Genomic DNA, 144,179 nt, shown 5'->3' with positions numbered 1-144,179 from the left:
TCGTTTATGGAGGTGACGAAGAGCTCGTCGTAAAGGGTTACGTCGACGCTAGCTTCGACACAGATCTGGATGACTCGAAGTCACAAACCGGATACGTGTATATTTTGAATGGAGGAGCAGTAAGCTGGTGCAGTTGCAAGCAAAGCGTCGTGGCGGTATCTACATGTGAAGCGGAGTACATGGCAGCCTCGGAGGCAGCACAGGAAGCAGTCTGGATGAAGGAGTTCATTACCGACCTAGGGGTGATTCCCAATGCGTCGGGCCCGATGACTCTCTTCTGTGACAACGCTGGAGCTATTGCCCTTGCGAAGGAGCCCAGGTTTCACAGGAAGACCAGGCATATCAAGCGTCGCTTCAACTCCATTCGTGAAAGTGTTCAAAATGGAGACATAGATATTTGTAAAGTACATACGGACCTGAATGTAGCAGATCCGTTGACTAAACCTCTCCCTAGGGCAAAACATGATCAACACCAGGACGCAATGGGTGTTCGATTCATCACAATGTAACTAGATTATTGACTCTAGTGCAAGTGGGAGACTGTTGGAAATATGCCCTAGAGGCAATAATAAATGGTTATTATTATATTTCTTTGTTCATGGTAATTGTCTATTATTCATGCTATAATTGTATTGTCCGGAAATCGTAATACATGTGTGAATACATAGACCACAACGTGTCCCTAGTAAGCCTCTAGTTGACTAGCTCGTTGATCAACAGATAGTCATGGTTTCCTAACTATGGACATTGGATGTCATTGATAACGGGATCACATCATTAGGAGAATGATGTGATGGACAAGACCCAATCCTAAGCATAGCATAAAAGATTGTGTAGTTTCGTTTGCTAGAGCTTTTCCAATGTCAAGTATCTTTTCCTTAGACCATGAGATCGTGCAACTCCCGGATACCATAGGAGTGCTTTGGGTGTGCCAAACGTCACAACGTAACTGGGTGACTATAAAGGTGCACTACGGGTATCTCCGAAAGTGTCTGTTGGGTTGGCACGGATCGAGACTGAGATTTGTCACTCCGTGTGACGGAGAGGTATCTCTGGGCCCACTCGGTAATGCATCATCATAATGAGCTCAATGTGACTAAGGCGTTAGTCATGGGATCATGCATTGCGGTACGAGTAAAGAGACTTGCCGGTAACGAGATTGAACAAGGTATTGGGATACCGACGATCGAATCTCGGGCAAGTAACATACCGATTGACAAAGGGAATTGTATACGGGACTGATTGAATCCTCGACACCGTGGTTCATCCGATGAGATCATCGTGGAACATGTGGGAGCCAACATGGGTATCCAGATCCCGCTGTTGGTTATTGACCGGAGAGGCGTCTCGGTCATGTCTGCATGTCTCCCGAACCCGTAGGGTCTACACACTTAAGGTCCGGTGACGCTAGGGTTGTAGAGATATATGTATGCGGAAACCCAAAAGTTGTTCGGAGTCCCCGATGAGATCCCGGACGTCACGAGAGGTTCCGGAATGGTCCAGAGGTGAAGAATTATATATAGGAAGTCCAGTTTCGGCCACCGGGAAAGTTTCGGGGGTTACCGGTATTGTACCGGGACCACCGGAAGGGTCCCAGGGGTCCACCGGGTGGGGCCACCTATCCCGGAGGGCCCCGTGGGCTGAAAGTGGAAGGGAACCAGCCCATAGTGGGCTGGGGCGCCCCCTTGGGCCTCCCCCCATGCGCCTAGGGTTGGGAACCCTAGGGGGGAGTTCCCCCTTGCCTTGGGGGGCAAGGCCACCCCTTCCCCCCTTGTGGCCGCCCCCCCCTCCCCTTGAGATCTCATCTCTTGGGGCCGGCGCCCCCCCAGGGGGCCTATATAAAGGGGGGGAGGGAGGGCAGCAAACAACAGCCTTGGGCGCCTCCCTCCTCCCCTGCAACACCTCTCTCTCTCTCGCAGAAGCTCAGCGTAGCCCTGCGGAGACCCGCTACATCCACCACCACGCCGTCGTGCTGCTGGATCTCCATCAACCTCTCCTTCCCCCTTGCTGGATCAAGAAGGAGGAGACGTCGCTGCACCGTACGTGTGTTGAACGCGGAGGTGCCGTCCGTTCGGCACTCGGTCATCGGTGATTTGGATCACGGCGAGTACGACTCCGTCATCCACATTCATTGGAACGCTTCCGCTCGCGATCTACAAGGGTATGTAGATGCACTCCCTTCCCCTCGTTGCTAGTATACTCCATAGATGCATCTTGGTGAACGTAGGAAAATTTTAAAATTATGCTACGATTCCCAACAAGAACGTGCATCATCCCCTATGCATAGATTACCCCAATGTCACCTCGGGAATCCCCGAGTTGAGTGCCAAAACATATATCAAGTGAATCAATATGATACCCCATTTTCACCACGAGTATTCAATTGCAAGACATATATCAAGTGTTCTCAAATCCATCAAAGTATCCAATCCGATAACAACGATATGTCAAAGGGAAAACTCAATTCATCACAACAAGATAGAGAGAGGAAAACACCATATGATCTGACTATATTAATAAATCCCGCGATACATCAAGATCATGACATCTGAAGAACACGAGAGAGAGGGAGAGAGAGATAGAGAGAGAGAGATTAAACACATAGCTACTGGTACAAACCCTCAGCCCTGAGGGTGGACTACTCCCTCCTCATCATGGTGGCCGCCGGGATGATGAAGATGGCCACCGGAGATGATTCCCCCCTCCAGCAGGGTGCCGGAACGGGGTCTAGATTGGTTTTCGATGGCTATAGAGGCCTACGGCGGTGAAACTTCTGATCTAGGTTCACCCCGAGGGTTTTTGGAATTTTTGGGAATTTATAGGATAAAGAGGGGGTGCGGGAGGCCACCGAGGTGGGCACAACCCACCTGGGCGCGCCCTAGGCACACCTGGTGGGTTGTGCCCCCCTCGGGGTACCCCCCAGGTGCTGCTCTGGACCATCCTAGGTGTTCTGGTTCATAAAAAATCTCCAAAAAGTTTCACAGTGTTTGGACTCCGTTTGATATTGATTTCCTGCGATGTAAAAAACAAGCAAAAAACAGCAACTGGCACTGGGCACTGGGTCAATAGGTTAGTCCCAAAAAATGATATAAAGTTGCTATAAAATGGTTGTAAAACATGCAAGAATGATAATATAACAGCATGAATACTTCATAAATTATAGATACGTTGGAGATGTATCAGCGAGCTGTTCCTCCGGGTCGAAGCGTGGATCAGTGCCACTGACATGTGTACCTACAGGCAACCAGTAAATGGTAAAAGTTAAACTGCAATTGCACAAATGATGTGAAATAATGTAAGACATGAGCTGCAGCTAACCTCGATGGCAAACAACAGCATCGGCCATTATGACCCTGCGTAAGTACATGGACAGGCATGTTAAGTACAACAGGGTTATCATCCACTAAAAATAGCAAATGGGCAGCATCTCTAGTGATATCCTGAGTCATGTATTGTATGTTTGTTGCTGTTATTGGTGAAATTGAGTTGGACACGGTAATATTTGAACATCACACAGTGTGCAATACTGAAATAAACAAGGCACGAACATGCTTAATACATCAACCATACAAATCATAGCCGTTGCAAGTGGTATTGGTAAGATTTAGCTGGTCAGATCTTACCTATTAAGTCCTGGGGGTAGTCGATGGGGCAATTCATCTGGGCCAGAGCCTGCACCATGTTGGCGGCGGCGGAGGCGAGGTGTTCCTCTGGGTCAACACGGACAGCGGTCATCGCGCCATGGACTGCCATCAGCTCCTGGCGGTGGGGATTTGGAGGCATGAGGATGTTTCGCAGGCGCCATTTAAGAAATTAGGCCGGGGCCATGATAGAGATCAGTGGGTTACCTGACTGGATCCGAGCAGAACGTAGATGTGGTTGAAGTTGTGGTTGCGGCGGCGGCGGTTTGAGATGCCGGTAGGGGGAGGCGTGGGGGGAGATATTGAGGAAATTTGATGGGTGGGGATGTTGTTGGAGGAATAAATTCTGAAATCACGCGCCTAATGAAAATTTCGCTGCGAAACTTCATACTTGGGCGGGGGAAACACACAATGCAGACGAAGCGCGTAAAATACTCGTGTGTGAGAAAACAGAAAATTGGCAGATCCCGTCTCCAAAAAAACGTACACGTGTAGTTGATTTTTTCGGTCAATGGTACGCATGGTTTATTTGGAAACATTGCACAGGTAACTGACTTATGCATCATTAACGCAAAAAAGGCAGACGGGTACGGCATAGAAACCGTGTGTTTTGTGATCTTCTAATGACTAATGCAAAAGATGCACACGGGCACACATGCTAATCAATGCTCAAAGCCCTCAAAGGATGCTCTTACCGACATTGTACGTTAATACTACAAACTTAAAGTACTACTGGTAATATGCTCTAATACTACAAACTTAAACTATTTCTCACATGCTGCCATCGGGACATGCTGGCCAGATGCCGGCATTCTCCTTCCCGGCCTTGTAGGCGGCAGCCCACCGTGCTTCGATCTCCCCCAAGCTCTCCTCACCATGGAGTGCGGCCTCTTATTTCTTGTGGCGGCGGGACTCTCTTTTCTTGACTGCTTCCTACCTTTTCTGCTCCTTCTGTGTGGCTTTGGCCGCCTCTAGATCCACCACCCATTCAGCCATGTCAGCCTCAAAGTCCGCCCATGTAACTGTGTGGCCGCCGCCGGTGATGAACTCGGCGCGGCGAGATGCCATCGCTTATTTACCATGTGTGTGGTCGCGGGCGGCGAGGAACGCGGCGCGGCAGGATGCCATCGCTTTATTACCAGTTACTGTGCACCGCGGTGCCATGGACGATGCCTGGAGAGAGCTCTAGGACGGAGGGGCCGGGCAGCCATACAGTGCAGTGGTATTCAAGAGCTCAACGACAAACGACAACAGAAATTTGGCTTCCCTTACAATTTTCCTCGTTCATTATCGCACACGGTTCATCTCCGTCGCTTCCGGAAACAGTGTGCGCTGAGCCTATTGTGTGTTGTGTTATGATTGGTCGGAACCCCAGCCACGCGGATCGCGTGTGCACCATAGGAAGCACCGCGATCAAACGGCAATCCACGTCACTAACATCACACCCGTGCAGCTGTAGCTGGATTGGGTTTATATGCGCTAAATGCCTAGAAAATGCACATAATCCCCTAAATATGGTAAATGAGCCCAGAAAAATGCCAAATTTGAACACGGTTAATACGTCTCCAACGTATCTATAATTTTTTATTGTTCCATGCTATATTATATTCTGTTTTGGACATTTAATGGGCTTTATTATACACTTTTAAATTATTTTTGCGACTAACCTATTAACCGGAGGCCCAACCCGAATTGCTATTTTTTTGCCTATTTAAGTGTTTCGAAAGAAAGGAATATCAAACGGAGTCCAAACGGAATGAAACCTTTGGGAACGTGATTTTCGGAACAAATGTGATCCAGAGGACTTGGAGTGGACGTCAAGCAACCAACGAGGAAGCCACGAGGCAGGGGGCGCGCCTACCCCCCTGGGCGTGCCCTCCACCCTCGTGGGCCCCTTGTAGCTCTCCTGACCGACCTCCTTCGCCTATATATACCCCTATACCTGGAAACATCAGATACGGAGCCAAAACCCTATTTCCACCGCCGCAACCTTCTGTACCCGTGAGATCCCATCTTGGGGCCTTTTTCGGCGCTCCGCCGGAGGGGCAGTGATCACGAAGGGCTTCTACATCAACACCATAGCCTCTCCGATGATGTGTGAGTAGTTTACTTCAGACCTTCGGGCCCATAGTTATTAGCTAGATGGCTTCTTCTCTCTCTTTGGATCTCAATACAAAGTTCTCCTCGATTCTCTTGGAGATCTATTTGATGTAACTCTTCTTTTTGCGGTGTGTTTGTCGAGATCCGATGAATTGTGGGTTTATGATCAAGATTATCTATGAACAATATTTGAATCTCCTCTGAATTCTTTTATGTATGATTGGTTATCTTTGCAAGTCTCTTCGAATTATCTGTTTGGTTTGGCCTACTAGATTGATATTTCTTGCAATGGGAGAAGTGCTTAGCTTTGGGTTCAATCTTATGGTGCTCGATCCCAGTGACAGTAGGGGAAACGACACGTATTGTATTGTTGCCATCGAGGATAAAAAGATGGGGTTTATATCATATTGCATGAGTTTATCCCTCTACATCATGTCATCTTGCTTAAAGTGTTACTCTGTTCTTATGAACTTAATACTCTAGATGCATGCTGGATAGCGGTCGATGTGTGGAGTAATAGTAGTAGATGCAGGCAGGAGTCGGTCTACTTGTCACGGACGTGATGCCTATATACATGATCATACCTACATATTCTCATAACTGTGCTCAATTCTATCAATTGCTCGGCAGTAATTCGTTTACCCACCGTAATACTTATGCTATCTTGAGAGAAGCCACTAGTGAAACCTATGGCCCCCGGGTCTATTTTCCATTATATTAATACCCCGTCAACAAGCTATTTCTTTTGCCGTTTATTTTGCTTTCTTTACTTTTACTCTTTATCATAAAAATACCAAAAATATTATCTTATTATCTTTATCAGATCTCACTCTCGTAAGTGACCGTGAAGGGATTGACAACCCCTTTATGGCGTTGGTTGTGAGGTTCTTATTTGTTTGTGTAGGTGCGTGGGACTCGAGCGTGGTCTCCTACTGGATTGATACCTTGGTTCTCAAAAACTAAGGGAAATACTTACGCTACTTTACTGCATCACCCTTTCCTCTTCAAGGGAAAACCAACGCAGTGCTCAAGAGGTAGCAACGGTGATTTGCAGGGTGTATGTTCGTCGTAGAAAAAACTCAAGGGCAAAGAACGAAAAAAATTTGGATTCCCCTTCAATCTTGGTGATTTCCCTCTCGAAAGCATGGAACTTCTTTGGTGATGGTTCGATTTATGAAGGGCGTGCATGACGACATAAGCCAAACCTTCTCAATTTTTTTACCAAGGCATGGTGAGGTCATACCATGGCACACCATGCAAGGCGTCATGTTTTTCAAGCATTTATTTCATTTTTTCTATAGTTGAAAACCCAATAAACAAACGTTTGTGGTTGACTATGACCACACATTTCATCGAAATATCTGTCCATTCCTTGTAAAAGGCATGAGAATTTACTAAATGGCACGAGCATGGTTTTCCAGGCCGTTCTTGTGCACCATTTCATGCACCGATTGTTTGAACTTGAATTATGTGCATTAATGCCTAGGAAATGCACATAATCCCCTAAATATGGTAAATGAACCCGGAAAAGTGCCAAATTTGAACACGGCGATTTGCAGGGTGTATGTTCATCGTAGAAAAAAACTCATGGACAAAGGACAAAGGAAATTTGGATCCCCCTTCAATCTTGGTGATTTGCCCTTCGAAACCATGAAACTTCCTTGGTGATGATTCGATTTATGAAAGGCGTGCATCACGACATAAGGAAAACATTCTCCAATTTTTACCAGGGCACGCTGAGGCCATACCATGGCACCACACCAGGCGTCATGTTTTCCAACCATGTATTTCATTTTTTGTATAGTTGGTAACCCAGTAAATGACGCGTTTATGGTTGACTATTGCCACACATTTCCTTGAAATATCTGTCAATTCCTTGTAAAAGGCATGAGAATGTACTAAATAACACAAGCATGGTTTTCCAGACCGTTCTTGTGCACCTTTTCATGCACCGATTGTTCAAATTTGAATTATGTGCATTAACGCCTAGAAATGCACATAATCCCATAAATATGGTAAATGAACCCGGAAAAATGTCAAATTTGAACACGTTGCATTTGAGGCGGTATGTTGATCGTTGGAAAAAAACTGAATGACAAACTAGGATGGAAATTTGGATTCCCCTTCAATATTGGTGATTTCCCTCTCGAAAGCATGGAACTTCCTTGTTGATGGTTCGATTTATGAAGTGTGTGCATGACGACATAAGCCAAACCTTCTCAAATTTTTACCAGGGCATGGTGAGGTCATATCATGGCACCTTGCCAAGCGTCATGCTTTTCAAACATTTATTTCATTTTTTCTATAGTTGAAAACCCAACAAACAAACATTTGTGGTTGACTATTGCCACCATCGAAATATCTGTCCATTCCTTGTAAAAGGCACGAGAATTTACTAAATGGCACGAGCATGGTTTTCCAGGCCGTTCTTGTGCACCCTTTCATGCACTGATTGTTTGAACTTGAATTATGTGCATTAATGCCTAGGAAATGCACATAATCCCCTAAATATGGCAAACGAACCCAGAAAAGTGCCAAATTTGAACACGGTGATTTGCAGGGTGTATGTTCATCGTAGAAAAAAACTCATGGACAAAGGACAAAGGAAATTTGGATCCCCCTTCAATCTTGGTGATTTCCTGTGATGCCCCCGATTCAATCGTACACTAACCATGCATGCAAACGTGTACGATCAAGATATCATAACACAACTCTAAAAACATAAATGAGCCATACAAGCATCATAATACAAGCCAGGGGCCTCGAGGGCTCGAATACAAGTGCTCGATCATAGATGAGTCAGCAGAAGCAACAATATCTGAGTACATACATAAGTTAAACAAGTTGCCATAAGATGGCTAGCACAAACTAAGATACAGATCGAAAGAGGCATAGGCCTCGTGCATGGGATCCTCCTAAACTACTCCTAGTCGTCGTCAGCGGCCTGCACGTAGTAGTAGGCACCTCCGGTGTAGTATGAGTCATCGTCGACGGTGGCGTCTGGCTCCTGGGCTCCAGCATCTGCTTGCGACAACCGAGAGGAAAGGAAAGGGGGGAAAGAGGGAGAAAAGCAACCATGAGTACTCATCCAAAGTACTCGCAAGCAAGGATCTACACTACATATGCATCGGTATCTGTGTAAAGGGGCAATATCAGTGGACTGAACTGCAGAATGCCAGAATAAGAGGGGGATAGCTAGTCATGTCGAAGACTACACTTCTGGCAGCCTCCATCTTGCAGCATGTAGAAGAGAGTACATGGTAAGTTCACCAAGTAGCATCGCATAGCATAATCCTACCCGACGATCCTCTCCTCGTCGCACTGTGTGAGAGCGATCACCGGGTTATATCTGGCACATGGAAGAGTGTGTTTTATTAAGTATCCGGTTCTAGTTGTCATAAGGTCAAGGTACAACTCCGGGTTGTCCTGTTACCGAGGATCACGGCTATTAGAATAGATAAACTTCCCTGCAGGGGTGCACCACATTACCCAACACCCTCGATCCCCTTTGGCCAGACACACTTTCCTGGGTCATGGCCGGCCTCGGAAGATCAACATGTCGCAGCCCTACCTAGGCACAACAGAGAGGTCAGCACGCCGGTCTAAATCCTATGGCGCAGGGGTCTGGGCCCATCGCCCGTTGCACACCTGCACGTTGCGAGGACGGCCGATGAGCAGACCTAGCAACCTCCATTACAAAGGAAGTTGCGTTACGTGGTCCAACCCGGCGCGCGCCGCTCAGTCGGTGACGTCAAGAAGGCTTCGACTGATACCACGACGTCGAGTGCCCATAACTGTTCCCGCGTAGTTGGTTAGTGTGTATAGGCCACTGGCCAGACTCAGATCAAATACCAAGATCTCGTTAAGCGTGTTATTTTGAAGTAACCACGGACGCCGACCAGGGCCAGGCCCACCTCTCACCTAGGTAGTCTCAACCTACCCTGTCGCTCCACCACAAAGATCCACCCAAAGGGCCGTCGGGACAAAGGTCCTTTCAGCCCCCAATCCGTGAATCACTCGCGGGTACTCTACGAGCCGACCCGACTTTAGTCACCACATGTATCATGTATAAAGTATATAGTATATACCCGTGATCACCTCTCGAGTGATCACGGCCCGACAGTATAGCATAGTAGACGGACAAGAATGTAGGCCCACTGATGGAGAACTAGCATCCTATACTAAGGCTTTAGGATTGCAGGTAAGGGTAACAATAGTAGTAGCAAAGACAGGCTATGCATCAGAATGGGATTAAAGCAGTAGAGATAAGAATAGGTGATATCTGGTGGTCAAGGGGGGCTTGCCTGGTTGCTCTGGCAAGGAGGGGTTGTCAAAAACGTAGTCGACCGGGGCACGAGCAGCGGTGTCAGTCTCGTAGTCTACCGGAGAGAAGAGGGGGAAGAAACAATGAATACAATGCAAACAGATGCATATTAACGGTGCCAGGTGTGCCCTAACGCAGTAGGAGGTGATACCGGCGAAGGGGGGAAACATCCGGGAAAGTATCCCTAGAGTTTTGTGTTTTTGGACAGACGGGCCGGAGGGGGAAAGTTACATGTTCGCTATGCTAGAACATGTGGCTGCCAAACAGACTGCATATTCGGATTCGTCTCGTCAATCTGAGCAAGTTTCATGTACAAAGTATTTTCATCTGAGTTACGGTTTGTTTTATATGATTTTCTAAAGTTCTAATTATTTTTAGAATGTATTTAATTATTTTAAATCAACATTATCCAGAATAGTGTATGCTGATGTCAGGACCCCGATTCCAAGTCACATCGATCTAGCTGGTAACACCTCATATCACTTTGCGGCCTCACGCACGGTATTCCCACGGGTGTCGCCTTACCATGGCCCGGGACCGTTTGCGTCTTTTGGCTCACGTATATGATAGTGTCGCTAGCATCCATATGACAGAGAACCCGGGCCAACATGACTAGTCATGAACCCAAAGTGGCACTAACTTATGGGGACAGGCATACATGAATCAACATCGAGCATGTCGGTCCACAGCGTGCGAATCCGGGCTGTAGCACTGGGCTAACAGGACTCCGGTGAATCGGGCTGTAGCAGGCTAGGCAGGACTCCGGATGTCACCGCGTGACATTTCCCCGAAGGGACAGACACAAAAACGAAGTGAATCACATGCCAGCCAGTCAGTGTCCGGAGCAGTAGTGCTGGGCTAGCAGGACTCCGGTGAACCGGGCTGTAGCGGACTACTATGGCTCATGGAAGCACAAGACTACATTTCCCCATAAGAGAGGCTACCAAGGATAAACAACTAGGTTGTCGGATCCCACACATACCAAGCATTTCAATCACACACACAATATGCTCGATATGTGCAAATACAACATGGCATCACAACAAGACTCTACGACTCAGAGTATTTATTCATTAGGCTCCGAAGAGCGAGATATTACAAACATGGGTCTCATGACCCAACATTCAGAGCATACAAGTCAAAGCACATGCGGAAGCTTAACATGTTTGAGTACAGACATCTACAAATGAAAAAGGCTGAGAAGCCTGACTATTTACTAGATCCTGCCAAGGGCACAAGATCGTAGCTGAGGTATCAAGCTAAACGTCGAAGTCCACACGGAACTACTAGCAAGACTGATGTCTCTCTGCAAAACATAAAATAGGCAAACGTGAGTACAAATGTACCCAGCAAGACTTACATCAGAACTAACTACATATGCATCGGTATCAACAAAGGGGGTAGTGGAGTTTAACTGCAGGAAGCCAGCTTTGACTCAGTGGCTAACCTGAACTACGACTGCAAGCAACTCTTTTGAGGTGGCGCACACAAGTCCACATATTCACCATATCAATACACCACTATGGATCCGCTCCCGTCTCCCTACGTGAACGCCATCCATAGCACTCACGCTTATCTTGCGCATTTTAGAGTATCCACTTTCACTTGTCTATGAACTGTTATAGGCAACCCAGAAGTCCTTTACCGCGGACACAGCTATTCGAATAGATCATGTTAACCCCACAGGGGTGTACTTCGTCACACACGCTCTCGCCACTTACCACCATGTACACGTCGTGTACCTCGGCAACCCTCAAGCGGAAGCCTGGCGAGGGAGTCGGCCACGGCCTAACTAACCACAGAAGTCTCTAGTCCAGGTTTATCGCCTATTCGGGTTCCATCCACAAGGAGATCCGGCCAGGGTGTCGCTCACGGCCCCAAACGATGTGTGCAGGGTTCCCGAGCCCACCATCCGGGTGCCACTCGGTACACCAGGCCACGTGTGCCTAGTCTGTCCCAAGCCCACCTGTACCGGGTGCCACTTGGTAGACTACTAACACTACCTACAAACACCAGAAACTAGTTGCAACGCCTGGACAGAGATCAGCTTGATTAATAAGTCGAGAGTGCTTGGAGCGCCCGGAGCCCAATGTGTGGTAGTAACTGTTCATGGATCACAAACACAGAACTCAGTTCCTAAGGACGGCTGCAATGAGACAACCCACCATGTACTCCTACATGGCCTCTCACCGCTACCTTTACCAAATCGTGTTCACACACTTAGCTCTCACACAGTAGGACATGTTCACAACTTTCCAATTCATTCCCGATGAATCAGACCTGACACAACTCTAAGCAATAGCAGGCATGACAAACAAGCATGAATGAGTAGGCACATCAGGGCTCAAACAACTCCTACTCATGCTAGTGGGTTTCATCTATTTACTGTGGCAATGACAGGTCATGCAGAGGATAAAGGGGTTCAGCTACCGCAGCAAGTAACAGATGAATCGTTGTTGTCCTAATGCAGTAAAAGAGAGCAGGAGCGAGAGAGTGGGATTGTATCGGAATGAACAAGGGGGTTTTGCTTGCCTGGCACTTCTGAAGATATTATAGTTCTTCATCGGTGTCATCGAACTCATCGTCGGAACCACGTCTATCGAGAGGGGACAACCACCGGCAAACAAGGAAGAACACAATCAATGCAATGTAACAATTATGATGCATGCTAAGGCATGGCAATATGAATGTGTTTTGGCTAATGCAACTACAAACAGATGGGTTTGGGTCATTTTGAACCAAGGTTCAATCCCAAACTCAAATTATGAATTTAAATAGTGCCTTATCATGTTTTGAACTAAACAGCAAGGTTAAGTTGCTTAGACATGCATGAAACCAGTACAGATGGATAGATTGGATTTTTCTGATCATTTTTCATATATAAATCTTTTCATTCTGAGCTATAGATAATTTTCTATGAATTTTAGAAGTTAGCACTATTTTCTAGAATTTCCTGTATAAGAATAATTCCAGTAATTAAATTACTGCGTCAGCACTACGTCAGGATGACGTCAGCAAGTCAACAGCGGCTGGTCCAGGTCAAACCTGACCAGTGGGTCCCACTGGTCAGTGTCACGGTGCTAGTTAGGGTCACTGACATGTGGACCCAGTCAATGGCCACGTCAGCATGGTTAACGCTGACGCGTGGGGCCACTGTGATTAGTTAAAACTAAATAGAAACTAATCTAAGTTTAATTAGTCAGTGGGGCCCTGCTGTCAGTGTCACTAGGTGTTGACTAAGTGCGTCATTAGCCCTAACTAATCTGCCACGTCACCCTCGCCGGAGTTACGCCGGCGGCGACCAAAACGCGGCGGAGGCGCACAGGAGTGACTCGGGTTTCGCCTACAGGCCACCGTTTGACGCGCGGAAGGGCGCGTTTGAAAGAGGGAAGCGAGGCGCATCTGTGGGTGGCCGTGGTTCGAGTGGGGGTGGACGGAGTCGACGGCGGCGAGCTCTTTTGCGGCCGCCGGAGTTCGGGCGTGCACCGAACCGGGGCTACGGAGCACGGCGTGAAGATCTGGTGGGTGTGCTCGGACCCTGGGAGTGCTCTGAGTGCAGCGGTGGGCTCGGACGCGTGCTTGCACGGCAGTAGTCGCGGTGGCGACATGACCGGCGGCGAGGAGCTGTCGGCTCCGATGGCCACGGTGGCTAGAAGGCGCGGACGAGCACGGGGAGAGAGGGGAAAGAGGCAGGGGCTCACGGCGAATCCAGTAGAGGCAACGGCGAGGCCGGGGAGGGACTGGAGCTCGCGAATCCCCGAAGAGTTCGCCGGCGGCCAGAGGTTGAAGACGATGTCGGGGACGACGCTGCAGGCTTCCGGCGGGGCGCGGCTCGGTGGAGATGAAGAGGGGGTCGAGGCGGAGCCTCTGGGCCGGTCAGAGGAGCGAGGGGGAGGCGATGGCTTCAGCTACGGCGAACGGCAGCGTCGGCTGCGCTCGGTGAGGTGGGGATCAACGAGGGAGAGAGCAGGGGGAGAGTGAAAGGGTTCGAGCGGTTCGGGACAACGCTGGGGCGTTCACCCACGCGTCCAGAGGCTCGGCGGCAAGCAGGAGGAGGCGTGGCGCCTCGCGCGCGCGTGCGCTGTCCCGCCTCTGCCTACTGGCAGAGGTTAGGGATGACTGGCACCAGGCCAGTGGGCTGGGCTGTCCACTGGGCCGGCCAGGTCAGTTCTCTCTCTCTAACAATAATTTGTTCTGCTTTTCTATTTTTGTTATTTTGTTTTGATTTAGTTTATAGCCCAAATCATTTTAATAAATCCTGAAAGTAATTGTGGGCATTAAATGAATTATTACAGAGGCCCTTAACTATTTTCAGAATTGTTGGAGCATTAGAAAATATTAATAGTATTTAAATGCCCCAATTCAAATACAATATGGATTAATTCAAAGACCATAAATGGCTTGGAAAAATGTGCATGACCTCTGGTAAAGGTTTTAACCTTTCTCCATAAATAATGAACATTTTTGAAGGGCATTTTGGGTTCATTGAAAATATTTTTATTTTGAACCTAGTAGAATTCATTTGGTGCTAGGGTTTAACAATCCCCAATTCAATTTTAAATGAAATTTAGACATGATGCAGCAACCAAGCTAGTCCAGGTGCATACCAGACTAGGGATGTGACAACTCACCCCCACTAAACAAGAATCTCGTCCCGAGATTCAAGCGTAGGGTAAGAGGAAGAGGGGACACAAGCTAACACGATCTTCATGATCCAACTGTTCTTCTCGAAGATGTTGGTTCATTGCATCATCTTGATCTTGACATCTTTTCTTTCGAGAGCTTCATCCAACTATGATGACGGAAGAGAGGGAAACTCTACAGGATTGATCTTCTCGAAGATCGAGCTATACAAGATCAACTCACGGAATAAGATGTTGAAACATCTCGAGAGGAATGGAAGAACAAACGATGAGATTTGATTTGGTGGGCAACAATCCCACGCTTAGGTAGGATGGTGCATGGTTTCAAAGTAGCGAGGAGATAGTTGCCACGATTCCATAACGGGGCACCTTAGGGAAGGTGGCTCACAGAAATATCCCTTAAGTGGCAAAAAGAATTACTTTTGATTCAGAGATCATTGAAACTCTTTATACCAGCCTAAGGCAATCACAAACGATCGTGTGAACGAATTCGAAAGAATGGCATACTCATACTAGAAGGAATGATGTGGCCTACCTTGTTGAAGACAACACCATGCATGATTTTGCTTATCATCGGGGATGGATGGGACCCATAGTAGGACCACTTTTGAAGATGATCCTAAACAGTAATTACTGGGGTGCAAGCTGGGAACAAAATGCAAATGCTGGGTATGATTCTGGTAACTGGGGATAACTCAACGAGTGATTCCACCGTTGAATGGTTCTAGCATAATCGAGGAAACCGAGAGCACAAGGACCCCTGAGGATCAACTTCTAGAATAAGTTGCACTAAATCCTCATGGAGAAGATGGTTAAATAGCTCAATCAAGATACTACAATGATAGATCTTCCGGCTAGGTGTGTCGGCCACGACATCCACTTACCGTGTTACGAAGACCAATATTATAGCTATTGGGAGATGTTCCAACCATCATATCTGCCTGAGATTCAGATCTGGTTGGTGTTGGGATATTCCAGACTCATCAAGTCTAGAAAGAAAAATGAAAGTTTGCAACGCAATTCGATGAGATGACGTTGCGAGATTCTCGGGGAATGAGCTACGATAGCAAGCTCCAAAACATGAGTTGGTTCTGCTACAAACATGTGAACACGCTGTCCCAGACAAGCATGGCCACAGAGTAGTCTTGCAATAAAACACTACCGAGTTCTGGTTAGGAACCATCAATAAGGATGTCGAAGTCCTTACATAAGTCCGGATCCTAAGAAGGAACTTCTTCTCCTTGAACAAATCAATCAGTGGCTTGGTGTGCTAGGAAACACATACGGAATGGAGGCGGCCAACTTATCAAACCATAGAGTACTTTGCACATATGCGTGATTAACTTGGGATGATTCCAGAGGAAGCAAAAACAAACTTTCTCAAATTCACGGCGGCAACTTACATCAAATGCATGTGAATTAAAGAAAGTCACTTCTTCCATCCAAACATATCCTTCATGAGATAGCACGAAGAAAATGCTAGCACAAGTTTCCAACACTAACTTAATGTTCAACACGAGTCATGGAGAAGATAAGAATGTTGCCGATGGGCTCAACAACAATCGATCCAAGCTTCCATATAGATGAAATTCCACAATTAAGTGAACATGGTGATAGCATTGGTCAGACCAAAGGATGTAAAGGTGTATGCTCGAGGAATCAACCATGAGTAAGACAACATTACGAATATCATTGGTTCTGACTTGATTTGATGATAGCCCATACGCAAATCAAAGATTTGGGTAAGACAATAGATCCAACAATTGATCACGAGGATCAATCAATGAAGATATCATCTTTCTTTAACACATACACAGACACAAGATATCCCTTTGGAAATGAACTAAGTTAGACAAGCTTTTATCTTCCAACTCTCCAAGTTGTTGTTTAGCTTGAGCAACTAGCTCAGGGGTATCCAACACAGATTCTTGGAGAAGGGGTGGTTTATTGGAAAACCAACTTGTTCACAAACTCAACATATCGGTCAGGGACAACCTGGTGGTACTTCCAAGAAGATATTTGGAAGATCACGATCCACCGACATGTTATTAAGCTCGAGAACAATCTTGCTTTTCAGGGCAAGACGATATGATCAACTGAGCCAGGGTTTGACAAAATCCTAACTCATTGATTGAAGAATGCACCAAAAATAAGGACTAGGTAGCACGATCAATCTTAGGATGATGATTCAATAACCAGCACGCTAAGAATGAGAGTATTGCCATTAACTACCAAGCAACGTGTTGCTCAGAGTATTGATTTCACACATCACGGTTCACTTGTCGGTATTCCGGTTGTGACAGCACGGGACCGAGGAATGAATAATGATGGCGAGAAGTATCACTGCGTCAAGAATTCATAAGAGGTCGTGCAATTCTCATTACACTCTTGACATAAAGATGGTAACGCTCCAAGGTAGAGCAGAGCAAAAGCTGGATTGGCATTTTGGTCTGCGGAATACACTTGCTTTGACCCAATCCTAGATATGGACGAGGTTCTAGAGTTTGTTTCTCCTAGTCATTCTGAAATAGAACGGCTTGACGGACCACAAGGATAGTACACATCGATAACACGGATGTACAACTAGTCCTGACTATCAATTGATAGACAGAGGTCAGAATACAACTAAAGAGAGACAACTCAAAGGGACATATGGTTTTCTGAGTTGCGGATGCATAGATTTAGTATGTCAACAAGTTCCACATATTTCTTCTAGATAATCCATGCAGAGGAGGAAGGACTGGCAGAGTCACAATATGAATGGAGTACTCCTCAAGAGCGCCCTCGTTGTGATCTCTTGATTAAAAGAACTTCTGCCATAATGGTTCATGGTATTTGGAAGAAGGAAATACCACGGACCTCGAGGACTATCGCAAAGGTTACTAATATCTTAAGGGAACTAGCAAATACTAACAACATGAGGTAGGGTGAATCTTGGGTTCAAGAATCCAAAAATAGAATGCCTACTAACTAAGTGGCATCACGGGATGCTTTCGGGAATGATGGCTAGAATCATCACACTGGGAACACAAAACATGGCTAGATTACTAGGTGATCCTCTAAGACACCTAGGGTCATAATAATAACTCCAACATATACGACGAGGTAACGGAGTACCTCAACTCGATGGTTAGTGTGGTTAATCTGGCCCAAAGGAACATCGAGAACGGACGGAAAGGATTTGCAAATTCATCAGACTATTTAGAAACCTGGGATGACTCGGACAGCATAACGGCTGTAAATGCTCAAAAATATTTGAGACATCATGTAAAATGGTGGCATAACCGCTCAACATCACAATAACAAGGTTCCGAGACCAACTATGAACATACGGAAGTAGTAGGAACTGAACTGAGGCTTAAATCGGTCAATCCTATAAGTCTACAGAGTAGTAACACGTGATCCTGACAGAAAGATGAGAAGCCTAGTTCTTAATCCCCGTAGAATGAGAAGAGAATGACTCAGATTAGAGGGCATAAGGTAAAGGAGTAAAAGAGCCTTACGTTCCCTTCCACAATCAATTCCCTTACATAACTAAAGCATTTCTAGACTCAACTTCGACCAGTTTGGCTTCGTAAACCTACAGGCAGTCAGGCTCTGATACCAAAGCCGTCAGGACCCCAATTCCAAGTCACATCGATCTAGCCGGTAACACCTCATATCACTTTGCGGCCTCACGCACGGTATTCCCACGGGTGTCGCCTTACCATGGCCCGGGACCGTTTGCGCCTTTTGGCTCACGTATATGATAGTGTCGCTAGCATCCATATGACAGAGAACCCGGGCCGACATGACTAGTCGTGAACCCAAAGTGGCACTAACTTACGGGGACAGGCATACATGAATCAACATCGAGCATGTCGGTCAGCAGCGTGCGAATCCGGGTTGTAGCACTGGGCTAACAGGACTCCGGTGAACCGGGCTGTAGCAGGCTAGGCAGGACTCCGGATGTCACCGCGTGACATTTCCCCGAAGGGACAGACACAGGAACGAAGTGAATCACATGCCGGCCAGTCAAGTGTTCCGGAGCAGTAGTGCTGGGCTAGCAGGACTCCGGTGAACCGGGCTGTAGCGGACTACTATGGCTCATGGAAGCACAAGACTACATTTCCCCATAAGAGAGGCTACCAAGGATAAACAATTAGGTTGTCGGATCCCACACATACCAAGCATTTCAATCACACACACAATATGCTCGATATGTGCAAATACAACATGGCATCACAACAAGACTCTACGACTCAGAGTATTTATTCATTAGGCTCCGAAGAGCCAGATATTACAAACATGGGTCTCATGACCCAACATTCAGAGCATACAAGTCAAAGCACATGCGGAAGCTTAACATGTCTGAGTACAGACATCTACAAATGAAAAAGGCTGAGAAGCCTGACTATCTACTAGATCCTGCCGAGGGCACAAGATCGTAGCTGAGGTATCAAGCTAAACGTCGAAGTCCACACGGAACTACTAGCGAGACTGACGTCTCTCTGCAAAACATAAAATAGGCAAACGTGAGTACAAATGTACCCAGCAAGACTTACATCAGAACTATCTACATATGCATCGGTATCAACAAAGGGGGTGGTGGAGTTTAACTGCAGCAAGCCAGCTTTGACTCGGTGGCTATCCTGAACTACGACTGCAAGTAACTCTTTTGAGGTGGCGCACACGAGTCCACATATTCACCATATCAATACACCACTATGGATCCGCTCCCGTCTCCCTACGAGAACGCCATCCATAGCACTCACGCTTATCTTGCGCATTTTAGAGTATCCACTTTCACTTGTCTATGAACTGTTATAGGCAACCCAGAAGTCCTTTACCGCGGACACGGCTATTCGAATAGATCATGTTAACCCTGCAGGGGTGTACTTCGTCACACACGCTCTCGCCACTTACCACCATGTACACGTCGTGTACCTCGGCAACCTTCAAGCGGAAGCCTGGCGAGGGAGTCGGCCACGACCTGACTAACCACACAAGTCTCTAGTCCAGGTTTATCGCCTATTCGGGTTCCATCCGCAAGGAGATCCGGCCGGGGTGTCGCTCACGGCCCCAAACGATGTGTGCAGGGTTTCCGAGCCCACCATCCGGGTGCCACTCGGTACACCAGGCCACGTGTGCCTAGTCTGTCCCAAGCCCACCTGTACCGGGTGCCACTTGGTAGACTACTAACACTACCTACAAACACCAGAAACTAGTTGCAACTCCTGGACAGAGATCAGTTGATTAATAAGTCGAGAGGGCTTGGAGTGCCCGGAGCCCAATGTGTGGTAGTAACTGTTCATGGATCACAAACACAGAACTCAGTTCCTGAGGACGGCTGCAATGAGACAACCCACCATGTACTCCTACATGGCCTCTCACCGCTACCTTTACCAAATCGTGTTCACACACTTAGCTCTCACACAGTAGGACATGTTCACAACTTTCCAATTCATTCCCGATGAATCAGACCTGACACAACTCTAAGCAATAGCAGGCATGACAAACAAGCATGAATGAGTAGGCACATCAGGGCTCAAACAACTCCTACTCATGCTAGTGGGTTTCATCTATTTACTGTGGCAATGACAGGTCATGCAGAGGATAAGGGGTTCAGCTACCGCAGCAAGTAACAGATGAATCGTTGTTGTCCTAATGCAGTAAAAGAGAGCAGGAGCGAGAGAGTGGGATTGTATCGGAATGAACAAGGGGGTTTTGCTTGCCTGGCACTTCTGAAGATAGTATAGTTCTTCATCGGTGTCATCGATCACATCGTCGGAACCACGTCTACCGAGAGGGGACAACCACCGGCAAACAAGGAAGAACACAATCAATGCAATGTAACAATTATGATGCATGCTAAGGCATGGCAATATGAATGTGTTTTGGGCTAATGCAACTACAAACAGATGGGTTTGGGTCATTTTGAACCAAGGTTCAATCCCAAACTCAAATTATGAATTTAAATAGTGCCTTATCATGTTTTGAACTAAACAGCAAGGTTAAGTTGCTTAGACATGCATGAAACCAGTACAGATGGATAGATTGGATTTTTCTGATCATTTTTCATATATAAATCTTTTCATTCTGAGCTATAGATAATTTTCTATGAATTTTAGAAGTTAGCACTATTTTCTAGAATTTCCTGTATAAGAATAATTCCAGTAATTAAATTACTGCGTCAGCACTACGTCAGGATGACGTCAGCAAGTCAACAGCGGCTGGTCCAGGTCAAACCTGACCAGTGGGTCCCACTGGTCAGTGTCACGGTGCTAGTTAGATTCACTTACATGTGGACCCAGTCAATGGCCACGTCAGCATGGTCAACGCTGACGCGTGGGGCCACTGTGATTACTTAAAACTAAATAGAAACTAATCTAAGTTTAATTAGTCAGTGGGGCCCTACTGTCAGTGTCACTAGGTGTTGACTAAGTGCGTCATTAGCCCTAACTAATCTGCCACGTCACCATCGCCGGAGTTACGCCGGCGGCGACCAAAACGCGGCGGAGGCGCACAGGAGTGACTCGGGTTTCGCCTACAGGCCACCGTTTGACGCGCGGAAGGGCGCATTTGAAAGAGGGAAGCGAGGCGCATCTGTGGGTGGCCGTGGTTCGAGTGGGGGTGGACGGAGTCAACGGCGGCGAGCTCTTTTGCGGCCGCCGGAGTTTGGGCGTGCACCGAACCGGGGCTACGGAGCACGGCGTGAAGATCTGGTGGGTGTGCTCGGACCCTGGGAGTGCTCTGAGTGCAGCGGTGGGCTCGGACGCGTGCTTGCACGGCAGTAGTCGCGGTGGCGACATGACCGGCGGCGAGGAGCTGTCGGCTCCGATGGCCACGGTGGCTAGAAGGCGCGGACGAGCACGGGGAGAGAAGGGAAAGCGGCAGGGGCTCACGGCGAATCCAGTAGAGGCAATGGCGAGGCCAGGGAGGGACTGGAGCTCGCGAATCCCCGAAGAGTTTGTCGGCGGCCAGAGGTTGAAGACGATGTCGGGGACGACGCTGCAGGCTTCCGGCGGGGCGCGGCTCGATGGAGATGAAGAGGGGGTCGAGGCGGAGCCTCTGGTCCGGTTAGAGGAGCGAGGGGGAGGCGATGGCTTCAGCTACGGCGAACGGCAGCGTCGGCTGCGCTCGGTGAGGTGGGGATCAACGAGGGAGAGAGCAGGGGGAGAGTGAAAGGGTTCGAGCGGTTCAGGACAACGCTGGGGCGTTCACCCACGCGTCCAGAGGCTCGGCGGCAAGGAGGAGGAGGCATGGCGCCTCGCGCGCGCGTGCGCTGTCCCCCCTCTGCCTACTGGCAGAGGTTAGGGATGACTGGCACCAGGCCAGTGGGCTGGGCTGTCCACTGGGCCGGCCAGGTCAGTTCTCTCTCTCTCTAACAATAATTTGTTCTGCTTTTCTATTTTTGTTATTTTGTTTTGATTTAGTTTATAGCCCAAATCATTTTAATAAATCCTGAAAGTAATTGTGGGCATTAAATGAATTATTACAGAGGCCCTTAACTATTTCCAGAATTGTTGGAGCATTAGAAAATATTAATAGTATTTAAATGCCCCAATTCAAATACAATATGGATTAATTCAAAGACCATAAATGGCTTGGAAAAATGTGCATGACCTCTGGTAAAGGTTTTAACCTTTTTCCATAAATAATGAACATTTTTGAAGGGCATTTTGGGTTCACTAAAAATATTTTTATTTTGAACCGAGTAGAATTCATTTGGTGCTAGGGTTTAACAATCCCCAATTCAATTTTAAATGAAATTTAGACATGATGCAGCAACCAAGCTAGTCCAAGTGCATACCAGACTAGGGATGTGACAGCTGATGTCATCATGATGCCAGCATGACGTCAGCAGTCAACAAGGCGTTGACTGGGTCAAACTGACGTGTGGGTCCCAGCTGTCATTGACTGTTAACTAACCTAACAGATTAATTAACAAAACTATGATTAGGTTAATCTAATCAGGATTAATTAAGTTAATTAATTAATTAATATTTTAATTATTTTTAATTATTTATTTATCTATTTTTTTAATTAATTCTTTTTTTAATTTTCGTTCTGGGCGTGGACCCCGTTTGTCATTGAGCCAAAGGCCTTAATGGGGCGGGCGGTTAACGGGCGCCTTGACGCAGCCCGAACGGGTGATGCGGGCGGAGCCGCCGCCCGCCCGGCAGCGAGGCGAGGCCAGAGCTGGGGGGCGAGCAGGCGCGGCCGACGCAGCCGGCCGGCGCAGGCACGGCCGGGGCCGTGGTCCAGGCAGAGCGAAGGCGAGGCGCGCGGTGGCAGCAGAGGAGGCGGGGCGACGAGAACCAGGGCAGCCACGTGCGCGAGCGAGGCGGCACCGGAGTGGGGCCACGCGGATGGGCGTAGGCCACGTCGGTAGCGGAGCGCGGTTGGCGGGTCGGTGAGGGCGTGCGTGCAGGCGCGGGGCGAGGCGTGGCCCATGCGAGGCCGTGGTGGGGTGCCATCGGCGTGGCTGCGGGCGCACCCATGCGGGGGCCAAGCCCGTGCGCGTGCGGCGGCAGCAGCAAGCGGCAGGCGGGACGAACGCAGGCAGTGGCGAGCTGCATTAGCGGGGCGTGCGAGAGGGGCGCCAGTCCAGGCGCGGCGCGGGGAGGAGGCCGCGGTGGAGCGCGTGCAGTGGCGGGGGTTTACGAGCTCAGCGAGCTCGGGTGACAGCGAGGAGAGAGGGGCACGGCGCTGTGGTGAGCGCGAGGGACGGCGGACGCAGCGGGAGGAGAAGGTCGGGCGCATCCTATGCGGCGGTGTGCGCGCATCGGGCGCGGTCAGGGCGTGGCGACAGCGGGACGGGCGCAGGGAGCACGACGTCGGGTAGTGGCCGCGGTGACCGAACGGGGAAGGGAAGGAAAGAGGAAGCGAGGCCGGGGGCCTCACCGCGGGTCCGTAGGGAAAATGGTAGCGGGGTTCGAGGTGGGGGACGGGGACGACGCTGACGTAGGGGAGGCAGTCCGGCGGGGACGACCAGCGAACGGCGGGGCTTCGGTGGCGGCGACGTAGACGTCCAGGGGCGGCGGAGTCATGGTTCGTTCCCCGATCCAGATCTGGATCGGGGAGGGAGAGAGAGCGACGTGGGAGTGAGTGGGGCGGCTGGGTTAGGGTTTCGGGTGGAGTGGGGGGTTATGGTGAGTGGGGGTGGCCGGTTGGGCCGGCCTGGTGGGCCGAAGCCTAGTGGGGGTTCTCTTTTTTTGTATTTGTTTTGTTTCCTGTTTTTATTCTTTTTCTTTTATTTATTTTCCCTTTCCGTTTTAATTCACTTTAAAATATTTAGGCATTTTCTAAAAAAAAGTGTTTTCTTCACAATAGTTACCTATGTAATATTTGGCACTAACTGAACATTTTTGTTTTAATGTTTGAAAACTTTTGTTGTTTGCTTGATTTTGAATTTGAATTTCAAATCGGTTTTGAACTAACGCGAGATTAACAACAGTAACCACGGTGACGTGGCATCATTAGTAGAGGGTTGTTATAGCTTAATTACCTGGGCGTCACAATTCTCCTCCACTACAAGAAATCTCGTCCCGAGATTTAAGAGGTAGAGTAAGGGGAAAGTCTGGTTACGAAATTCTAACGGATCTTCTCGGACTTGGCTGCTCTTCTCGAAGAAGTTAATCCCGTTCGTTGATGTCTTCAATTCTCTGCTTCAGGTCATCATGATGAAGTCATCAGGCTTTCTTCATGAACTCCATCGTAATTACGAATAGGTAAGGGGCAACTGGACAATGATAGAATGCTATAAAGGAAAATCATATGGGAGCTATCTCATAAACGAGCGCATGAGTAACTCTTTAGTTGAGCAAATGAAGCAAGCAAAGTAATAAGATACAATAGGAAGTTTCAAGCAGACAGACAATCGTTTGATGTCTAATCGGAAGGTGAAAGGGATTCAGGGCAACGAAAATAAGTGATGCGTTTGATACAAGAGTAGATCATCTCTAGGAAGGTGGCTCATGAATTACACACGAAGCCAAGCATGGGTATTGACTTTGGGGACGGGGGTGTACAGGAGAGTCAGGTTTCGATCCTGTGGAACTGTGGGTTATGGGCCCACCATGTGGGTTGAAAGTAGAAAGGCATTGACAGCTTGCATGGTCAAGATAGTAAGGCACATCAGAGAAGAGGCTGTTAGTTATGTCGGCAACAACTTCGATACCAAGGGCGAGGGACGAAGAGAACCATTTTCCTGCTCGTTGAAAGAGGCGGACCAATAAGCAAAGTTGTTGTCCATCGGTGGTTACCGAAATGTCATCAACATTAGTAACAGGGTCTTACTGACAGAGTGGTAAAACTAGGTGCTTACCTAAGCAGGGAATTATCACTGCTCAGTTAAGTCGGATTACAAGAAAGGTTAGACAAAACAATGGAAAGGAAAATGCGATTATCGGATTAAACAGTAGAGCGAGGCGTTTCCTATGCGAGGCCATGGTGGGGTGCCATCGGCGTGGTTGCGGGCGCACCCATGCGGGGCCAAGCCCGTGCTCGTGCGGCGGCAGCGATAGCAGCAAGCGGCTGGCGGGATGAACGCAGGCAGTGGCGAGCTGCATTAGCGGGGCGTGCGAGAGGGGCGCCGGTCTAGGTGCGGCGCGGGGAAGAGGCCGCGGTGGAGCGCGTGCAGTGGCGGGGAGCAAGCTCGGGCAATAGCGAGGAGAGAGGGGCATGGCGCTGTGGTGAGCGCGAGGGACGGCGGACGCAGCGGGAGGAGAAGGTCGGGCGCGTCCTATGTGGCGGTGTGCGCGCATCGGGCGCGGTCGGGGCGTGGCGACCGCGAGACGGGCGGGGGGAGTAATTCCTGCTCGTCCTCGAGTAGGTAAATGACAAAAATGATAATTTTTGATGTGGAATGCTACCTAGCTTAATCTTGATCATGTATCTAATCATGGCATGAATATTAAGACACGAGTGATTCAAAGCAATAGTCTATCATTTGACATAAAAACAATAATATTTCAAGCCTACTAATAAAGCGATCATGTCTCTTCAAAATAACAAGGCCAAAGAAAGTTATCCCTACAAAATCATATAGTCTGGCTATGCTCCATCTTCACCACACAAAATATTCACATCATGCACAACCCCGATGACAAGCCGAGCAATTGGTTCATACTTTTTAACGCGCTTCAGCATTTTCAACCCTCACGCAATACATGAGCGCAAGCCATGGATATAGCACTATGGGTGGAATAGAATACGATGATGGGGGTTATGTGGAGAAGACAAAAAGGGAGAAAGTCTCACATCGACGCGGCTAATCAATGGGCTATGGAGATGCCCATCAATTGATGTCAATGTGAGGAGTAGGGATTGCCATGCAACGGATGCACTAGAGCTATAAGTATATGAAAGCTCAAACTGAAACTAAGTGGGTGTGCATCCAACTTGCTTGCTCATGAAGACCTAGGGCATTTAAGGAAGCCCATCGTTGGAATATACAAGCCAAGTTCTATAATGAAAATTCCCACAAGTATATGAAAGTGATAACTCAAGAGACTCTCTATATGAAGAACATGGTGCTACTTTGAAGCACAAGTGTGGTAAAAGGATAGTAACATTGCCCCTTTTTCTCTTTTTTTGCGGGCTTCTTTGACCCCCTTTTTTTATTTAGGCTTCTTTGGCCTCTCTCTTTTGGGGGGGGCAATGCTCTAATAATGATGATCATCACACTTTTATTTACATACAACTCAATATTACAACTCGATACTAGAACAAAGATATGACTCTATATGAATGCCTCCGGCAGTGTACCGGGATGTGCAATGACCTAGCGTAGCAATGACATCAAAAAACGGACAAGCCACGAAAACATCATGCTAGCTATCTTACGATCATGCAAAGCAATATGACAATAAATGATCAAGTCATGTATATGATGATGATGGAAGTTGGATGGCCATATATCTCGGAATGGCTATGGAAATGCCATGATAGGTAGGTATGGTGGTTGTTTTGAGGAAGATATAAGGAGGCTTATGTGTGATAGAGTGTATTATATCACAGGGTTTGGATGCACCGGTGAAGTTTGCACCAAATCTCGAGGTGAGAAAGGGCAATGCACGGTACCGAAGAGGCTAGCAATAATGGAAGGATGAGATTGCATATAATCCATGGACTCAACATTAGTCATAAAGAACTCATATACTTATTGCAAAAATTTATTAGCCCTCGAAGCAAAGTACTACTACGCATGCCCCTAAGGGGATAGATTGTTAGGAAAAGACCATCGCTCGTCCCCGACCGCCACTCATAAGGAAGACAATCAATAAATAAATCATGCTCCGACTTCGTTACATAACGGTTCACCATACGTGCATGCTACGGGAATCACAAACTTCAACACAAGTATTTCTACAATCCACAACTACCCACTAGCATGACTCTAATATCACCATCTTTATATCGCAAAACTATTGCAAGGAATCAAACATATCATATTCAGTGGTCTACAAGTTTTATGTAGGATTTTATGACTAACCATGTGAATGACCATTTCATGTCATCTCTCTAAATAGATATAAGTGAAGCAAGAGAGTTTAATTCTTTCTAGAAAAGATATGCCCACGCTCTAACAGATATAAGTGAAGCAAAAGAGCATTCTACAAATGGCGGTTTTCTATGTGAAGAGAAACAGGCAATCCAAACTTCAAATGATATAAGTGAAGCACATGAAGCATTCTATAAAGCCATACTCAAAGAATATAAGTGAAGTGCAATGAGCATTCTATAAATCAACCAAGCACTATCTCATACCAGCATGGTGCATAAAATAAAAAGTGAAAACTAAATGCAAAAGACGCTCCAAGATTTGCACATATCGCATGAACGAAACGAATCTGAAAACATACCGATACTTGTTGAAGAAAGAGGGTATGCCTTCCGGGGCATCCTCAAGCTTAGACGCTTGAGTCTCTTTGAATATTTACTTGGGGTGCCTCGGGCATCCCCAAGCTTGAGCTCTTGCCTCTCTTCCTTCTTCTCACATCGAGACATCCTCGATCTTCGAACACTTCATCCACACAAAACTTCAATAGAAAACTCGGTAAGATCCGTTAGTATAATAAAGCAAATCACTACTCTAAGTACCGTTGCAAACCAATTCATATTTTTTTTGCATTGTGTCTACTGTAATATAACTTTTTCATGGCTTAATCCACTGATATAAATCGATAGTTTCATCAAAACAAGCAAACTATGCATCAAAAAGCAGAATCTGTGTAAAACAGAACAGTCTGTAATAATATGAACATTCACCATACTTCTGATACTTGAAAACTTCTGCCACAATTATGAAAAATAAAAAAAAATTATAGAAAGACAGTGCAAAAAGAATCAGAACCATTCGACGTTCCAGTAAAAAATGAAAAATCGCGCACGACAGCCAAGGTTTCTGTCCTGCACCGTACAAACCAACAAGCATTGCAAACATCCTAAAGGCAAACCTTAGCACATTATTTTTATAATAAAATGGAATTGTACAAGGGGATAAATATTTTTGTTGAAAATTTTCTGTAATCAAGATTCACAAAGTTTCCGTGAGCATGAACAAAGTTCAAGGCTAGCTCCCACTTCAACAATGCTCCTCTTTCTCACTTTCGATTTTCTTTTTGAAAAAGTTTTTAGGTTCCCCTCTTTATTTTTTTTGTTTTAAAACTATATAAAAGCACTCACCAGAAATAAATGACTCTCTAAAACTTCCGGGTTGTCTCCCTGGCAGCGCTTTCTTTAAAGCCATTAAGCTAGGCATATAGTGCTCAAGTAATGGATCCACCCGGATCCCAAGGTATATCAAAGCAAATTTTAATTAACAATGATTTGTGATTTAGTAGTGAGCACAAAGTAACATATATCAGGCAAAGACGAAGCCTAACTCTCTTCCTATGCATCGGCATGTCATAAAAGAACAATTCATGCACACATAGTAAAGGCCAATGCATAGTATAAACAGTTTCTTGCAATTTTATCGTATTGGAAACATAGAGAGGTGGAGATGTAGTTCCTCTCTCATAATAATTGCAAGTAGGAGCAGCAAGCACATGCATATTATATCTATCAAAATCATCATGTAATAGTAAAAGGCAACCCATCGATATAATCCTTAATAAGCACAAACTTCTCCGATATAGTGTAGTCGGGAGAATTCAAAAAGATAATAGGACTATCATGTGTGGGTGCAATAGCAACAATTTCATTTTTAACATAAGGAACTATAGCAAAGTTCGTCTCCATAAGCATAATTCATATTGGCATCTTGGCCACAAGCATAGCAAGCATCATCAAAAAGGGATATTTCAAGAGAATCAACGGTCTCATAATAGTCATCATAGCAATCATCCTTCGGTAAGCACGAAGGGAAATTAAACAATGTATGATTTGAAGAGTTATTCTCATTAGAAGGTGGGCACGGGTAGCTAATCCGCTCTTCCTCCTTTCGTTCTTCACTCTCCTCATCATCTTTTTCATCCAATGAGCTCACAGTTTCATCAATTTCTTCTTCCATAGACTCCTGCAAAATATTAGTCTCTTCTTGGACAAGGGAGACTTTCTCAATAAATGCATCAATATCAGAATTGAATTCATAATTGGCATAGCAATATTTAAGGATAGCTAAATTTCAGGTCTATAAACAGCATCATAAAGATTTTCACACTCTCTGAACAAAGATTCAATTTCGTCAGCACCCATAAAAGCAACGAATTCTTCTATTTGTTCCACATCATAGTAATCATATATACCATTAGCATAAGAAGCCATGGTTTTATCATCATTGCATGAAAAGGGAAGGTGTGGAGCCTTCATCCTAGAGCAACAAGTATAATCATATCTCAAGCATAGTTGCCTAGCATACCACTTGAACATATGAATTTGATCCCATAATAGCTTCCCTTTTTGAGTCAAGCGATAATCCCTAAAGTATTCACGTTGGTCCAATGTGTCTCCCATTACATAATTAAATGGGGTTTTCTCAGGATTATCAAAGTAGTACATAATATCTTTCACATAATGATCATCGAGGGTTTTAGGAGGTTCCCCATCTCCATGAGTAGCAAGTACACCTAATTTTTTTTGGTATTTCTTGTTCCATATCCATAACTAAAGATAAAGAACAACTAAGAACAGCAAATAAAAATTACTTAGTGATAAAGCAAACAAGCACACACGAGAATATTCACCCCACGCTATTGCTCCCCAGCAACGGTGCCAGAAAAAGGTCTTGATAACCCACAAATATAGGGGATCAATTGTAGCCTCTTTTGATAAGTAAGAGTGTCGAACCAAACGAGGAGCTAAAGGTAGAACAAATATTCCCTCAAGTTCTATCGACCACTGATACAACTCTTCGCACGCTTAACGTTCGCTTTACCTAGAACAAGTATGAAACTTGAAGTACTTTTTAGATGTTTTTGGATAGGTTTGCAAGAATATAAAGAGCGCATAAATAAAAAGTAGGGGTTGTTTAGATAAAGACACAACTAAATTAGTTTTAGTAGGGAGCTTTTTGTTACGAGAAAGTTATTTGTCCCTAGGCAATCGATAACTAGACCGGTAATCATTATTGTAATTTTATTTGAGGGAGAGGCATAAGCTAACATACTTTCTCTACTTGGATCATATGCACTTATGATTGGAACTCTAGAAAGCATCCACAACTACTAAAGATCATTAAGGTATAACCCAACCATAGCATTAAAGTATCAAGTCCTCTTTATCCCATACGCAAACAACCTACTTACTCGGGTCTGTGCTTCTGTCACTCACGCCACCCACCATAAGCAAATCATGAACATATTGCAAACCCTACAGCGGGAACCCCTCACGCTTGCGCGACACGGAGAGCACCATAGGACAGCACCAATAATAAAACATGCATCTCAAACCAATCTTGATCATCAAATAACCCATAGGACAAAACGGATCTACTCAAACATCATAGGATAGCCATACATCATTGGGAATTAATATATAGCGTTGAGCACCATGTTTAAGTAGAGATTACAACGGGTAAGAGAGAGGTTACACCGCTGCATAGAGGGGGGAAGTGAAGGAAATATGCCCTAAAGGCAATAATAAAGTTATTATTTATTTCCTTATATCATGATAAATGTTTATTTTTCATGCTAGAATTGTATTAACCGGAAACATGATACATGTGTGAATACATAGACAAATGGAGTGTCACTAGTATGCCTCTACTTGACTAGCTTGTTGATCAAAGATGGTTATGTTTCCTAGCCATAGACATGAGTTGTCATTTGATTAACGGGATCACATCATTAGGAGAATGATGTGATTGACTTGACCCATTCCGTTAGCTTAGCACACGATCGTTTAGTATTCTGCTATTGCTTTCTTCATGACTTATACATGTTCCTATGACTATGAGATTATGCAACACCCGTTTACCGGAGGAACACTTTGTGTGCTACCAAGTGTCACAACGTAACTGGGTGATTATAAAGGTGCTCTACAGGTGTCTCCAAAGGTACTTGTTGGGTTGGCGTATTTCGAGATTAGGATTTGTCACTCCAATTGTCGGAGAGGTATATCTAGGCCCACTCGGTAATGCACATCACTTAAGCCTTGCAAGCATTGCAACTAATGAGTTAGTTGCGAGATGATGTGTTACGGAACGAGTAAAGAGACTTGCCGGTAACGAGACTGAACTAGGTATTGAGATACCGACGATCGAATCTCGGGCAAGTAACATACCGACGACAAAGGGTACAACGTATGTTGTTATGCGGTTTGACCAATAAAGATCTTCATAGAATATGTGGGAGCCAATATGAGCATCCAGGTTCCGCTATTGGTTATTGACCAGAGACGTGTCTCGGTCATGTCTACATAGTTCTCGAACCAGTAGGGTCCGCACGCTTAAAGTTTCGATGACAGTTATATTATGAGTTTATATGTTTTGATGTACCGAAGGTAGTTCGGAGTCCCGGATGTGATCACAGACATGACGAGGAGTCTCGAAATGGTCGAGACATGAAGATTGATATATTGGATGACTATATTCGGACACCGGAATGGTTCCGGGGGTTATCGGATATATGCCGGAGTACCGGGAGGTTACCGGAACCACCCCGGGGGTTTAATGGGCCTACATGGGACTTAGTGGAGAAGAGGAGAGGCGGCTAGGGCAGGCCGCGCGCCCCCTCCCCCTCTAGTCCGAATTGGACAAGGAGGGGGCGGTTCCCCCCCTTTTTCCTTCCTCTCTCTCTCCTCTTTCCCCCTTCTCCGAATCCAACAAGGAAGGGAGGGAGTCCTACACCCGGTGGGAGTAGGACTCCTCCTGGCGCGCCCCTCTCCTGGCCGGCCGCCTCTCCCCCCCTTGCTCCTTTATATACGGGGGTAGGGTGGCACCCCAAGGACACAACAATTGATCATTGATCTTTTGGCCGTGTGCGCGCCCCCCTCCACCATAGTCCACCTCGATAATATCGTAGCGGTGCTTAGGAGAAGCCCTACGTCGGTAGAACATCATCATCGTCACCACACCGTCATGCTGAGGAAACTCTCCCTCAACACTCGGCTGGATCGGAGTTTGAGGAACGTCATCGGGCTGAACGTGTGCTGAACTCGGAGGTGCCGTGCGTTCGGTACTTGATCGGTCGGATCGTGAAGACGTACGACTACTTCAACCGCGTTGTGCTAACGCTTCCGCTTTCGGTCTACGAGGGTACGTGGACACACTCTCCCCTCTCGTTGTTATGCATCACCATGATCTTGCGTGTGCATAGGAATTTTTTTGAAATTACTACGTTCCCCAACAGTGGCATCCGAGCCTGGTTTTATGCGTAGATGTCATATGCACGAGTAGAACACAAGTGAGTTGTGGGCGATACAAGTCATACTGCTTACCAGTATGTCATACTTTGGTTCAGTGGTATTGTTGGATGAAGCGGCCCGGACCGACATTACGCGTACGCTTACGCGAGACTGGTCCTACCGACGTGCTTTGCACACAGGTGGCTGGCGGGTGTCACTTTCTCCAACTTTAGTTGAACCGAGTGTGGCTACGCCCGGTCCTTGCGAAGGTTAAAACAGCACCAACATGACAAACTATCGTTGTGGTTTTGATGCGTAGGTAAGAACGGTTCTTGCTCAGCCCGTAGCAGCCACATAAAATTTGCAACAACAAAGTAGAGGACGTCTAACTTGTTTTTGCAGGGCATGTTGTGATGTGATATGGTCAAGGCATGATGCTAAATTTTATTGTATGAGATGATCATGTTTTGTAACCGAGTTAACGGCAACTAGCAGGAGCCATATGGTTGTCACTTTATTGTATGCAATGCAATCGCCCTGTAATGCTTTACTTTATCACTAAGCGGTAGCGATAGTCGTAGAAGCATAAGATTGGCGAGACGACAATGATGCTACGATGGAGATCAAGGTGTCGCGTCGGTGACGATGGTGATCATCACGGTGCTTCGGAGATGGATATCACAAGCACAAGATGATGATGGCCATATCATATCACTTATATTGATTGCATGTGATGTTTATCTTTTATGCATCTTATCTTGCTTTGATTGACGGTAGCATTATAAGATGATCTCTCACTAAATTATCAAAGTATAAGTGTTCTCCCTAAGTATGCACCGTTGCGAAAGTTCTTCGTGCGGAGACACCACATGATGATCGGGTGTGATAGGCTCTACGTTCAAATACAACGGGTGCAAAACAGTTGCACACGCGGAATACTCAGGTTAAACTTGACGAGCCTAGCATATAACAGATATGGCCTCGGAACACGGAGACCGAAAGGTCGAGCGTGAATCATATAGTAGATATGATCAACATAGTGATGTTCACCATTGAAACTACTCCATCTCACGTGATGATCGGACATGGTTTAGTTGATTTGGATCACGTGATCACTTAGAGGATTAGAGGGATGTCTATCTAAGTGGGAGTTTTTAAGTAATATGATTAATTCAACTTAAATTTATCATGAACTTAGTACCTGATAGTATTTTGCTTGTCTATGTTGATTGTAGATAGATGGCCCGTGTTGTTGTTCCGTTGAATTTTAATGCGTTCCTTGAAAGCAAAATTGAAATATGATGGTAGCAATTACACGGACTGGGTCCGTAACTTGTGGATTATCCTCATTGCTGCACAGAAGAATTACGTCCTGGAAGCACCGCTAGGTGCCAGACCTATTGCAGGAGCAACACCAGATGTTATCAACGTCTGGCAGAGCAAAGGTAATGACTACTCAATAGTTCAGTGTGCCATGCTTTACGGCTTAGAACCGGGACTTCAACGATGTTTTGAACGTCATGGAGCATATGAGATGTTCCATGAGTTGAAGTTAATATTTCAAGCAAATGCCCGGATTGAGAGATATGAAGTCTCCAATAAGTTCTATAGCTGCAAGATGGAGGAGAATAGTTCTGTCAGTGAGCACATACTCAAAATGTCTGGGTATAACAATCATTTGATTCAACTGGGAGTTAATCTTCCGGATGATAGCGTCATTGACAGAATTCTTCAATCACTGCCACCAAGCTACAAGAGCTTTGTGATGAACTATAACATGCAAGGGATGGATAAGACAATTCCCGAGCTCTTCGCAATACTAAAGGCTGCGGAGGTAGAAATCAAGAAAGAGCATCAAGTGTTGATGGTCAACAAGACCACTAGTTTCAAGAAAAAGGGCAAAGGGAAGAAGAAGGGGAACTTCAAGAAGAACAGCAAACAAGTTGCTGCTCAGGAGAAGAAACGCAAGTCTGGACCTAAGCCTGAGACTGAGTGCTTCTACTGCAAACAGACTGGTCACTGGAAGCGGAACTGCCCCAAGTATTTGGCGCATAAGAAGGATGGCAAGGTGAACAAAGGTATATGTGATATACATGTTATTGATGTGTACCTTACTAATGCGCGCAGTAGCACCTGGGTATTTGATACTGGTTCTGTTGCTAATATTTGCAACTCGAAACTGGGACTACGGATTAAGCAAAGATTGGCTAAGGACGAGGTGATGATGCGCGTGGGAAATGGTTCCAAAGTCGATGTGATCGCGGTCAGCACGCTACCTCTACATCTACCTTCGGGAATAGTTTTAGACCTGAATAACTGTTATTTGGTGCCAGCGTTAAGCATGAACATTATATCTGGATCTTGTTTGATGCGAGACGGTTATTCATTTAAATCAGAGAATAATGGTTGTTCTATTTATATGAGTAATATCTTTTATGGTCATGCACCCTTGAAGAATGGTCTATTTTTGTTAAATCTCGATAGTAGTGATACACATATTCATAATATTGAAGCCAAAAGATGTAGAGTTGATAATGATAGTGCAACTTATTTGTGGCACTGCCGTTTAGGTCATATCAGTGTAAAGCGTATGAAGAAACACCATACTGATGGACTTTTGGAACCACTTGATTATAAATCACTTTGTACTTGCGAACCATGCCTCGTGGGCAAGATGACTAAAACGCCATTCTCCGGAACTATGGAGCGAGCAACAGATTTGTTGGAAATCATACATACAGATGTATGTGGTCCGATGAATGTTGAGGCTCGTGGCGGATATCGTTATTTTCTCACCTTCACAGAAGATTTGAGCAGATATGGGTATATCTACTTAATGAAACATAAGTCTGAAACATTTGAAAAGTTCAAAGAATTTCAGAGTGAAGTTGAAAATCTTCGTAACAAGAAAATAAAGTTTCTACGATAGGATAGTGGAGGAGAATATTTGAGTTACGAGTTTGGTCTTCATTTGAAACAAAGCAGAATAGTTTCGCAACTCACGCCACCCGGAACACCACAGCATAATGGTGTGTCCGAACGTCGTAATCGTACTTTACTAGATATGGTGCGATCTATGATGTCTCTTACTGATTTACCGCTATCGTTTTGGGGTTATGCTTTAGAGACGGTTGCATTCACGTTAAATAGGACACCATTGAAATCCGTTGAGACGATGCCTTATGAACTGTGGTTTGGCAAGAAACCAAAGTTGTCATTTCTTAAAGTTTGGGGCTGCATTGCTTATGTGAAAAAGCTTCAACCTGATAAGCTCGAACCCAAGTCAGAAAAATGTGTCTTCATAGGATACCCAAAAGAGACTATTGGGTACACCTTCTATCACAGATCCAAAGGCAAGACTTTTGTTGTTAAATTTGGAATCTTTCTAGAAAAGGAGTTTCTCTCGAAAGAAGTGAGTGGGAGGAAAGTAGAACTTGATGAGGTAACTATACCTGCTCCCATATTGGAAAGTAGTTCATCACAGAAACCGGTTTCTGCGACACCTACACCAATTAGTGAGGAAGTTAATGATGATGATCATGAAACTTCAGATCAAGTTATTACTGAACCTCGTAGATCAACCAGAGTAAGATCCGCACCAGAGTGGTACGGTAATCCTATTCTGGAGGTTATGTTACTAGACCATGACGAACCTCCGAACTATGAAGAAGCGATGGTGAGCCCAGATTCCGCAAAATGGCTTGAGGCCATGAAATCTGAGATGGGATCCATGTATGAGAACAAAGTGTGGACTTTGGTTGACTTGCCCGATGATCGGCAAGCCATTGAGAATAAATGGATCTGCAAGAAGAAGATTGACGCTGACTGTAATGTTACTGTCTATAAAGCTCGGCTTGTTGCGAAAGGTTTCCGACAAGTTCAAGGGATTGACTACGATGAGACTTTCTCACCCGTAGCGATGCTTAAGTCTGTCCGAATCATCTTAGCAATTGCAGCATTTTATGATTATGAAATTTGGCAAATGTATGTCAAAACTGCATTCCTGAATGGATTTCTGGAAGAAGAGTTGTATATGATGCAACTGGAAGGTTTTGTCGATCCAAAAGGAGCTAACAAAGTGTGCAAGCTCCAGCGATCCATTTATGGACTGGTGCAAGCCTCTCGGAGTTGGAATAAACGTTTTGATAGTGTGATCAAAGCATTCGGTTTTATACAAACTTTTGGAGAAGCCTGTATTTACAAGAAAGTGAGTGGTAGCTCTGTAGCATTTCTGATATTATATGTGGATGACATATTACTGATTGGAAATGATATAGAATTTCTGGATAGCATAAAGGGATACTTGAATAAGAGTTTTTCAATGAAAGACCTCGGTGAAGCTGCTTATATATTGGGCATCAAGATCTATAGAGATAGATCAAGACGCTTAATTGGACTTTCACAAAGCACATACCTTGACAAAGTTTTGAAGAAGTTCAAAATGGATCAAGCAAGAAAGGGTTCTTGCCTGTGTTACAAGGTGTGAAGTTGAGTAAGACTCAATGCCCGACCACTGCAGAAGATAGAGAGAAGATGAAAGATGTTCCCTATGCTTCAGCCATAGGCTCTATCACGTATGCAATGTTGTGTACCAGACCTGATGTGTGGTTTGCTATAAGTTTAGCAGGGAGGTACCAAAGTAATCCAGGAGTGGATCACTGGACAGCGGTCAAGAACATCCTGAAATACCTGAAAACGACTAAGGATATGTTTCTCGTTTATGGAGGTGACAAAGAGCTAGTCGTAAATGGTTACGTCGACGCATGCTTTGACACTGATCTGGACGATTCTAAATCGCAAACCGGATACGTGTTTACATTGAACGGTGGAGCTGTCAGTTGGTGCAGTTCTAAACAAAGCGTTGTGGCGGGATCTACGTGTGAAGCGGAGTACATAGCTGCTTCGGAACAGCAAATGAAGGAGTCTGGATGAAGGAGTTCATATCCGATCTAGGTGTCATACCTAGTGCATCGGGTCCAATGAAAATCTTTTGTGACAATACTGGTGCAATTGCCTTGGCGAAGGAATCCAGATTTCACAAGAGAACCAAGCACATCAAGAGACGCTTCAATTCCATCCGGGATCTAGTCCAGGTGGGAGACATAGAAATTCGCAAGATACATACGGGTCTAAATGTTGCAGACGCGTTGACAAAGCCTCTTCCACGAGCAAAACATGATCAGCACCAAGGCTCCATGGGTGTTAGAATCATTACTGTGTAATCTAGATTATTGACTCTAGTGCAAGTGGGAGACTGAAGGAAATATGCCCTAGAGGCAATAATAAAGTTATCATTTATTTCCTTATATCATGATAAATGTTTATTATTCATGCTAGAATTGTATTAACCGGAAACATGATACATGTGTGAATACATAGACAAACAGAGTGTCACTAGTATGCCTCTACTTGACTAGCTTGTTGATCAAAGATGGTTATGTTTCCTAGCCATAGACATGAGTTGTCATTTGATTAACGGGATCACATCATTAGGAGAATGATGTGATTGACTTGACCCATTCCGTTAGCTTAGCACACGATCGTTTAGTATTCTGCTATTGCTTTCTTCATGACTTATACATGTTCCTATGACTATGAGATTATGCAACACCCGTTTACCGGAGGAACACTTTGTGTGCTACCAAACGTCACAACGTAACTGGGTGATTATAAAGGTGCTCTACAGGTGTCTCCAAAGGTACTTGTTGGGTTGGCGTATTTCGAGATTAGGATTTGTCACTCCAATTGTCGGAGAGGTATATCTAGGCCCACTCGGTAATGCACATCACTTAAGCCTTGCAAGCATTGCAACTAATGAGTTAGTTGCGAGATGATGTGTTACGGAACGAGTAAAGAGACTTGCCGGTAACGAGGTTGAACTAGGTATTGAGATACCGACGATCGAATCTCGGGCAAGTAACATACCGATGACAAAGGGAACAACGTATGTTGGTATGCGGTTTGACCGATAAAGATCTTCGTAGAATATGTGGGAGCCAATATGAGCATCCAGGTTCCGCTATTGGTTATTGACGTGTCTCGGTCATGTCTACATAGTTCTCGAACCCGTAGGGTCCACACGCTTAAAGTTTTGATGATAGTTATATTATGAGTTTATATGTTTTGATGTACCGAAGGTAGTTCGGAGTCCCGGATGTGATCACAGACATGACGAGGAGTCTCTAAATGGTCGAGACATGAAGATTGATATATTGGACGACTATATTCGGACACCGGAATGGTTCCGGGGGTTATCGGATATATACCGGAGTACCATTGGGGTTTTAATGGGCCTACATGGGCCTTAGTGGAGAAGAGGAGAGGCGGCTAGGGCAGGCCGCGCGCCCCCTCCCCCTAGTCCGAATTGGACAAGGAGGGGGCCCTTTTCCTTCCTCTCTCTCTCTCCTCTTTCCCCCATCTCCTAATCCAACAAGGAAGGGAGGGAGTCCTACTCCCGGTGGGAGTAGGACTCCTCCTGGCGCGCCCCTCTCCTGGTCGGCCGCCTCTCCCCCCTTGCTCCTTTATATACGGGGGCAGGGGGCACCCCAAGGACACAACAATTGATCATTGATCTTTTAGCCGTGTGTGGTGCCCCCCTCCACCATAGTCCACCTCGATAATATCGTAGCGGTGCTTAGGCGAAGCCCTGTGTTGGTAGAACATCATCATCGTCACCACGTCGTCGTGCTGACGAAACTCTCCCTCAACACTCGGCTAGACCAGAGTTCGAGGGACGTCATCGGGCTGAACATGTGCTGAACTCGAAGGTGTCGTGCGTTCGGTACTTGATCGGTCGGATCGTGAAGACGTACGACTATATCAACCGCGTTGTGCTAACGCTTCCGCTTTCAGTCTACGAGGGTACGTGGACACACTCTCCCCTCTCGTTGCTATGCATCACCATGATCTTGTGTGTGCGTAGGAATTTTTTTGAAATTATTACGTTCCCCAACAGGAAGAGTTGGTGATGATGGTGGTGAAGTTGTTGGTGAAGATTGCGGTGATGATGATGGCCACGGCAGCGTTCCGGCGCCACCGGAAGAGAAGGGGAGAGGGGGGCCCTTCGTCTTCTTCTTCCTTGACCTCCTCCCTAGATGGGAGAAGGGTTTCCCCTCTGGTCCTTGGCCTCCATGGCGTGGGAGGAGCGAGAGCCCCTCCGAGATTGGATCTGTCTCTCTGCCTCTCTCTGTTTCTGTGTTCTCTGTTCTGCCATTTCACCGTTTTGTATATATATGGAGATCCGTAACTCCGATTGGATTGAAACCTTCGCTGAGATTTTTCTCTGAAAATTAGCTTTCTTGCGGCCGAAGAAGAGCAGCAACCACCTTACAGGTGGCCCACCAGGGTCCAGGGCGCGCCTGCCCCCAGGGGCGCGCCCCCTGCCTCGCGGCCCCCTCGGGCACCGTCTCGCGTTGATTTTACTTCCCAAAAATCATAAATATTGCAAAATAATTGTCCGTCCGTTTTTATCCCGTTTGGACTCCGTTTGATATTGGGTTTCTGCGAAACATAAACATGCAACAAACAGGAACTGGCACTGGGCACTGGATCAATATGTTAGTCCCAAAAATAGTATAAAAAGTTGCCAAAAGTATATGAAAGTTGTAGAATATTGGCATGGAACAATCAGAAATTATAGATACGACGGAGACGTATCAGGGAGCACAGCGTCGGGTAGTGGCCGCGGTGACCGAACGGGGAAGGGAAGGGAAGACGAAGCGAAGCCGGGGGCCTCACCGTGGGTCCGTGGGGAAAATGGCAGCGAGGCTCGAGGTGGGGGACGGGGACGACGCAGACATAGAGGAGGCAGTCCGGCGGGGACGACCAGCGAACGGCGGGGCTCCGGTGGTGGCGACGTAGACGTCCAGGGGCGGCGGGGGTCATGGTCCGTTCCCCGATCTAGATCTGGATCGGGGAGGGAGAGAGAGCGACGTGGGGGTGAGTGGGGCGGTTGGGTTAGGGCTTCGGGTGGAGTGGGGGTTATGGTGAGTGGGGGTGGCCGGTTGGGCCGGCCTGGTGGGCCGAAGCCCAGTGGGGGGTTCTCTTTTTTTGTTTTTGTTTTGTTTCCTGTTTTTATTCTTTTCCATTTATTTATTTTTCCTTTCCGTTTTAATTCACTTTAAAATATTTAGGAATTTTCTAAAAAAAGTATTGTCTTCACAATAATTACCTATGTAATATTTGGCACTAACCGAACATTTTTGTTTTAATGTTTGAAAACTTTTGTTGTTTGCCTGATTTTGAATTTGATTTTCGAATCGGTTTTGAACTAATGAGAGATTAACAACAGTAACCGAGGTGACGTGGCATCATTAGTAGAGGGTTGCTGTAGCTTAATTATCCGGGCGTCACAATTCTCCTCCACTACAAGAAATCTCGTCCCGCGATTTAAGAGGTAGAGTAAGGGGGGAAAGTCTGGTTACGGAATTCTAATGGATCTTCTCGGACTTGGCTGCTCTTCTCAAAAAGTTAATCCCGTTCGTTGATGTCTTCAATTCTCTGCTTCAGGTCATCATGATGAAGTCATCAGACTTTCTTCATGAACTCCATCGTAATTAGGAATAGGTAAGGGACAACTGGACAATGATAGAATGCTATAAAGGAAAATCATATGGGAGCTATCCCATGAACGAGCGCATGAATAACTCTTTAGTTGAGCAAATGAAGCACAACGAGAGCAAAGTAATGAGATACAATAGGAAGTTTCAAGCGGACAGACTGTCACACCCTGATTTTCATGCCACAACACTGAAGTCAATAAATCATGCTAAAATGTGGTTTGACAAAAACTTTTGAGTGTTTTGTCTTTGCTTTGATTGAATGTCTGACTGCTGTTTGCTAGTGCTCTAAAAATCAAATAAATCCTCCAACTCTTATACTCCTTCTCCTTGCTCCAAACTCTTGAACCAATGATCATGCCATGTATAAATTACCTTATAGAATTTTCTTACAAAAATAATTTGGCCAAAAAGTATTTTCAAAAATTAGTTTTCCAAAAACCCCTGAATTGAGAATTGCACTGCAAGTACTTAATTAAGGGCAGTAAAAATCTTTCCAAAAATATATTTGACTCCTATTAGATATAGCACACCCAGAAACCACAAAAATATAATTTTAAAAGTTATTTTCCTATTTTATTTAAAGGCTTTTTCTTAAGTCCAGAAATGGTCTTTAATAGCTTAAAATTATTTTAATGCTTTAAAAATATTTGGGAAAACCTAGGGAAACTCAGTGGACATATATTTTCCATATATAAGAGTTTCAACACATGGTCATGTTCAAATTATTGGTCAAACCCCTCAAAAACCCTTTCTGGATATTTCAAGCTTTTGAAATATTTACAAAGGAAATATTCCCCAAAAATTCCAAAAAAAATTAGCATGCCACCTATGACATCTTTGATGATCTTGCCAAGTCTCATGTCATGGAGAATAGTATAACCCCATGAAATCCCCTCAAAACCACTTCTTTCCTTTTTCAAGTTTGAACAACTTTGCACTGTCAAACATGTCCAAATGTTCTCAAACCTTGTGAACATGCTAAAATGGTCTATTTATTCATCTAGACCAAATGGCACAAGTTGGAGAGAATTTTATCTTGATCAAAGTGCCCCAAAACCCTCTCTGTCCATAACCAAATTTGAACAACTTTACATTGGCAAGTTTCTCCTTTTGATCTCATGTTTTGTGGACATGTTCAGAACCTCAAATGATGACACTACACTAAGTGGTGCATCAAGGAGAATAGTTTTGCATAACTAAATCTTGGAAAGTCCATTTCTGCTGATTTCTAGGGTTTACAAAAGTTGCATTGGCAACTTTTCCGAAATGGACTCAATCTTGGTGGAACCACTTGTTTTCTCATGCCATTTGGCCCTGTCAAGCCTTATGACAATAGGAGTTCATCTTATTTCCCAAATCAACAACAAACACCTTCTGCCATTTTTCTAAAAACACCAATTTGACCACTTCCACTAATCTCCATGAGTTCTACTTTTTACCACCACCCCTACTAGTTCCTCTCTACCTCTGGTGTGCTTCCCTGCCCGAGAGGCAATGATGTAGGGGGGCAGGGATCCACTTTTCTTCTCTGGGAAGCAGCATTTCCACTCTCTCTCAACTCCCTCTCCCCTCCAGTGGATTCCCAGGGCATCCAATGCCATTGCCACATTGTTTACTCCCCCTTGCAGCTGCCAGACACAAGTGGGCGCGTGACGACGCGAGAAAAAGCCGCGGGTGCCGGCCATTTGCGCGCTCTGGAGCACGTCAGCGTGCTCCCAACCATTGACGCCGCGTCCCCCGACCACCTCGAGCCTCCCCCTTGCGCCAGTCGAGGTGCCTCGACGTCCGCAACACGCCACCATGCTGGCCCCCTCCTTTCCCTCTCTGTCCTGCCCATCCGCGCATGCCCAGAGCCGCCTGGTTCGGCCTATGCGTGCGCGAGCTCGTGGCTCCACCCGGAGCTCTCCCCGCTCTCTCTCCCCCTTCCCTACACCAACACCACCCTCACGAGCGCCGCAGACAGCCCCGAGTCTCCTCCCGTGGCCACCCTGGCCATTTCCGCGGGTGCCCGTAGGCCACATCCACGGTGAGCCGTGGCCCCGCCACATAAGGCCGCCCAGGACTCCCTCTTGATCCCCTTCGCCCTCTCTCCCTCCCGTATGTCGCCCAGACCCGGCCATCCCTCTCCTCGTGCCCTCCAGCCACCTCCATGGCCGGAGCCATGTCGTCGGCCTCCTCCTAAATTCGCGCTCCGTGGCCTCTCCCCTCCCCTTTAGACTCCACTAGAGCACCTCCAGTATCACCGCGGTCCTCCCCCGCGCTCCTTGACCTTCTCCCGGTGACCGTAGCGCCGTGCCCCCATCGCCGTCGACCTCGCCCGCCAAGGCCGATGGTGCGTTCGCACCCGGCCTCCCCTGCGGTCATGGCGTAGCTCGGCGGGTGCGGAGTGACCTCTTGAGCCCGCCAGTATTCTGGGCACCGCTGGGGGTGGTCGGTGCCGTCCGGGAAAGCGCCGGCACCGCTCGGCCTCGCCTCCCCTGCCTCTGCTCCGTTAGAGCGGGAGGAAGGAGACGGGCTGAGCACTAGGCCCCGCGCGTCAGCGACCTAGCGGGCGGGCCCCGCCCGTTTAAGTGGAAATGGCTTCGCCACATAACGCGCACTACCAGAAACACGCCTTCGACGTGGCCGCCTGCGCGCGTGCAGCCGAGCCGCTGGGCCGGCCCAGTGCGCTGAGGCGCTATGCTGCACCCAGTGCGCAGTATAGGTATAAACCCCCCTTCCTTTGTGTTTTTCTTTTTTTCCAGAAACTTGTAAAATCTCCCAAATATTCATATTACCTCCAAATTTGGTGATTCAAATTTCTAGTAGTTTATAAATTCATTATCTATCACATGGTGCTATTTGAACATTTTTCCAGAAACATTTCCTTCACAAATGTTTATGAAATCCTACTTTTCCATTTCTGTCATAAACTTTAGAAAATCACAGGGGGCTCATATTTGATCCAAATCCCTTGATTCAAATTCCTAGATGCTTCTAAGTTCATAACTTGGTTTATGAACATTTTTATTAATACTTCCTGTGCCACACAAAATAATGAGCCATTTCTTCATATTTGTCTTTGCAAATTCATAGGAAAATCATTTGAACTCCAAATCCAGTGAAACCAACTCCTAGATGCCTCTAAAATCATGTTTTGTTAAATGGGTGCCTTTGCTCATTTTTCAAAAATAAATTTTTGTACACTTCTTGCAAATCCATAAACCCCTTGATTCCATCATATCAAAATGTTTAGAAATATCCACTAACCCAATTCCAATGAAACCACTCTGGTTATTTTTCATATAACCAGAGATGTCCTAGAAAAGTCAAATTAATATTTGTACAGCACTTTTATTTTCTGCCTTGTTGTTTTGCTTATTGTGATTGTTTCCGATGTTAGTTGACGAAGTAGACGGATTACTTGGAGATGGACCAGAAGATTTCAAGACTCTGATGAACCAGGCAAGCAGCCCTTTGACCATGTCCATGAAACCCTTTTTATGCATGTCATATAGCACTTTATTATTGTTGCATCGGAATCATGATGAGATGGTAACCACTTCGGTGGGTTGCCTTTGTTGCTTCCTTGTTGATACTTGCATTGTGCATGACCCTACCTTCCTATGAGGGTTATGCGGGTGGGAGTAGATAGGATGCTAAATTAGATGCTACGCAAATGGGACGGGTATGCATGGTAATGGAGGCAAGTATGCTCCCAAAGACTTTTTGAAAACCCCACGGGTGCCACTAATGCCCGAGGGAGATGTTGAGCTAGGTAACCACTTGACAAAGAAGTGGTGTACCGGAGAAGGATATGTGAGTGTGGTTTCAAAAATGGATTGGTTTAAGTTGCGACCATTATTCCAACCTTACATGCGCAACCACACTACCCTTATATGGGAAAGGGCATTATTGATTACCTAGGCTGATACTAGGTTGGAGCCCGCATTACTAGTGACAGGAGAGTTGTTGGTGCGCTCTCTCGGGACGGGGTCGTGCTAGGTAGGGCAGCTAAGAACATTTTTATGGGGCACCGGACACACCGTTGGTACCCCATGTCAGTGGTATGTGATAAATATGGGAGCGAGGCTCCACAATTTTAAGATGTGAAATGTTGGGCATGGGGGTTACTACCAATCGAGTGGACTCCATGTTAGTGTCGTCTAGGGAAAGATAGTGATCGGGTGCTTACCCCGGGTACTTGAGGTACCGCGGGTCGTGGATGACACGGAAGTTCCCCGGATCTTGTGGGTAAAGTGTGCAACCTCTGCAGAGTGTAAAACTATTCGAATAGCCGTGTCCACGGTCAAGGACAGTTGGGTAACCGCTCTTGGGCTACGTCCACATGTTTGTAAACCAGTGTGTGTGTTTGGATAAGTGGGAAGAACTACTTGGGTCAAGTCAAAGGACTTGACATGATTGAGTTGGGTTGATGCCACTCTATTTATGTTGATATCTGTAACCTGTCCTCATGGTTACTTGAATTCTCCTGATGCATGTCTTACAAGTTGTTGAACATGTCATTGCACTCAAAACTAGCTTTCTACAAAAATTTACCTATATCATGCATTGTTGTATCTTGAACCAAAACATGGGTTGCTTGCGAGTACATTCAAAGTACTCATTGGCTTGCCACTGGTTATTTTATTGGCCAGGCATGAAATAACAGGATATGAAGAAGAATACTTCGGTGACGAACATGCGAGCTAGGACGCTTCCCAGTCAGGATGCCTGTAGGGTTAAGGCAGATGGCATGGGTCCAAGTTATCGACGAAGATTTCCGCTGCAAACTTATACTCAAGACTTGACCATAATGGTCATAATTTATGTAAGACGGTATGAATGGATGTAAGACTCTTGTTATACAGCTTCTGTCTGTTCAGTGAGCATTGATCTCTGGGATCACTGTACACGTGCATTCGGTGATCATGACTTATGAGTCGGGGTCCCCACACAGACAATCGTTTGATGTCTAATCGGAAGGTGAAAGGGGTTCTGGGCAACGAAAATAAGTGATGCGTTTGATACAAGAGTAGATCATCTCTAGGAAGGTGGCTCATGAATTACACACGAAGCCAAGCATGGGTATTGACTTTGGGGACGGGGGTGTACAGGAGAGTCAGGTTTCGATCCTGTGGAACTGTGGGTTATGGGGCCACCATGTGGGTTAAAAGTAGAAAGGCATTGACAGCTTGCATGGTCAAGATAGTAAGGCACGTCAGAGAAGAGACTGTCAGTTATGTCAGCAACAACTTCGATACCAAGGGTGAGGGACGAAGAGAACCATTTTCCTGCTCGTTGAAAGAGGCGGACCAATAGGCAAAGTTCTTGTCCATCGGTGGTTACTGAAATGTCATCAACATTAGTAACAGGGTCTTACTGACAGACTGGTAAAACTAGGTGCTTACCTAAGCAGGGAATTATCACTGCTCAGTTAAGTCAGATTACAAGAAAGGTTAGACAAAACAATGGAAAGGAAAATGCGATTATCCGATTAAACAGAACAATGGAAAGGAAAATGTGTTTAAACACATAATTCAGGGGTATATCCTTCCCACGGACCAGTAGAGCATGATATCCATGACAGGGTATAAAATAGAAAACCCTTTAGGTAAGGGGAGAGAAACTTCATGACATTACCCATACAACGGTGTTTGGATAATTGATAAGGAAAATTTAGCATTGTGCTTCCAATATTTTTATTGAAAATCGGAGTAGCACAGACATGCATCGAGATAGCATTGACATGGTCACTGGGTAAAGATCGGACTTTGGATACACAAAGGATCCATCAGGAACAACTTATATAATAAGTCTTACAATTTCCTCATGGACGAATGGCCAACCTTGCTAAAAGGATATCATAGCAATAGGTCCTCTAGCCAGGTCTGCTAGGCATGACATCGCCTTACCGGGTTATATTAAGACCAATGCTATGACTCTTGCAAATATGTTCCAACCATCATATCTGACAGAGATTCAGATCTGATTGGTGTTAGGATACCTCAGACTCAGCATGCCTGAGAAGAAAAGGTGTGACACAATTGACGAGATGACATTGTTAGATTCTCGAAAATGAACTATGGAGGTGAGTTCTGAAACAAGAGTTCATCTTTAAACCAATGAAAGGGGTGAGGGGTGGCTGATGGACTCAGAGACAATTCCTCGAGATTTCCAAAAAATGGATCTCCACAATTAGGTGAACAAGGAGATAACATTTGTCACATCAAATATATAATGAGGTATGCTCGAGGAAAACATACACAATTAAACATTGGTTGAAAATTGCACCCGAAGTATGGGTTTAGATAGCATTATCAATGTTAGAATGGTGATTCGATAACCAATGGTCTAAAAATGAAATGCCGACCATTAACTTCAAAGCAATGGGGTTGCTAGAATTTTTTGATTCGCACATCATAGTTCAATTGTCGGTTTCCCGGTTAGAAACAACACGGGGACCAAGGAATGAACGGAGATGGCAAGAAGTATCACTTGTATCAAGAATTCTTTAGGAATCCTATGGTGCAGGGGTCTGGGCCCATCGCCCGTTGCACACCTGCATGTTGCGAGGGTGGCCGATGAGCAGACCTAGCAACCTCCATTACAAAGGAAGTTGCGTTACGTGGTCCAACCTGGCACGCGCCGCTCAGTCGCTGACGTCAAGAAGGCTTCGGCTGATACCACGACGTCGAGTGCCCATAACGGTTCCCGCGTAGTTGGTTAGTGCATATAGGCCAGTGGCCAGACTCAGATCAAATACCAAGATCTCATTAAGCATGTTATTTTGAAGTAACAACGCTGACAAGGGTGAGGCCCACCTCTCACCTAGGTAGTCTCAACCTGCCATGTCGCTCCGCCACAAAGATCCACCCAGAGGGCCGTCGGGACAAGGGTCCTTTCAGCCCCCATTCCGTGAATCACTCGCGGGTACTCTACGAGCCGACCCGACTTTAGTCACCACATGTATCATGTATAAATTATATATTATATACCCGTGATCACCTCCTGAGTGATCACGGCTCGATAGTACAGCATAGCAGACGGACAAGAATGTAGGGCCACTGATGGAAAACTAGCATCCTATACTAAGCATTTAGGATTGCAGGTAAGGGTAACAACAGTAGTAGCAAAGACAGGATATGCATCAGAATAGGATTAACCGAAAGCAGTAACATGCTACACTACTCTAATGCAAGCAGTAGAGAGAAGAATAGGCGATATCTGGTGATCAAGGGGGGGCCTTGCCTGGATGCTCTGGCAAGGAGGGGTCGTCAACAACGTAGTCGACCGGGGCACCAGCAGCGGCGTCAGTCTCGTAGTCTACCGGAGAGAAGAGGGGGGAAGAAATAGTGAATACAATGCAAACAGATGCATATCGATGCATGACATGGCAAGTAACGGTGCCAGGTGTGCCCTGACGCAGTAGGAGGTGATACCGGCGAAGGGGGGAAACATCTGGGAAAGTATCCCCGGAGTTTTGCGTTTACGGACAGACAGGCCGGAGGGGGAAAGTTGCATGTTCGGTATGCTAGGGACGTGTGGCTGCCAAACGGACTGCGTATTTGGATTCGTCTTGTCGATCTGAGCAACTTTCATGTACAAAGTATTTTCATCTGCGTTACGGATTATTTTATATGATTTTCTAAAGTTTTAATTATTTTTTGAATTTATTTAATTATTTTAAATCAACATTATCCAAAATAGTGCATGCTGACGTCATCATGATGTCAGCATGACGTCAGCAGTCAACAGGGCGTTGACTGGGTCAAACTGACGTGTGGGTCCGAGCTGTCATTGAATGTTAACTAACCAAACATATTAATTAACTAAACTAAGTGATTAGGTCAATCTAATTAGGATTAATTAATATTTTAATTATTTTTAATTATTTATTTATCTATTATTATTTTATTTATTTTACTTAATTAATTCTTTTTTTTAAATTTTCGTTCTTGGCGTGGGCCCCATTTGTCATTGAGCCAAAGGCCTTAACGGGGCGGGCGATTAACGGGCGCCTGGATGCAGCCCAAACGGGTGATGCGGGCAGAGCCGCCGCCCGCCCGGCAGCGAGGCGAGGCCGGAGCGGGGGGGCCGAGCAGGCGCGGCCGACGCAGCCGGCCGGCGCGGGCGCGGCCGGAGCCGTGGTCCAGGCAGGGTGAAGGCGAGGCGCACGGCGGCAGCAGAGGAGGCGGGGCGACGAGCAGCGGGGCAGCCACGTGCGCGAGCGAGGCGGCGCTAGAGTGGGGCCGCGCGGACGGGCGCAGGTCACGTCAACAGCGGAGCGCGGTTGGCGGGCCGGCGAGGGCATGCGTGCGAGCGCGGGGCTAGGCGTAGCCCTTGCGAGGCCGTGGTGGGGTGCCGTCGGCGTGGTTGCGGGCACACCCGTGCGGGGCCATGCCCGTGCGCGTGTGGTGGTCGCGGCAGCAGCAAGCGACAGGCGGGACGAACGCAGGCAGTGGCGAGCTGCAGTAGCGGGGCATGCGAGAGGGGCGCCGGTCCAGGCGCGGCGCGGGGAGAAGGCCGCGATGGAGCGCGTGTAGTGGCGGGGGTTTGCGAGCTCAGCGAGCTCGGGCGACAGCAAGGAGAGAGGGGCACGGTGCTGTGGTGAGCGCGAGGGGCGGCGGACGCAACGGGAGGAGAAGGCCGGTCGCGGCCTATGCGGCGGTGTGCGCGCATCGGGCGCGGTCGGGGTAGCACGGCGTCGGGCGCGCGGGCGGCGGTAGTGGCCGCGGTGACCGAACGGGGAAGGGAAGGGAAGAGGAAGGGAGGCCGGGGCCTCACAGCGGGTCCGTATTGAAAATGGCAGCGGGGTTCGAGGTGGGGGACGGGAACGACACAGACGTAGGGGAGGCAGTCCGGCGGGGACGACCGGCGAACGGCGGGGCTCCGGTGGCGGCGACGTCGACGTCCAGTGGCGGCGGGGGTCGTGGTTCGTTCCCCGATCCAGAGCTGGATAGGAGAGGGAGAGAGAGCGATCTGGGGACTGAGTGGGGCGGTTGGGTTAGGGTTTCGGGTGGAGTGGGGGGTTATGGTGAGTGGGGGTGGCCTGTTGGGCCGGCCTGGTGGGCCGAAGCCCAGTGGGGGGTTCCCTTTTGTTTTGTTTTGTATTTGTTTTGTTTCCTGTTTTTATTCTTTTTCTTTTATTTATTTTCCCTTTCCGTTTTAATTCACTTTAAAATATTTAGGCACTTTCTAAAAAAAGTGTTTTCTTCACAATAATTACCTATGTAATATTTGGCACTAACCGAACATTTTTGTTTTAGTGTTTGAAAACTTTTGTTGTTTGCCTGATTTTGAATTTGAATTTCGAATCGGTTTTGAACTAACGCGAGATTAACAACAGTAACAGAGGTGACATGGCATCATTAGTAGAGGGTTGCTATAGCTTAATTATCCGGGCGTCACATTTCCCCCTCGAAACCATGAAACTTCCTCGGTGATGGTTCGATTTATGAAAGGCGTGCATGAAAACACAAGGAAAAGATTCTCAAATTTTTACCAGGGCACGGTGAGGCCATACCATGACACCACACCAGGCTTCATGTTTTCCAAGCATGTAATTCATTTTTGTATAGTTGTTAACCCGGTAAACGACGCATTTATGGTTGACTATTACTACACATTTCCTTGAAATATCTGCCCATTCCTTGTAAAAGGCATGATAATTTCTAAATAGCACGAGCATGGTTTTCCAGACCGTTCTTGTGCACCTTTTCATGCACCGATTGTTCAAATTTGAATTATGTGCATAATTAATGCCTAGAAAATACACATAATCCCCTAAATATGGTAAATGATCCCGGAAAAATGTCAAATTTGAGCACGTTGCATTTGAGGCGGTATGTTGATCGTTAAAAAAACTGAATGACAAACTAGGACGGAAATTTCGATTCCCCTTCAGTCTTGGTGATTTCCCTCTCGAAAGCACTGAACTTCCTCGGTGATGGTTCGATTTATGAAGAGCGTGCATGACAACATAAATAAAACCTTCTTAGCTTTTAACCAGGGCATGGTGAGGCCATACCATGGCACCATGCCAGGCGTCATGTTTTTCAAGCACGTATTTCATTGTTCTGTAGTTGATAACCCAGTAAATGACATGTTTGTGGTTGACTATTGCCACGCATTCCCTTGAAATCTCTGTCCATTCCTTGTAAAAGGCTTGAGAAATTACTAAATACCACGAGTATGGTTTTTCCAGACCGTTCTTGTGCACCTTTTCAAGCACCAATTGTTTGAATTTGAATTATGTGCATTAATGCCTACAAAATGCACATAATCCCCTAAATATTGTAAATGAACCCGGAAAAGTGTCAAATTTGAACATGGTGATTAGCAGGGTTTATGTTCATCGTAGAAAAAAACTCATGGATGAAGGACAAAGGAAATTTGGATTCCCATTCAATCTCGGTGATTTACTATCGCACACGAGTCATCTCCGTCGCCTCTGCGAATCGTGTGTGTTCACTCATAGATGCAAAAGGAAAAAAGAAAACCCTCGCCCACTTCGTCCCCACCCACTTGCCACAGACTCCTCTGCAACTCTGCACCTCATCAACTTCTATCGTGGCTGCCACCCTATGCTCGACGGCTGTTGTCGGCGGGCGTAGATCCCGCTCCAAACGGCACGAGATTGCACCCCCACCGCTTTCCGCCGCCTATCTACACCAACATTCTAGACTCTGGTCGACTGGGTTTTCTGCGGGATTGGGCCGGGGATTTTTCTCATGGAGAAGGTAATCAACTTAGCAAAATATTCACTCATCTCTTATCGCAGTCCGTCCATCGCTGTTAATCAACCGGCGGAAATCGCCGTGGAATCATTTTTGTTCTAGCTGATTCGTGGGTGTTCATTCATGTGTCCATAGTGCGAGCACAAATCAGGCAAGTGTGGTCGTGGCCAGTTGGAAACTAAGTTCTATCTCACCATTCCGGATGACTTTGGGGAGCGCTCGGTATGTTCAATCTCAACCTACCATGGTCGACATAGCCTAAATTTGTGAACATATACCGTCTTTTGCTACATTATCTATATATTTGCATCAAATCTTTGTTACATTATCTATTTTTAATCCTATATTTTTGTACTTTGCTTTCATCTATATATTGATCTGTTTTATCAGTTACTCTCATATTTGCATCTTGCTTTGTTGTTTAAATATATCTAATTTACGATCTTAATTTTCATTTCAAGCAGTACATCCCTTGGTTTGCAAGAACAGGAGTAGAAGGAAATCTTGGGCTTTACTTTGTTGATGACTCCTAGGATGTCATATTGACGACGCAGCATGGATTTACAATGATGGTTAGCATAAAACTTGATAAAGATGGTCACTCCTATTTTAATGCGGACCTTTGGAGAAAAATGTCTAAGTGTTATGAACTGAAAGCTAGCAATAAAATTCTAGTGCGTGCACCACAGCCTGGTCTAATTAACATGGATGTTTACTTCCCCAACGCCATCAGCCGATCAAAGTCTGTTCGAGGTTAGTGTCCTTTCAACATTCTCCATGCTGTCATATTACTTAGCAAAATCGGGGTATTTGTTCTAACTAATTGATCACTATTTAAGCAATCAATTGTGATTTCATATTCTGACTCCGTTCCTAGGCAGTAACAAATTCTATTTACCAATTTATGCGCACTATATATTCTTCTGCCATGTTCTGAATAAATGATACATTTCCACCTTTTAAGCCGGATATGTTGGATGCATAGTGAACGATCATGTTACTAAGCGTACCAAATTTCACTGGAAGAACTTGAAGCATTTCACAAACTTTGTTGATAATCTCACAGAGATAGCACAGTGTATGAACGCTGGATTTTGGATGGGATTAATTAGACCTATGGTGCACACATTGAACAAGAGCAATTGTATGCACAAAACGCTGGTAAAAAGTCTTATTTTAATGTTGATGCTCATAAACTATATATATCTTCAATGATATGTTACAATTAGATTTTATTCTACATGTCAACAGAAATTGCCCGTTGTAGCAGTTCCTGGATCAATTTCCCAGCGTGGTCAAATTGCACCTGTGCCTGCTAATAACGCCGAAGTGATTGCAAGGTACTGCATTTCCGCGGAAATGGAACCATTCAAATTAACAAGTTCTCGCTTGTCGTGGCAATGCATGCATATTGGAAAATTGGAGACACTGTTCCTGCTCATGCTCTACCAAGGCACAGGAGGGCTCTTCCTTTTCATTGACGAGATGCCGAGTCGCGTGATCAAGCTGCTTCCAGCGGATAGTTGTGGTTGTTGGCCCTCAGCCTCTTAAAATATGCTAGCTGTTACTATGTTAAGTATGTAGATATGGACCATATGGTTGTTGGCCCTTAGCCTCTTAAAATGTGATAGTTGTTACTATGTTAACTATGTAGATATGGACCATATGGTTGTCAAAACCGTGTTACGAAGATCCTCCTTTTTGTCAAATAGTGTAACCACTATATATATGTTACTCAAATGTTGTTACCCAAGTTCTCAAATTTTCATGGAAAGTATTAGTATCATAAACAGTTCACTGAGTTTAAGCGTGTGCCCGATCTCCATATGGATTTCATTATTAACTGTCCATATTGAAAATTCACACACATGTTAACATAAGGAAATGTATGTGTAACTTACTAATCATCGCACACGAGTACTCGCAGACGCATCGTGTGCAGTACTCCTAGCCATCGCAAGCAACTAGTTTGCATTTTTCAATGTTTTTTGTACACACAGCTTCGCACACGAACTAACTGTATTAACCGTCTGTGTTGTAATTTCTCATCGCAAACGGTTCATCCGAGTCAGCTGTTTGCCACGTACCACACACATCTTGTTCACACCACTCGTTTGTGTTCTTTTGGCTCATCACAAACAGTTCATCCATGTGAACTGTATGCCGCATATCACACACATCTTGTTAAGTTGAACCATTTCTGTTGTGTTCCCTAATCGAAAACAGTTCGTCCGAGTGAACCGTATGCCGTATATCGCACACACATTGATATGGCTGCCCGTTTCTGTTGTTCTACCTCATCGCAAACAGTTCGAATGGATTAACCGTGTGCCCTGCATCGCACACACATTGATATGGCTGCCTGTTTCTGTTGTTCTGCCTCATCGCAAACAGTTTGAATGGATTAATTGTATGTCGTATATCACACACGCAACCAAAATCTGAACCGTGTTTGATGGCCCCGCCATCGCAAACGTTTTGCACCTTTTTTGACGGGTTTTTTAAACCAACGTTTGCGATTAATGCATCGCACACAGTTTCGGCAAGGGTCTCTGATTATAGTGTCGCGTTAGCAGTATCCTGCAGTAGTGTATACTTGTGGGTTATGAACCCACCGTATTATTTGCTATCTTGAGAGAAGCCTCTAGTGAAACAAATGGCCCCCAGGTCTATTTTCCATCATATAAGTTTCCAATCTATCTTTTACTTTCCGATCTATAAACCAAAAACCCGAAAAATATTTACTTTATCGTTTGTTTAGTTTCATCTATCTCTACTAGATCTCACTTTTTCAAGTGACCGTGAAGGGATTGACAACCTCTTTATCGTGTTGGGTGCAAGTTGTTTGATTGTTTGTGCGGGTATTGGCGATTTGTGCATTGTCTCCTACTGGATTGATACCTTGGTTCTCTAACTGAGGGAAATACTTATCTCTACTTTGCTGCTTCACCCTTTCCTCTTCAAGAAAAAGACCAACACAAGCTCAAGAAGTAGCAGGAAGAATTTATGGCGCCGTTGCCAGGGAGATCTATGTTGGGAAACGTAGCATGCATTTTCAAAAATTGACCATTCAAGCACCGAACGTACGGCACCTCCGAGTTCTGCACATGTTCAGCTTAATGACGTTCCTCGAACTCTTCATCCAGAAAAGTGTCGAGGGAGAGTTCCGTCAGCACGATGGCATGGTGACGGTGATGGTGAAGTGATCCGCGTAGGGCTTCGCCTAAGCACTATGAAGATATGACCAAAGGCGTAAACTGTGGAGGGGGGCGCCGCACACGGCTAACAATTGTTGGTGTGTGTTCTAGCGGTGCCCCCCTTCATATATATAGGTTGGAGGGGAGGAGAGGCAGCCAAGGGGGCACCCCAAGTAGGAGGAATCCTACTTGGGCACCTCCCAATTCGGCCTCCCCCCTTTCCTATTCCTATTCGGAGTAGGAAGGGAAGAGGGGGAAGGGGGAATCCTATTCCCTTTTTCCTTTCCTCCTTCACCTTTCCTTCTCCAATTTGGCCAGCCCATATGGGGGGCCTCACCAGCACCTTTGTGGCTGGTGTGTTTCCCCGCTTGGCCCATAAGGCCCATATTTTTTGCCGGGGGTGCCCGGAACCCCTTCCTGTGACCCGATAAGTACCCGGTGCTTCCCGGAACACTTCCGGTGTCCGAATACCATCGTACTATATATAAATCTTTACCTATCAACCATTTTGAGACTCCTCGTCATGTCCGTGATCTCATCCGGGACTCCGAACAACATTCGGTCACCAAATCACATAACTCATATAATAACAAATTGTCATTGAATGTTAAGCGTGCGAACCCTACGGGTTCGAGAACTATGTAGACATGACTGAGACACCTCTCCGGTCAATAACCAATAGTGGAACCTGGATGCTCATATTGGCTCCCACATATTCTGCAAAGATCTTTATCGGTCGAACCGTAATGACAAGATACGTTATTCCCTTGTCATCAGTATGTTACTTGCCCGAGATTCGATCGTCGGTATCCTCATACCTAGTTCAATCTCGTTACCGACAAGTCTCTTTACTCGTTCCGTAATGCATCATCACGTAACTAACTCTTTAGTCACATTACTTGCAAGGCTTATTATGATGTGCATTACCGAGAGGGCCTAGAGATACCTCTCTGATATTCGAAGTGACAAATCCTAATCTCGATCTATGCCAACCCAACAAAACACCTTCGGAGATACATGTAGAGCATCTTTATAATCATCCATTTACGTTGTGATGTTTGATAGCACACAAGGTATTCCTCCGGTATTCGGGAGTTGCATAATCTCATAGTCAAAGGAACATGTATAAGTCATGAAGAAAGCAATAGCAATAAAACTTAACGATCATTATGCTAAGCTAACAGATGGGTCTTGGCCATCACATCATTCTCCTAATGATGTGATCCCGTTCATCAAATGACAACACATGTCTATGTTTGGAAAACTTAACCGTCTTTGATTAACGACCTAGTCTAGTAGAGGCTTACTAGGGACACTATTTTGTCTATGTATCCACACATGTATCAAGTTTTCGGTTAATGAAATTCTAGCATGAATAATAGATATTATCATGATATAAGGAAATATAAATAACAACTTTATTATTGCCTCTAGGGCATATTTCCTTCAGTCTCCCACTTGCACTAGAGTCAATAATCTAGATTACATTGTAATGATTCTAACACCCATGGAGTCTTGGTGTTGATCATGTTTTGCTCGTGGAAGAGGCTTAGTCAACGTGTCTGCCACATTCAGATTCGTATGTATTTTGCGAATCTCTATGTCTCCCTCCTTGACTTGATCACGGATGGAGTTGAAGCGTTGCTTGATGTGTTTGGTTCTTTTGTGAAATCTGGATTCCTTCGCCAAGGCTATTGCTCCAGTATTGTCACAAAAGATTCTCATTGGACCCGATGCAGTAGGTATTACACCTAGATCGGATATGAACTCCTTCATCCAGACTCCTTCATTCGCTGCTTCCGAAGCAGCTATGTACTCCACTTCACGCGTAGATCCCGCCACGACGCTTTGCTTGGAACTGCACCAACTGACAGCTCCACCATTCAATATAAATATGTATCCGATCTGCGACATAGAGTCATCCGGATCAGTGTCAAAACTAGCATCGACGTAACCATTTATGACAAGCTCTTTGTCACCTCCATAAACGAGAAACTTATCCTTAGTCCTTTTCACGTACTTCAGGATGTTCTTGACTGCTGTCTAGTGATCCACTCCTGGATTACTTTGGTACCTCCCTGCTAAACTTATAGCAAGGCACACATCAGGTTTGGTACACAACATAGCATACATGATAGAATCTATGGCTGAAGCATAGGGAATGACTTTCATTTTCTCTCTATCTTCTGCAGTGGTCGGGCATTGAGTCTGACTCAACTTCACACCTTATAACACAGGCAAGAAACCTTTCTTTGACTGATCCATTTTGAACTTCTTCAAAACTTTATCAAGGTATGTGCTTTGTGAAAGTCCAATTAAGCGTCTTGATCTATCTCTATAGATCTTGAAACCAATATATAAGCAGCTTCACTGAGGTCTTTCATTGAAAATCTCTTATTCAAGTATCCTTTTATGCTATCCAGAAATACTATATCATTTCCAATCAACAATATGTCATCCACATGTAATATTAGAAATGCTACAGAGCTCCCACTCACTTTCTTGTAAATACAGGCTTCTCCAAAAGTCTATATAAAACCATATGCTTTGATCACTTCATCAAAGCGTATATTCCAACTTCGAGAGGCTTGCACCAGTCCATAATGGATCGTTGGAGTTTGCACACTTTGTTAGCACCTTTAGGGTCGACAAAATCTTTTGGTTGCATCATATACAACTCTTCTTTAAGAAATCCATTAAGGAATGCAGTTTTGACATCCATTTGCCAGATTTCATAATCATAAAATGCGGCAATTGCTAACATGATTCGGACAGACTTAAGCATCGCTACGGGTGAGAAGGTCTCATCGTAGTCAACTCCTTGAACTTATCGAAAACCTTTCGCGACAAGTCGAGCTTTGTAGACAGTAACATTACCATCAGCGTTAGTCTACTTCTTGAAGATCCATTTATTCTCTATGGCTTGCCGATCATCGGGCAAGTCCACCAAAGACCATACTTTGTTCTCATACATGGATCCCATCTCAGATTTCATGGCCTCAAGCCATTTTGCGGGATCTGGGCTCATCATCGCTTCCTCATAGTTCGTAGGTTCGTCATGGTCTAGTAACATGACTTTCATAACAGGATTACCGTACCACTCTGGTGCGGAACGTGCTCTGGTTGACCTATGAGGTTCGGTAGAAACTTCATCTGAAGTTTGATGATCATTATCATTAGCTTCCTCACTAATTGGTGTAGGCATCACTGGAACTGATTTCTGTGATGAACTACTTTCCATTTCAAGAGAAGGTACAATTACCTCATCAAGTTCTACTTTCCTCCCACTCACTTCTTTCGAGAGAAACTCCTTCTCTAGAAAGGATCCATTCTTAGCAACAAAGATCTTGCCTTCGGATCTGTGATAAGGTGTACCCAACAGTCTCTTTTGGGTATCCTATGAAGATGCACTTCTCCGATTTGGGTTCGAGCTTATCAGGCTGAAGCTTTTTCACATAAGCATCGCAACCCCAAACTTTAAGAAACGACAGCTTAGGTTTCTTGCCAAACAACAGTTCATACTCTATTGTCTCAATGGATTTAGACGGTGCCCTACTTAAAGTGAATGCAGCTGTCTCTAATGCATAACCCCAAAACGATAGCGGTAAATCGATAAGAGACATCATAGATCGCACCATTTCTAATAAAGTACGATTACGATATTCGGACACACCAATACGCTGTGGTGTTCCTGGTGGCGTGAGTTGTGAAACTATTCCACATTGTTTTAAATGAAGGCCGAACTCATAACTCAAATATTCGCCTCCGCGATCAGATCGTAGAAACTTTATTTTCTTGTTACGATGATTCTCCACTTCACTCTGAAATTCTTTGAACTTTTCAAATGTTTCAGATTTGTGCTTCATTAAGTAGATATACCCATATCTGCTCAAATCATCTGTGAAGGTCAGAAAATAATGATACCCTCCGCGAGCCTCAACACTCGTCGGACCGCATACATCGGTATGTATTATTTCCAATAAGTCAGTAGCTCGCTCCATTGTTCCGAAGAACGGAGTCTTAGCCATCTTGCCCATGAGGCATGGTTCGCAAGCATTAAATGATTCATAATCAAGTGATTCCAAAAGTCCATCTGCATGGAGTTTCTTCATGCGCTTTACACCAATATGACCTAAACGACAGTGCCACAAATATGTTGCACTATCATTATCAACTTTGCATCTTTTGGCATCAATATTATGAATATGTGTATCACCACGATTGAGATTCAACCAAAATTGACCACTCTTCAAGGGTGCATGACCATAAAAGATATTACTCATATAAATAGAACAACCATTATTCTTTGATTTAAATGAATAACCGTCTCGCATTAAACAAGATCCAAATATGATGTTCATGCTCAACGCTGGCACCAAATAACAATTATTCAGGTCTAAAACTAATCCTAAAGTTAGATGTAGAGGTAGCATGCCGATGGCAATCACATGGACCTTGGAACCATTCCCGACGCGCATCGTCACCTCGTCCTTAGCCAATCTTCATTTAATCCGTAGCCCCTGTTTTGAGTTACAAATATGAGCAACCGAACCGGTATCAAATACCCAGGCACTACTACGAGCATTAGTAAGGTACACACCAATAACATGTATATCAAATATACCTTTGTTCACTTTGCCATCTTTCTTATTCGCCAAATACTTGGGGCAGTTCTGCTTCCAGTGACCAATCCCTTTGCAGTAGAAGCACTCAGTTTCAGGCTTAGGTCCAGATTTAGGCTTCTTCTCGGGAGTGGCAACTTGCTTGCCATTCTTCTTGAAGTTCCCCTTCTTTCCTTTTCCCTTTTTCTTGAAACTAGTGGTCTTTTTAACCATCAACACTTGATGCTCCTTCTTCATTTCTTCCTCCGCAGCTTTGAGCATTGCAAAGAGCTCGGGAATAGTCTTCTCCTTCCCTTGCATATTATAGTTCATCAGGAAGCCTTTATAGCTTGGTGGCAGTGATTGAAGAACTCTGTCAAGAACACTATCATCAGGAAGATTAACTCCCAGCTGAGTCAAGTGGTTATGGTACCCAGACATTCTGAGTATGTGTTCACTGACAGAACTGTTCTCCTCCATCTTGCAGCTATAGAACTTGTTGGAGACTTCATATCTCTCAACTCGGACATTTGCTTGAAATATTAACTTCAACTCCTGGAACATCTCATATGCTCCATGACGTTCAAAATGTCTTTGAAGTCCCGATTCTAAGCCGTAAAGCATGCCACACTAAACTATCGAGTAGTCATCAACACGCGATTGCAAAACATTCACAATGTCCGCAATTGCTGGAGGGGGTGGCACACCTAGAGGTGCATCAAGAACATAATTCTTTTGTGCAGCAATGAGGATAATCCTCAAGTTACGGACCCAGTCCGTGTAGTTGCCGCCATCATCTTTCAAATTAGGTTTCTCTAGGAACGCATTAAAATTCAAGGGAACGGTAGCACGAGCCATTTATCTACAACATAGATATGCAAAAACTATCAAGACTAAGTTCATGATAAATTAAGTTCAATTAATCATATTACTTAAGAACTCCCACTTAGATAGACATCCCTCGAGTCATCTAAATGATCACGTGATCCAAATCAACTAAACCACGTCCGATCATCACGTGAGATGGAGTAGTTTTCAATGGTGAACATCTCTATGTTGATAATATCTACTATATGATTCACATTCGACCTTTCGGTCTCTAGTGTTCTGAGGCCATGTCTGTACATGCTAGGCTCGTCAAGTTTAACCTGAGTATTCCGCACGTGCAAAACTGTCTTGCACCCGTTGTATGTGAACGTAGAGCTTATCACACCCGATCATCACGTGGTGTCTCGGCATGACGAACTGTCGCAATGGTGCATACTTAGGGAGAACACTTATACCTTGAAATTTTAGTAAGGGATAATCTTATAATGCTACTGTCGTACTAAGAAAAATAAGATGCATAAAAGATAAACATCACATGCAATCTAAATATGTGACATGATATGGCCATCATCATCTTGTGCCTTTGATCTCCATCTACAAAGCACCGTCATGATCTCCATCGTCACCGGCTTGACACCTTGATCTCCATCGTAGCGTCGTTGTCGTCTCGCCAAATATTTCTTCTACAACTATCGCTAACGCATAGTGATAAAGTAAAGCAATTACATGGCGATTGCATTTCATACAATAAAGGGACAACCATAAGGCTCCTGCCAGTTGCCGATAACTTTTACAAAACATGATCATCCCATACAACAACATATATCACATCATGTCTTGACCATATCACATCACAACATGCCCTGCAAAAAAAAGTTGGACGTCCTCTACTTTGTTGTTTCAAGTTTTACGTGGCTGCTACGGGCTTGTAGTAAGAACAATTCTTACCTACGCATCAAAACCACAATGATGTTTTGTCAAGTTTGTTGTTTTAACCTTCAACAAGGACCGGTCGTAGTTATCGGTGGAACCGGTCTCATGAACGTGGTCATGTAAGGTTGGTCCGGGCCACTTCATCCAACAATACCGCCAAATCAAAATAAGACGTTGGTGGTAAGCAGTATGACTATCATCGCCCACAACTCTATGTGTTCTACTCGTGCATATCAGCTACACATAAACCTGGCTCAGATGCCACTGTTGGGGAACGTAGCATGCAATTTCAAAAAAATTCCTACGTCCATGCAAGATCTATCTGGGAGATGCATAGCAATGAGAGGGGGGGAGTGTGTCCATGCAGCCTCGTAGACCGAAAGCGGAAGCATTTGACAACGCAGTTGATGCAGTAGAACTTCTTCTTGTTCCGACCGATCAAGCACCGAACGTATGGCACCTCCGAGTTCTGCACATGTTCAACTCGATGACGTCCCTTGAACTCTTGATCCAGCAAAGTGTCGAGGGAGAGTTCCTCAGCACGACGGCGTGGTGATGGTGATGGTGAAGTGATCCGCGCAGGGCTTCACCTAAGCACTACGAAGATATGACCGGAGGCGTAAACTGTGGAGGGGGCGCCGCACACGGCTAACAATTGTTGGTGTGTGTTCTAGCGGTGCCCCCCTTCATATATATATATATATATATATATATATATATATATATATATATATATAGGTTGGAGGGGAGGAGAGGCAGCCAAGGGGGCGCCCCAAGTAGGAGGAATCCTACTAGGGCACCTCCCAATTCGGCCTCCCCCCTTTCCTATTCCTATTCGGAGTAGGAAGGGAAGAGGGGGAAGGGGGATTCCTATTCCCTTTTTCCTTTCCTCCTTCCCCTTTCCTTCTCCAATTTGGCCAGCCCATATGGGGGGCGCACCAGCCCCTTTGTGGCTGGTGTGTTTCCCCTCTTGGCCCATAAGGCCCATATCTTTTGCCGGGGGTGCCCTGAACCCCTTCCAGTGACCTGATAAGTACTCGGTGCTTCCCGGAACACTTCCGGTGTCCGAATACCATCGTCCTATATATAAATCTTTACCTCTCGACCATTTCGAGACTCCCCGTTATGTCCGTGATCTCATCCGGGACTCCAACATTCGGCCACCAAATCACATAACTCATATAATAACAAATCGTCATCGAACGTTAAGCGTGCGGACCCTACGGGTTCGAGAACTATGTAGACATGACCGAGACACCTCTCTGGTCAATAACCAATAGCAGAATCTGGATGATTATATTGGCTCCCACATATTCTACGAAGATCTTTATCGGTCGAACTGTAATGGCAACATATGTTATTCCCTTGTCATAGGTATGTTACTTGCCCGAGATTCGATCGTCGGTATCCTCATACCAAGTTCAATCTCATTACCGGAAAGTCTCTTTACTCATTTCGTAATGCATCATCCCGTAACTAACTCTTTAGTCACATTGCTTGCAAGGCTTATTATGATGTGCATTACCGAGAGGGCCCAGAGATACCTCTCTGATATTCGGAGTGACAAATCCTAATCTCGATCTATGCCAACCCAACAAAACACCTTCGGAGATACCTGTAGAGCATCTTTATAATCACCCATTTATGTTGTGACGTTTGATAGCGCACAAGGTATTCCTCCGGTATTCGGGAGTTGCATAATCTCATAGTCAAAGGAACATATGTATAAGTCATGAAGAAAGCAATAGCAATAAAACTTAACGATCATTATGCTAAGCTAACGTATGGGTCTTGTCCATCACATCATTCTCCTAATGATGTGATCCCATTCATCAAATGACAACACATGTCTATGGTTAGGAAACTTAACCATCTTTTATAAACGAGCTAGTCTAGTAGAGGCTTACTAGGGACACTATTTTGTCTATGTATCAACACATGTATCAAGTTTCCGGTTAATACAATTCTAGCATGAATAATATATATTTATCATGATATAAGGAAATATAAATAACAACTTTATTATTGCCTCTAGAGCATATTTCCTTCAATCTATGCCAAGTCAAGACATATGAAGTACCCATCATAAACTCTCATCTCTTGCATTACATTATTCGCCATTTTCCTCTCGTTTTCCTCTCCCCACTTCTAAAACAATTTTTGAAAAGATTTGCATTTTTCTTCGCCCCTCTTCCGTTCGTCTTCTTCGTTTGCTTTTTGTGTGCTCGTGTGTTAGATTGTTTGCTTTGTCACGATGGCTCAAGAGAATACCAAATTGTGTGACTTTTCCAATACTAATAACAATGATTTTATGAGTACTCCCAATGCTCCCGCCACTTGTGCGAAATCTTATGAAATAAATGCTGCTTTGCTGAATCTTGTTATGAAAGATCAATTTTCCGGCCTTCGTAGTGAAGATGTCGCATCCCATCTTAATAATTTTGTTGAGTTGTGTGATATGCAAAAGAAAAAATATGTGGATATTGATATTTTTAAATTGAAGCTATTTCCGTTCTCACTTCGAGATCGTGCTAAAACTTGGTTTTCATCTTTGCCTAAAAATAGTATTGATTCATGGAATAAGTGTAAAAATGCTTTTATTTCCAAGTATTTTCCTCCCGCTAAGATCATCTCCCTTAAGAACGATATTATGAATTTTCAGCAACTTGATCATGAACATGTTGCACAATCTTGGGAGAGGATGAAATTGATGATACGAAATTGCCCTACTCGTGGTTTGAATTTGTGGATGATTATACAAAAAAATTGTGCCGGATTGAATTTTGCTTCTAGAAATCTTTTAGATTCGGCCACGGGAGGTACTTTTATGGAAATTACTCTATGGGAAGCTACTAAACTCCTAGATAATATTATGGTTAATTATTCTCAATGGCACGCCGAAAGATCTTCCACTAGTAAAAAAGTGCATGCGATTGAAGAGATTAATGTTTTGAGTGGAAAGATGGATGAACTTATAAAATTATTGGCTAGCAAGAGTGCTTATATTGATCCTAATGATATGCCTTTGTATACTTTGATTGATAATAATAATGAATCTATGGATGTGAATTTTCTTGGTAGGAACAATTTTGGTAATAACACGTATAGAGGTAATTTTAATCATTGGCCATTTCCTAGTAATTCCTCTAATAATTATGGTACTTACTACAAAAATTCTTATGGAAATTATAATAATATGCCCTCTGATTTTGAGAATAGTGTTAAAGAATTTATGAGTTTGCAAAAGAATTTTAATGCTTTGGTTGAAGAAAAATTGCTTAAGATTGATGATTTGGCTAGGAACCTGGATAGAATTTCTCTTGATGTTGATTCTTTGAAAATTATATCTATTCCACCCAAGCATGATATCAATAAATCTCTAAAGGCTATGAGAATCTCCATTGATCAGTCCAAAGAAAGAACCGCTAAGATGTGTGCTCAATGAGATTGGTTTGTAAAAACATGTTCTTCTAGTTTTCGTGAAAATAATGATGAAGATCTTAAAGTGATTGATGTGACTCCTATTGAATCTTTGTTTTCCAACATAAATCTTGATAAAGATGGGACTAGATATGAGTCAACTTTAGTTAAAAGGCGTCCCAATGATTCGGAGTTTTTAGATCTTGATGCAAAAATTGGTAAAAGTGGGATTGGAGAGGTCAAAACTTTAAGTAGAAATGGACCCACTCTTTTGGATTTCAAGGAATTTAATTATGATAATTGTTCTTTAATAGATTGTATTTCCTTGTTGCAATCCATGTTGAATTCTCCTCATGCTTATAATCAAAACAAAGCTTTTACTAAACATATCATTGATGCTATGATGCAATCTTTTGAAGAAAAGCTTGAATTGGAAGTTTCTATCCCTATAAAACTTTATGATGAGTGGGAACCTATTATTAATATTAAGATTAAATATTATGAGTGACATGGTTTGTGTGATTTGGGTGCTAGCATTTCCACGATTCCAAAAACTTTATGTGATGTGTTAGGTTTCCGTGAATTTGATGATTGTTCTTTAAATTTGCATCTTGCAGATTCCACTATTAAGAAACCTATGGGAAGAATTAATGATGTTCTTACTGTTACAAATAGGAATTATGTTCCCTTAGATTTCATTATTCTTGATATAGATTGCAATCCTACATGTCCTATTATTCTTGGTAGACCTTTCTTTAGAACGATTGGTGCAATTATTGATATGAAAGAAGGAAATATTAGATTTCAATTTCTGTTAAGGAAGGGCATGGAATACTTTCCTAGAAAGAAAATTAAGTTGCCATATAAATCTATTATGAGAGCTACTTATGGATTGCATACCAAAGATGACAATACCTGGGAATTTATGAGTTCGCAAAAGCGTTAAACAATAGCGCTTGTTGGGAGGCAGCCCATTTTTATTTTTGTTCTTTGCTTTTTGGTTCTGTTTTTCAATAAATAATTCATATAGCCTCTGGTTAGATGTGTTTTTGTGTTTTAATTAGTGTTTGTGCCAAGTAAGACCTTTTGGATGGCTTACAGTGATAGTTGTTTTGATCTTGCTGAAAAACAGAAACTTTTGCGCCCAGGAAAATAATTTTCAGTTGTTACAGAAGTGTGCTTTTGATCTGATTCTTTTTGCACAAGATTGGTACACAAATTTCCCAGGTTGTCGTAATGTTTTAGAATTTTTGGAGTTATATAAGTATTCGAGAGTTACAGATTACTACAGATTGTTCTGTTTTTGACAGATTCTGTTTTCTATGTGTTGTTTGCTTATTTTGATGAATCTATGGGTAGTACTGATACGTCTCCAACGTATCTATAATTTTTTATTGTTCCATGCTATTAAATTATCTGTTTTGGATGTTTAATGGGCTTTGCTAAGCACTTTTATATTATTTTTGGGACTAACCTATTAACCGAAGGCCCAGCGCAAATTGCTGTTTTTTGCCTATTTCAGTGTTTCGCGGAAAAGGAATATCAAACGGGGTCCAAACGGAATGAAACCTTCGCGAGAGTTATTTGTGGAACAAACGTGATCCAGGGGACTTGGAGTGGACGTCAAGAAAGAAGCGAGGAGGCCACAAGGCAGGGAGGCGTGCCTGCCCCCTGGGCACGCCCCCACCCCCGTGGGCCCCTCGCAGCTCCACCGACCTACTTCTTCCACCTATATATATACCCATATACCCATATACCCCAAAAACATCCAGGAGCACCACGAAACCCTATTTCCACCGCCGCAACCTTCTGTACCCGTGAGATCCCATCTTGGGGCCTTTTCCGGCACTCTGGCGGAGGGGGAATCGATCATGGAGGGCTTCTACATCAACACCATAGCCTCTCCGATGATGTGTGAGTAGTATACCACATACCTTCGGGTCCATAGTTATTATCTAGATGGCTTCTTTTCTCTCTTTGGATCTCAATACAAAGTTCTCCTCGATTCTCTTGGAGATCTATTCGATGTAATTCTTTTTGCGGTGTGTTTGTTGAGATCCGATGAATTTTTTTTTGACAGAAATACTGTAATGGAACCCCCTACAGTATAATTGGTGCAACAAACCCAAATTGCAAGTACCATGCCTTGAACCTGGGTGGGTGGGAAGGCATCAGCCCCTTCCCTCCACTAGGCTATGCCTTAGTCTGCGAGATCCGATGAATTGTGGGTTTATGATCAAGATTATCTATGAACAATATTTGAATCTCCTCTGAATTCTTTTATGTATGATTTGTTATCTTTGCAAGTCTCTTTGAATTATAAGTTTGGTTTGGCCTACTAGATTGATCTTTCTTGCAATGGGAGAAGTGCTTAGCTTTGAGTTCAATCTTGCGGTGTCCTTTCCCAGTGATAGCAGGGGCAACAAGGCACGCATTGTATTGTTGCCATCGAGGATAAAAAGATGGGGTGTATATCATATTGCTTGAGTTTATCCCTCTACATCATGTCATCTTGCCTAACGCGTTACTCTGTTCTTATGAACTTAATACTCTAGATGCATGCTGGATAGTGGTCGATGTGTGGAGTAATAGTAGTAGATGCAGAATCATTTCGGTCTACTTGTCGCGGACGTGATGCCTATATACATGATCATGCCTATATATTCTCATAATTATGCACTTTTCTATCAATTGCTCGACAGTAATTTGTTCACCCACCGTAATACTTATGCTATCTTGAGAGAAGCCACTAGTGGAACCTATGGCCCCCAGGTCTATTTTCCATCATATAAGTTTCCGGTCTATTTTATTTTGCAATCTTTACTTTCCAATCTATATCAGAAAAAATACCAAAAATATTTATCTTATTATCTCTATCAGATCTCACTTTTGCAAGTGGCCGTGAAAGGATTGAAAACCCCTTTATTGCGTTGGTTGCAAGGTTCTTATTTGTTTGTGTAGGTACGAGGCGACTTGCGTGTAGTCTCCTACTGGATTGATACCTTGGCTCTCAAAAACTGAGGGAAATACTTACGCTACTTTGCTGCATCACCCTTTCCTCTTCAAGGGAAAACCAACGCAGTGCTCAAGAGGTAGTAAGAAGGATTTCTGGCGCCGTTGCCCGGGAGATTTACACCAAGTCAAGTCAAGATTTGATCTCCCGCCAACGAGCGATTTCTGGCGCCGTTGCCGGGGAGATCTACGCCAAGTCAAGGCATACCAAGTACCCATCACAACTCTTATCCCTCGCATGACATTATTTGCCATTTGCCTCTCGTTTTCCTCTCGCCCACTTCACCTTTGCCTTTTCTTCGCCCTTCTTCCCGTATGTCTTTTTGTTTGTGTTTCCACGTGCCTTCTATTTTCTTGCATCTTTGCTTGCTAAAAATCTATTGATATGGATCCACTTAAAGTGTTCTACTTGGATCATCTTTGATCCTTATGCACTCATGCTGAAACCCCAACTAGCCTAGTTGATGGAAAATCTTTAGATGAGCATGCTCATTTTGTGCGTCACCGTTTGTCTGAAAAAGGGAGACTCTTTTGGGATCAAATAAACAGATTGCTGTGTTATGCTTGGAATATTTGTGAAATTTAAGATTTTACTTGTTGCTCTAAGAACCCTAAAAAACACCTTCCCTACCTATGTGAGTTTAATGAAAACAAAATCTTATCTTCTTATGAAAAAGGTGTTTATAGTTACTATGATATCGAACAAATTGAAGAATTTGTTGCTTTTAAGGGTGCTTATGAAGTTGCTTCTTTGATTGAAAAGTATGATATTACTCTCTACGAATCTGAAAATTTTGACATACTTAAATATTGCTATGAAAACTATGCTCATAATGTCTATGTCAAAGAATTTATGGAGATAATGACCGTTGCTTTGGAAGAAAATAATGATATGCACGAATCTATAGATAATGATAATTTGATTGAAATATCCCTTGATGAACGTGATGCTTGCTATTCTTGTGGCCATGATAACAATATTTACGAAGATGAATTTGCTATAGTTCCTTATGTTAAACATGAGATCGTTGCTATTGCACCCATACTTGGTAGTTCCTTCGATAAAAAGCATGATTGCAATGATTATACTATAAATTCTCTTTCTTCTTCCATGCATATGCTAGTTTTTGCTTGCCTTGATAATTTGTTTGCCTATAAGATGCCTATGCATAGGAAGTATGTTAGACTTAGATGTGTTTGTCACGTATTTTAAGATGCTCTCTTTGTGCTTCAAATCTTGTCTTTCATGTGAGCATCATCGAAATTATCAATGCTTAGCTAGGGGCTTTAAACGATAGTGCTTGTTGGGAGGCAACCCAATTTTATTTTTGTTTCTTGATTTTCGGTTCTGTTTAGTAATAAATAATTCATCTAGCTTCTGTTAAGATGTGTTTTCATGTTTTAATTAGTGTTTGTGCCAAGTAGAACCAATAGGATCTTCTTGGGTGATAGTTGTTTGATCTTGCTGAAAAAGACAGAAACTTTGCGCTCACGAAAACAATTGTTAAAATTCACCAGAACATGATAAAATACCAATTCTTTTTGAAGTAGATCAATATAAAAATTGTCCACGTTGTCCTAGTTTTTCAGAACTGTTTGAGTTACATAAGTATTCGAACAAATCTGATTGCTACAGACTGTTCTGTTTTTGACAGATTCTGTTTTTCGTGTGTTGTTTGCTTATTTTGATGAATCTATGGCTAGTATCGGAGGGTATAAACCATAGAGAAGTTGGAATACAGTAGGTTTAACACCAATATAAATAAAGAATGAGTTCATTACATTACCTTATGGTGGTGATTTGTTTTCTTATACTAACGGAGCTCATAAGATTTTTTGTTGAGTTTTGTGTTGTGAAGTTTTCAAGTTTTTGGTAAAGATTTGATGGATTATGGAATAAGGAGTGGCAAGAGCCTAAGCTTGGGGGTGCCCAAGGCACCCCAAGGTAAAATTCAAGGACAACCAAAAGCCCAAGCTTGGGGATGCCCCAGAAGGCATCCCCTCTTTCGTCTTCGTCTATCGGTAACTTTACTTGAGGCTATATTTTTATTCACCACATGATATGTGTTTTTGCTTGGAGCATCTTGTATGATTTGAGTCTTTGTTTTTTATTTACCACAATCATATTTGTTGTACACACCTTTTGGGAGAGACACACATGAATCGGAATTTATTAGAATACTCTATGTGCTGCACTTATATCTTTTGAGCTAGATAATTTTGCTCTAGTGCTTCACTTATATCTTTATAGAGCACGGTGGTGGTTTTATTTTATAGAAATTATTGATCTCTCATGCTTCACTTATATTATTTTGAGAGTCTTTTAGAACAGCATGGTAGTTTGCTTTGGCTATAAAATTAGTCCTAATATGATGAACATCCAAGATGGGTATAATAAAAACTATCATATAAAGTGCATTGAATACTATGAGAAGTTTGATACTTGATAATTGTTTTGAGATATGAAGATGGTGATATTAGAGTCATGCTAGTTGAGTAGTTGTGAATTTGAGAAATACTTGTTCTAAAGTTTGTGATTCTCATAGCATGCACGTATGGTGAACCGTTATGTGATGAAGTCGGAGCATGATTTATTTATTGATTGTCTTCCTTATGAGTGGCGGTCGGGGACGAGCGATGGTATTTTCCTACCAATCTATCCCCCTAGGAGCATGCGCGTAGTACTTCGTTTCGATGACTAATAGATTTTTGCAATAAGTATGTGAGTTCTTTATGACTAATGTTGAGTCCATGGATTATACGCACTCTCACCCTTCCACCATTGCTAGCCTCTCTAATACCGCGCACCTTTCGCTGGTATCATACACCCACCATATACCTTCCTCAAAACAGCCACCATATCTACCTATTATGGCATTTTCATAGTCATTCCGAGATATATTGCCATGTAACTTACCACTGTTCCGTTTATTATGACACGTTTCATCATTGTCATATTGCTTTGCATGATGATGTAGTTGACATCGTATTTGTGGCAAAGCAACCTTTATAATTCTTTCATACATGTCACTCTTGATTCATTGCATATCCCGGTACACCGCCGGAGGCATTCACATAGTCATATTTTGTTCCAAGTATTGAGTTGAAATTTTTGAGTTGTAAGTAAATAAAAAGTGTGATGATCATCATTATTAGAGCATTGTCCCAAGTGAGGAAAGGATGATGCAGACTATGATTCCCCCACAAGTCGGGATGAGACTCCGGACGAAAAAAAAAAGAAAAGGAAAAAAGAGGCCATAAAAAGAGAAAAAGGCCCAAACAAAAAAAATGAGAGAAAAAGAGAGAAGGAACAATGTTACTATCCTTTTGCCACACTTGTTCTTCAAAGTAGCAACATGATCTTCATAATAGAGAGTCTCCTATGTTGTCACTTTCATATACTAGTGGGAATTTTACATTATAGAACTTGGCTTGTATATTCCAATGATGGGCTTCCTCAAAATGCCCTAGGTCTTCGTGAGCAAGCGAGTTGGATGCACACCCACTTACTTTCTTTTGCTGAGCTTTCATACACTTATACCTCTAGTGCATCTGTTGCATGGCAATCCCTACTCACCCACATTGATATTTATTGATGGGCATCTCCATAGCCCATTGACACGCCTAGTTGATGTGAGACTATCTTCTCCTTTTTTGTCTTCTCCACAACCACCATTCTATTCCACATATAGTGCTATGTCCATGGCTCACGCTCATGTATTGCGTGAAGATTGAAAAGGTTTGAGAACATCAAAAGTATGAAACAATTGCTTGGCTTGTCATCGGGGTTGTTCATGATTAAATACTTTGTGTGATGAAGATAGAGCATAGCCAGACTATATGATTTTGTAGGGATAACTTTCTTTGGCCATGTTATTTTGAGAAGACATGATTTCTCTGTTAGTATGCTTGAAGTATTTGTCGGCGTTCTGGGAACGGGGGTCCCCAGACTTGCCTGCCTGCGGCCCACAGCATGGCTAAGCCAGCAGGCCGTACGGCCCAACTTCATCAACAAGGCATCCAAGACCCTCGCGAGGGTCCAAGCCTCGCGAGGCGGACGACGCAAGACCTCCTCTGGAGTGGCCTAGCCAGGCAGGCTCACGAGGAGCGGAGATATCAAGGCGGGGCAAACCTCACGAGGCTCTCGTGACGTGAGCCATGACGAACGACACCAGGCAGGCGCCAGCGCGCGCAGCGTCCTTATTTCCTCTTTGGTGCTAAGGAGGCCCGCGCAGGCGAAGAGTACCGAGGCATCAGGCAAAGGTTGCTATATTGGTGCAACGAGACCAAGACTAGGAGGACGGCAAGGCGGAGGTCATCGTGGAGCCCAAGGCAGCGTCACCACCAGAGCTTTTCGCAGGCGAAGACCGCTTTTGTCAGGATAGCTTGTACTAGCTATCCCCCTTCAAATTTGCCCGCCGATGTTGGCTCCCTTCCCGCTCGATATTTGGGAGGAGGACTAGGGCCTATATAAGTGGAGCTAGCCACCATAGTGGGAGGCGGGAATCTTAGCTTGATCCAACCCGATCAAGAGCCTAGCCACAAGAACACCTCAACCTCAGGAGGTTGTTCTTCCCTTGTACCGTTCATCATCATCCCAAGAGGAAATCCACCACCACCACACTGGAGTAGGGTATTACACCACAACGGTGGCCCGAACCAGTATAAACCTCGCGTCTTTCTGTGTTGCAAGTTCGTCGAGTTCGTCCACGAGATCTTAGTGAGCTAGGGCGTAGATCGGTAGGAGGGAAAGACTTCGCGCGCACCCCAGAGTTTGAACCTTAAGTGTTTAGCGGAACCCCACATCCGACATTTGGCGTGCCAGGTAGGGGTGCGCAGGGGCTTCTTCTCCACCAACCAACTCGCCGACGCTCCACCGCCGCGATGTCTGGTGACCCAAGGGCCAGATCCGACCGCTGGGCGGCCTGGCCAGCCCGGGCAGCATCGCCTACCCATGAAGACCTCGACCCCATGCTCCAGGCGGCACGAGCGCCGCCGAACTCCGTCGGGCGCGGGCGGCGTGGCCAGGCGCCGTCCACCCTCACCCCACGACAAGTACGAGCCGCTGCGAGAGCAGCTAGTCACGCCGCAGCAACGGCGCCGCACTCGCGACAGGAGCAAGCAAACATGCGGGCAGCGCTCACCGTGGCAAGGGAGCTGCTGCGATGCAGGCTGATGGAGAGCGGCCAGGATGCACTGCTGGAGCGTGTTGCCGAGCTACTGGATGCTGATACGTCTCCGTCGTATCTACTTTTCCAAACACTTTTGCCCTTGTTTTGGACTCTAACTTGCATGATTTGAATGGAACTAACCAGGACTGACGCTGTTTTCAGCAGACTTTCCATGGTGTTATTTATGTGCAGAAACAAAAGTTCTTGGAATGACCTGAAACTCCACGGAACATCTATTTGGAAAATAAGAAAAATACTGGTAGAAAAATCCACGTCAGGGGGCCCACACCCTGTCCACGAGGGTGGAGGGCGCGCCCCCCTACCTCGTGGGCCCCCTGATGCTCCACCTACCTCAACTCCAACTCCATATATTCACTTTCGGGGACAAAAAAATCGCAGAGAAGGATTCATCGCGTTTTACGATACGGAGCCGCCGCCAAGCCCTAAAACCTCTCGGAAGGGCTGATCCGGAGCCCGTTCGGGGCTCCGGAGAGGGGAATCCGTCGCCGTCGTCATCATCAACCATCCTCCATCGACAATTTCATGATGCTCACCGCCGAGCGTGAGTAATTCCATCGTAGGCTTGCTGGACGGTGATGGGTTGGATGAGATCTATGATGTAATCGAGTTAGTTTTGTTAGGGTTTGATCCCTAGTATCCACTATGTTCTGAGATTCATGTTGATATGACTTTGCTATGCTTAATGCTTGTCACTAGGGCCCAAGTGCCATGATTTCAGATCTGAACCTATTATGTTTTGATGAATATATGTGAGTTCTTGATCCTATCTTGCAAGTCTATAGTTACCTACTATGTGTGATGATCCGGCAACCCCGAAGTGACAATAATCGGGACCACTCCCGGTGATGACCATAGTTTGAGGAGTTCATGTATTCACTATGTGTTAATGCTTTGTTCCGGTACTCTATTAAAAAGAGGCCTTAATATCCCTTAGTTTCCGCTAGGACCCCGCTACCACGGGAGGGTAGGACAAAAGATGTCATGCAAGTTCTCTACCATAAGCACGTATGACTATATTCGGAATACATGCCTACATTACATTGATGAATTGGAGCTCGTTATGTGTCACCCTATGTTATGATTGTTACATGATGAACCACATCCGGCATAATTCTCCGTCACTAGTCCAATGCCTACGAGCTTTTCACATATTGTTCTTCACTTATTTAGTTTTCCGTTGCTACCGTTACAATCACTACAAAACACCAAAAATATTACTTTTGCAACTATTACCTTTGTTACCGTTACCACTACTATCATATTACTTTGCTACTAAATACTTTGCTGCAGATACTAAGTTATCCAGGTGTGGTTGAATTGACAACTCAACTGCTAATACTTGAGAATATTCTTTGGCTCCCCTTGTGTCGAATCAATAAATTTGGGTTGAATACTCTACCCTCGAAAACTGTTGCGATCCCCTATACTTGTGGGTTATCAAGACTATTTTCTGGCGCCGTTGCCGGGGAGCAAAGCTCTATTCTTTGAGTCACTTGGGATTTATATCTGCTGGTCACTATGAAGAACTTGAAAGACGCTAAGACAACAATTTATCCCTCAACTACGAGGGGAGGTAAGGAATTGCCATCTAGCTTTGCACTTGATTCACCTTCTGTTTTGAGTAAGCTTGCGACACCTAAACCTGCTTCTGCTATTCGTTCTGATATGTCGCATGTTATTGATGATGCCACCTCTGCTATGCATGATACTTATGATGAAACTAATTCTATGCTTGATACTACTGTGCCACTTACTGAATTTCTTGATGAACAACTTGCTAGGGTTAGAGACAAAGAAATTATTGAAACAGATAATATTGATGAAAGTGATGATGAAGACTCTCCTGTTATTCCTGAGGGTTATGTTTTTGAAAAAGAAGCTGCTTTAGCTATTTTAGCTTGCAAAGATAGATATGAGCTCAAGAGGTTATTAGCTAAATGGAAGCAGCAATCTCTTAATGCTAGAATGAAACCTGGCCCTGCATTTGCTACTTCACCTATCTGTCTACCGATAAGGATTATGAATTCTCTATTGATCCTGATATAATTACTTTGGTTGAATCTGATCCTTTTCATGGCTATGAATCTGAAACTGTTGTGGCACATCTTACTAAATTAAATGATATAGCCACCCTATTTACTAATGATGAGAGATCTCGCTACTTTTATATCCTTAAAATATTTCCATTCTCATTAAAGGGTGATGCTAAGATATGGTTTAATTCTCTTGATCCCGGTTGTGTGCGTAGTCCCCAGGATATGATTTATTACTTATCTGCTAAATATTTTCCTGCTCATAAGAAACAAGCTGCTTTAAGGGAAATATATAATTTTGTGCAAATTGAAGAAGAGAGTCTCCCACAAGCTTGGGGGAGGCTTCTCCAATTACTTAATGCTTTGCCTGATCATCCTCTTAAGAAAAATGAAATACTTGATATCTTTTATAATGGACTAACCAATGCTTCCAGAGATTACCTGGATAGCTGTGCTGGTTCTGTTTTCAGGGAAAGAACACCGGATGAAGCTGAAATTCTATTGAATAATATGTTGACAAATGAAAATAATTGGACACTTCCTCAGCCAGCTCCTGAGCCTATTCCTAAACCAACTCCGAAGAAGAGAGGTGTTCTATTTCTCAGTCCTGAAGATATGCAAGAGGCAATGAAATCTATGAAAGAAAAGGGTATTAAAGCTGAAAATGTTAAGAATTTACATCCTATTGAAGAAATACATGGTCTTAATTTACCGCCTGTTGAAGAAACTTGTGATTTTAATCCTCCACCTATTGAAGAAACTCATGGTCTTGATAACCTGACACAGGTAGTAAAGGTAAATTCTCTCTATAGATATGATAAAGCTGAAATCCCTCCTACTAAAATTGCTAGCCAATACTTGGATGAGTTTGATAACTTTATGGTTAGGCAAGAAGATTTTAATGCTTATTTTAGTAGACAATTAAAACAAAATGCTTATATGATTGAACACTTGGGTGATTATATGTCTAGAGTTAAAGGTGAACTTAAACTCATTAATAAACATGCTTCTATGGTTACCACTCAAGTAGAACAAGTACTTAAAGCTCAGAATGATTTGCTCAATGAATTGAATAGTAAGAAAAATGATTATGCTGCTAGAGTGGCTACTAGAACTGGTAAGATGACTCAGGAACCTTTGTATCCTGATGGCCACCCCAAGAGAATTGAACAAGATTCTCAGAGAAATAATATTGATGCACCTAGTTCTTCTAAAAAGAAGAAAAAGAAAAATGATAGGACTTTGCATGCTTCTAGTGAACCTATTGCTGAACCACCTGAGAATCCAAATGATATTTCTATTTCTGATGCTGAAACACAATCTGGTAATGAACATGAATCTAGTGAAAGTGTTAATGATGATGTTCATGATGATGCTCAACCTAGTAATGATAATGATGTAGAGATTGAACCAGCTGTTGATCTTGATAACCCACAATCAAAGAATCAATGTTATGATAAGAGAGACTTTGTTGCTAGGAAGCACAGTAAAGAAAGGGAGGCATGGGTTCAGAAACCCATGCCTTTTCCTCCCAAACCATCCAAGAAAAAAGATGATGAGGATTTTGAGCGCTTTGCTGAAATGATTAGCCCTATCTTTTTGCGTATGCGATTAACTGATATGCTCAAGATGAATCCTTATGCTAAGTAGATGAAAGATATTGTTACTAATAAAAGAAAGATACCGGAAGCTGAAATTTCCACCATGCTTGCTAATTATACTTTTAAGGGTGGAATATCTAAGAAACTAGGAGATCCAGGAGTACCTACTATACCATGCTCCATTAAAAGAAACTATGTTAAAACAGCTTTATATGATCTTGGAGCCGGTGTTAGTGTTATGCCTCTCTCTTTATATCGTAGACTTGATTTGAATAAGTTGACACCTACTGAAATATCTTTGCAAATGGCTGATAAATCAACTGCTATACATGTCGGTATTTGTGAGGATGTGCCTGTTGTAGTTGCAAACGTTACTATTTTAACGGACTTTGTTATTCTTGATATTCCCGAGGACGATAGTATGTCTATTATTATTGGAAGACCCTTTTTGAATACTGCAGGGGCTGTTATTGATTGCAACAAAGGCAATGTCACTTTTCATGTTAATGGTAATGAGCATACGGTACACTTTCCGAGGAAACAACCTCAAGTCCACAGTATCAATTCTATTGGAAAAATTCCATCGATTATTTTTGGAGGTTTTGAATTTCCTCTTCCTACTGTCAAGAAAAAATATGATATTCTTATTATTGGGGATGTGCATATCCCCGTTGAGGTAACATAGTGTTATTCAAAATTTCTCCGGTTCCATGTTATTCGGAATGAGTTTCTTAACAAGACTTGATCAACCTTGTTAGTGGATACCTTTTGATGAGCATGAGATGGATGAAACTAGAAGGCACAACCTTCTGTACCCTCTTTCTACTTTCTGTTATTTAGTTGAAATAAAGTAAAAATAGTATTTTCCTGTCTGTTTTCTGATTTATCCGTGCAATATAAAAATACCCAGAAAATAAAAGTTCTCCAAATGCCCTGAAAATGGAATATGATTTTTTCTGGAATATTTGAGAATATCTGGCACTGAGAACACAGCAGGAGGGGCAAGCACCTGGCCACGAGGGTGGAGGGTGCACCCCCTGCCTCGTGGGCCCATGGTGGCTCCCCTCCACTTATTCCTGCACCCACACACTTCTTCTTCCTCTCAAAAAAATCACCATCCAGCTCAAGCACGAGTTCTAGCTCATTTTGCTGCGATTTTTGATCTCCTTGCTCAAAGCACCTCTCACAAAACTGCTTGGGGAGATTGTTCCTTGGTATGTGACTCCTCCATTGGTCCAATAAGTTTTTATTCTAGTGCTCTATTCATTGCAAATTTGTGCTACCTAGGTGACCATGTTCTTGAGCTTGCATGTCAAATTTATATGGTTCCAAGTAGTTCTAATGCATGATATAGGCTCTAGGCACTTGTAGGAGTAGTTGCTATCAATTTTGTTGAGTTTGGTTCACTTTTGTTTGAAGTTACTAAAAATTTCAGAAATTTTTCAGAGGAAGAAATATGCTTAGGAAAATGTTCCAAGGTGGTTCTTAAAGGAAGCAAGGACCCAGGCTTGCAATGCATGATGCTGACGATGAGCCACCAAGGGACGCTCCAGTGCGGCCTTGTGAATGGCCTTCAGAAAACTTTATGGATCGAGCGGGAATCAAGGAAGAATTTAACACACATTTGCGTAACGCTGATCTTGTGAGCTTCGAGGCAGAGAAGTGCCGCCAATGCCACTATCTCACTAGTTCATTTGTGAGGAGTCAAAAGGAAGATATGTTATTACCAGAGAGGAGGCAGATGAGTACAAGAGGAGGGCGGAGGCAGCTCGCCGCCACGCTGCAGCTCAGGAGGCAATAACTGTCGCAGCTCAGTACGACCCCGGCTACAACTATGGATATCCGGCAGGCCATCCGTGGCAATAAACCAACTTAGGCCAAAAGCCTAAGCTTGGGGGAGTACGTATCTCTCACCGACATTACATTTATGTTCATACACTCATTGCTAAATGTCGGTGCTCATACTTTTTCACTGTAATATCCATGCTAGTTTATTTTTCTTTTTCTTGCTTTCTTCTTGTGTGTTTAAAAAAACCTTAAGAAAACCAAAAAAATTAGTTGTAGCTTTTAGCTAGTTTACTTTCTTACTGTAGTAGTAATAATTAAAGAAAACCCAAAAAGATTTCATGTTCTTCTTTTGCTTGTTGGGAGCTTTCCCGTGTAAATAGTTTTATTTCTTTTCTTTTTTTGGGGGGGTCAATAGGAGAAGACCATGATTAAATTGTTGAAATGGCTCTTATATGCATTATTGTTGATTTAACCAAGAGCCCATATTGCCTTGTCTTCTCCTGTTTATTGAACGCTCGCAGATTCCAACTTAGTCCAATGCACGTGCACTCTCATTATTTTCACCTCGTTCGGTCGTGCAAGTGAAAGGCAATTATGACGATATATGATGGACTGACTGAGATGAGAGAAGCTGGTATGATCTCAACCTCTCTTGTTTTTGTAAATATGATAAGTTCATCGTTCCTGATTCAGCCTATTATGAATAAACATGTTTGCAATGACAATTAGAGATCATAGTTGCTTGTGCCATGCTTGATTAGCTATAAGTTATAATGGTTTACCTTGCATGCCAACATGCTATTAAAATGGTTGTGATGTGGTATAGTGGGGTGGTATCCTCCTTTGAATGATTTAAGTGACTCGACTTGGCACATGTTCACACATGTAGTTGAAACAACTCAACATAGCGTTCACGATATTTATGTTCATGATGGATTATATCCTACTCATGCTCGTACTCAATGTTTATTAATTTTAATGCACATTCATGACTGTTGTCGCTCTCTAGTTGGTCGCTTCCCAGTCTTTTTGCTAGCCTTCACTTGTACTAAGCGGGAATACTGCTTGTGCATCCAATCCCTTAAACCCCAAAGTTATGCCAAATGAGTCCACCATACCTTCCTGTATGCGGTATCTACCTGCCGTTCCAAGTAAATTTGTATGTGCCAAACTATAAACCTTCAAATGAAATTATGTTTTGTATGCTCGAATAGCTCATGTATCAACTAGGGTTGTCTGTATCTTCCATGCTAGGCGGGTTATTCTCAAGAGGAGTGGACTCCGCTCCTCACTCACAAGAAAATGGCTGGTCACCGGGATGCCCATTCCCATGCTTTACGCAAACTAAATCAAAATAATTGCAAACAAAACTCCCCCTGGGACTGTTGCTAGTTCGAGGCACTCGTTGTTTCGAGCAAGCCATGGATTGATGCTTGTTGGTGGAGGGGGAGTATAAACTTTACCATTCTGTTTGGGAACCGCCTATAATGTGTGTAGCATGGAAGATATCGCCATCTCTTGGTTGTTGTGTTGACAATGAAAGTATGCCGCTCAAAATATTATTTATCTCTATTTCAAAACCGAGCTCTGGCACCCCTACAAATCCCTGCTTCCCTCTGCGAAGGGCCTATCTATTTACTTTCATGTTGAGTCATCACCCTCTTATTAAAAAGCACTAGCTGGAGAGCACTGCTGTCATTTACATCCATTACTATTAATTTATATTGGGTATGACCATGACTGGATCTCTTTTACCATGAATTACAATGTCTAGTCAGTCCTTGATCTTTAAAGGTGCTCTGCATTTATGTTTTGCGGTCTCAGAAAGGGCTAGCGAGATACCATCCTATTATATCATCTCATGATTGTTTTGAGAAAGTGTTGTCATCCGAGATTTATTATTATCGCTCGCTAGTTGAGTATGCCATTGATATGAGTAAACATGAGACCTAAGAGTTATTGTGAATGTGGTTAGTCATAATCTTTGCTGAAAACTTGAATGCTGGCTTTACATATTTACAACAACAAGAGCAAACTGAGTTTGTAAAAGTTTTTCTTTATCACTTTCAGTTTATCAACTGAATTGCTTGAGGACAAGCAAAGGTTTAAGCTTGGGGGAGTTGATACGTCTCCGTCGTATCTACTTTTCCAAACACTTTTGCCCTTTGGTTTGGACTCCAACTTGCATGATTTGAATGGAACTAACCCGGACCGACGCTATTTTCAGCAGACTTTCCATGGTGTTATTTATGTGCAAAAACAAAAGTTCTCGGAATGACCTGAAACTCCCCGGAACATCTATCTGGAAAATAAGAAAAATACTGGTAGAAAAAGCCACGTCAGGGGGCCCACACCCTGTCCACGAGGGTGGAGGGCGCGCCTGCCCCCTAGGGCGCGCCCCCCTACCTCGTGGGCCCCCTGACGCTCCACCGACCTCAACTCTAACTCCATATATTCACTTTCGGGGAGAAAAAACAGAGATAAGGATTCATCGCGTTTTACGATACGGAGCCGCCGCCAAGCCCTAAAACCTCTCCGAAGGGCTGATCTGGAGTCCATTCGGGGCTCCGGAGAGGGGAATTCGTCGCCGTCGTCATCATCAACCATCCTCCATCACCAATTTCATGATGCTCACCGCCATGCGTGAGTAATTCCATCGTAGGCTTGCTGGACGGTGATGGGTTGGATGAGATCTATCATGTAACCGAGTTAGTTTTGTTAGGGTTTGATCCCTAGTATCCACTATGTTCTGAGATTGATGTTGCTATGACTTTGCTATGCTTAATGCTTGTCACTAGGGCCCGAGTGCCATGATTTCAGATCTGAACCTATTATGTTTTCATGAATATATGTGAGTTCTTGATCCTATCTTGCAAGCCTATAGTCACCTACTATGTGTTATGATCCGGCAACCCCGAAGTGACAATAATCGGGACCACTCCCGTGATGACCATAGTTTGAGGAGTTCATGTATTCACTATGTGTTAATGCCTTGTTCCGGTACTCTATTAAAAGGAGGCCTTAATATCCCTTAGTTTCCACTAGGACCCCGCTGCCACGGGAGGGTAGGACAAAAGATGTCATGCAAGTTCTTTACCATAAGCACGTATGACTATATTCGGAATACATGCCTACATTAGATTGATGAATTGGAGCTAGTTCTGTGTCACCCTATGTTATGATTGTTACATGATGAACCGCATCCGGCATATTCTCCATCACCGATCCAATGCCTATGAGCTTTTCACATATTGTTCTTCGCTTATTTACTTTTCCGTTGCTACTGTTACAATCACTACAAAACACCAAAAATATTACTTTTGCTACTATTACCTTTGTTACCGTTACCACTACTATCATATTACTTTGCTACTAAATACTTTGCTGCAGATACTAAGTTATCCAGGTGTGGTTAAATTGACAACTCAACTGCTAATACTTGAGAATATTCTTTGGCTCCCCTTGTGTCGAATCAATAAATTTGGGTTGAATACTCTACCCTCGAAAACTTTTGCGATCCCCTATACTTGAGGGTTATCAGTTGCAGCGGCGTCGGGAGCACCACCTTTCTGCTATCGACTTCCCCCTCAGGCCGCTGCAGGGCCTCACGGCGGGCCTCACCACAACCGCGCGCCGTCGGCTACGCCCGGGGGCTTCATCAACGTCAGCACGGTCAGCGGCGTTGGGGGCTCCGCCGCCCCCATGCCGCCCGCGACAAGCACGGGCGCAAGCGTCGCCCCCCATGGTCCAGGCCGGGTGCCGCGCTACCATCCTCAGGACGCCGCCCTGGGCCGAGCAACATGGAGCATGGGGCACTACGGCGAGGTGTTCGGGGTGACGGCCCCGGAAGCCTACGTGCCCCACATGATGGACCAGGAGTACACATCGGAGGACGACCCCGGCTCGTTCGTTGGAGAAGATTGGGAAGCGGGGGTGCTAGGAGCCGAAGCCTTCCAAGAACCATCGGAGAACCACGATGATCGCGCCGGCGACGGCAACTACAGGGTACCCCTAATCCCTCAGGAGCAAGCTTACGCTAACCATGAGTCGCAGGAGGAACAGATCACCGCAACGGTCGGCGGTCCCAGCTCGGCGGCCTCCCTGCCGCCAGGGGGATCGCGTTGGGGGCTGCAAGAGAGGGGTCGGGAGCCAGGCCCCTCCCCATGGCGCGTGAAGCCAGGGGACACCCGGAGGTAGGCCCTCTGCCGGGGAGGCTTCGGCGACCCTTCCCCCGGCAGAGGACCTGTGGTCGCCGAGGGAACCGCTGGCGTCCTCTTTCCCTCCTTTGTGTCGTCCTGGTGACCGGTCGGCTCAGAGGAGGTCGAGGGTGGCGCAAGGCGGGGCCCTCGTATGGCGATATGAAGCAAGGCCAGTACCTGTGAAGAAGGCCCAGTGCCTGTGAAGCTCGCCGCCCGTGACACTCTCACGTAATAATGAGTTGGGGTTGTACACGCCCCGGAGTCTTAGGGGTGCCGGCCTCAGGCCCTGGGGCTCCCTCCCACGCCTAGTGGCAGCACTTAGATCCGCACTGGTGAGAAGACTTGAAGACCAGAAGACTAGACTAGGTGCTGGACGCGGCCTTTTGCTTTGGATCTCTTTCTCTGTAGCTTTGCTTTCTTGATCTGGATTTGAGTTGAAGTTGAGTTTTTATTGATGCGCGCTTGGGGAGCCTTTTCTCATTCAAGCAATTTCTTGCCTTCTGAACCTCGTTTTCTCCGGGACTCATGTCCATCGCTTTCCCCTCACGAGCTCCTCGCGAGCGGGGCAGCGCCAAGCGCGCACGCCAAGTGCGCGCTAGCACTACAACCGGTACTCACCTCTAGTGGGGCCCCTTCTGACGGGGCGACGAGCTCCACAGGGTTCTCAGAAACTCGACGCATCACGACCCAGCTCAAAGCTGGCACTGACTAAGGTAAACCACGACAGAGAACTCGCACCCGGATTCATGAGCTCACGAAGACACAAACTCGCATTGCATAGGAAAGAAAAAACTGCAGTTTGCTTACATGAGGGGCTCCCCCTCTCAAAATGCTCTTACAAGTTTTCTTAGGGCCATGCCCGAGTTTGTGCGCAGGATGAAATGACAGGAGAACAAGGGATCAGCCAGAAATGTCGCTCGGTGCGTCACCCACGGATGCGTCACTCGCGTCGTCGTCGTCTTCATCGGCATCGTCGCTGCCATCGGCGACGCCTCCGTCGCCGTCGTCAACCACGTTGCCCTCGTCTGCGACGACCACCACCGCATCATCCTCCGAAGAGAAGGCCCTGACCAACGCGTCCACATTATCCTCAACCCAACGCGCTAGGTCGCCCCGGATAGCCGTGGGTACGGGGGCGATGGCGGCGTCGAAATTGAAGTTGGGGTCGGCATTCAGGAGGTGGCTGAAGACACGAGAGAAAGCGCGCTCAAGCAGGCCATGACCCATTTCCTCCACAAGTTGGCGAGCTCTGGCAGATCGGGCCTCCAGGCGCGTCACCACCTCAGTGCAGAAGGTCAGGTGGCTGGCATAATCATTCGAGTGAGGGGTCGGCGCCTCCACGTCGCAAATATGGCCCAGGGTGATATTGGCCCTGTTCCGAAGATCCTGAAGCATAGGGGCATGCTCGTGCTCCAGCGTTCGTCGCAAGAGCACTTCCTCCGTGTTTTGCCTCACGACGGCCTCTGCATCATCAACCCGCCTTTGGAGGGAACGCAGCTTGGCGCGGGCGGAGGCCAAGTCTGCCTGCGCCGTAACCAAGGCGGTGGTCGTGGCTTCCGCACGCCTCTTAGCCTCGTCCAACCTGGGCCTGAGGGCAGCGGCCCTGCCCTCATCCTCCGCGCGTGCGAGCTTCAGCTTCAGGTCGTGCCTACCCTCCAGATCTGCGTGAATCTCGGCCACCCGGCGATCAACCTCCTCCTCGACTCTAGCCTCGCGAGCCCCGACGGCATCTTCTGCTTGGGCAACTTGGCTCCCCCTCGTCTCCAGTTGCTCGAGCTCGAGGCTGCGCTCCACGGCCTCCAGGGTCAGCGCCTCCTCACGCTTCCGGACCTCCTCTTCGTTCGCGGGCGTCCCCCTCAGCGACGCAAGAGGGGCCCTGCGCGCCTCCACCTGCTGCTCAAGAGACGCGCTCCAGGCCTGGAGCTCCCACGCGCGCTTCTCCGCAGCCTCGCGGTGGCGGTCAGCCTCGCGAGCCTCGTCCAAAGCTCGTGAGCGGGCTTCATGGGAGACCTTGAGAGACGCCTCGGCCTTCGTGTTCTCAAGGTCACGCTGATAGCGGCCGAGGTTGATGGCCACCTTCAGCTTGCGCCACTCCTCTGCCAGCCAGAGACCTTCAGCCTCAAGACGCGAATCGACACTCGCGAGCTCTTATATGCATTATTGTTGATTTAACCAAGAGCCCATATTGCCTTGTCTTCTCCTGTTTATTGAATGCTCGCAGATTCCAGCTTAGTCCAATGCACGTGCACTATTATTATTATTCACATCGTTCGATCGTGCAAGTGAAAGGCAATTATGACGATATATGATGGACTGATTGAGATGGGAGAAGCTGGTATGAACTCGACCTCTCTTGTTTTTGTAAATATGATTAGTTCATCATTCCTGATTCAGCCTATTATGAATGAACATGTTTGCAATGACAATTAGAGATTATAGTTACTTATGCCATGCTTAATTAGCTAGGAGTTTATAATGGTTTACCTTGCATGCCAACATGCTATTTAAATGGTTGTGGTGTGGTATGATGGGGTGGTATCCTCCTTTGAACAATTCGAGTGACTTGACTTGGCACATGTTCGCACATGTAGTTGAAACAAATCAACATAGCCTTCACGATATTTATGCTCATGGTGGATTATCCTACTCGTGCTTGCACTCAATGTTTATTAATTTTAATGCATGTTCATGACTGTAGTCGCTCTCTAGTTGGTCGCTTCCCAGTCTTTTGCTAGCCTTCACTTGTACTAAGCGGGAATACTGCTTGTGCATCCAATCCCTTAAACCCCAAAGTTATTCTATATGAGTCCACTATACCTTCCTATATGCGGTATCTACTTGCCGTTCCAAGTAAATTTGTATGTGCCAAACTCTAAACCTTCAAACGAAATTATGTTTTGTATGCTCAAATAGCTCATGTGTCAACTAGGGTTGTCTGTATCTTCCATGCTAGGCGGGTTATTCTCAAGAGGAGTGGACTCCGCTCCTCACTCACGAGAAAATGGCTGGTCACCGGGATGCCCAGTCCCATGCTTTATGCAAATCAAATCAAAATAATTGCAAACAAAACTCCCCCTGGGACTGTTGTTAGTTGGAGGCACTCGTTGTTTCGACCAAGCCATGGATTGATGCTTGTTGGTGGAGGGAAGTATAAACTTTACCATTCTGTTTGGGAACCGCCTATAATGTGTGTAGCATGGAAGATATCGCCATCTCTCGGTTGATATGTTGACAATGAAAGTATGCCGCTCAAAATATTATTTATCTCTATTTCAAAAATCGAGCTCTGGCACCTCTACAAATCCCTGCTTCCCTCTGCGAAGGGCCTATCTATTTACTTTTATGCCGAGTCATCACCCTCTTATTAAAAAGCACCAGCTGGAGAGCACCGCTGTCATTTGCATTCATTACTGTTAATTTATATTGGGTATGACTATGCCTGGATCTCTTTTACCATGAATTACAATGTTTAGTCAGTCCTTGAGCTTTAAAGGTGCTCTGCATTTATGTTTTGCGGTCTCAAAAAGGGCTAGCGAGATACCATCTTGTTATATCATATTATGATTGTTTTGAGAAAGTGTTGTCATCCGAGATTTATTATTATTGCTCGCTAGTTGATTATGCCATTGGTATGAGTAAACATGAGACCTAAATGTTATTGTGAATGTGGTTAGTCATAATCTTTGCTGAAAACTTGAATGCTGGCTTTACATATTTACAACAACAAGAGCAAACAGAGTTTGTAAAAGTTTTTATTTATCACTTTCAGTTTATTAACTGAATTGCTTGAGGACAAGCAAAGGTTTAAGCTTGGGGGAGTTGATACGTCTCCGTCGTATCTACTTATCCAAACACTTTTTCCCTTGTTTTGGACTCTAACTTGCATGATTTGAATGGAACTAACCCGGACTGGCGATGTTTTCAGCAAAATTGTCATGGTGTTATTTATGTGCAGAAACAAAAGTTCTCGGAATGACCTGAAACTCCATGGAGATTATTTTTGGAAATAATAAAAAATATTGGAGAAAGAATCAAGGCCAGGGGGCCCACACCCTGTCCACGAGGGTGGGGGCGCCCCCTGCCTCGTGGGCCCCCTGGAGCTCCACCGACCTCAACTCCAACTCCATATATTCGTGTTCGAGGAGAAAAAAAAATCAGAGAAAAAGATTCATCGCGTTTTACAATACGGAGCCACCGCCAAGCCCTAAACTCTCTCGGGAGGGCTAATCTGGAGTCCGTTCGGGGCTCCGGAGAGGGGAATCCGTCGCCGTCGTCATCATATCAACCATCCTCCATCACCAATTTCATGATGCTCACCGCCGTGCGTGAGTAATTCCATCGTAGGCTTGCTGGACGGTGATGGGTTGGATGAGATTTATCATGTAATCGAGTTAGTTTTGTTAGGGTTTGATCCCTAGTATCCACTATGTTCTGAGATTGATGTTGCTATGACTTTGCTATGCTTAATGCTTGTCACTGGGGCCTGAGTGCCATGATTTCAGATCTGAACCTATTATGTTTTCATGAATATATGTGAGTTCTTGATCCTATCTTGCAAGTCTATAGTCACCTACTATGTGTTTAGGGCTTGGCGGTGGCTCCGAAGTGACAATAATCGGGACCACTCCCGGTGATGACCGTAGTTTGAGGAGTTCATGTATTCACTATGTGTTAATGCTTTGTTCCGGTACTCTATTAAAAAGAGGCCTTAATATCCCTTAGTTTCCGCTAGGACCCCGCTGCCACAGGAGGGTAGGACAAAAGATGTCATGCAAGTTCTTTTCCATAAGCACGTATGACTATATTCGGAATACATGCCTACATTACATTGATGAATTGGAGCTAGTTCTGTGTCACCCTATGTTATGACTGTTACATGATGAACCGCATCCGGCATAATTCTCCATCACCGATCCAATGCCTACGATCTTTTCACATATTGTTCTTCGCTTATTTACTTTTCTGTTGCTACTGTTAGAATCACTACAAAACCCAAAAATATTACTTTTGCTACCGTTATTTCCATATTACTTTGCTACTAAATACTTTGCTGAAGATACTAAGTTATCCAGGTGTGGTTGAATTGACAACTCAACTGCTAATACTTGAGAATATTCTTTGGCTCCCCTTGTGTCGAATCAATAAATTTGAGTTGAATACTCTACCCTCGAAAATTGTTGCGATCTCCTATACTTGTGGGTTATCACTCGACAGTAATTTGTTCACCCACCGTAATACTTATGCTATCTTGAGAGAAGCCACTAGTGAAACTGTAACGCCCACGATGCGGCTATATCTCCCACGTGTCGAGGCACGACTTAGAGGCATAACCGCATAGTGGTTTTGTCGCAAGAAGGGTCATCTTCACACAATCCCATGTAATGAACAAGAATGGGATAAAGAGTTGGCTTACAATCGCCACTTCACACAATACATGAATATAAATCATACATCATCCAAAATACAATCATATAGACCGACTACGGTCAAAATCCAGATGAAAATAAGACAACCCAAATGCTAGATCCCCGATCATCCCAACTGGGCTCCACTAGTGATCATCAGGAAAAGACACATAGTAACGACCACGTTCCTCGTCGAACTCCCACTTGAGATCGACCCCATCATCTGCACTGGCATCGTCGGCACCTGCAACTGTTTTGGTAGAATCTGTGAGTCACGGGGACTCAGCAATCTCACACCCGCGAGATCAAGACTATTTAAGCTTGTAGGAAAGGAAGGTGTAATAAGGTGGAGCTGCAGCGGCAATAAGCATATATGGTGGCTTACATACGCGAAAGAGAGCGAGAAGAGAAGCAACGGAGCGGTCGTCAACTAGCAATGACCAAGAAGTGATCCTGAACACCTACTTACGTCATACATAACTCAGACCGTGTTCACTTCCCGGACTCCGCCGAGAAGAGACCATCACGGCAACACATGCAGTTGATGTATTTTAATTGGGTCAAGTGACAAGTTCTCTACAACCGGACATTAACAAATTCCCATCTGCCTCATAACCGCGGGCACGGCTTTCGGAAGATAATACCCTGCAGGGGTGTCCCAACTTAGCCCATCATAAGCTCTCACAGTCAACAAAGGATAAACCTTCTCCCGGAAAGACCCGATCAGTCTCGGAATCCCGGTTTACAAGACATTTCGACAATGGTAAAACAAGACCAGCAAAGCCGCCCGAATGTGCCGACAAATCCCGATAGGAGCTGCACATATCTCGTTCTCAGGGCACACCGGATGAGCAGTCCGTACAACTAAAACCAATCCTCGAGTTTCCCCAAGGTGGCGCTGCAACGGCCTCTAGTTTGGACCAGCACTCAGAGGAACACTGGCCCGGGGGTTTAAAATAAAGATGACCCTCGGGCTCTAGAAAACCCGGGGAAAAAGGCTTAGGTGGCAAATGGTAAAACCAAGGTTGGGCTTTGCTGGAGGAGTTTTATTCAAGGCGAACTGTCAAGGGGGTCCCATAAATCACCCGACCGCGTAAGGAACGCAAACTCAAGGAACATAATCCCGGTATAACAGAAACTAGGGCGGCAAGAGTGGAACAAAACACCAGGCATAAGGTTGAGCCTTCCACCCTTTACAAAAATATATAGATGCATTAATTAAATAAGAGATATTGTGATATCCCAACATATCCATGTTCCGACATGGAACAAATTTCAACTTCACCTGCAACTAGCAACGCTATAAGAGGGGCTGAGCAAAAGCGGTAACATAGCCAAACAACGGTTTGCTAGGAAAGGATGGTTAGAGGCTGGCATGGCAAAATGGGAGACATGATATAGCATGTGATAGGTAGCGGAGCATGGCAATAGAGCGAACAACTAGCAAAGCAAAGATAGAAGTGATTTCGAGGGGTGGTCATCTTGCCTGCAAGGTTCTCAGAGTTGTCGAAAGCTTGATCCTTGTAAGCGTACTCGACAGGTTCCTCGTTCACGAACTCGTCTCCCGGCTCTACCCAAGACAAGAACACAAACAAACGGAACCACAATCAATCACGAGGAATGCACAAGCAACATGATGCAAAACATGTATGATATGCAAGATATGATGTGTGATGCATATGCGTGCTCCGGAAGAAAAATGATGAACAAGGCAGTAACTTGGCAAACCAATCATGCCACTGGAAAGATGACATGATTTCGGTCGAAATCGATATAAAGATCACCGGAAACGGATGCACGGTTTGCAAATGGCAAGCAAACCAAGAATGACGCGAATCTGCGATTAACAGCATGATAGCACTTAAAATGCAACAAGCAACAATGCTACAGCACCCCAACATAGAAACAAAGCATATGGCAGTAATCTGCAGGAGATGCTTGACAAAAGATGAACACTGAGCTACGGCTAGGTCACAACATATCAAGCTCAAACAAGCATGGCAAAAGTGCAAAAGATAACAGGATCACAGACTTACTGAAAAACTGGACATGGCAGAAAACAGCATCAGGTAGCAATGTTCAGAGCACGAAACCGAGATGCTACAGGAAATTAACATAGCAAAACAAGGCATGGAAGTGTTCTACTAAATGCATATGAAAAAAGTCCCTTACTGACCATAAGCCAAAAAGGACCAGAAGATATGATGGCAAGCAGAAAACAGAGCATGGCAGAAACAATAATATGTAGGCCTCTTTGTGAGCTTGATGCTCTCACTATAGAGCAACGCATGACAAACCAAGCACACCTACAGCAAGACGGCGTGCTTGTGAAGCTATTCATGGCAATAACAAAAGCATAGAATGTATGGATCAACTACAATAAGCTTGGCAAAATTGCATATCATGTTAATAATCTGCCAGAAATATTTTATAGCAAAAGTAGAGCAATATTGAGTCATGCTATGGTACTCCATAATTGCAAGCAAGGGCAGGAATGGATTAACTACAACTATAGCTACAAAACATCCTTACTGAACATCTCCAAAATATGCACGGATCTCTCTGTAGCATCAAGTTTACATGGCAACAAAATAACAGCAGACAAGGACTTGGAGAAATCACTGTCCCAGAAATCAGAAATATTACGGGGCCTACTTTGCATGCTTGTGCTAGTCACCACAGAGATCACAAAAATGCATGGACTACACCACTGCAAAGATGGCATGGCATACTTCAAAACACATGTATAGCTCATGCTCATAAGATGCACACATTAAATGATACAAAAATGACAAATCTCCAAGTTCTGATAAGAACCAGCAGATAACAGCAACTAGCCCTCTTCCAACAGAGATTTGGGCATCAAGATGACCTTTAATGAGCATGGTGCAATTGAACAAAATGTAGAGCATCACGAGACGAACAATTTGACATATTACACGCGCGAATCGGACCTACATGCAAGGAGTTACGATGCAATGAACAGGGGCACTTGCTGTGAAATCAAAAGGACTTAGAAATATCTAGGGTTCGGGAAAAGTTAACTGTACAGTGCCTTGTCGATCGGATCTGGCCGGACTCGTCGAGGTCCTGCCCGCCGGCGAGGAGAGGAGGAGGAGACGGCGGCGGGGCAGCGCCGTGGAGAGGAGGAGGAGGCCGGAGAGGTGGAGGGCGGCGCGGTCGGCGGCGGACGGGGCACGGCGACGGCAGCGGGCACTGGTGCGGTGGTGCGGCGAGGGCGACGGGGCCGGCCGGCGAGCACGGCGGCGGAGAGCGCGGCGGCGCCGGTGGCGGCGACCGGAGGCGCGCGGCCTCGGGCGCGAGGAGGAGGGCGGCGGCGGGCGCGCGGGCCAGCTGCGGGCCGGGCGGGCCGCGGCGTACGGCGCGGGCGACGGCGACACGTGGCGGCGGCGGACTCGCGGGAATTTTGTCCGGCACCGGGCAGACGTGTCCGGCGCGCGGAGGGACGAAGCTAGGGTTTGGACTGAGAATGGTATTTGGGATGCCCACATATTTATAGGTAGAGGGAGCTAGGAGCCTCCAAATGAGGTGCGGTTTTCGCCCACACGATCGTGATCGAACAACCTAGAGCATGGAAGGGAGTTTGGTGGGTTTTGGGCTGGTTTTAGAGGGGGGTTTTGCTGGACACACAAATGGACTTTGCGGATGCCCGGTTAACCGTTGGAGTATCAAACGACCTCCAAATGGGACGAAACTTGACCGGTGGTCTCCGGGTGGTATATTAAGGCCACTTGACAAGCCTCGGTCCATTCCGAGAATGTTTGACACCCGCACACGAAAGAAAACAAGAGGGGTGCACCGGAGAAGATAGGAGCGCCGGATTGCAAAACGGACAACGGGGAAAATGCTCGGATGCATGAGACGAACACGTATGCAAATGCAATGCGCATGATGACATGATATGAAAATGCAAGACATGACAAAATGCAAAACGAAAGACAATACCCGACCACGGAGGGAATATCGTAACACATAGCCGAAAATGGCAAGAGTCGGAGTTACAAATATGGCAAGTTACATGCGGGGTGTTACAGAAACCTATGACCCCCGAGTCTATTTTCCATCATATAAGTTTCCGATCTGTTTTATTTTGCAATCTTTACTTTCCAATCTATATCATAAAAAATACCAAAAATATTTATCTTATTATCTCTATCAGATCTCACTTTTGCAAGTGGCCGTGAAGAGATTTACAACCCCTTTATCGCGTTGGTTGCAAGGTTCTTATTTGTTTGTGTAGGTACGAGGCAACTTGCGTGTAGTCTCCTACTGGATTGATACCTTGGTTCTCAAAAACTGAGGGAAATACTTACGCTACTTTGCTGCATCACCCTTTCCTCTTCAAGGGAAAACCAACGCAGTGCTCAAGAGGTAGCAAGTATCGGGGGATATGAACCATGGAAAAGTTGGAATACAGTAGATATTACACCAATATAAATAAAGAATGAGTTCACAACAGTACCAAAAGTGGTGATTTATTTTTGTATACTAACGGAGCTTATGAGATTTTCTGTTGAGTTTTGTGTTGTGAAGTTTTCAAGTTTTGGGTAAGGATTTGATGGACTATGGAATAAGGAGTGGAAAGAGCCTAAGCTTGGGGATGCCCAAGGCACCCAAAGGTAATATTCAAGGACAACCAAGAGCCCAAGATTGGTGATGCCCCGGAAGGCATCCCTTCTTTCGTCTTCGTCTATCGACAACTTTACTTGAGGCTATATTTTTATTCACCACATGATATGTGTTTTGCTTGGAGCGTCTTGTTTGATATGAGTCTTTACTTTTTAGTTTGCCACAATCATCCTTGATGTACACACCTTTTGATAGGGACACGCATGAATCATGATTTATTAGAATACTCGGTGTGCTTCACTTATATCTTTTGAGCTAGGCAATTTTGTTCTAGTGCTTCACTTATATCTTTTTAGAGCACGGTGGTGGCTTTATTTTATAGAAATTGTTGAACTCTCATGCTTCACTTATATTATTTTGAGAGTCTTTTTAATGGTAATTTGCTTTGGTTATAAATTTAGTCCTAATATGATAGACATCCAAGAGGGATATAATAAAAACTTTCATATAAAGTGCATTGAATACTATGAGAAGTTTGATTCCTTATGATTGTTTTGAGATATAAAGATGGTGATATTAGAGTCATGCTAGTGAGTACTTGTGGATTGGAGAAATACTTGTTTTAAAGTTTGTGATTCTCGTAGCATGCACGTATGGTGAATCGTTATGTAACGAAGTTGGAGCATGATTTATTTTTTGATTGCCTTCCTTATGAGTGGCGGTCGGGGACGAGCGATGGTCTTTTCCTACCAATCAATCCCCCTAGGAGCATGCGCATAGTACTTTGTTTCGATGACTAATAGATTTTTGCAATAAGTATGTGACTTCTTTATGACTAATGTTGAGTCCATGGATTATACGCACTCTCACCCATCCACCATTGCTAGCCTCTCTAGTGCCGCGCAACCCTCGCCGGTACCATACACCCACCATATACCTTCCTCAAAACAGCCACCATGCCTACCTATTATGGCATTTCCATGGCCATTCCGAGATATATAACCATGCAACTTTCCACCGTTCCATTTTATTATGAAACGTTCCATCATTGTCATATTGCTCTGCATGATCATGTAATTGACATCGTATTTGTGGAAAAGCCACCTTTCATAATTCTTTCATACATGTCACTCTTGAGTCATTGCACATCCCGGTACACCATCGGAGGCATTCATATAGAGTCATATTTTGTTCTAAGTATCGAGTTGTAATTTTTGAGTTGTAAGTAGTGATGATCTTAATTATTAGAGCATTGTCCCATGTGAGGAAAAAATAAAAGGAGGCCAAAGAAGCCAAACAAAAAAAGAGAGAAAAGAGAGAAGGGGCAATGTTACCATCCTTTTTCCACACTTGTGCTTCAAAGTAGCACCATGATCTTCATGATAGAGAGTCTCCTATGTTATAACTTTCATATACTAGTGGGAATTTTTCATTATAGAACTTGGCTTGTATATTTCAACGATGAGCTTCCTCAAATTTCCCTAGGTCTTCATGAGCAAGCAAGTTGGATGCACACCCACTTAGTTTCTTTTGAGATTTCATAAACTTATAGCTCTAGTGCATCCGTTGCATGGCAATCCCTACTCACTCATATTGATATCTATTGATGGGCATCTCCATAGCCCGTTGATACGCCTAGTTGATGTGAGACTATCTCCTTCTTTTTGTCTTCTCCACAACCACCATATTTCATTCCACCTATAGTGATATGTTCATGGCTCACGCTCATGTATTGCATGAAAGTTGAAAAGGTTTGAGAACATCAAAAGTATGAAATAATTGCTTGGCTTGTCATCGGGGTTGTGCATGATTAGAATATTTTGTGTGATGAAGATGGAGCATAGCCAGACTATATGATTTTCTAAGGATAAGCTTCCTTTGGTCATGTTATTTTGAGAAGACATAATTGCCTTGTTAGTATGCTTGAAGTATTATTGTTTCTATATCAATATTAAACTTTTGTTTTGAATCTTATGGATCTGAACATTCATGCCACACTAAAGAAAAATTACATGGATAAATATGTTAGGTAGCATTCCACATCAAAAATTATGTTTTTTATCATTTACCTACTCGAGGACGAGCAGGAATTAAGCTTGGGGATGCTTGATACGCCTCCAACGTATCTATAATTTTTTATTGTTCCATGCTATTATATTATCTGTTTTTGATGTTTTATATGCACCAATATGTTATTTTATATTATTTTTGGGACTAACCTATTACTTTTTGATGTTTTATATGCACCAATATGTTATTTTATATTATTTTTGGGTCCAACAATGTCCAGTGCTAGTTTCTGTTTTTTCCTTGTTTTTGAGCTTCACAGAAAAGGAATACCAAACGGAGTAGCGATGATTTTTCTTGGACCAGAAGACACCCAGGAGACTTGGAGTGCAAGTCAGAAGAGCCACGAGGCGGCCACAAGGGTGGAGGGCACGCCCAGGGGGGTAGGGCGCGCCCCCTACCTTGTGGGCCCCTCGGTGGCCCCCTGACCTAGATCTTCCTCCTATATATTCACATATATTCCCAAACCACCAGAAGTATCCACGAAAACACTTTTCCACCGCCGCAACCTTCTGTTCCCGTGAGATCCCATCTTGGGGCCTTTTCTGGCATCCTGCCGGAGGGTTATTCGATCACGGAGGGCTTCTACATCAACTCTATTGCCCTTTCGATGAAGCGTGAGTAGTTGACCTTAGACCTACGGGTCCATAGCTAGTAGCTAGATGGCTTCTTCTCTCTCTTTGATTCTCGATACCATATTCTCCTCGATGTTCTTGGAGATCTATCCGATGTAATCTTCTTTTGCGGTGTGTTTGTCGAGATCCGGTGAATTGTGGATTTATGATCAACTTATCTATGAATATTATTTGAATCTTCTCTGAAGTCTTTTATGCATTATTTGATATCTTTGTAATTCTCTTTGAACTATCGGTTTGGTTTGGCCAACTAGATTGGTTTTTCTTGCAACGGGAGAAGTGCTTAGCTTTGGGTTCAATCTTGCGGTGTCCTTTCCCAGTGACAGTAGGAGCTGCAAGGCACGTATTGTATTGTTGCCATCGAGGATAAAAAGATGGGGTTTATATCATATTGCTTGAGTTTATTCCTCTACGTCATGTCATCTTACTTAATGTGTTACTCTGTTCTACATGAACTTAATACTCTAGATGCAAGCAGGAGTCGGTCGATGTGTGGAGTAATAGTAGTAGATGCAGAATCATTTCGGTCTTGACACGGACATGATGCCTATATTTCATAATCATTGCCTTAGATATCGTCATAACTTTGTGCTTTTCTATCAATTGCTCGACAGTAATTTATTCACCCACCGTATTATTTGCTATCTTGAGAGAAGCCTCTAGTGAAACCTATGGCCCCGGGGTCTATTTTCCATCATATAAGTTTCCAATCTACTATTTTGCAATCTTTTACTTTCCAATCTATAAACCAAAAAAACCCAAAATACTTTATCGTTTGTTTAGTTTCATCTATCTCTATCAGATCTCACTTTTGCAAGTGACCGTGAAGGGATTGACAACCCCTTTATCGCGTTGGGTGCAAGTTGTTTGATTGTTTGAGCAGGTATTGGTGATTTGTGTTGTCTCCTACTGGATTGATACCTTGGTTCTCTAACTGAGGGAAATACTTATCTCTACTTTGCTGCATCACCCTTTCCTCTTTAAGGGAAAAACCAGCGCAAGCTCAAGAAGTAGCATGCCCTTCCTTGGACAAGTCTACCACTTATGATTAACCCCTCTCGCAAGCATCCGCAACTACGAAAGAAGAATTAAGATAAATCTAACCATAGCATGAAACATATGGATCCAAATCAACCCCTTACGAAGCAACGCATAGACTAGGGTTTAAGCTTCTGTCACTCTAGCAACCCATCATCTACTTATTACTTCCCAATGCCTTCCCCTAGGCCCAAATCATGGTGAAGTTTCATGTAGTCGACGTTCACATAACACCACAAGAGGACAGACAACATACATCTCATCAAAATATCAAACGAATACCAAATTCACATGATTACTTATAACAAGACTTCTCCCATGTCCTCAGGAACAAATGTAACTACTCACAAAGCATATTCATGTTCATAATCAGGGGAGTATTAATTATCATTAAGGATCTGAACATATGATCTTTCACTGAATAAACCAACTAGCATCAACTATAAGGAGTAATCAACACTACTAGCAACCCACAGGTACCAATCTGAGGTTTTTGAGACAGAGATCGGATACAAGAGATGAACTAGGGTTTGAGAGGAGATGGTGCTGGTGAAGATGTTGATGAGATTGACCCCCTCTCGATGAGAGGATCATTGGTGATGATGATGGATTCGATTTCCCCCTCCCGGAGGGAAGTTTCCCCGGCAGAACAGCTCCACCGGAGCCCTAGATTGGTTCTGCCCAGGTTCCGCCTCGATACGGCAGCGCTTCATCCCGAAAACTTCCTTCTGATTTTTTTCCAGGTCAAAACACACCATATAGCAGAAGATGGGCATCGGGGTCTGCCAGGTGGCCCATAAGGCAGGGGGCGCGCCCCCCACCCTTGTGGATGGCTGGTGGCCCCCCTCTGGTGCTTTCTTCGCCCATTATTTTTATATATTCCAAAATAATTCTCCGTGAAGTTTCAGGACTTTTGGAGTTGTGCAGAATAGGTTTCTAATATTTTCTCCTTTTCCAGTCCAGAATTCCAGCCGCCAGCATTCTCTCTCTTCATGTAAACCTTACGAAATAAGAGAGAAAAGACATAAGTATTGTGATATAATGTGTAATAACAGCCCATAATGCAATAAATATAGATATAAAAGCATGATGCAAAATGGACGTATCATGCCTTTGCCATGCATTTGTGACCCATGCTTTGCACTACACATGATCATTGATTCTAGTACTTGTATGTGTATTTGTAAGCTTGGTGGAGATATCACTTGTTACTGCCATGTTTGCTTTGTGCTCCATGCCTATGATGATACTTTGATCTTGCTTTGTGTTCATACTTGCGATATGTCAAGTGCATTGGCTATGCCTATTATTTGCTCACATGACATGATTGCCATGATTTCCTCTAGTGTGTTGGATCTTCGCTCCACTAGTTTGCACGACTTGATTACTATGATTGCTTTGTGTATTGCATCACCGACGATTCATACTTGTTCATTTCATGTGGTTGATAGCCACTATTGCCATGCTTTGCACATGATTGCTATTGCCTCTTGTCACATATCTCCATATGTTGCCTCTCTCATGCTAGATGATTTGCCATGTATTGTTTGCAACAATGATTATAGTCTTGCTAATGAGATTGCTCCCATAGCATTCTCGCATATATTTGGATATTTTGACATTTTCTTGTGAAGCGTGTTTGTCTTACTTCTTTGCACCGTATACCTAGTGCCACGAATATCGTCATTGTTGCATCATATTATTCATGCACTTGTGCCTCTCATGGTTATGTGCAAGAGAAGAGAACCATCATGATGGATGATGTGTTTATCTACCATGCACATACGTTATTTGCTTTCTTTTGTGCATGTGTAGGATACTTGGACCTTGTGTCAACTTCCACTTCACGTGAGTTGACCATTCGAGCTCTTGAGAGCGAACCACCTTCTATCACAACGATTCTACATCGCACTTGCTTGTACTTCGGCATTGTGAAGGATGCACAAGGACACGCCTTCAAGGTGACATACTTCTTGAGCATGGATATTACGGATCATACTACTTGTGTTGCTTGCACCATGATACTTATTGGCCATCTTGGACTACTTGATTGCGCACATATTAGAGATCTTGTGTCGACTTGTCATTTTCACCGTTCCATGCCTCATGACATATATACATTGTGTGTTGCGTCCAACATGCGGATTATTTGCTCCTATCATATGCTTGGTTGCAACAATGTCATTTCTTCACATATGCCATGTCCCATTGCTTGTCACATGATTGGCTTGATTGCCTTACACATGATGACAATTGCTCTTTCTATTGTGTTGAGTGCCACACTATTTTCATTACACCATATGCACGTTATGCTTGGATTGTCTTGCACTTGACCCGTGTGTTTCGACACTTCATTTATATTGGTATTGTGAATGATTCTTATGCCTACCATCGACCATTTGTCGAGCGCTTTATGCATGCTTGCTATGAACTTGAGGTAGATGCTTATTCTCTTATCACACATATTTGCATCACTACCTCACATTTACATGCTTGTTTCCATGATGACCTTGATTATGCTCAATTCGTATGCTTACATGCCATGTCACAATCTTTTGTCCCGCCATATGCTATGCTTGATGACGACACTTGTTGGGTGAATCACCTCTTGAATGCTTGGTTTTGCACTAACGCTAACCATGTTTGTTTTTCCAGTTGTTTGTTGTCCTTACTCCTTTTTAAGGAATCACAAGATGGTGCGACATTGGAGAGTGCCCCTTACGAGCTTGAAGATGATGAACACTTGGTGATCGTCCATTTTCTACACAGTGAAGCCATCTCTTTCCCATGGTGATTTGGTTTTCGATCCGAGGTCGGATCTTTCGCGGGGGAAGATGATGCGGAGCATCTTACGGACATCACCATGTCAAGAGTCCATTTGCCAAGTGGCACGGGTGACGTCTACTTCACATACATAAAGGTGAATCATCTCCTTTACACGTGTTCACTTGACCCCTTGGTATACTACTTGATATTCATCTCGTGTGCATGCATAGGTATTGTCGGAGCTTCACGGACGACCACAGGAGTGCAAGCGCCAAAGAACACCTATGTGACGCCCGGATAATTAAGCTACAGTGAACCTATGGTAATGATGCCACGTCACCTCGATTATAGTTGCTAATCTCGAGTTAGTTCGAAACCGATTCAAATTCAAATTCAAAATCAGGCAAACAATAAAAGTTTTCAAATATTAAAACTAAAATGAGCGGAGTAAACCAAATACTGCATAGGTAATTGTGGTGAAGAAGCAACATTTTTATAAAGTGTTTAAATGCTCTAATATAAATAAAATGGTAGCAAACATAATTATTTAAATGCCTTTACTAATTAATAAAATATCAAACTAAAATATTTGGGGACTAGACTTCTAGTGGCAGTGCAGCTTATTGCATAGTATTTATGTGTTAAGGCTCCACTTTTTACAAAATTCATTTGGATCAAGTTTTAAATGGAAAACAACAGCTAATTAAAATAAAACAGAAAAGGAAAGGTAAATAAAAAAAGCAAGAAAAGAAAACAGAACCCCCCCCCCCCCCGCGTTGGGCCAAGTGGCCCAGCTGGCCTTAGCCGCCTGAACGGGCCGGCCCACCTTCCTCCCTTAACCCCCCTCACCCCACAAACCCTAACCCCCATGACCCCACTTTCCCCTGATACCCCTCTCTCGCTCGGTTCCCTTACCCCCCCCGATCTGGATCGGGGGCAACGACCCCGCCGCCTCACCCCTACGCAACGTCGCCGGCTGGCGCCGCCCGTCTCCGCCGGCGCCTCCTCGTCGCCTCCCCACACCGCCTCCTCTACCCTCCTCCCCGACCGGCCTCCTGGCGCCTCTGCTTCCTACCAGCGCCGCCCCGCCCATGCCGCCGCCCGACGCCGCAGGACACCTCCGCCACCCGAGGACCGCTCCGCCGCCTCGACCACGCCTCCTCGCCGGACTACCTCCCTGGCGTCGCGTCGTCCTCGTCCCCCATCTCAAGCCCCGCTGCCATTGCCCTACACTACCCGGTCAGGGCCACGCCCTCTCCTCTCTCCCCTGTCCCCATACACATGCCCCGCGCTACCGCTTGCCTCCCCGCACCGCCCCGCCTTTGCTCCGCGCCTCTGCCTCCCTCCCCATGCGCCACCTGCTGCCGCCGCATGACGAGCGCGCCCGCGCGTCACACCCCCTGCTCCTGACTACGCCAACACGCGCAGAAGGGCTCGCCCCCGCGCGCCCCGCCGGCACCCCCGCGGTGCCCCACCGTCGGCGCCCGGGTCTGCCCCGTCGGGCGCCCGTAACCGCCCGCACGCTCACGGGGCTCCGCCCAAGCAACCGCGCCCGTTAGCCCGCTAAGCCCCTATGGGCCAATGACAAGGGGGTCCCAGCCCCCTGAATGTTTAAAAAAAAGATAGATAAAAAAATATTAATAATTAAATTAATTAATTAATTAACTAACTAACTAATTAACTTAATTAATCCCGCTTAGTTAAACTAATTAAGACTTAATTAACCTAAATATCTCATTAAACTAACTAATCTGTTAGTTAGGGCAATGTGTCAATGACAGATGGGACCCACACGTCAGCCTAATCCAGTCAACACCTCTGTTGACTGATGACGTCATGCTGACGTCATGCTGATGCAGTAATGCCATTTTCGGATTAAATTAATAATAATAATTTATAAATTGATTTAAATCTTTAAAAATGAATATAAAATAATCCGTAACTCGGATGGAAAAACTTTGTACATGAAAGTTGCTCAGAACGACGAGACGAATCTGAATACGTAGCTCGTACGTCCACCACACATCCCTAGCATAGCGAACATGCAACTTTCCCCCTCCGGTTCATCTGTTCGAAAATGCGAAACGCCGGGGATACTTTCCCGGATGTTTCCCCCCTTCGTCGGTATCACCTACTACCGCGTTAGGGCACACCTAGCACCGCGTATTGCCATGTTACGCTTTGTGATGCTTTGATTGCTTTGTTATTTATTGTGTTCCCCCTCCGTTACTTCTTTTCGATAGACCCCGAGACTGCCGGTGGCCCCAGTTCGACTACGGAGTTGACGACCCTTCCTTGCCAAAGCAACCAGGCAAGCCCCCCCCCCTTGATCACCAGATATCGCCTATTCTTCTCTATACTGCTTGCATTAGAGTAGTGTAGCATGTTACTGCTTTCAGTTAATCCTATACTGATGCATAGCCTGTCATTGTTGCTACAGTTGTTACCCTTACATGCTATCCTACTGCTTAGTATAGGATGGTAGTGTTCCATCAGTGGCCCTACACTCTTGTCCGTCTGCCATGCTATACTACTGGGCCGTGATCACTTCGGGAGGTGATCACGGGTATATACTATATACTTTATATACATGACACATGTGGTGACTAAAGTCGGGTCGGCTCGTTGAGTACCCGCAAGTGATTCTGATGAGGGGGCTGAAAGGACAGGTGGCTCCATCCCGGTAGAGGTGGGCCTGGGTTCCTGACGGCCCCCGACTATTACTTTATGGCGGAGCGACAAGGCAGGTTGAGACTACCTAGGAGAGAGGTGGGCCTGGCCCTGCTCGGCGTTCGCGGATACTTAACACGCTTAACGAGATCTTGGTATTTGATCTGAGTCTGGCCATTTGGTCTATACGCACTAACCAACTACGCAGGAACAGTTATGGGCACTCGACGTCGTGGTATCAGCCGAAGCTCTTCTTGACGTCAGCGACGGAGCGGCGCGCGCCGGATTGGACTGGAACGCCTGCTAGGCTAGGTCTGCTTCCGGCCGCGTACGCAACGTGCAGGTGTGCAATGGGCGATGGGCCCAGACCCTTGCGCGCATAGGATTTAGACCGGCGTGTTGACCTCTCTGTTGAGCCTAGGTGGGGCTGTGACGTGTTGATCTTCCGCGGCCGGGCATGACCCAGAAAAGTGTGTCCGGCCAAATGGGATCGAGCGTGTTGGGTTATGTGGTGCACCCCTGCAGGGAAGTTTATCTATTCGAATAGCCGTGTCCCTCGGTAAAAGGACGACCCGGAGTTGTACCTTGACCTTATGACAACTAGGACTGGATACTTAATAAAACACACCCTTCCAAGTGCCAGATACAACCCCGTGATCGCTCTCTAACAGGGCGACGAGGAGGGGATCGCCGGGTAGGATTATGCTATGCGATGCTACTTGGTGAACTTACCATCTACTCTCTTCTACATGCGACAAGATGGAGGTGGCCAGAAGCGTAGTCTTCGACAGGACTAGCTATCCCCCCTTATTCTGGCATTTTGCAGTTCAGTCCACCGATATGGTCCTTTACACATATACCCATGCATATGTAGTGTAGCTCCTTTCTTGCGAGTACTTTGGATGAGTACTCACGGTTGCTTTTCTCCCTCTTTTCCCCTTTCTATACCTGGTTGTCGCAACCAGATGCTGGAGTCCAGGAGCTAGAGATCCCGAGGATGATTCTACATGGAGTTCGGCTTCGAGGAGTAGTTAGGAGGTCCCAGGCAGGAGGCCTTGCCTTTTCGATCGTTGCTACTTTTGTGCTAGCCTTCTTAAGGCAAACTTGTTTAACTTATGTCTGTACTCAGATATTGTTGCTTCCGCTGACTCGTCTATGATCGAGCAATTGTATTCGAGCCCTCGAGGCCCTTGGCTTGTATTATGATGCTTGTATGACTTATTTATGTTGTAGAGTTGTGTTGTGATATCTTCCCGTGAGTCCCTGATCTTGATCGTACACATTTGCGTGCATGATTAGTGTACGATTGAATCGGGGGCGTCACAACCTACACCATCCGCGAGGGAAACTTGGAAGCAAAGACAGAGCTGCGGAGTCTACAGCGGCCGGACGACCGGAAGACACCGGACATCCGACACTACAGCGGCCAGACGACCGGAAGACACCGGACGTCCGACACTCTACAGCGCCCGGACGACCGAGCGCCTCCGGACGTCCAACGCGCCCACGCCCAGCCGACCAGAAGGACAGTAGCTGCCATGTCTACAGCGGTCGGACGACCGACAACCTCCGTACATCCGACGCCCACCAAAAATTTGGTGCCACCTATCCACAGCCAAAACGTCGGAAGTCCGACGCCCTCCAGACGTCCGGACCTCCGCGAGCCACCGGACGTCCGGCACTTGCGTGCACAGCCAGGCCAGAGGCCCATGTATCCCCTCCTCACTTACCCCTTCGTGGACTAGCCTATATATACTCCTCCCCCTTCCTCTAGTTAGGGTTAGCAATGTGATAGCTCATCGTAGTTGTGCTATACTCCTGCCTCTAGTCTTGAGAGAGAGACATCACTCCATTGGAGTTCAAGACCTCCTTTGAAGAAGATCCCTAGTGGATTCAAGACCCCATCTAGGGAAGGATCATCTAGATCATCAAGACCTCATCTCCTCTTGTATTTGGGATGAACTCTACCTTATATCTTTTCCTTTGTTGTTCATGTACCTTGCGGATCTCGTGTGTTTTTAGTCTAGTGGATGCGTGATTGGACTTGTTCTTAAGTGTTTTCTCTTGTGATTTCTCGCCGTTCTTCCCCGTGTTCTTCGTGTTCTTCGCGGGATTCCACTCCAATCATAAAAGATCGGCCGAAACCGGGTCTAGCCCCATATTCTTTTTACTTGCAACATTTTTTAAATATCTATGATTTCTTAAAATACATGATTTTTTTAATTTAATGAACTGCTTCAAATAGAAAAATATGATATTTGGTTGGAGCGAGCGGAAAATTAATTGAGCAAGGAGCCAAGCTGAGCTAGAGAGCTTCATGGGTCTGCTCATGTGAGCATTATAGTAGCAGCAAGTCCACTGTTTCAACGTGATAAAAGAGCTTCCAAGAGACTCACACAACGGCCATCAGCTGGCCGAAACCGCACACCTGATAGCTCCACTCGTTTCAGAACAAATATCATCTGCAAAAGCAGCCCAAAAGATATACAAATGGAAAAAGGAAACCATAAGGACATAATTAGACAAACCCAAAATGAAACAACGGACCATAATAACCAACTGAGGGAAAAAAGAGTTAATCCTGCAAGTGAAAAACATCGCAACCGACCATATTAAGAGCCTGAGATCCCTCCATTGCAATATGTACCATCCATGTTCGATCCGACAGCCCAGAATCATGTTCAGCCAGTGTAGTTTCTTTTAGGGGGGTTGTTGACCTTGTTGTCTAAGAACACGCAAAAGCTTAGCATGTCCTTGTACAAAGGAGAAGGAACGAACTCCCATAAAAAAATGAAGAAACAAACGTATTACAACTGAATCAATCATTCGTCGGAAATTACACCAAGGCTACTACAATTGCAAACCAAACTAGGCCGTAACAAACAGGCTGCAAGAATGCGTGGCCCCGGCCATATACCACATCAAATCTTAATGCTTATAACAACCCCTTCATTCAGCATTGTTTTGAAAGTATGAAGACCCGATGATGCCCAATCCGGGTTTCATGGACGCGGCCAAGATGGCGAAGGACCTGGTTAACAGTGGATGATGAATTAACAGAAGAAAATGTATTAAGCTACAGACAGAAAAGAACATATTATAATTAGCAGGTTTTTGTGTCAAACAGATATGTTTGTAGTTGATCTAACATATCCATCTTTTCAAACTATTTTTAACATATTCATGCGCATGAAGTTTGTATGAAGCGAGAAAGAAAAAGTGCATGCAACTTAAATAGATGTTTATTTCAGAGTAGAATTTTCTTTTCATCATGATCAATGACTACCGGAATTTGTCAGTGTACTTGCTGGTTATTTTTCAGGTACTTATTTGAACTATGGAAACAATAATCAGAAGAACAATTGCAGTAGCAAAACAATTCATGATTTTGATTCTTCTGTGATTATAAAGAATAAAAATAATCTATAAGGTTTCAACCCAAGTGGTTAAAGCAGCAAATACTCACGGTAAGGATAGCTTTGCCTGTGTGATCAAGTTTTAGCCCAGGCCCCTTTATATCAGCTTCCAGGAAGAAATGCTTCCCCTTCACTGCCTCAGTGGCAGCTATGTCCCTTAGTTCCTAAGCAGAAATCACGATATGATTTTCTACATGAGAAAATCAGATTAACAGCAATGCTGAGAACTTACCAAAGCTTTTTCCCATGTGTCTTCTGATAACTGCAAGAAAATTTAGAGTGGTTGAGAACTAGAAATAATTATTTATCAGCGACAAGTTGGGGTACAAAAGGGAAACCTTTTTCTTAGGACATGCAACAAGATGAGCATTAGCATCTGCATATGTAGCCACCTCGTTTATCGAAATGTTAACCTTCTCCAATGTTAGCCTCCCCCTCATGTACCTGTAGTAACAAAATGGGATATCCTATTAAAGAAAGCTAGTATTACATTTTAATCACTGTCATCTGAGATGAGGGAAAGAGAATTTGCATGTCCACTAAAGAATATTATATGTTTCCATTGGCATCTGCACTGTAGCTATTATATTTTAGCAAATTAGCCTGAAACCCTCTTTTGAGTTTTAACATGGGTCAATTTAATACTCAGACATGTCGTGACCTTGGTGACTGGATGACAACAATAAACCAAATTCCTTCCTCGGTACATGTGAGGCCTACAGGCAGCAGAAAGATTATGCTATGCAAACAAAGCAGATTTGACAGAGCAGATTCATCAACACCATCCCATGTCTTCGCTCTGCGTGAATCACACAACATTCAGCTAGCAACTTGTTATGACCAGCATATTAGGGGCTTAGCCCAGTGGGTTATGGCCCAAGTATCTTAATCATTATTAGGGGCTTAGCCCAATTATCTTATCGTATTAGGATCGTTTGCTTAGGAGTCAAGTAAACCTCTTTATATAAGGAGAGGAGATGTATCAATCTAAGGAAGCAAGAAGCAATCAATATTTGCTCGGCTTCCCTTAGGGAGCCGGGAGACCTAAACCCTAGCCGCCTCCTGCCTTCGCCGCCACTGCTCCCGTCGCAAGGACGGCGCCACGCCGCCGGCCGCCGCGCACCAGCCCTCGTCCTTCCCCCTCCTTCCCCTACAACCTACGCCCTAGATCCGGTAGGGCCCTAGCTCCTACCAATTTGGTATCTAGAGACTCGGGCTCGATCATGTCTTCGTGAACGCCAACGCCGCCGCTGCCAATCATCACCACCGCACCGATGACCACCGCCGGTTCCCCAACGCCGCCGGCCCCGGTCACCGTCACCACCGCTGGTTCCCCCACGCCGCCGGCCCCGGTCACCTCCGCTGCGCCGACAACCGCCGTTTTCACGCCGGAAGAAGTCACCAGCATCTTGCGGGATCTCGTGACGGCCGTCCAGGGCATCCACCTGTACCTGGCCGGACCGCACGCACCTCCGCCGGCTGCGACTACCGCCGCCTACGGCCACCCCGCGCTGCCGAGGCCGTCCCAGGGCATGCCTGCAATTGGCGGGCCACCGCTGCTGCCGTTCCAGGCAGGGCACCCCAGCGGGCCGCCTCCGCCGCTGCTGCACCTGCCCTGGTACTCGGTACCCGCGGCGATCGCCGGGGCCCATCCGTCGCTCCAGCCACCGCCCGCCCCAGTGCCGTCCTGGCCGCAGTGGCCCGCGCCGGTTCTCTCGGCGCCTCCCGCGCCCGCCCCAGCCGCGCAGTGGCCGCACTGGCCCGCGCCGCCCCCAGCCGCGCCAACCGCGCCGCCCGCGCCGGTCCAGCTCCCACCGGCGGCACCCAGCTCCGGACTGGGCCAGTCCACACCGGGAGGCCTCCCGATCCAGCAGGTCCAGTTTCCGCCGTCACCGTCCCCGATCCCGGCCTGGCTAACCGGGACGTCGCCACCGCCAGTTTACACGGAGGCTAGGGACCCACCGGTACCCACGCTGCAGTCTGGGGCCTCGTCCGGCTCCGCGGGGGCCTATGATGGCCTCCCCACCGTTGACCGGGCGCCGTCATCACCACTGCTCCGCACCGCCGAGCCGGTCGGCCATGGCGCGCCGACCCAGACGCCACCACGGTTCGCCAAGATCGACTTCGCCACTTATGACGGCACGGAGGACCCGCTTAACTGGCTCAACCAGTGTGAGCAGTTTTTCCGTGGCCAGTGCATGCTCGCGTCGGAGTGCACTTGGCTGGCATCCTACCACCTCCGCGGTGCAGCCCAGACCTGGTACTACGCCCTCGAGCAGGACGAGGGCAGCATGCCCCCTTGGGAGCGCTTCCGTGAGCTCTGCCTCCTTCGTTTTGGGCCCCCGATCCGCGGGAGCCGCCTGGTGGAGCTAGGCTGCCTTCCCTTCACCTCCACGGTTCAGGACTTCGCCGACCGTTTCCAGACCCTGGCATGCCACGCGTCGGGCGTGACGGCGCAGCAGCGGGCCGACCTCTTTGTCGGTGGACTTCCGGATCACATCCGCGTGGACGTGGAGCTTCGGGGACCCCAGGATCTCCAGACGGCCATGTACTACCCCTGCGCGTTCGAGCGTCGCGCGGTGGCCGTCCAGCAGGAATCACCGTCCCGGGCCGCTGGGTCGCTACCCTGGCCAGATCCCGCGCAGGGTCAGCCTGCTCAGGCTTCCGCGGCACCTCCCACCGCGACCGCGGCGCGCCCGTTCCGCCGGCTCACCTCGGCTGAGCTACTCGAGCGTCGCCGCCAAGGGTTGTGCTTCAACTGCGACGAGCCCTACACGCCCAGCCACGCCTGCCCGCGACTCTTCTACCTGGAGGTTGCAGACTACATTCCGGAGGACGCTGTCGCTGCCGACCTTGCCGCCCCAACTGTCGCAAAGGTGTTTGACGCTGGTTGATCACCTCGAGGAGTTCAGCAAGCGCTTCCCCACCTTACAGCTCGAGGACGAGCTGTTTGTGCAGGCGGGGAGAAGTGTTATGACCAGCATATTAGGGGCTTAGCCCAGTGGGTTATGGCCCAAGTATCTTAATCATTATTAGGGGCTTAGCCCAATTATCTTATCGTATTAGGATCGTTTGCTTAGGAGTCAAGTAAACCTCTCTATATAAGGAGAGGAGATGTGTCAATCTAAGGAAGCAAGAAGCAATCAATATTTGCTCGGCTTCCCTTAGGGAGCCGGGAGACCTAAACCCTAGCCGCCTCCTGCCTTCGCCGCCGCTGCTCCCGTCGCAAGGACGGCGCCACGCGGCCGGCCGTCGCACACCAGCCCTCGTCCTTCCCCCTCCTTCCCCTACAACCTACGCCCTAGATCCGGTAGGGCCCTAGCTCCTACCACAACTCTTAGTATTTGTACAGAAAGGAAAAGGAGAACCATGCACACATCAGTATGCAGCGTGGTGCTGAAAGAAGTAGCACTTGCATGTATATATCAGAAGCTCTCTTGCAGACAGATTACAAGTATGAAAGAGCCTCTTAACCAGAAGCAGATAATCAGAAGTGGATGCTGCGGTTATATGCAGCAGTGATAATGAACTGAAGCTACAAGTGCAACTGAGGACTCACGATGATAATGAATCAAGCTCCTCAGTGGATATATACCAACGAGGTGCTGAACCTTTCCCCTTCTTCGCAGCAACAAAAGAAGCATTAGTTCAAAGAAAAAGAAAAACTCCTGCTGAAACAATTGTAGCTAAGATCAGTGAATGGTGCAACACATAAATAAATATTTACTTTGGGAGCTGCAACTGGCTCTTCCTTAATCTTAAAATCAGAGTCCAGACATTCTGGAACAGCTGTGTTAAAATTAAAGCACTCGGGCAACATCCTGTAACGTAAACAGCATGATTCTTGTCATCAAATGAAGGTAAAGACAACAGATATAGGTAATAGCATCAAGTAATCTGACAAGCTTTGTTCCAGAGGAGTAGCAACGATATCCTCACGCATCCCAGGTGGCATGTTTGCAAGCATATGCTGCAACTTCTGCTGTTGCTTCAAGGACTTCTCCACTAGTTTCTGCATCAGCATTTGAGGAAGCCACAATGAGAAGTAGCAATGTCTTTCGACAACATATTGAACAAAATTAGGTTCAGGGAAGCTCGGGGCAAGCAAAAAATTAGCCCTCAATAAATAAAATATCAGCCATGCGCTTGTAGCACCTGCCTATGTACTGGGCTCATTGGTCATGGGTCGTCATCCAGTCCATCACCTGTCTGATGCCCAGCCAGAACCACACCCACTCTTCCCGGTGGTCAAGTGTGCAAGTGTTCGATGGGACGTTTGATGTGTTAGGCAACAAGGGAGGCAATGCAGTTGCTAACTGCCAGGTATTCGGGGAGGTTTCTCTAAAGAATGCTGTGTGGGATTGGGAAACTCCACGAGATTTTGGGACACATCATGCTTATCAACAGCAATCCATGTCATGTGAGATGAGCATGGGCGGTACAAGAGTGGAGCCACTCGCCAAGAATTCTGACAGTGTGACGTATGATGTGAGTTGAGCGCGGGTGGTTCGAAGGTGGAGCCACGATGGCCTGCCACAATAACGGTGATCCCAAGAGAATGTCAGATATAGCAGTTGTTCAGGGAAATACTGTCTTGGGGGCTTTAGTCTGGTGTCATGTGTTTGTTTACCGAAAAAGGCTTTCGCCCCGCTTTATATATAAAGCAAACCGCCCGAGCCAAACATCCAACAATGTTCACACACACAAAGACACACTCAAAGTCACACACACACAGATAAGGTAGCAGTAGGGTTAATGCTGAGGGCACAGCTCAACAAGCCCTAAGAACAAAAGGACACACACAAAGACTGCCACAAACGAAGCATGCCTAATCAGGCTCCGGCGGCGGTGGCGGAAGCGGGGGCGCCATGCGGAAGGCCATCGATCGAAGGTCGGTGAGGAGGGTGTTGATGACGCTCCGGTCCTGGGGGCGGCTAAGCGGCCGCCAGAGCTGCAAATAGCCACACATTTTGAAGATCGCGTCAGTCGCACGTCGCAGAGGCACTTTCTGAATAACAAGCTTGTTGCGAATATTCCAAAGCGTCCACGCGAGGATCCCAATGCACAGCCATCTAATATGGCGGTAACGCGGGGAGGAGGCATGGATCTCCGCGAGTAAGTCGGGGAAGTTGGTATTGCACCATTGTCCGCCGACCGTTTCACGGAAGCACGACCACAGGAACTGGGCCGTGGAGCAGTTGAAGAAAATGTGGTTCGAATCCTCAACCGTGGCGCACAGGGGACACATCCCGTCCCCAGGGCCATTGCGCTTGCGGACTTCAACCCCAGAGGGGAGACGTCCCCGGATCCACTGCCAGAGGAATATCCGGATCTTCAGGGGGAGGCGAATGTCCCGGATCAAGCTAAAGGGCTCATGGGCCAGCGAGAGGGCGATGGCAGCGTACAGAGACTTCGTGGAGAAGCATCCCGAGGGCTCCAGGCGCCACGTCATGGAGTCAGCGGCGCCCTCTACATCCATCGGCAAGAGAGCGATGTCATGTAGAAGGGCGTCCCACGCGTCAACCTCCTGGGGGCCAAAGGGGCGCCGAAAGGCAAGACGCCCTAAGTCAATAAGGGCCCTCTCGACGGAAATCCGGGGGTCAGCCACAATGGCAAATAAGCCCGGGAAGCAGGCAGCCAGAGGGGAATCCCCAAGCCAGCGGTCGAACCAAAACAGGGTCGATGACCCGGAACCCACAGAGATGGACGTGCCAAAGTACCACATGAGTGGATATATAGGAAAGGAATCCAAATCTGCCGAATCGCTCATGTTATGATCTTCTACATCCTAGGTCTCTGCGTTCCGTCATCTGGCTTATGTTCTTCATGTAGACGGAGCACGGGAAGAAGCTGAATCACAGCTTGCCAAAACTGGGATCCCCCAGAGCGCTGGCAGAAAGCTAGAGGTTGGCCCCGGAGATACTTATTCTGGATGATGGTAAGCCAGAGGCCGCCCTCCCCGTTGGCGATACGCCATAGCCATCCGGTCAGGAGAGCAATGTTCATGCGACGGGAAGACAAGATCCCCAGACCTCCTTGGTCCTTGGGTTTGCAAATGTCAGGCCAGCTCACCATATGGTATTTTTGCTTGTCCCCCTCGCCAGCCCAGAAGAACCTGGACTGATATTTGGCCACCTCCTGGTGAAGCGTCTCATGGAGGCTATAGAAGCTCATGAGGAACCAGAGGAGGCTAGCCAGCGAGGAGTTGATGAGGATTACCCTCGCCGCCTTCGAGAGCCATCGGCCCTTCCAGGGCTCGACCCGGTGTTGCATTCGGGTCACGGAAGGGCGGAGGTCCGCTACGGTGAGGCGCGAGTCACTAATGGGGATCCCCAGATAAGTCATGGGGAAAGAACCCAAGCGGCAGTTAAGCCGGTCCACAATGCCCCGGGCCTCCTCCGGGGGGAATCCCAGAACCATCACTTCGCTTTTATCGAAGTTGATGGTAAGACCGGACATCTGTTGGAAGCATAGGAGGAGAAACTTCAGGTTGGCAATATCGGACGCGGAGCCCTCAACCATTATTATGGTGTCGTCGGCATATTGGAGGAGGGAGACCCCACCCGCGTCCTACTAGGTGTGGGACCACGCCGTGAATGTGACCGGCCGATTTGGCCTTGTCAAGAATGGCCGCAAGGGCGTCAACCACCATGTTGAACAGGAACGGTGAGGAAGGGTCGCCTTGGCGAACCCCACATAGCGTGGGGAAGAAGGGGCCAATCTCACCATTAATGTTAATAGCGGTCCGACCGCAGGAGACAAGCTGCAAAACTCTGGTCACCCAACGGTCATCAAAGCCCTTGCGGAGTAATACTTCCCAAAGGAAGGGCCGATGAACAGTGTCATAGGCTTTATGGAAGTCGAGCTTCAGGAAGACCGCCAGTTGGTGCTTGGAGCGGACTTCATGAAGGACCTCGTGGAAGACCAACACCCCATCCAGGATAAAACGGCCCTGAATGAAAGCCGACTGATTGGGGTGAGTGATCGAGTTGGCTACCAGGGTCACCCTATTGGCGTACCCTTTGGCCAGGATCCGGAATATCACATTGATCACAGTGATAGGTCGGAATTGGCGGATGTCCGTCGCGCCCGGAACTTTGGGGATAAGAGTGACGACCCCATAGTTCAGGCGCCCAAGATCCATGGTCCCCAAGAAAAACTCGTCGAAGAGAGCCATGGCCTCAGGTTTGATGGTCTGCCAGAATGCTTTAAAAAAGGACACTGGCAGTCCACCCGGCCCCGGCGCCGAGGAGGCGTTCATGCCCTTAATCACCGCGAGGACCTCCTCCTCGGAGAACGGGGCAACTAAGGCGGCATTGTCCGCATCAGACACAAGCTGGGTGCCCGACCAGATGTCGGTTGCCAGAGCGACCCCACCCCGAAGGGTGGGTGAGAAAAGGGCTTTGTAGAAGCCATCTACATGTGCCCGGATGTCCGAGGGGCGGACGAGCTGGGAATCACCATCCCACAAACAGTGGATGGAGTTCCGACGTCGCCGCCCATTCGCGATCGCCTGGAAGTATGCCGTATTAGCGTCGCCCGCAGCACCCATCGTTGGGTACCGCGGAGCCTCCAGTATGCTTCTTCATCCGTATAGATGGTGGCGAGCTGATCCTCAAGATCATATCGCAACATCCACTCATCCGAGGAGATCCCGGAAGTGTCCGCGCGGGAGTCCAAGGCCTGGATGGCAGATAGGAGGGCTTTTTTGCGTTCGCGGAGGTCCCTGCCAAGGTTAGCGCCCCACCCCTTCATAAATTGGCGGCCGAGCTTGGCGCAAAACTGCCAAGAGTCCACAGCCGACATGGACCGGTGGGGGGAGGAGCGCGCAGAGGTCCACTTGGCCGCGACCGCCTCCCTGAAGCCCGCTTGGTTGAGCCAGAAGAGCTCGAACCTAAAGCGAGGCGGGGTGGGAGGGCGTTCGTCGGCGGTGGAGAGGAGGAGAGGGACGTGGTCCGACCCAATCCGGGTAATCGCACGGAGCGAAGCCAAGGGGCATCTAAGTTCCCATTCCGGGGAGACTAGGACGCGGTCCAGGACGGACCGCGTCGGGTCGGCTTGGCGGTTAGTCCAGGTAAATCTGGAACCCGTCCGCTCAAGCTCGCGTAGGCCGAGATCCGCGATGCAGTCGTTGAACATCTGCATCCTAGGGCGGTTGATTCGGTCGTTATTCTTCTCATCGGGAGAGCGGATGAGGTTGAAATCACCTCCAACAACCACCGGGAAGGTGGAGGCGGAGACCTTCCGTGTAGCTCTTCGAGGAAGGTCGGGGAGCGGCGGTGGTCCGCCGGTCCATAGACAATGACAACCTCCCACTTGAAGTTGAGCGCCCTTTCGAAGAGCTCCATGCTAACGAAAAACTCGCCCCGGTCCATACCGCCAACCTCAAAGGTGGCATCCTTCACACCTAAAAGGATGCCTCCCGAGTGCCCCGTGGTCCCACTAGAAGGGAGCCAGTGCCAGGCGAAGAGGTGGGGCTAAGACGCTCTCACTCGAGGAGAGAAAATTCCGTGCACATGGTTTCCTGAATGGCGATGATGTCAATGTGCTCGTCACGCATGTACTCAACGAGCTGGCGACGCCGGCCGTCATGGCCGAAGCCGCGGATGTTCCAAAAGAGGACCCGCATCTAAACCCCCATCGAGGGGCTGCTTGACCCCAAAACAGAGGAGGCGCTACTAGCCCTGAGCGCCGCAGTGCGGGAGCGGGTGCGGCCACGGATTTCCAGCGCGGGGGGCTGGGGTGCCGGAGTGCGGAGGAGACGGGCCCGGGTCTCAGCGAGTTTCCCATCAAGGATTTCCCGGGCCTGCATAGCAGCAATCTGCTCTAAGGGGGGTCCAACCTCACCCCTGAAAACGACGGACGAGTCCGCGGCCACCTTGGCGAGGTGGCCCAGAGGGACAGCCTCAAGAGCAGAAAACGAGCAACTGGAAGAACTGGGTGGGATGTCGATCGCACCTGACTCGAGGTTTCGGGCCGCGGCCCGGATCTCAGCGCGCTCGGAGATGGACAGCGCCGGGCCTCTAGCTGGGCGGTCCGCGTCGAGACGGGCACTGCGGCGGGAGGCAGTCACCGGAGTCGACGAGGCCCAAGTCCGGCGTGCGTACGGCACCGTCCGGGGCGGGTGGGAGGTGACGGGGGTGGCCACGTCCGCAGCAGCCCCCAGGGGCAGAGTGGTCGGAGAAGCAGTCGTCGAGGGCTCCAAGCAGGCGTCGGACCCTGGCAGGGCGGGGGGAGCGGGTCCGGGGCCGGCGGGCTATCCTCCGGCGTCGCCGTAACGGCAGCTTCTGGGGAGGCGGCAGCGGGCAGCGCCGATGCGTCCTCAAGGGAGCCAAGCAAAGGGGCTCGCCGGAGGGAAGCTCGTCCGACGAGGGATCCGCCAGGGCCAGGGGAAGCGCCTCCAGGGTCGAAGGCGGGGAGCCGAGCGCAGGGGTGGAGCAAGGCGAGCGTGGCGAGGAGGGCGGAGCGACGAGGAGGCCGACGCTGGAGATGTCACTCATCTCAGCTGAGGAGGAGGGAGAGGCCGCCGGCAACACCGTGGGAGCAGACTCAGCAAGGGTCAGCCCACGCGAGCGGCCAGAGCCAGCGCCCGCCCCCCCCCCCCCATGGCTCGGAGGTGGATCACGCGAGGGAGAGCGGCTGCGGCCCGAGCGCTCGTCGTCGTCGTCCGGATCCTCGAGGCGGGAGGGGCGCGGGCGGCGGTAGTGGGAGTCGTCATGCCGGTCCGTGCCCCCACCTCCAAAGTGCCCATCATCAAAGAAGCGTGGGCACCCGACGTGGTTGGGAGGCTCGGGGGAGATCTTGAGGTCAAATCCCAGGTCGTTGAAGAAGACGTGAACGGTGACAAGGAGCTTGTCGGAGTCAAGGCACTTGACCTTGACCCGGACCTCCTCCTCTTTGCGGAGGGCGAGCTCGTCCGCCACCACCACCTTGCCAAGGATCTTGGACATACTGCGAATGACCCGCTCGGACCGGGCGACGTCAGGTAGCCCGGCGATGAGGATCCAAGCAGTATCCAGGACCGCGACCGCCTTGGGGTCGACCTTAGGGTCAGAGATGTTGACCACAAGCTTGTTCAGGGCCAAGGTGATGTCGTCGCTGCGAGTGCAGAGGCCCAAGCTGATGGCGTCCGGGAAGACCACGGTGAAAGAACTGGCAGAGGTCGGAGTCACCTGCCAGTCCCACACGCCGGCACAGGTGGTTGAGCTCAGCCTCAATCATCTCCGGGGAAGCAACACCCACCCCCACGACGGTGACGATCGCCTAGAGCGACGGGGAGGGGGTGGTAAATCCTCCACCTCGATGTGAAAGAACCCGAGGCCCTCGATGCCATGGCCATACATCATGAGCTCATCAGTCAGCGGACGGTCCGGGCACAGGGCCGCTGGGTGCCCAGTATCCTTGCAGAGGTAACACATCGGAGGGTTGGTGCACTCAACTTGGTAATGGCCCGCGATCCCGCAGTTGAAGCAAGGGGGCGGGTCACGGGTAGCAACAACATCGGCCAACGCCGAGGTCGCGGGGGAGGGGGCCGGCGCAGCAGGGGGGCGAGCCGGACCCTGCTTCTTCTTCTTCTTCGCGCCCTGACGCCCTCGCCCCCCATTGCCTCCATTGGCAAGAGGGAAACTGGGCTGGTTGTGGGGGGTTGATAGCGGCGCAAGGGCGCGTTGGCAGCAAGCTGAGCGGAGGTGCGGGTCGGGGACGGGGAAAGGGCCCGGCGCCGCTCCGGCGAGGGGGACCGCCGTCGGTCAGAGCGCCACGCCTCAGCCGCGGGAGACCGGGGACGGTCCCGGCGATCGTCGCGGGGCGAGGAGCGGCGGCTGTCACGGCCGGGGGAGCACCGAGACTCGCGGGGAGGAGAGCGGCACGGGTCCCTGGAGTCCAGCTCGCGGCGCAGATCAGCCTCCCGGCGGAGGCCCTCGGGCGACGAGCAGGGCTGGGCGCGGCGGTCGTCCAAGCTACGCTTGGGCCGGCCGGCGTTGTCCCCCCACTCGCGCGTCATCTCCGGCGAGGGGACGGGGCCGAGAGCGGGGGGGGGGGGGAGGACCGGAGCAGCTGGGGCGGACCGAGGTGGCGAGGGAGGAGATGTCGAGCGAGGGGAAAACGAGGGGCGGGGGGAGCGTGGCAGCTGGACTGGGAACCCTTGTGGAGGCCAGATCGAGCGTGGCGGGGCAGGCCGGGGGAGCAGGCCCTGGGATGGGCCGGCACCCCCCGTGGGCCGATGCATCTCCAGGCCCAGGGCCAGTCCAGCCGCAGGCGCCGCGCTAGACGGCCCAGCCCGGAAGGGACGGCCCACGCCAGGGCAGCCCAACACGTGAGGCCGGGACGGGCACTCGGCGAGGGTTTCCCCCACCGCCGCCGGCGCCGGGGGGCGAGGGCAGGTCGGAGACGAAACGAAATCGGGAGGAGCCGAAGGCGGCGATGAAGGGCCTGAAAGGGGTGCGGTGGGAGGGCACGGGCAAGCCTCCGGCGGCCTCCGGCAATGGCGCGGCCACCCCGGCCACGGCCATGACTTCCGAAGACCGCCACGACGACCGGGCAGAGCCCAGGTCCGCACGGCCTGCGACCCCCCAGCCAGCCTTGCGCCGGCGGCGGCGGGATCCTCCCGTCCCCAAGGTCAGGCCTTGCCCCGAAGAGGGCCGAGATGAGCTCGTTCCTCGACGGGACTGCGCTCGCGCACGGGCAGCCGAACCCCCACCCCTGGGGGTAAGGCCGCCGGCGGCACGGAGCGGCGGCGGGCGAGCTGGGGCGGGAGGGGGGACCCGGTCACGGCAGACCACAGGGCGGCCGGCGGCGACGTCTTCGTCCTCCGCCAGATCAGCCCAGACCAGGGACGCCGAAGCTTCGGAGGGAGCAGACAGGGGGGTGTCGGGGGCGGGGGGGGGGCAGAGGCGGAAGGCGCTGGCGGGGAGTCCGGCGGCGTCGCGGCGGCGGTCACGCCAGGGGCGTCGCCCCGACAGTCGCCAGAGGCGGGCGCGGGCGACTCCATTCCACCTATCTTGTTTTCCATCACCTGGATGGTTTTTTCGTTCTGAATGCTGTCCGGTGGGCGCCTCATGTGTTTGTTTTGATAACTGGAAAGAATTACGAATCGAGGAGTCGACGAGTCAAGCCGAGGTTGAGACTCATAGACTAATCATGACTAGTCTAGACTACTGCTGGACTAGTCGACATGGTACTGTAGTAGTCAACTTACAGTACTCAACTACTAATACTGCCTATTGTGTACTCCCACTGTAAAGAAATATAAGTGTTTAGATCCACTACTTTAGTGATCTAAACACTCTTATATTTCTTTACAGAGGAAGTAGTATATACCATATATTACAGTACAATATACAATAAAATTGAGTTGATCCAGAGGAGGATCACATCAGCATAGGAGAACAGCAAGGGGAGGAGCACAACAGCTGAGGGGTGGATCCAGCAGAGGAGCAGAACCAGCAGAGGGAGAGCGTCGTAATGCTCCTGGCCACCGCTGGTGGCGGTGGTGAGTGGCAGCGGCAGCAGCGGATCAATGGGCGGTGGCGGCAGCCTAGTCCCAGGTGAGGCGGTTCACTGTGGAGCGATCCTGGAAAGCTAGGGTTGCAATTTTTTCCCTCCCGCGTTCTGAGCGCTGCTCACTTATCCCTCCCAAATTGAGTTGATCGACTCAAACACCCAGACTAGTCGCTCCACCGCTCGACTCAACAAGCTAGTCTACACGAAGAAGCTAGTCGACAATCAGATTGAGACAACTAGACTAGTCGAACGACTAATCAAGACTAGTCGACCAGAAATGTTTGGCTGATAATCCTGATCCTGACATGTTTATTGGCAGTTCTCTGCTTTTGTGACATCAACAATGCAGTAAAATTATGGTTGCTTACGGACTGTTCTTACAAGCTTTAACACATGTTTAGTGGGGTTGTTGGCTTCATGGAAGTGCAACTTGAGTTGGACCAAAGCTTGAGTCTGAACCTTGTTTACCATCATTCTGGGAGATGATGCAATCATCGTGATTTTGTACGCATGCAAATTATGTCTAGTAGATATTCCGTTAGCACCCAGCACATGTTTCCACAAATATAGCAAATGAACTAGCAGAAGAACAGGGAAGTGCATGTGGAATTCTAAGCAGTGGACCTAAATACTTGAGTGAAATGAAAGGGAGGTTGTTCTGGCCTCACTTAGTAATTCGAAATTTCACTGTTTAGTCAGATGACCAGTTTTTTTTTGATAAAGATACAAGTGTGAAAGATATTCAGACTGGCCGTGGGCACTGTTGGCATGATGAAGAGGTTACATCTTGGGAAAACGTGGCAAATCTCTGAAGCATATGTAGGCATGGTAGCTGCTGAGTCCAAACTGGACAGCCAACACGATTTTGTTGTCGACCACCAGTCTGCAGTTGAGTTTTACTTATTTGATGCTAGTGAACCGGTGCAAGTTTTTGTGCGTGTTAGTTGGCAATATCAGAGCGTGCATGGGAATGTCATGACCTTAGAAAGTAAGAATAGGAATCAAAGGATTCTATGCAATGGGTACAAGGTTATCAACTGATGGTGTTTCAGGTGCTAAAGCGAATAGACAGATGCAAGGATGCATGTCCATTGATCTGCTTAGAAATGAAAAATCAGCACAGGCCATAGGATTCTGTCTTCTGGTCGATTATTTCTGAAAGACCATTTCAGATGCCATGGGATCCTGGCATACAGTCAACTGTTTCTGGAAGAGTGACAACGCTTATTGCAGCTGGAGGAAGTGAAGTGGCAGAGTTTCAAGGCTGAGAAGTTCTATACATTTGCTGCTACGGGACAGTGCTAGGGGAATAAGCCACTGCACGGGGGCAAGCAATGTTTTGGCGGGGAGCACTAATGTAACACCCATCCTGCATATGTATCCCGCATATGTATTGGGCTCAGTGGTCATGGAGTGTGGCTCGGAATTCAGACGGACATGGGCCGATGCCTCTACTGGAAGCTGCAGAAGCAGCAGCAGCTGAGGAAAAAGCCATCTGATAAATGGGATGAAATTTCCTGTATATGTTCTTGTTCCTCCTGTATCTCTTCTACTACCTCACTGATTTCTCCTTCTCACATGAACTCAGATTGGATTTTGATCTCACGTCCTGGTAATATGTTCTCCAATGTCACAAGATATATATAACTGGTACTATCTATAAAACCCAATTCATGCCCTATGATTTAAATCAATAAAACATCACAAGAACAGCCGGTTGACCAAGATTAGCCCATTGTGGTAAGCAAACATCACCATCGATCCACATTTTTGCGCCTCTCATCCCCACTGTGAGGGTATGAACAAGAGATAGGTACACAACCACTTTTTTTTTCTCGAATATGCACGAGTGTGCATATCATATATTAAAGAAGGGCAAAAGAATGCCTCCACCATAGTTACAAAAGTTTTAAGTCACTCTACTCCTCACGCCTATCCCACCGTGCCACCCAACTAAAGGAGTTAACATCCCCTTTTAGTAGGCCTGCCGATACCCACACTAAGCCCTCAAGCCTAATTCTACGCAACAACACCTCACATGAGGGTTGGGCACCATCAAAGACAATGGCATTCCTGTGCTTCCATAGTTCCCGCATTGTTAGTCCTAGAATGGTACGCAGATCCTTCATGCTCATGTTGTTCAGTCCACGTTTGCTGCATAACCAAGGTGCAAGGATGTCCTGTTGTGTCGGCACCCAGTCCGGCCGTCCCAGGGCCTCGCAAATCACATTCCAGACCGTCCTGGCAAAGACGCACGTGAGTAGTAGATGGTTGATTGTTTCCTGCTCCTGGTCACAAAAAGGACACGCGTCCTGGTGCGGTAGCCCTCGCCATGCTAGGCGATCCGAGGTCCAGCATCGATCTCATAGGGCAAGCCAAGCAAAGAACTTGCATTGTGATGGCGCACGTGATTTCCAAGTTGGATCCGCCGTGGGTGTCACCTCTCTCGCCCAGAACTTGGCCGTATACGCGGATCGAACCGAAAACTGACCGTTTGTCTCCCAGGACCATGAGATTGTATCATGCATGTTCTCCGTAGCTTCCCAAGTGTTCACGCTCTGCCAAAGCAACAAGAATTGCTGCAGTGCTTCTGGTCCAAGGTTCGGACCCACGTCCCTGGCCCATGCTCCATCGCCGGTGGCCTGCCTGACCATCATTGTAGTTCTGGTCCTTTGTGGTATAATGCTATAGATCAATGGGGCAATCTCCTGTATCCTCTGCCCATGTAGCCAACGGTCCTCCCAGAATAGTGTCGTGAGCCCATCATGTGTGGTGCACCTAGCGGCTGCCTGATAGATGAGCATGGAATCCTTAGGAACTTTGATGCTGAACTCATTCCAGGGTCTGGCCGTATCTGTTCTTTTAAGCCATGGCCATCTAGACTGCATGGCCACGTTCATCCAACGCAAGTTAGGCAATCCTAAGCCACCTGCCCATTTAGGAGCACAAACTGCGTCCCACGCCACAGCACAGTTTCCACCCTTCGCTTCCATCCTTCTGCACCAAAGGAATCCTCTACATATCTTGATCATAGCTTCGATCGTCTTGATGGGCAAGTCCAACGCCATCATCGCATGTATTGGCATGGCACATAGGACGGACTGTACCAAGGTCAGCCTTCCACTCTTCGGCATTAGGGCAGCCCTCCACTTGGGCAACTTATTCGCCATTTGATCCACAAGATATTGCAGTTGAGGTGCGGTCTGCTTCCGCAAAGACAATGGTAGGCCAAGGTACTTAATAGGGAATGAACCCAAAGGGCATCCAAGTTGTGTGCATATCAAGTTGATTTCTTCTTCCGTACATCGGATCGGCAAGGCAGCTGACTTGTTCATGTTAGGCCTGACACTTCCCCAAACAGCTGAAAGATGCACCGACAGACTGCAAGATCCATAGGGATTGGCTTCACGAAAAATGCCACATCATCCGCAAAGATGGAAAGTCTCTTCCTTAAGCCCACCGGCGCCAAGGGCGCGAGTACTCCACTGTTCGCGGCAAACTTAAACAATCGCTGAAGCGGCTCCATAGTCAGTATGAACAACATTGGCGAGATGGGGTCACCTTGGCGTAGTCCCTTGCAGTTGAGGATTGTGTCGCCGGGCTCACCATTGACCATAACCTTGGTAGACGAGGTCGCAAGTATACCACAAATCCATGACCTCCACCATGGCCCGAAGCCCAGGGACACAACCACTTTAACAAGTACTACTCACGTCATGCGATCCTAAATCTTCCAAAGAAAATGGCAAAATTACCATATTAGTATCCCTTTACATGATTGCTATTTACCACACCGGCTTCTCAGAGAAACAGAGAAATTAGCATTCGGAAACAGATCGCAACCCAATAGATCACGAGAACTGGCAACGATACCTTGGCCTTGGGGATGGCGTCGAGCTCCTCCTGCAGGCGGCGGCGGATGGCCTGCACCTGTGCCTCCATGGCCGTCACCGACGTGTCCACGGCGGTGAGGTCGGTCACCGCCGTTGCCGGGTACACTGCGTACAGGGAAGATGACGGGTCAGGGCCCACGGCACTAGGGGGTCCAGACCAGGGTTCTGGGAGCGGGTTGGGCTAGGAGAGAAAGCTCACTGTTGCGGGCAAGGGCTAGGTCCTGGAGCTCGTTGACGCGGGACCGGAAGGCGGTGGCCACGGCTTCCAGCGACGAGCTACCGGGGCTCGCAGCGGCAGCGGCTTCCATGAGGAATGGAGGCCTCGGCGGCGGGGGGAGGGGGTGGTTTGGGCGGAAAGGAAAGGAGGGAGATCCGATGATTTCCCACGTTATATTTCGTGACCAGTAGAATGCCCATGTGTGCGACGGGTTTTTATTTTTACGTGTGCCACGGGCTTTTTAACGGGTAGCATATATGTTTTTAGATGCCCCAGTTGTATATAGTATAGGCGAAGTATCAAGTGAAAACCTCTACTCAGTAAAAACTGAAAACTAATTGTCGTACGCCATCTGATCAAAGACGTACGGTGCACAACAAAGATGAAAATCTAACTAGCCACTAATCACAGTTTTGCAGCTAACCCCCCTGCACTTACGTCCTAGCCTGGTAACGATTCAGAAAGAAAAACACAAATCAATCCGTGCGAGAGAGACTTGGAGGCGGCGGCGATTCGACGGTGACAGACTGCAGCGCCGCTCCTCTGGCGACGGCGACTCAGAGCCCGCGGCCCCGACGCGACCGCTAATCGGCAGTGCCTACACGCACTAGTGGCGGCGGCGATAGCCCCACGCAACGGCGACCCGATGGCCACCGTGATGGCCCCGTGCGACGGCGACCTCGGCGGCCCAGCCTTCCTGGCGCTGCCCCCAGGCGAACTGGTACTGGCCCATGCGAGGGGTGAACGGCGAACTCGGCAGACCAGCCTTCCTCGGCGGCCCAGCCTTCCCGGCGGCTTGCCCTTCGAAGCTGTTGTTTCTGTAAATGAATGATGAAGGGTGTTTTTCTGTAACTGAATGAATGGGATGTATAGTACAGAGAAGTCCTTGTGGGCTGACGATCACGGGCGGCGGAGCGCTCATGCTGCTGGACGGTGCCGACAGAGGACTAGCACTGGTGTACATGGCCGATGGAGGACGAGGAAGAGGGCTCAAGGACTGAGTCGTTGAAGAGCTAGGGGACATGGCGTTCTGCACAGACGAGGCTTCATGGAGGCCGCCAAGTCGCAGTCCAGTCGCCGCCGCTAAGTCTCGCCCTCGCATGGGTCGAGATTCGTTTTGCTTTTTTTTCTTGTTCGCTAAATCTTTCACAAGACAGAACGTAAGCACGGGGGGTTATGTGCAAAACAATTGTTAAGTGGATGGCCATATTCCCACCTCCGATCTCTGTTGTACGTCCTCGATCTGATGGGCTAGGATGATAGTTTTCAGTTTTTACTGATCAAGCGTTTTTACTTGATACTTCACCTTGTATATATAACATAATACATGTTAAATTTTACATGTATACAAATAATGGACAGTGATAGACGAAAAATAATTTAAATCCACTTTTGAAAAAATTAAATCCACTTTAATTGCAATGTATTTTGATAAAGCAAGTTGCAATTCGACGATATGTATACATAGAAAAACTTATTAGATCCGATGCACAAAATAAAAAAAATGTGATACAAAACCATAGAACTCTTTATTGTGCACTACATTGCAAATGATAGATAGCACTTGGATGCCTTTTTATGCTTAACGCCGATCATCTCACGAAGTATATCCATTTTTATTATTAATTACTTAAAAACAACACATGGAAGATTATGTTCCCTTTAAACAAATGTTCCAAGATACCACAACCAAAAGGTTGAGCGCATTATGCAATTGCCTGGCAAATTATTTCTTGTGAAATTAGGCACTTGGAACCATACATATTACCATTTAGGACCTACTGCAGCAATTGGCTTACCTCCTAACATTTAGGAACCATGGCAACATGAGATATTTCAACCTTTCCCGTCTACTATTCATAGCTCACAAAGTTTTGGACAAACCTCATCTATTTTTTTGTCTCAAAAAGATTAAGGTCCCTCTAGCAACACTCAACTTACATGAAAGAGTCATCTGCTATGATCACCGGATCGTAAATGATGCTTTATAATTACTTGATGTTTTCATATACGATATCTAAATAGTGAAGTATTTATAGTGCGCCTCTTCTTCTTACCATCCCCTTATCACGGGTGCAAGGGCAATAGCTTGACAAAACAACACCTGCTCGAGGATAGTCACAGTGTGCTTTAACTAGAAACACAACGATCAAGTACAACTATTAGGCAATCTCATTGAATGTGATAACATAAGTTCATCAATAATGAATAACAAGATACTCCCCTTCCCAAAATAAGTGTCTTAAGTTTAGTACAACTTTGTACTAAAGCTGGTACAAATGAAGACACTTATTTTGGGCCGGAGGGGATATCATTTATCAACGACTCCCACGACCATTGTGCACACTTTGACCTTTCTGGGTCTCTAACAATAGATAGCCCTATGTAAACTGCATGCATGTAATCTTTATAAATATTTTGCTTCTAACAAATTTGCAGTAGGCTTTAACCTACTGTTTTTGCTAAAAGAAGGCTAGTTTAAGTGAATAAAGCACCTGCTGAAGATAGCATTTGTTAATTGGTTCATGCTAAGACATGCCAAATTTCACAAGCACCACTCATCTAGGAGATTCTCCAGGGAACAAAAAGAAATCCTATTCTACACATATAGCAAACCTATATCATTTATTAGTACAAATTAAGGCTTGCATTCCACTTGGGCTTATATTTAGAAGTGAAGATGCTTCCACGATCTGAAGAAATCAATTGTGGAATGCCGTGCAAGGAGACAATCCTGGAGGTGTGTAGCTCTGCCAACTGAGCTGCTGTGATAGATTCTTTGATTGGAAGGAAATGAGCCACTTTTGTAAGCTTGTCGATGACAACGAAGATAGCATCATTTCCGCGCTTGGACTTTGGAAATCCAGTCACGAAGTCCATTTCGATATGATCAAACATCCATTCTGGGATAGCAAGAGGTTGGAGGAGACCAGCTGGTCGTTGGTGTTCTGCTTTCACTCTTCGACAGACATCACATTCATTCACGAATTGAGCGATTTCTCGCTTCATTCGAGTCCACCAATACGACTGCTTGAGGTAATGGTACATCTTCGTACTTCCAGGATGAATGGAAAGAAGAGAATTATGCGCCTAATTCATAATGAGTTTCCTTAGATCACCTTTAGGAACCACAATCCGGTCCTCAAAGAATAAAGTGTCTCTGTCATCAATGCGATAGCACTTGTATTTGGAAACACCCTTATCAATACCACGTTTCACCTTCTTCACCATGGTATCCAGGAGTTGTGCCTCACGAATTTGATCTTCCAAAGTAGGAGAGACTATGAGGTTGGCAAGAAAGCCTTGAGGAACAACTTGGAGATTCAGCTTGTGGAAAGCTTCGCAAAGGTCCGGTTGGAATGGCTTGATAATTAAGCTGTTGCAATAAGCCTTCCTGCTCAAAGCATCTGCAATGACATTGGCCTTGCCTGGAGTATATTCAGTACTCGGATTGTAGTCTTGAATCATTTCGACCCATCGAGTTTGCCTGAGGTTGAGGTTTGGCTGAGTGAAGATGTACTTGAGACTCTTGTGATCGGTGAATATGTCCACTTTTCTTCCCAACAAGAGATGTATCCATGTTATTAATGCATGGACAACTGCCGCCAACTCAAGATCGTGAGTGGGGTAGTTCTTTTCGTTGGGCTTCAACTGACGAGAGGTATAGGCCACAACTTTCTTCTCTTGCATTAACACAGCACCGAGACCTTGAAGAGAAGCATCACAGAAAACTTCGAATGGCTTGGATTCGTCAGAAGGAGTTAAGACAGGAGCTGTGACGAGTTTCTCTTTGAGAGTGTTGAAAGCAACGTCACACTCAGGCGTCCAGACATACTTCACATGCTTCTGGAGGAGGTTGGAAAGAGGCTCTGCAATCTTAGAGAAATTCTCAACGAATCTTCGGCAATAGCTTGCAAGACCAAGAAAACTGCGAAGCTGCTTGACATTCTGAGGAGGTTGCCAATTCACAATTGCAGACACCTTCTCGGGATTAACAGCGATGCCCTTGGCAGAGATGATATGTCCAAGGTAAAGAACTTCATCGAGCCAAAACTCACATTTGTTAAACTTCGCATAGAATTGATACTCTCTGAGCTTGTCGAGCACCAATCGCAAATGTTTGGCATGATCCTTCTTATTCTTGGAGAAGACCAAGATATCATCGAGATACACTAGGACGAATTCATTGGTATAGGGGTTGAAGATGAAATTCATCATCCGAGAGAATGTTGGAGGAGCATTGACAAGGCCGAAAGACATGACAGTATATTCGTAAGAACCAAAGCTTGTTCTGAATGCTGTCTTGGGAATATCTTCTTCATGAATGCGAATCTGATGATAACCCATACGAAGGTCAAGCTTGGAGAATACTTTAGCACCTTTAAGTTGCTCGAATAGCTCATTGATGTTGGGAAGTGGATACTTGTTCTTGATTGTCTTCTTGTTCAATGGACGGTAGTCGACACAAAGTCGGTCTGTGCCATCCTTCTTCTAGACAAAAAGAACACCACAACCCCATGGAGATGAACTCGGTCTGATCAAACCCAGACGCTCTTGTTCATCGAGCTGTTTCTTCAATTCCTTCAGCTCCTTGGGTCCAAGCTTGTATGGACGCTTGCAAACGGGTTCCGTGCCAGGCTTTAGATCGATAACGAACTCAACTAGCCGGGGAGGAGGCATACCCGGAAGCTCTTCTGGAAAGACATCTTGGTACTCACAAACGACTGGAATCTGAGAGATGGCATTCAACTCGCCCTTCTCATTGAGAGAAAACAACCGAATGGTTTCATCACGAGCGGCATAGATAATCACATCCTCAGAAGAGTGTGTCAATTGAATTTCCCTGGTAGCACAATCAAGTTGAGCCTTGTGCTTAGAAAGCCAGTCCATCCCGAGAATTGGATCAATATCCGAGTCACCAAGAACCATTGGAGAAGATAAAAATTTATAGTTGCCCATCTTGATAGAAACATCCGGAGCCATCATTTTGGTATTCATGAACAAGCCCGGAGAGGAAACCGCTATCGGCTTAGACAGATCGACAGTATGCAAATTGTTCATGGATGCAAAAGGTCTTGATATGAAAGAAATAGATGCACCAGTATCAAAAAGAACTTTTGCAGGAATATCATTAACTGAGAGATTACCCATTATCACATCAGTAGATTCCTCCGCTTGAGATGCATTCGTCATGTTCACCTTTGCAGACTTGGGATTATGCTTGACCACTGCATTGCTAGAAGATCTCACAGGAGGAGGAGGAGGCGGAAGACGCCTTTGATTGAAGCACTTGTTAGCATAGTGACCTTTCTGCTGACACTTGTTGCAAGTCACCTCTGAGAGTGGACGATGATAAGGAGCATTCGACTTTGGAGCTTGATTCTGAGACTTGTTCTAATAGCCAGGGTTGGGTGGGTGGGAAGATCCATGGCCACCTTTGTTCTTTTGCTGGAAAGGCTGACGAAACGGAGGAGGAGGAGGCAACCAGAACTTCTGTTGCTTAGCAGCCACTAGTGAGGAAGAAGAAGACTGAACTGCGTCCCTAACTCTCTTCTTAGAAGCCTCACACTTGAGCTGAGCAGCCTCTTGCTTCAGTGCCATATTGTAGAAATCATCATACTTGGTCGGCTCAAAAAGCACGAGAGGCAATTGCAGATCTTCTCTAAGGCCACCTCTGAATTGATAGATCATGCTCTTTTCATCAGGAACGTCTTGCTTAGCGAAGCGAGCGAGTTTCTGAAACTGGGTATTGTATTGATACACGGACATGCTGCCTTGCTTGAGATTGCGGAACTCCTCACGCTTGCTCTCAACAACACTTTGTGGAATGTGGTGAGCTTTGAAGTCTCGGCGGAAATCATCCCAGGTAATCACACGACCTCCTCTGGAATCTTTGTATTGTTGATACCACTCGGCAGCTTGATCCTTGAGTTGAAAAGAAGCGAACTTGACAAAGTCCTCAGGCCTGACATTGCTACATTCAAAATGCTTGTTGATGTCCACGAGCCAATCACCGGCGTCTGTGGCCTCGGCACAGTAGCTGAAAGACTTCGGCTGATTTGCGAGGAACTGGTTGAGGGTAGCGAAGTGACGCTGATTGTTGACTTGGCCTTGATTTCCTTGATTACCTTGCCCTTGGGTGCGTTCTTGCAAGAGTTGAAATATCATCTGAGCATTGGCGTTGGTGGCTGCCATGATAGCTTGCCATGCCTCCGGAGGCGGAGGGTTCGCCTGACTCCCCTCATTGCGTTCCGGATTCTGACGCGTTGGCGGAGCCATCCTGAAGAGGGTGACAACCGTTAGCATCTTGATAGACAATTAGACAAGTTGAATCAACGGATAGAAATTGCAACATATAGTCTTCACAATAAACATTCGAACGAGGATGAACGAATGAATTCCATAGTAAATCATCACACTTCCATTAAGGTGAGAAGCCACTTGATAAGAGATTGATGAATAAAATAAAAAGGTACGAGTGGAACAAATAAGTGGTAAGGAATACCCAATCACAAACCAAATATCTGCGGGAAGAAATGCTAAGAGGTACTTGAATCCCACCTATAAACTCCCGAAACTTTCTGGTTATGCAATCTGGTGTTGGGGATACAGGGAGACAAAATATATCACCCAAACTAGCAATCCCTAGATCCAGCTGTATCCATCCGTCAACACATAACCAAGAAACCTTCGGAAATCGTGTACCTCAACCTTCGAAAAGCATCCGTTATACGAGTTATGGCAATACTCCCGAACTCCCGCCCCAGTACTGGGTGGCGTCGAGGTGATCTCACCAACAACTGCATAAAAGAGATTTTCGATGTCGGCGAAACTCAGGTATTCCAGAACTGCAATGATAAAATTGTGACGACAACACCTCGGAGCTCAACTCCCCGGGACACTGCCACAACCCCTAAATGTCAGGAGGCACCAAGAACAATGTTCTCGTCACAAAACCATCGGAACGATTCCAAGATACCCGCGTGATCCTAAATTTTTTTTAGTGAAATTTGAGGAGAGAAGAGTCAAAACTTCTACGTCAGGAGGCCTCACCAGAGCGACGAAGGGACTGAGGAGTAAAAAGAATCCTACTCTCCGATATATATAATCCTAAGACTCAAAACATTTTTATTCTAGACTCAACAACGCCAGCGATTCGATCAAGCAGGGGGCTCCTAAGTCGGGGATGGCTCTGATTACCAACTTGTAACGCCCACGATGCGGCTATATCTCCCACGTGTCGAGGCACGACTTAGAGGCATAACCGCATTGTGGTTTTGTCGCAAGAAGGGTCATCTTCACACAATCCCATGTAATGAACAAGAATGGGATAACGAGAGTTGGCTTACAATCGCCACTTCACACAATACATAAATTAATTCATACATCATCCAAAATCCACACATAGACCGACTACGGTCAAAACCAAATGAAAATAGGATAACCCCAAATGCTAGATCCCCGATCGTCCCAACTGGGCTCCACTACGATCATCAGGAAAAGAAACATAGTAACGACCACGTTCCTCGTCGAACTCCCACTTGAGTTCGGTTGCGTCATCTGCACTGGCATCGTCGGCACCTGCAACTGTTTTGGTAGAATCTGCGAGTCACGAGGACTCAGCAATCTCACACCCGCGAGATCAAGACTATTTAAGCTTATAGGAAAGGATGGTGTAATGAGGTGGAGCTGCATCAGGCACTAAGCATATATGCGAGAAGAGAAGCAACGCGACGGTCGCGAAGCTAGAAGTGATCAAGAAGTGATCCTGAAACTACTTACGTTCATGCATAACTCAAACCGTGTTCGCTTCTTGTTGAGGATATAGCTACTGGTGTAACCCGCTCGAGATGGGCCGGGTTACGTTGTGACAGCTCTTCATTCAGAAGCCCAAGGACAGGTTAAGGATGGCGGTTTAGTAATAGGTCTAAGGCCCAGAGGCGACTTAAGGCCCGTAGTGGTAAACCGCCGTTATGGCATGACTTGTAGTGTAAGGCAAGAATAGTTAAGAGTCCAAGCCGGACACAGTTTATGAGCCGGCCGGGACTCTGAGAGCCGCTGGGCGTTAACCTTTCTATATAAAGGGACGACCCGGCGGAGGTTCAGGACAAGTAAGATCAGATCGATAGCCAGGCAGAGCGGTTTATCTCCTGGTCATCGAAACCCTAAGTAATTCCACCTCAACTAGAGTAGGCTTTTACCTTCAGCATAAGGGGCTGAACCAGTATAATCCTCGTGTCCTTTGTCCCGTTTAACCCCTTTAAGCTTCCTAGCTGCGATGGCTCCACGACTAAGTCCTTGCACGAGGACATCTGCCGTGACAATTCCACGACAGTTGGCGCCCACCGTGGGGCTGGCGCACAGTGGATTTGAGTTCTTGAAGGGCAGCTTCGAAGGGCTCAAGGGATACGCAGTGGGCCGGATGACCAAGAGTCGTCGCGGCAAGCTCTACATCGACGATGCAAGCTGGGGCCCCGACGCCGGCTCAATCGAGTACGGGTACCGGGTCCCCTTCGACGGAATCCACATTTTCATTGGCAAGATTGGCGAGCCGGGCCCTGAGCCGGACCTCTGCGCCGACCTCATCGAGATGGCTCAGCGTGCGAGACCCGCCCGAACTCTGCCTGCCTTGAAGCGTGCTTTCGTGGGATGCGTCCATGGAGGACTCTCTGAAGGATCTGGATCTGGCGATGAGACGGCCGCTCGCTCTGACGGCAAGTCATCCACAGATGAGACCAACTCGTTATATCAACTTCAAGATGGCAGGCTCAGGGGTTGTTCCGATAGCGACAGTATTCCGGACCCCTTTGAGCCGCCCAGCCGGGTTGGAATCTTAATGGCCGGTGCACAACCTGTTCAAAACCCCACCGCTGGGGTAGGGGGCCCTGCGCACTCGCCGGCTCAGGTGCTAATGGATCTGACAGATAAGATGACGGCCCTGTTAACCGCTACGGTCGTCCCAGCGGATCAAGCTCAACATGATGCGGAGGTGGCACAGTTAAAACTGGATATAGCAAGAGCCAAGGAAGATCTGGCAGCGGAAGGGATCAGATGGCTGCAGAGCGGGCGGCTCTCGACGCCCAGACTCAGCTGATTCAGGCGCAGTCTTTCCGGCTCACAATGGATCAGAACGTATCCAATGAGATCATGAGAAGGAGGCATCAAAATGCTCAATCTCGACTCCCTCCGGTTTACGACCCTCGAAACCTCTTCAACACGCTTGGTGTAGGGCCCAGTAACCCGCCAGAAACCACGGCACCCGGGGCTGGAACGCCGGTTCAGCCGCAAGTGATGGGGCCTCCCCGTGTGAACACTACCCCGCCTCAATACGTGCCAATACCGCCGGGTCATTATGCCAACCCGTTGGAAAACATGATCGCTGCAGCGGCGCGACTGGCGGCTCTCCCAGTCGAGGGCGACTCTCCGACGGCGGTCGAAACCCGCCGGGTCAGAGAACTTCTTCAGACGGCTCTGGCGCAACAGGAGGCATATTCATATAGCCGGGACAGGATTCATTCAACCCCTCGTCCAAACCGGAGCCCAAGTTATAGTAGACACATGGTTTCAGCGACCGGCTCAAGCAACGTCCGGCGCCGTGACTTGCCCGCTGGCCACGGCCCGGCTCGTAATGGAGCCTTTAACGCGGTAGACCATGACAGAGCACGACAAGAGCAGGCGGCTCAGCTGACAGCTTACCAGCCCCTCCCGGTTTATCCGACGGCTTCTATCGAGGCGGGCATACCTACGAGGACCGGAGGTGTCCCTTGTCTGGTGCCGGCTCTCCGTAATGAATGTCTGCCCAAGGATTTCAAAGGACCTAGGAAGGTACCTAATTACACGGCTGATTTACAACCCGGAGCATGGATCGAGAGCTACGAGATGGCTATGGAGTTGCTGGAGGTCAGCAAAGCGGCAATGGCCAAATACTTCACCATGATGTTGGATGGGACTGCCCGCACTTGGTTGAAAGGACTGCTGCCTAATTCTATCGGGTCATGGGCAGAGCTAAAAGCCCGGTTCATCCAAAACTTCAAAGATACATGTAGGCAATCTATGTCAATTGTGGATTTGACTAACTGCAAGCATCAAGAGGGCGAGTCTACAACCCATTGGGTTCGCCGGGTCAAAGAGATAATACATTCGTCTGATAAGATGGATGCCGGCTCTGCAGTCTTAATGTTGGAGCAAAATTGTCGTTTCGCGCCCCTGAAGATGAAGCTTGGGCGGCTCAAGTGCGATTGCAATGATATGGGTACGCTGATGGCGGCTCTGGTCAAGTACACCGACTCTGATAGTACCAAGGATCCCGCGTCTGATGATGAAAGGACAGGGAAGGGAAAGAAGAATGGCAATGGCAAGGGCCCTCAGCATAACCCGGCGAACCAGGAAGGTAACAAACGTAAGGCTGATGGCAGTATGGAGTTTTTGGCCAATGCTAATGCGCAGGGTAACAACCACCGACGTAAGGGGAGACCACCTCCCCGAGCCGGCGGGTCAGGCCCGACGCTTGAGCAGTTGTTGAATGAGCCCTGTCCAAGGCATGGCTCTAGGGAGAAGCCGGCCACTCATCTATGGAAAGACTGCGCAATCATGAAAGCCTTCAAAAATTCCAACGCTTTTAATGGCAACAATGGGCAGGGCGGCGGATCAGGCGTCGGCGGCTTTCATGGCCCGGGCGGCGGCTCAAATTCCAATTCTCAGAATTTTCAAGGGGGTTTTAATCAGCAATCTGGCTAGGGTAATTAGCAGCAGCAGGGGGGTTACCAGACCCATCCAAAGCAGCTTAACGGTGGACAGTATCATGTGTTTACCACCAGTTTGTGCAAGCGAGACCAGAAGCTTCATAAGAGGGCTGTAAACGCTGTTGAGCCGGCGGTTCCACGTTACTTGCGGTGGTCTGAGCAGCCGATTGTATGGAGTAGGGAAGATCACCCTCCTCGGGTTGATAATCCAGGTCACCTAGCCTTGGTGGTGGCTCCTCAAGTTGGTGGGTATAAATTCACTAAGGTGCTCATGGACGGAGGCAGTAGCATCACCATCCTCTATTATGAGACCTTCCGTCGTATGGGATTAACTGATAAAAATCTCAACCAGTCCAACACTGTTTTCCATGGGGTGGTGCCCGGTAAGTCGGCGTATCCAGTCGCTAAGATCGAGCTGGAAGTAGCCTTTGGAGATGAGTACAACTACAGGGCAGAAAAACTGACTTTTGAGGTGGTTAAAATAAGAAGCCCGTACCATGCTTTATTTGGGCGGCCGGCTTACGCCAAGTTCATGGCACGGCCGTGTTACGTGTATTTGCAGCTCAAGATGCCGGGTCACAATGGGACCATTACGGTTCATGGCAGCCGAAAGATAGCCTTGGAGTGTGAGGAAGGTGACGCTGCTTACGCTGAATCTGTTTGTGCGACAGAGGAGTTGAAGTTTTACAAGGATAATGTTGACCCGACAGATATGACGTCTTTGAAAAAGCCAACCACGGAGCATGAGCCGGTAATGAAATTTAAGTCAGCCGATGAGACTAAACTTGTTGACTTTGTTCCAGGTGACTCATCTAAGCAGTTCAGCATCAGTGCCAATCTGGATCCCAAATAGGAAGGCGCGCTCATCGAGTTCATCCGTGAGAACCGGGACATCTTTGCATGGAAACCTTCTGACATGCCGGGTGTACCGAGAGAACTCGCTGAGCACACTCTTAACGTTGATCCCAAATTTAAGCCGGTCAGGCAATTCCTCCGGCGGTTTAATGAGGAGAGGCGGAAAGCCATTGGTGAGGAAGTAGCCCGGCTCTTGGCGGCCGGGTTCATCGTTGAAGTCTTTCATCCAGAATGGTTAGCTAACCCGGTGCTCGTACTCAAGAAGAACGACACCTGGCGTATGTGCGTGGATTATACGGATTTAAACAAGGCTTGTCCGGCTGATCCTTTTTCTCTCCCCCGTATTGATCAAATTATTGATGCTACGGCGGGTTGTGAGCGTTTAAGTTTCTTGGATGCTTACTCAGGATACCATCAGATCAAAATGGCAGTTAAGGACCAAGAGAAGACGTCGTTCATTACTCCTTTTGGAGCCTTTTGTTATGTGTCTATGCCTTTTGGGCTCAAGAGTGCACAGGCGACTTACCAGCGTTGCGTGCAGAATTGTCTTCATAATCAGATTGGGCACAACGTTCATGCCTATGTGGATGATATCGTGGTCAAATCCAGAGAGCAGGAGACCTTGATAGATGATCTGAGAGAGACCTTCGATAATCTCCGGGTCTACAAGATGATGCTTAACCCGGCCAAGTGTGTTTTTGGTGTTCCTGCAGGCAAGCTCTTGGGTTTTCTGGTTTCTCACAGAGGCATTGAAGCTAACCCGGAGAAGATCAAGGCAATCACCTCTCTGGCTAAGCCGGCGTGCATAAACGACGTCCAGCGTCTGGCGGGTCGCATCGCTGCTTTGAGTCGGTTTATAAGCCGGTTGGGTGAAAAGGCCATGCCACTGTATCAGATGATGAAGAAAACAGATGACTTTGTCTGGAATGATGCTGCTAATGCTGCTTTTGAGGATTTGAAAAGACATCTAGCTGAGCCGCCAGTCCTTGCTGCTCCTGTCGACAAGGAGCCTTTATTGTTGTATGTAGCCGCTAACACACGAGCCGTCAGTGTGGCTGTGGTGGTGGAGCGTAAGGAAGCGGGTAAGGAACATCCGGTTCAGCGGCCGGTTTACTACGTCAGCGAAGTACTCATTGAGTCCAAACAACGGTATCCACATTGGCAGAAGCTTGTTTATGGGGTGTTCATGGCAAGCCGGAAGCTTAAGCATTATTTCCAGGGCCACCCTATCACTGTGGTCAGTTCTGCTCCCCTAGGAGATATCATCCAAAATAGAGAAGCCACAGGAAGAGTTGCTAAGTGGGCTATAGAACTTGGGCCACATGGTCTAAAGTACGTGCCACACACTGCTATCAAATCTCAAGCATTGGTGGATTTCATCAACGATTGGACAGAGCTGCAGGTGCCTGAAGAGAAACCGGATGATACATACTGGACTATTCACTTCGACGGGTCCAGGCAATTGGAGGGCTCGGGGGCTGGAGTTGTGTTAGCTTCCCCTCGAGGTGACAAGTTTTGTTACGTACGGTTGATGTTTCCCTGTACTAACAATGCAGCTGAGTACGAGGCCTTGCTCCATGGTCTTCGGATGGCTAAGGAGATGAGCTTAAGCCGGGTAAGGTGCTTTGGCGACTCAGATTTAGTGGCCCAACAAGTATCAGGCAAGTGGGATTCCAAGGACCCCCTCATGGCGGCTTATCACCGCGAAGTTGATGCCATTGCTGGACATTTTCAGGGTTACCAAGTAGAGCACATCGATCGCAGAAAGAATGAGGCGGCTGATGCATTAAGCCGGCCGGGCTCTCAGCGAAAGCCGGTGCCGCCTAATACTTTCTTGGATATTCTGCATAACCCTTCTGTCAAGTTGCCTACAGAGGAAGACTTGGCTGTTCCTGACCCAGAAGCACAGTTGGTGGCGGCTCTCCACGTTATCCCAGATTGGACAGTGCCATACTTGGCTTACATGACCCGGGGAGAATTGCCTGAGGATGAAACTTTGGCCAGACAAATAACCCGGCGGTCTAAGTCAATGATAATTGTCAATGGCGAGCTGCATCATCGCAGTGTCACTGGAGCTTTTCAGCGTTGTGTTTCCTCTGAGGAAGGTCAAGAAATTTTACGTGAGATTCACGAGGGGGATTGTGGCCATCATGCCGGCTCAAAATCCCTTGTTGCCAAGGCTTTTCGTCATGGTTTTTATTGGCTGACGGCTCATGCTGATGCAGAGGACTTGGTCAGTAAATGTGACGGTTGTCAGAAGTTCTCAAGACGGGCTCACGTGCCGGCTCAAGAGTTGAGGATGATTCCAATCACTTGGCCGTTTGCAGTCTGGGGGCTTGATATGGTTGGGCCTTTCAAAAGGTCCAAAGATAAGAAGACCCACCTCTTGGTGGCAGTTGACAAGTTCACAAAGTGGGTTGAGGCAGAGCCAGTTAGTAAGTGTGACGCAGCCACGGCGGTTCAGTTCATGAAAAAGGTGATATTTCGCTTTGGTTTTCCACACAGCATTATAACTGACAATGGTACCAATCTAGCTAAAGGCGCCATGGCGGATTTTTGTCAACGAGAGCATATTCGGCTTGATGTTTCATCAGTGGCTCACCCTCAATCCAATGGTCAAGCTGAGAGAGCCAATCAGGAAATCTTGAAGGGCATCAAGCCCCGGCTTTTGGTCCCTTTGCAACGGACGCCGGGTTGTTGGGTGGAGGAGTTGCCTTCCGTATTATGGAGCATCAATACTACTCCTAACAGGTCTACGGGTTACACACCTTTCTTCATGGTTTACGGAGCTGAGGCGGTCCTCCCTAGCGGCATCCGTCATGACTCGCCTCGAGTGGCGGCTTATGTCAAGGCGGATAATGAGCAGGCGCGTCAAGATGCTCTTGACTTGTTGGACGAACAACGTGACGTAGCAGCAGCTGGCTCGGCGATTTACCAACAAGACCTGCGCCGCTATCACAGCCGCCGGGTTAAGTCCAGGACCTTTCAGGAAGGTGATTTGGTGCTCTGGCTCATCCAGGATCAAACAGATGCACACAAGCTATCCCCACCTTGGGAAGGGCCCTTTGTGGTCAGCAAGAACTTGCACAACGGGTCATACTACCTTATCGATGCTCGGGAGCACAAAGATTCACGTAAGTCGGAGGAGGAGACCCGCCGGCCGTGGAACATAGCTCAGCTTCGGCCTTATTACACTTGAGTCACCGGCTCTCATAATGTACATATTTCTATAGCCATGTATATATTGTGATAAATAATAAAGCAGGACCTCTGTCCTTTTTTCCTCCAAAGGTAAATGTATCATTGTTATTTTCATTGTAAATATTACATGGTCACTTGGAGGTTGGGCCGGCTTATGATCGTATTCGAATCTAGCCGTTAAAAATATGATCATTTGGGGGCTTCCTGTTCAAACATAGGTCGTATTCGAACCAAAGAGAACATAGCTGTCGATACCCACTTGATTGGCATATCGCCGAGCTCATTGGGGAGTTTTTCTTGATCATATTTGAATCATAGCTCAACCCCCTTTGAGAACCGACGTGGATCGTATTCGAATCAGCGTCGTTAAACAACTCTCAAGGTTATTTGGGGGCTTCCTGTTCAAACATAGGTCGTATTCGAACCAAAGAGAACATAGCTGTCGGTACCCTCTTGATCGGCAACGCCAAAGCCACTGGGGGCTATATGATCGCATTCGAATCTTAGCTTAACCCCTTTGGGATGGTTCTCTGGTCGTATTCGAATCAGAAGCCCCTAAATTGTTGAGATCTCTTGGTTTGCAAACCAGTTCTTTTGATGATATCAAAAGTATTCAAGGGTAGTTCTTATTCCACCAGCTTAACCTTGATTAATAATGTTGATAGCACATAATAAGCATTATATGTGCTGGTGAACCGGAGTTGAGTTCTCAACCTTCATTATTCGGGTTACATAACCCGGAAGTGTACTTGAAGGCTCGCAGGTATGTTGTTATGGTTATCTCGAAGATATAATTGAGAGCCGGTTTTTTATGACTTTGATTCATATTCCGGGTTATATGTAAAATATATGACTCTCCATGCGGTAAGCCGCCTAGAGACTTGTGATTTGTTTTCTATGCAGGACAATTAAAGACAGCTCTTTAAACTTAAGGAAAGCAGATGATCAAACATAACCCGGAGGAATATAAAAGGGCAGTTTAAATAAAGTTAAGCGCTACACACGTGCACGATGGCACGACAAAATTAAGTGTTCGTCCTACTCTATTACAGGACTCCCCGAGTCCAAAAGGTGAGGCATTGTTTTTGAGACATAACCATGAGCCGCCTAAGAAATCAAAGGTGCTTGTTGGGTTGAAGCTTCCGGCTCATCCCTCTCCGCTCCTCCGGCTGTTTCCATGTCCTGGAAGGTTGATGATTTCCAGTCAATGCCACTCAAGGCTTCAAATTTAGCTTCATCATCAATTAACCCGGCCGGGTCAACTTCAGGGGCGAAGGTATGCTTACGAGTCGGAGGAATCAGGCTGACTGCTTCATAACGAGGTGTTGGGATCCTCTGATTCTCCGTGTCATAGCCCGGTTGATATTTGGTAAGGTCTGTGTCATTACCAATCAAAGTGGCCACCGGGCATACACTCTTCACACAAGCGGCGAAGTCTTTCTGGTCAAAGGGAGTGCCATCTTCCTTCAAGCTAGGATACCCAAGGGCGATGTCGGTCGGGTCTAGCTCCGGTAGAAATGCCTTGGCCTGGCTTAGAGCAGCTATGGCTTCGGCTCTTGCAGAAGCTCGTCTTAACTCTTGGAAGCATTGAGGAAGCACGGCAAGCTGCCTGAGTACATCTGCCAGATGAGTGGGAACTTCGTTTGACAGAGCCACAACGGCTAAGGCACGTTGTGACCCGGTGTACAGTTGTTCTACCAAGGTATAAACCGCCTTCAGCTTGGTCAGCACGTTCTGATTGAGATTGGAACTTCTGGGACCTGCATTACAAAGTCAGGTGAGCTGATGGCAATTGCGATACTTATGGTAAATGAACGATGTAAACTAGTTAGAAACTTACAGAGTAACTTACCAAAGATTGCGGAGACCATCTGAGATACATGGCGTTTTAAGCCGGATAGTTCGGCGGTTCTTTCAGTAAGAGCGGCCTCCGCTTGTTCGGCCTGGCTGAGCAAAGCAGTTTTCTCATCCGCCCAGGCTTTTCTTTCTGCTTCAAACTTTTACTTCAGTTTCTCTTGTGCAGATACACTGAATTCAAATTTGGAATTGGCCTTTTGGGTCTCACTTTCCTGAGTCTTCAGGCGGTTCTTTAGATCAGAGATTTCCGATTCAAAGTTCTTACAGGCGGCCTGTAAAAATTCCGGGTTACAGTTAGGGTGATTATAATACAACATCAAGTCCCAAGCACTTTGCAAGCAAAGACACTTGGCACTTGGGGGATAATGTATGCTGAAAAGCTCTATTTACAGTGCCGGTTCATGAAAATAAGTCCCAAGCACTTTGCAGGCAAAGGTACTTGGCACTTGGGGGCTAATGCATAAGGTTGCTCAACTACTTGATTAAAATAAGGTAAGGACCGGTTCAACTATGTTGTTTAAACCGGCCCTTGAGTGTTACCAGGTAAGCCGTTTTCTTTGCAGTGATTATTAGGCCGGTATTAAGTCTACATGGCATGGTAAGGATGACTATGGAATAAGCAAGAGAGTCATACCTCAGACTTTTGCTGTATTTTCTTCACCATATCAATTTCCAGGTCCCGGCTATTGTGCACTTGATTAATATAGCCAGAGACAATATCTCCAATGCTCAGATTAGCATAATCAGTGATGTCCAGCCTGGCCCTGCGGCGTTCCAGAAGTTCTTCCTTGGCAGAGCACCTAGCCAACACGGTGGGTCTTCCCGGTTCAACAAACTCGGTCCGGGTAATTACAACGTCCGGGTCACCTGGATGAGCCGGGCTGGGGATCTCCGGGTTGTCAGAACCTTCCATAACTTGTTCATCAGATGGAGCAGTGGTGGTTCCAGGAGCTGGTGCAAACGGCGGCTCATGAGCAGAAGCATCAGGTTCAGTCAAGATCGGCTCTTCGGCCGGCTTATTTTTCTTCGCCCTCTTGCTGGGCTTTACTTGTACACTGAAAGTCAAAGGGTTAGTGCAAAAACATGAGTAAAATAAGCACAAAATAAGCTGATCATCATTACCCGGGTGCGGTTTTGAAAGCCGGCAAGCTAGACTGCATTGAATCGCCAGAGGAAGGTGAAGTTCCCTGGAAGTTTGAATCAGAAGAATTGAGTGGTTGACGAGTGACGCCCGCCAAAGGATGAAAAGGATATAAGTCGGAGATAACCTCAGTCCGGCGCTTCCTTGATGCTTCGGGTAAGCCGGAGGAGAGGTCTGCATCCTTGCTGGTCCGGGTCTGCCTCCAACTCTCATAAATCTGTCGCTTCAAAAAAAATTGAGGATCTTGATAAGCTAAAGGATGTGAAAATCTTACTTTCCGGGTTACTCTTCGGACTTTCAGTCTTGGCAAGGGCTCCGAGTCGGAGGAAATTATAGTTACCTCTTCAATCACTTCATGACTCGTTCCGGTGTCCTCCTACTGATAATCCATGTCAATAAGATGGTTAAAAAAGGAGCCTAAAGAGTCAAGGGCTACCTCTGACTCGGAGGTGTCTTCCAGGTGAAGCAGGTCTGAGGCGCTAGGTTTACTCCCCTTCTTGCGGGGAGTGGCTTTCCTGGCGGCTTTTTTAACCTTTCTGGCTTTCTTAGCAGCTTCATGGTCATACTTGACCTTCCAGAATTTATCATTAGCCTGTAAAATACAACAAAGGTTCTTGAAGTTAAGACGAAATCGTTAAAATGGAAGGTGAGGTGTTCAGGTCAATAATTTACCGCTGGGGCCGGGTTAGCCTTGCAGAAAGGACTTAAGCCTGTCCTCCCGCAATCTGCCAGGCTCTCATTCAGAAGAGACTTGGTCATATCATCAATGACGTCCTCAGGTAAGTCGTCGGGACTGTGCCGAAGAGGATCATCCTTCCGGCCCGTGTAATCACACATTAAGCCGGGGCGGCGGCTTAAAGGAATCACCCGCCAGGCAATCCAGACCCGGACCAGATCAATGCCATTTAGGCCGTTCCCCAGAAGAGCTTTGATTTTGTTGATGGTGGGAATAAGTGGTTGACGTTCAGCTTGAGATAATTTGTCTAGCAGGGGGTGATTTGACTCCAGACGCAGGGCGCGAAAGCCGGGCAGAGGGTTCTCATCAGCCGGAGAAGTGTCTTGGCAGTATAACCATGTCTGGTTCCAGTCCTTCGGGTGGCTTGGCGGCTCAGCATAAGGAAAGAGACAATCTCTCCGTCGTTGGATTGAGATTCCACCGAGCTCCAGGCTGGGCCCATTGGCGCATTCATTTTGGCAGTTCAGATAGAATAACTCTCTAAAGAGTAGTAAGCTGGGCTCTTCTCCAAGGTACACCTCACAGAACACTTGGAAGTTACAAATGTTTGACACGGAATTGGGTCCAATGTCTTGAGGTCGCAGGTCGAAAAAGTGCAGAACATCTCTGAAGAATTTTGAGCCGGGAGGAGCAAAGCCCCGGCTCATGTGATCAGCAAATATGACAACCTCTCCGTCCTTGGGTTGAGGTCTCTCTTCGGACGGGTCAGGAGCACGATAGGACATGACCTCTTTCTTGGGCAGGTAACCCGTTTTCACAAAGTCAGCTAAGGTGCTATCAGTAATGTTGGATCTAACCCAGTTGCATGTAATGGGCGCCTTGGGAGCCTTAGGCGGCATTGTGAAGGATGGAAGCCTATGACAAAATAAAATTTCTGGTTCAAATTTAAGCCAGAGGAAAATTTCGGTTCAGTATTTAAGGTGGCGGCTTATGAATGGGCCTAATGATATATGGCCAATTGTGTCAGGTTATTTAAGCCGCTATGGATATCGTGAGCAATTAAGTTATTTGACTCCGTTATGGATGACCCGGAATATTCATGAAGCATCGCCTTTTTTAAGCCGGTGATATGAGCCGCCATAGCTAACAGATGCCATTTTTGACTAAGTGTTGCACAAACAAGTTTCATAGGTTGCAGTAATTATTTTGGATCAAACGGTCGTCCAGAAAGGAAAATTTTCTAGACCTAAAAACTGGCACAGAGAAGTTCATAAGTTCTAATGAGGTCTTTTTGCAAGCAAAAGGGATCTGCTAGTATTGGAAATGGGTGCGAAACCACTACTGCAGGAGTTCTGTACTGTTTTTCGAATCAAAAGAAGTCGCGGTGGAAGAACTATAAAAGAACTGAGATGAACTACGAAGAACAGGGAGGAACGCGGAACCCTAATGCGGATCTGACATTTGAGAAGAAGAGGACTTACAGTTGCAGGTTCACTGCGGAGAGTCGCCGCCGTTCTCTGGACTAGCTCAGGTTGATGCAGCGGCCGAGGCTAAGGAAGACGGGAGGCGCGGCGGCGTCGGCGGAGCTCGGGATCTGAGGTGTTGAGAGGAGGAAGACGATGGAAAGGGAGGAGTGAGAGAGGACCCGGTCGGGCCTATTTATAAGGGACGGCTGTTAAGTGGGCGCGAGAAACGAGGAGGCTGAAGACATGATTATCCAGCTGCAGAGGCGCCTTGATTTTCGGGATAGTTATTAAGATAAGGATCCGTTGAGATATGTTGGACGGAACGTGCATTAATGGCGGATGACGTCATGGCGGGTTACCAAGAATCCAGAAGATGACGTCATGGCGGGTTATAACCTTCGCGCAAACAGAAGCCGGAAGATTTTCTCTTAAGGTATTGAAGATTGACATGAACCGGTTCAAATTAATCTGGGGCCTAATGTTGAGGATATAGCTACTGGTGTAACCCGCTCGAGATGGGCCGGGTTACGTTGTGACAGCTCTTCATTCAGAAGCCCAAGGACAGGTTAAGGATGGTGGTTTAGTAATAGGTCTAAGGCCCAGAGGCGACTTAAGGCCCGTAGTGGTAAACCGCCGTTGTGGCATGACTTGTAGTGTAAGGCAAGAATAGTTAAGAGTCCAAGCCGGACACAGTTTATGAGCCGGTCGGGACTCTGAGAGCCGCTGGGCGTTAACCTTTCTATATAAAGGGACGACCCGGTGGCGGTTCAGGACAAGTAAGATCAGATCGATAGCCAGGCAGAGCAGTTTAGCTCCTGGTCATCGAAACCCTAAGTAATTCCACCTCAACTGGAGTAGGCTTTTACCTTCAGCATAAGGGGCCGAACCAGTATAATCCTCGTGTCCTTTGTCCCGTTTAACCCCTTTAAGCTTCCTAGCTGCGATGGCTCCACGACTAAGTCCTTGCATGAGGACATCTGTCGTGACAATTCCACGACACTTCCCGGACTCCGCCGAGAAGAGACCATCACGGATACACACACGGTTGATGTATTTTAATTAAGTCAAGTGTCAAGTTCTCGACAACCGGACATTAACAAATTCCCATCTGCCTCATAACCGCGGGCATGGCTTTCGAAAGATAATACCCTGCAGGGGTGTCCCAACTTAGCCCATTATAAGCTCTCACAGTCAACGAAGGATAAACCTTCTCCCGGGAAGACCCGATCAGTCTCGGAATCCCGGTTTACAAGACATTTCGACAATGGTAAAACAAGACCAGCAAAGCCACCCGAATGTGCCCACAAATCCCGATAGGAGCTGCACATATCTCGTTCTCAGGGCACACCGGATGGGCAAGACGTCGGGTTGGCATAGACCCTGGTTGCCCAGGGGACACCGGACATCGCCCAGTTTGGGCCAGCACTCGAAGGAGCACTGGTCCGGAGGTTTAAATAAAGATGACCCTCGGGCTCACGAAAACCCAAGGGAAAAAGGCTTAGGTGGCAAATGGTAAAACCAAGGTCGGGCCTTGCTAGATGAGTTTTATTCACGGCGAACTGTCAGGGGGGTCCCATAAATCACCCAACCGCGTAAGGAACGCAAACTCACGGAACATAATACCGGTATGACGGAAACTAGGGCGGCAAGAATGGAACAAAACACCAGGCATAATGTTGAGCCTTCCAGCCTTTACCAATATATAGATGCATTAATTAAATAAGAGATATTGTGATATTCCAAAATATCCATGTTCCAGCATGGAACCAACTTCAACTTCACCTGCAACTAGCAACGCTATAAGAAGGGCTGAGCAAAAGCGGTAACTTAGCCAAACAACGGTTTGCTAGGGAAGGATGGTTAGAGGCTTGACATGGCAATATGGGAGGTATGATATAGCAAGTGGTAGGTAGCGCAGCATAGCAATAGAACGACAACTAGCAAAGCAAAGATAGAAGTGATTTCGAGGGTATGGTCATCTTGCCTGCAAGGTTCTCAGAGTTGTCGAAAGCTTGATCCTCGTAAGCGTACTCAACAGGTTCTTCGTTCACGAACTCGTCTCCCGGCTCTACCCACAGCAAGAACACAAGCAACGGAACCACAATCAATCACGGGAAATGCACAAGCAACATGATACAAAACATGCATGATATGCGAGATGTGGTATGCGATGCGTATGCGTGCTCCGGAAGAAAAATGATGAACAAGGCAGTAACTTGGCAAACCAAGTATGCCACTGGAAAGATGAAATGATTTCGGTCGAAATCGATATAAAGATCACCGGAAACGGATGCACGGCTTGCAAATGGCAAGCAAAACAAGAATGACACGATTCTGTGATTAACAGCATGATAGCACTTAGAATACAACAATTTACTATGCTACAGCACCCCAACGTAGCAACAAAGCATATGGAAGTAATCTACAGGAGATGCTTGACAAAAGATGAACAGTGAGCTACAGCTAGATCACAACATAAC

This window comes from Triticum aestivum, chromosome 2D (assembly GCF_018294505.1).
Source record: "Triticum aestivum cultivar Chinese Spring chromosome 2D, IWGSC CS RefSeq v2.1, whole genome shotgun sequence".
NCBI lineage: Eukaryota > Viridiplantae > Streptophyta > Magnoliopsida > Poales > Poaceae > Triticum > Triticum aestivum.
Note: the sequence above shows the minus strand (reverse complement) of the source record.